The sequence below is a fragment of the Aegilops tauschii genome, chromosome 1 (genome assembly GCF_002575655.3).
Source record: "Aegilops tauschii subsp. strangulata cultivar AL8/78 chromosome 1, Aet v6.0, whole genome shotgun sequence".
In the NCBI taxonomy this organism is placed as follows: Eukaryota; Viridiplantae; Streptophyta; class Magnoliopsida; order Poales; family Poaceae; genus Aegilops; species Aegilops tauschii.
Genome location: NC_053035.3, coordinates 309155503 through 309299681, shown reverse-complemented (window position 1 = coordinate 309299681; position 144179 = coordinate 309155503).

The following is a 144179-nucleotide window of genomic DNA, read 5'->3' as shown; positions in this document are numbered from 1 at the left end:
CACATGGCAGTAAGCTACAGGAGATTCTTGACAAAAGGTGAACACTGAGCTACGGCTAGTTCACAACATAACAAGCTCAAACAAGCATGGCAAAAGTGCAAAAGATAACAGGATCACAGACTTAGTGAAAAACTGGACATGGCAGAAAACAGCATCAGGTAGCAATGTTCAGAGCACAAAATCAACATGCTACAGGAACTTAACATAGCAAAACAAGGCATGGCAGTGTTCTACTAAAAGCACATGACAAAAGTCCCTTACTGACTATAAGCCAAAAAGGACCAGAAGATATGATGGCAAGCGTTGGAGTACCAAACGACCTCCAAATGGAACGAAACTTGACCGGTAGTCTCCGGGTGGTATATTAAGGCCACTTGACAAGCCTCGGTCCATTCCGAGAAAGTTTGACACCCGCACACGAAAGGAAACAAGAGGGGTGCACCGGAGGAGATAGGAGCGCCGGATTGGAAAACGGACAACAGGGAAAATGCTCGGATGCATGAGACGAACACGTATGCAAATGCAATGCACATGATGACATGATATGAAAATGCATGGCATGACAAAATGCAAAACGAAAGACAAAACCCGACCACGGAGGAAATAACATAGCACATAGCCGAAAATGGCAAGAGTCGGAGTTACAATATGGAAAGTTACATCCGGGGTGTTACAACACTCCACCACTACAAGAGGATCTCGTCCCGAGATCTAGGACTGAAAGAACTCCGGATATTCGGAACGGAGATGGTCCTCGCGTTCCTAGGTGGCTTCCCGGTCGGAATGGTGCGACCACTTCACTTTCAGGAATTTGATTGACTTGTTGCGAGTCTTGCGCTCAGTTTCTTCAAGAATAGCAACGGGGTGCTCATGATAAGACAAATCTTCTTGGAGGTCAATCTCTTCGAAGTTGATAGTGCGCTCAGGCGTCTTGAAGAACTTGCGGAGCTGTGACACGTGGAACACATCGTGCACGTTCGCGAAGTTGTAAGGAAGCTCAAGTTGATAGGCGAGGTCGCCTCTTTTGCCAATGATCTTGAAAGGACCCACATATCTAGGGGCAAGCTTCCCTTTGATACCGAAGCGACGAGTGCCTTTCATTGGAGAGACGCGGAGGTAGACATGGTCTCCGATCTTGAAAGCCAAATCACGATGCTTACTATCATAGTAACTCTTCTGGCGCGATTGCGCGGCTTTGAGATTATCACGGATGACTTTACACATTTCTTCAGCTTCAGTGATTAAGTCATTGCCAAGAAGTTGGCGTTCACCAGCCTCTGACCAATTGAGAGGAGTACGGCACTTTCTGCCATAGAGAATCTCGAATGGGGCCTTGCCCGAACTCGCTTGGAAGCTGTTGTTGTAGGAGAATTCAGCGTATGGAAGACAATCTTCCCATTTCATGCCAAAGGAAATGACACAAACCCTGAGCATATCTTCAAGAATTTGGTTGACTCGCTCGACTTGGCCACTAGTTTGAGGATGGAAAGCTGTGCTGAAGCGAATGTTTGTGCCCATGGCCTTCTGGAAGGAGTCCCAGAACTTAGAGGTGAAGATGCTTCCACGATCAGAAGAAATCAATTGTGAAATGCCGTGCAAGGAGACAATTCTGGAGGTGTATAGCTCTGCCAGCTGAGCTGCTGTGATGGATTCTTTGATTGGAAGGAAATGAGCCACTTTAGAAAGCTTGTCAATGACAACGAAGATAGCATCATTTCCGCGCTTGGCCTTTGGAAAACCCGTCACGAAGTCCATTTCGATATGATCAAACTTCCATTCTGGGATAGCAAGAGGTTGGAGGAGACCAGCTGGTCGTTGGCGTTCTGCTTTCACTCTTCGGCAGACATCACATTCATTCACGAATTGAGCAATTTCTCGCTTCATTCGAGTCCACCAATACGACTGCTTGAGGTCATGATACATCTTCGTACTTCCAGGATGAATGGAAAGGAGAGAATTGTGCGCCTCGTTCATAATGACTTTCCTTAGATCACCTTTAGGAACCACAATCCGGTCCTCGAAGAATAAAATGTCTCTGTCATCAATGCGATAGCACTTGTATTTGGAAAGACCCTTGTCGATACCACGTTTCACCTTCTTCACCATGGCATCAAGGAGTTGTGCCTCACGAATTTGATCTTCCAAAGTAGGAGAGACTATGAGGTTGGCAAGAAAGCCTTGAGGAACAACTTGGAGATTCAGCTTGCGGAAAGCTTCACAAAGATCCGGTTGGAATGGATTGAGAATTAAGCTGTTGCAATAAGCCTTCCTGCTTAAAGCATCTGCAGTGACATTAGCCTTGCCTGGAGTATATTCAATACTCGGATTGTACTCTTGAATCATTTCGACCCATCGAGTCTGTCTGAGGTTGAGGTTGGGCTGAGTGAAGATGTACTTGAGACTCTTGTGATCGGTGAAAATGTCCACTTGTCTCCCCAACAAGAGATGTCTCCACGTTATTAATGCATGGACAACTGCCGCCAACTCAAGATCGTGAGTGGGGTAGTTCTTCTCGTTGGGCTTCAACTGACAAGAGGTATAGGCCACAACTTTCTTCTCTTGCATTAACACAGCACCGAGACCTTGGAGAGAAGCATCACAGAAAACTTCATACGGCTTGGATTCATCAGGAGGAGTCAAGATAGGAGCTGTGACTAGTTTCTCTTTGAGAGTGTTGAAAGCAACGTCACACTCAGGAGACCAGACATACTTCACATGCTTCTGAAGGAGGTTGGAAAGAGGCTTTGCAATCTTGGAGAAATTCTCAACGAATCTACGGCAATAGCTTGCAAGACCAAGAAAACTGCGGAGCTGCTTGACATTCTGAGGAGGTTCCCAATTCAGAATTGTGGACACCTTCTCGGGGTTAACAGCGATGCCCTTGGCAGAGATGATGTGACCAAGGAAAAGAACTTCATCAAGCCAAAACTCACATTTGGAGAACTTCGCATAGAATTGATACTCTCTGAGCTTGTCGAGCACCAATCGCAAATGTTTGGCATGATCCTGCTTATTCTTGGAGAAGACCAAGATATCATCGAGATACACCAGGACGAATTCATTGGTATAGGGGTTGAAGATGAAATTCATCATCCGAGAGAACACTGGAGGAGCATTGACAAGGCCGAAAGACACGACAATATATTCATAAGAACCAAAGCTTGTTCTGAATGCTGTCTTGGGAATATCTTCTTCACGAATGCGAATCTGATGATAACCCATACGAAGGTCAAGCTTCGAGAATACTTTAGCACCTTTGAGTTGCTCAAATAGCTCATTGATGTTGGGAAGTGGATACTTGTTCTTGATTGTCTTCTTGTTCAATGGACGGTAGTCGACACAAAGTCGGTCCGTGCCATCCTTCTTCTTGACAAAAAGAACACCACAACCCCATGGAGAAGAACTCGGTCTGATCAAACCCAGGCGCTCTTGTTCATCGAGCTGTTTCTTCAATTCCTTCATCTCGTTGGGTCCAAGCTTGTATGGACGCTTGCAAACAGGTTCCGTGCCAGGCTCTAGTTCGATAACAAACTCAACTGGCCGGTGAGGAGGCATACCCGGAAGCTCTTCTGGAAAGACATCTTGATACTCACAAACGACTGGAATTTGAGAGATGGCATTCAATTCGCCCTTCTCATTGAGAGAGAAAAACCGAATGGTTTCATCATGAGCGGCAAAAATAATCACATCCTCAGAAGAGTGTGTCAATTGAATTTCCCTGGCAGCACAATCAAGTTGAGCCTTGTACTTAGAAAGCCAGTCCATCCCGAGAATTAGATCAATATCCGAATCACCAAGAACAATTGGAGAAGACTGAAATTCATAGTCGCCCATCTTGATGGAAACATCCGGAACCATCATACTAGAACTCAAACGTTTACCCTGAGAAACGACATCCATGGGTTTACTCAGATGAGAACAAGTGAATTCATGCTTGGCAAAAAATGGTCTTGACATGAAACAAAGCGATGCACCAGTATCAAAAAGAACTTTTGCAGGAATATCATTAACAGGAAGATTACCCATTATCACATCAGTAGATTCCTCCGCTTGAGCTGCATTCATCATGTTCACCTTTGCAGACTTTGGATTATGCTTGACCACTGCATTGCTGGAAGATCTGACAGGAGGAGGAGGAGGAAGGCGCCTTTGGTTGAAGCACTTGTTAGCATAGTGACCTTTCTGCTGACATTTGTTGCAAGTCACCTCTGAGAGTGGACGGTGATAAGGAGCATTGGACTTTGGAGCTTGATTCTGAGACTTGTTCTGATAGCCAGAGTTGGAAGAGTTGGAAGAACCATGACCACCTTTGTTCTTCTGCTGGTAAGGCTGATGAAACGGAGGGGGAGGAGGCAACCAGAACTTCTGTTGCTTAGCTGTCACAAGTGAGGAAGAAGAAGACTGGACTGCGTCTCTGACTCTTTTCTTAGAAGCCTCACACTTGAGCTGAGCAGCCTCTTGCTTCAGTGCCATATTGTAGAATTGATCAAACTGAGTAGGCTCAACAAGAGCGAGAGCTAACTGCAGATCCTCTTTAAGGCCACCTCTGAAGTGATAAATCATGCTTCTCTCATCAGGAACGTCTTGTTTAGCGAAGCGAGCAAGTTTCTGAAACTGGATGTTGTATTGATACACAGACATGTTGCCTTGCTTGAGATTGCGGAACTCCTCACGCTTGCTCTCAACAACACTTTGTGGAATGTGGTGCGCTTTGAAGTCTGACAGAAGTCAGTCCAAGTGATCACACGACCTCCTCTGGAATCTTTGTATTGTTGATACCAATCAGCAGCTTGGTCCTTGAGCTGGAAAGAAGCGAACTTGACATAGTCCTCAGGCCTGACATTGCTACATTCAAAATGCTTGTTGATGTCCACGAGCCAATCATCGGCATCCGTGGCCTCGGCACAGTAGCTGAAAGACTTGGGGCTGATTTGCGAGAAACTGGTTGAGAGTGGCAAAGTGAAGCTGATTGTTGCCTTGACCTTGATTGCCTTGATTGCCTTGCCCTTGAGTACGTTCTTGCAAGAGTTGCAGAATCATCTGAGCATTGGCGTTGGTGGCTGCCATGATAGCTTGCCATGCCTCCGGAGGCGGAGGTGGTGGCGGAGGGTTCGCTTGACTCCCTTCATTGCGATCTGGATTCTGACGCGTTGGTGGAGCCATCCTGAAGAGGGTGACATCCGTTAGCATCTTGATAGACAAATAGATAAGTAGAATCAACGGATAGAAATTGCAACATATAGTCTTCACAATAAACATTCGAACGAAGATGAACGAATAAATTCCGTAGTAAATCATCACACTTCCATAAGTTGAGAAGCCACTAGAAAAAATATGGAATGAACATATGAATTCGAAGCAACTCGAATACCACAATATAAAAACAAAACAAAGTATTGGCTTGCAGAATAAGCCGGAACAAACATATGTTAGAGGTTTCGTCCGAAGATTTCGTGGTGGGGCCCACACGGGCTCAATCGTACAGCACCATCATGTACAAGGCTGTGCCATACGAAGCGTCCCCGAGTCGGCATAGCCATGGACTCTTTAAGACACTACGAGACCACTGTAAAATCAACCGTGTACAGGCGGACCACTAGGCGTCGAACCCCAATCTCATATCATGCGTCTGTCGGAAACATATCCTAAGGCTACTTGAATTCCCACTTATAAACTCCCGAAACTTTCTGGTTATGCAATCTGGTGTTGGGGATACAGGGGACACAAAATATATCACACAAACTAGCAATCCCTAGATCCAGCTGTATCCATCCGTCAACACATAACCAAGAAACCTTCGGAAATCGTTTACCTCAACCTTCGAAAAACATCCGTTATACAAGGTATGGCAATACACCCGAACTCCCGCCCCAGTACTGGGTGGCGTCGAGGTGATCTCACCAACAACTGCATAAAAGAGATTTCGATGTCGGCGAAACTCAGGTATTCTAGAACTGCAACGATAAAATTGTGACGACAACACCTCGGAGCTCAACTTCCCGGGACACTACCACAACCCCTAAATGTCAGGAGGCACCAAGAACAATGTTCTTGTCACAAAACCATCGGAACGATTCCAAGATACCCGCGTGATCCTAAATTTTTTTTAGTGAAATTTGAGGAGAGAATAGTCAAAACTTCTACGTCAGGAGACCTCACCAGAGCGACGAAGGGACTGAGGAGTAAAAAGAATCCTACTCTCCGATACACATAATCCTAAGACTCAAAACATTTTTGTTCTAGACTCAACAACGCCAACGATTCGATCAAGCAGGGGGCTCCTAAGTCGGGGAAGGCTCTGATTACCAACTTGTAACGCCCACGATGCGGCTATATCTCCCACGTGTCGAGGCACGACTTAGAGGCATAACTGCATAGTGGTTTTGTCGCAAGAAGTGTCATCTTCACACAATCCCATGTAATGAACAAGAATGGGATAAAGAGTTGGCTTACAATCGCCACTTCACACAATACATAAATATAATTCATACATCATCCAAAATACAATCATATAGACCGACTACGGTCAAAATCCAGATGAAAATAAGACAACCCCAAATGCTAGATCCCCGATCGTCCCAACTGGGCTCCACTACTGATCATCAGGAAAAGACACATAGTAACGACCACATTCCTCGTCGAACTCCCACTTGAGATCGACCCCATCATCTGCACTGGCATCGTCGGCACCTACAACTGTTTTGGCAGAATCTGTGAGTCACGGGGACTCAGCAATCTCACACCCGCGAGATCAAGACTATTTAAGCTTATAGGAAAGGAAGGTGCAGTAAGGTGGAGCTGCAGCGGCAAAAGCATATATGGTGGCTAACTTGCGCAAATGAGAGCGAGAAGAGAAGCAACGGAACGGTCGTCATCTAGCAATGACCAAGAAGTGATCCTGAACTCCTACTTACGTCATACATAACTCAGACCGTGTTCACTTCCCGGACTCCGCCGAGAAGAGACCATCACGGCTACACACGCAGTTGATGTATTTTAATTGGGGTCAAGTGACAAGTTCTCTACAATCGGACATTAACAAATTCCCATCTGCCTCATAACCGCGGGCACGCCTTTCGAAAGATAATACCCTGAAGGGGTGTCCCAACTTAGCCCATCATAAGCTCTCACGGTCAACGAAGGATAAACCTTCTCCCAGAAAGACCCGATCAGTCTCGGAATCCCGGTTTACAAGACATCTCGACAATGGTAAAACAAGACCAGCAAAGCCGCCCGAATGTGCCGACAAATCCCGATAGGAGCTGCACATATCTCGTTCTCAGGGCACACCGGATAAGTCAAGCTACGAGTAAAACCAGACCTCGAGTTTCCCCGAGGTGGCCCCGCAGGCTGCTCGGTTCGGACCAACACTCGAAGGAGCACTGGCCCGGGGGCGGGGGGTTAAAATAAAGATGACCCTCGGGCTCGCGAAAACCAAAGTTGGGCCTTGCTGGAGGAGTTTTATTCAAGGCGAACTGTCAAGGGGGTCCCATAAATCACCCGACCGCGTAAGGAACGCAAACTCAAGGAACATAATCCCGGTATATCAGTAACTAGGGCGGCAAGAGTGGAACAAAACACCAGGCATAAGGCCGAGCCTTCCACCCTTTACCAAATATATATAGATGCATTAATTAAATAAGAGATATTGTGATATCCCAACATATCCATGTTCCAACATGGAACAAAACTTCAACTTCACCTGCAACTAGCAACGCTATAAGAGGGGCTGAGCAAAAGTGGTAACTTAGCCAAACAACGGTTTGCTAGGAAAGGATGGTTAGGGGCTGACATGGCCAAATGGGAGACATGATATAGCAAGTGATAGGTAGCGGAGCATGGCAATAGATCGAACAACTAGCAAAGCAAAGATATAAGTGATTTCGAGGGGTGGTCATCTTGCCTTCAAGGTTCTCAGAGTTGTCGAAAGCTTGATCCTCGTAAGCGTACTCGACAGGTTCCTCGTTTACGAACTCGTCTCTCGGCTCTACCCAAGACAAGAACACAAACAAACGGAACCACAATCAATCACGAGAAAAGCACAAGCAACATGATGCAAAAACATGTATGATATGCAAGATATGATATGCGATGCATATGCGTGCTCCGGAAGGAAAATGATGAACATGGCAGTAACTTGGCAAACCAAGCATGCCACTGGAAAGATGAGATGATTTCAATCGAAATCGATATAAAGATCACCGGAATCGGATGCACGGTTTGCAAATGGCAAGCAAAACAAGAATGACACGAATCTGCGGTTAACAGCATGATAGCACTTAAAATGCAACAAGCAACAGTGCTACAGCACTCCAACATAGCAACAAAGCACATGGCAGTAAGCTACAGGAGATTCTTGACAAAAGGTGAACACTGAGCTACGGCTAGTTCACAACATAACAAGCTCAAACAAGCATGGCAAAAGTGCAAAAGATAATAGGATCACAGACTTAGTGAAAAACTGGACATGGCAGAAAACAGCATCAGGTAGCAATGTTCAGAGCACAAAATCAACATGCTACAGGAACTTAACATAGCAAAACAAGGCATGGCAGTGTTCTACTAAAAGCACATGACAAAAGTCCCTTACTGACTATAAGCCAAAATGGACCAGAAGATATGATGGCAAGCGTTGGAGTACCAAACGACCTCCAAATGGAACGAAACTTGACCGGTAGTCTCCGGGTGGTATATTAAGGCCACTTGACAAGCCTCGGTCCATTCCGAGAAAGTTTGATACCCGCACACGAAAGGAAACAAGAGGGGTGCACCGGAGGAGATAGGAGCGCCGGATTGGAAAACGGACAACGGGGAAAATGCTCGGATGCATGAGACGAACACGTATGCAAATGCAATGCACATGATGACATGATATGAAAATGCATGGCATGACAAAATGCAAAACGAAAGACAAAACCCGACCACGGAGGAAATAACATAGCACATAGCCGAAAATGGCAAGAGTCGGAGTTACAATATGGAAAGTTACATCCGGGGTGTTACAACACTCCACCACTACAAGAGGATCTCGTCCCGAGATCTAGGACTGAAAGAACTCCGGATATTCGGAACGGAGATGGTCCTCGCGTTCCTAGGTGGCTTCCTGGTCGGAATGGTGCGACCACTTCACTTTCAGGAATTTGATTGACTTGTTGCGAGTCTTGCGCTCAGTTTCTTCAAGAATAGCAACGGGGTGCTCATGATAAGACAAATCTTCTTGGAGGTCAATCTCTTCGAAGTTGATAGTGCGCTCAGGCGTCTTGAAGCACTTGCGGAGCTGTGACACGTGGAACACATCGTGCACGTTCGCGAAGTTGTAAGGAAGCTCAAGTTGATAGGCGAGGTCGCCTCTTTTGCCAATGATCTTGAAAGGACCCACATATCTAGGGGCAAGCTTCCCTTTGATACCGAAGCGACGAGTGCCTTTCATTGGAGAGACGCGGAGGTAGACATGGTCTCCGATCTCGAAAGCCAAATCACGATGCTTACTATCATAGTAACTCTTCTGGGGCGATTGCGCGGCTTTGAGATTATCACGGATGACTTTACACATTTCTTCAGCTTCAGTGATTAAGTCATTGCCAAGAAGTTGGCGTTCACCAGCCTCTGACCAATTGAGAGGAGTACGGCACTTTCTGCCATAGAGAATCTCGAATGGGGCCTTGCCCGAACTCGCTTGGAAGCTGTTGTTGTAGGAGAATTCAGCGTATGGAAGACAATCTTCCCATTTCATGCCAAAGGAAATGACACAAACCCTGAGCATATCTTCAAGAATTTGGTTGACTCGCTCGACTTGGCCACTAGTTTGAGGATGGAAAGCTGTGCTGAAGCGAATGTTTGTGCCCGTGGCCTTCTGGAAAATGATGAACATGGCAGTAACTTAGCAAACCAAGCATGCCACTGGAAAGATGAGATGATTTCGATCGAAATCGATATAAAGATCACCGGAATCGGATGCACGGTTTGCAAATGGCAAGCAAAACAAGAATGACACGAATTTGCGGTTAACAGCATGATAGCACTTAAAATGCGACAAGCAACAGTGCTACAGCACTCCAACATAGCAACAAAGCACATGGCAGTAAGCTACAGGAGATTCTTGACAAAAGGTGAACACTGAGCTACGGCTAGTTCACAACATAACAAGCTCAAACAAGCATGGCAAAAGTGCAAAAGATAACAGGATCACAGACTTAGTGAAAAACTGGACATGGCGGAAAACAGCATCAGGTAGCAATGTTCAGAGCACAAAATCAGCATGCTACAGGAACTTAACATAGCAAAACAAGGCATGGAAGTGTTCTACTAAAAGCACATGACAAAAGTCCCTTACTGACCATAAGCTAAAAAGGACCAGAAGATATGATGGCAAGCATGTAAACATAGCAAGTTTCATTATCAGGTTTCAGACTTAGCAGAAAACAGAGCATGGCAGAAATAATAATATGTAGGCCTCTTTGTGAGCTTGATGCACTTACTACAGATCAATGAACTACAAACCAAGCACACCTACAGCAAGATGGCATGTTTATGAAGCTATCCATGGCAAGAACAAATGCGTAGGATGTATGGATCAACTACAATAAGCTTGGCAAAATTGCATATCATGTTAAGAATCTGCCAGAAATATTTTATAGCAAAAGTAGAGCAAGATTGAGTCATGCTATGGCACTCCATAATTACAAACAAGGGCAGGAATGGATCTATTACAACTATAGCTACAAACATCCTTACTGAACATCTCCAAAACATGCATGGATCTCTCGGTAGCATCAAGTTTACATGGCAACAAAATAACAGCAGACAGACTTAGAGAAATCACTTAGTCCCTGAAATCAGAAACATTACGGAGCCTACTTTGCATTCTTGTGCTAGTCACCACAGAGATCAAAAAAATACATGGACTACACCACTGGAAATATGGCATGGCATACTTCAAAACACATGTAGAGCTCATGCTCATAAGATGCACAGATTAAATGATATAAAAATGACAAATCTCCAAGTTCTAATAAGAACCAGAGAATAACAGCAACTAGCCCTCTTCCAACAGAGATTTGGGCATCAAGATGACCTCTAATGAACATGGTGCAATTGAGCAAAATGAAGATCATCACGAGGCGAACAATTTTACATATTACACGCGCGAATCGGAGCTACATGCAAGGAGTTATGGCATCACGAACAAGTGCACATGCTGTTGAAATTCAATGACTTAGAGAAAATAGGGGGGTCGAGGGAAAGTCAACGGCTATTGTACAGAACGGATCTGGATCGGGAGAGAGCTCGCTCGTCGCCGGAGTTTGAGCTCGCCGTGGCTGGGCTGCCGGAGTCGAGAAGAGGAGGAGGCGGCGGCCGGTGATGGGGGACGCGGAGGGGGAGCGGCCGGAGGTCGGGGAGGCGCGAGGCACGGCAGGGGAGGCCGCGGGCAGGCGGAGCTCCGTGCGGCGCTGGACCGGCGACGGCGGCAACGGCGACCGGCGGCGAGGCGGGAGGCGGCGCACGGCGAGGCAGGAGGCAAGGAGGCGGCGGCGGGCGCGGCTCGGCCGCGGGCGACGGCGCGGGCCGTGAGGGCCGCGAGCAGGCCCCGGCGGGCCGGCGCGGTATGGGCGGCGGCGGGCCACGTGGCGCTCCCGATTCGTCGGGGCGCGGCGGCGGACGCGTCCGGTCCGGTCCGGACGTGTCCGGCGGCGGAGAGGGAACGGAGCTAGGGTTGGACTGCGCGAAAATCTCGGGGTACACACATATTTATAGGTAGAGGGAGCTAGGAGGCTCCAAATGAGGTGCAGTTTTCGCCCACACGATCGTGATCGAACGAGCTAGAGCATGGAAGAGAGTTTGGTGGGTTTTGGGCTGGTTTTAGAGGGGGTTTTTGCTGGGCACTCAAACGGACATTGCGGATGCCCGGTTAACCGTTGGAGTACCAAACGACCTCCAAATGGAACGAAACTTGACCGGTAGTCTCCGGGTGGTATATTAAGGCCACTTGACAAGCCTCGGTCCATTCCGAGAAAATTTGACACCCGCACACGAAAGGAAACAAGAGGGGTGCACCGGAGGAGAAAGGAGCGCCGGATTGGAAAACGGACAACGGGGAAAATGCTCGGATGCATGAGACGAACACGTATGCAAATGCAATGCACATGATGACATGATATGAAAATGCATGACATGACAAAATGCAAAACGAAAGACAAAACCCGACCACGGAGGAAATAACATAGCACATAGCTGAAAATGGCAAGAGTCGGAGTTATAATATGGAAAGTTACATCCGGGGTGTTACACCTGCCCTCCTACGCCCCCTTTCCTTGTATGAAGAAGGGGAAGGAAAGAGGGGGGGAGGGAAGGAAGGGGGAGTCCTACTCCACACTTTCCTTTCCCTCCCTTCTTTCCTTCTCCTCCTCATAGGGCCGACCTCTATAGGGGCACACCAGCCCCTTGTGGGCTGGTGTGTTCCCTCTCTTGGCCCGTAAGACCCATATCTTTGCCAGGGGTGCCCGAAACTCCTTTCCGGTGACCCGATAAGTACCTGGTACCCTCCGAACACTTCCGGTGTCCAAATACCAACGTCCTATATATCAATATTTACCTCTTGACCATTTCGAGACTCCTTGTCATGTCCGTGATCTCATCCGGCACTCCAAACAACATTCGGTCACCAAATCACATAACTCATATAACATTATATCGTCAATGAACGTTAAGCGTGCGGACCCTACGGGTTCGAGAACTATGTAGACATGACCGAGACACCTCTTCGGTCAATAACCAATAGCGTAACCTGGATGCCCATATTGGCTCCTAAATATTCTACGAAGATCATTATCGTTCGAACCGTTATGACAACATACGTAATTCCCTTTTTCCATCGGTATGTTACTTGCCCGAGATCCGATCGTCGGTATCTCTATACCTAGTTCAATCTCGTTACCGGCAAGTCTCTTTACTCATTCCGTATTACATCACCTCCTAACTAACTCCTTAGTCATTTGCTTGCAAGCTTGTGATGTGTATTACCGAGGGGGCCTAGAGATACCTCTCCGATACTCGGAGTGACAAATCCTAATCTCGATCTATGACAACTCAACAAACACATTTGGAGATACATATAGAGCATCTTTATGACCACCTAGTTATGTTGTGACATTTGATATCACACAAGGTATTCCTTCGGTATTCAGGAGTTGCATAATCTCATAGTCGAAGGAATATGTATTTGACATGAAGAAAGCAATGGCAATAAACTGAACGATCATTATGCTAAGCTAACAGATGGGTCTTGTCCATCACATCATTCTCCTAATGATGTGATCTCATTATCAAATGACAACACATGTCTATGGTTAGGAAATCTTAACCATCTTTGATCAACGAGCTAGTCTAGTAGAGGCTTACTAGGGACACGATATTTGTTTATGTATTCACACATGTATTTAAGTTTCCGATCAATACAATTCTAGCATCAATAATAAACCTTTATCATGAATAAGGAAATATAAAATAACAACTTTATTATTGCCTCTAGGGCATATTTCCTTCAGTCTCCCACTTGCACTAGAGTCAATAATCTAGTTCACATCACCATGTGATTTAACACCCATAGTTCACATCGCCATGTGACCAACACCCAAAGAGTTTACTAGAGTAAAGAATCTAGTTCACATCGCCATGTGATTAACACCCAAATAGTACTAAGGTGTGATCATTTTTTGCTTGTGAGAGAGGTTTAGTCAGCGGGGCTGCCACATTCAGATCCGTATGTATTTTTGCAAATTTCTATGTCTACAATGCTCTGCATGGAGCTACTCTAGCTAATTGCTCCCACTTTCAATACGTATCTAGATTGAGACTCAGAGTCGTCTGAATCGGTGTCAAAACTTGCATCGATGTAACCCTTTAAGATGAACTCTTTATCACCTCCATAACCGAGAAACATTTCCTTAGTCCTCTTAGGTAACTAAGGATAACTTTGACCGTTGTCCAGTGATCCACTCCTGGATCACTATCGTACCCCCTTGCTAAATTCATGGCAAGGCACACAACAGGTCTGGTACACAACATGGCATACTTTATAGAACCTATGGCTGTGGTATAGGGCATGACTTTCATTCTCTCTCTATCTTCTGCCGTGGTCGGGCTTTGAGTCTTACTCAACTTCACATCTTGGAACACAGGCAAGAACCGTTTCTTAGACTGGTCCATTTTGAACTTCTTCAAAACTTTGCCAAGGTATGTGCTTTGTGAAAGACCTATTAAGCGTCTCGATCTATCCCTATAGATCTTGATGCCAAATATGTAAGTAGCTTCACCGAGGTCTTTGATTGAAAAATTCTTATTCAAATATCCTTTTATGCTATCCAAAAATTCTATATCATTTCCAATCAACAATATGTCATCCACATATAATATCACAATGCTACAGATCTCTCACTCACTTTCTTGTAAATACACATATAAGATCTTCATCATTATTTTCACGAAAACTAGAAGAACACGCTTTTACAAACCAACCTCACTTAGCACGCATCTTAGTGATTCTTTCTTTACACTCATCAATGGAAATTATCATAGCTTTTAGAGATTCATTAATATCATGCTTGGGTGGAATAGATCTAATTTTCAAAGAATCAACATCAAGAGAAATTCTATCCACATTCCTAGCGAAATCATCAAACTTAAGCAATTTTTCTTCAACCAAAGCATTAAAATTCTTTTGTGAACTCATAAATTCTTTAACACTATTCTCAAAATCAAAGGACATCTTATTATAATTTCCATAAGAATTGTTGTAGGAATTACCATAGTTATTAGAGGAATTACTAGGAAACGGCCTAGGATTAAAATTTTAACAGGGGCACATCCATAGATTCATTATTATTTTAACAGGATGTGTTATTACCAAAATTGTTCCTACCAACAAAATACACATCCATAGATTCATTATTATTTTCAATCAAAGTAGACAAACGCATATCAATAGGATTAATAGGGGCACTCTTGCTAGCAAATAATTTCATAAGTTCATCCATCTTTCCACTCAAAACATTAATCTCTTCAATCACATGCACTTTTTTTACTAGTGGAAGATCTTTCGGTATGCCATTGAGAATAATTAACCATAATATTATCTAGGAGTTTAGTAGCTTATCCTAGAGTAATTTCCATAAAAGTACCTCCCGCGTCCAAATCTAAAAGATTTCTAGAAGCAAAATTCAATCCGGCATAAAAATATTGTATAATCATCCACAAATTCAAACCATGAGTAGGGAAATTTCGTATCATTAATTTCATCCTCTCCCGAGATTGCGCAAAATGTTAATGATCAAGTTGCTTAAAATTCATAATATTGTTCCTAAGGGAGATGATCTTAGCGGGAGGAAAATACTTGGAAATAAAAGCATCTGTACACTTATTCCATGAATCAATACTATTTTTAGTCAAAGATAAAAACCAAGTTTTAGCACGATCTCATAGTGAGAAAGGAAATAACTTCAATTTAACAATATAATTATCCACATATTTTTTCTTTTGCATATCACACAACTCAACGAAATTATTAGGATGGGATGCGTCATCTTCACTAGGAAGGCCGGATGATCTTTCATAACAAGATTCATCAAAGCGGCATTAATTTCATAGGATTCCGCACTAGTGGCGGGAGCAATCGGAGTACTAATAAAATCATTATTATTAGTATTGGAAAAGTCACACAATTTGGTATTCTCTTGAGCCGTTCTGACAAAGCAAGCCATCTAACACACAAGCAAACAAAAAGCAACGAAGAAGACGAACGGAAGAGGGGCGAAAGAAAAGGGCGAATCTTTTCAAAAATTGTTTTAGAAGTGGGGGAGAGGAAATCGAGAGGCAAATGGGGAATAATTAATGCAACAGATGAGAGTTTTATGATGGGTACTTGGTATGTCTTGACTTGGCGTAGATCTCCACGGCAACGGCGCCGGAAATTCTTCCTGCTACTTCTTGAGCTTGCGTTGGTTTTTCCCTTGAAGAGGAAAGGGTGATGCAGCAAAGTAGAGATAAGTATTTCCCTTAGTTTGAGAACCAAGGTATCAATCCAGTAGGAGACAACACACAAATCACCAATACCTGCACAAACAATCAAACACTTGCACCCAACGCGATAAAGGGGTTGTCAATCCCTTCACGGTCACTTGCAAAAGTGAGATCTCATAGAGATAGATAAAACTAAACAAAAGATAAAGTAAATATTTTTGGGTTTTTTGGTTTATAGATCGAAAAGTAAAAGATTGCAAAATGATAGATCGGAAACTTATATGATGGAAAATAGACCCGGGGGACATAGGTTTCACTAGAGGCTTCTCTCAAGATAGCAAATAATACGGTGGGTGAACAAATTACTCTCGAGCAATTGATAGAAAAGCGCAAAGTTATGACGATATCCAAGGCAATGATTATGCAATATAGGCATCAGGTCCGTGTCAAGTAGACTGACTCCTGCCTGCATCTACTACTATTACTCCACACATCGACCAACTCCTGCCTTCATCTAGAATATCAAGTTCATGAAGAACAGAGTAACTCTTTAAGTAAGATGACATAATGTAGAGGAATAAACTCAAGCAATATGATGTAAACCCCATCTTTTTATCCTCGATGGCAATAATACAATACATGCTTTGCTGCCCCTACTGCCACTAGGAAAGGACACAACAAGATTGAACCCAAAGCTAAGCACTTCTCCCATTGCAAGAAAAACTAATCTAGTTGGCCAAACTAAACCGATAGTTCGAAGAGAATTACAAAGATATAAAATCATGCATATAAGAATTCAGAAAAGATTCAAATAATATTCATAGATAAGCTGATCATAAATCCACAATTCATCGGATCTCGACAAACACACCGCAAAAGAAGATTACATCAGATAGATCTCCAAGAACATCGAGGAGAACATGGTATTGAGAATCAAAGAGAGAGAAGAAGCCATCTAGCTACTAGCTATGGACCCGTAGGTCTGAGGTAAACTATTCACGCTTCATCGGAAGGGCAATAGAGTTGATGTAGAAGCCCTCCGTGATCGAATCCGCCTCCGGCAGGATGCCGAAAAAGGCCCCAAGATGGGATCTCACAGGTACAGAAGGTTGCGGTGGTGGAAAAGTGTTTTCGTGGATGCTTCTGTTCGTTTGGGAATATATGTGAATATATAGGAGGCAAAACTAGGTCAGGGGGGTCACGAGGGGCCCACAAGGTAGGGGCATGCCCTCCCCCCTTGTAGCCGCCTCGTGGATCTTCTCACTAGAATTCGAAGTCTCCGGGGTGTCTTCTGGTCCAAGAAAAATCATCGCGACAGTTTTATTCTGTTCCGTTTGGTATTCCTTTTCCGCGAAGCTCAAAAACAAGGAAAAAACAGAAACTAGCATTGGGTTCTATGTTAATAGGTTAGTCCCAAAAATAGTATAAAAGATAGCGTATTAGTGCATATAAAACATCCAAAACAGATAATATAATAGCATGGAACAATCTAAAATTATAGATGCGTTGGAGACGTATCAGTATGCACCGTTGCTATAGTTCATCGTGTTGAGACACCACGTGATGATCGGGTGTGATAGACTCTACGTTCACATACAATGGGTGCAAGATAGTTTTGCACTTGCGGAATACATGGGTTAAACTTGATGAGCCTAGCATGTATAGTCATGGCCTCGGAACACTGAAGACCGAAAGGTCGAACGTGAATCATATCGTAGATATGATCAACATAGAGATGTTCACCATTGATGACTACTCCATCTCATGTGAAGATCGGACATGGATTAGTTGATTTGGATCACATATCATTTAGATGACTTAAGGATGTCTATCTAAGTGGGAGTTCTTAAGTAATTTGATTAATTGAACTTAACTTATCATGAACTTAGTCTTATAGTTTTGCAAATGTATGTTGTAGATCAATAGCTCGCGATATAGCTCCCTTATTTTTTTGATATGTTCCAAGAGAAAAATAGGTTGAAAGATGATAGTAGCAATGATGCGGACTGGGTCCGTGATCTGAGGATTATCCTCATTGCTGCACAGAAGAATGATGTCCTTGATGCACCGCTAGGTGATAGACCTATTGCAGGAGCAGATTTAGATGTTATGAACGTTTGACAAGCTCGGTATGATGACTACTTGATAGTTTAGTGCGCCATACGTCTTAGAACCGGGACTTCAAAATCATTTTGAACGCCACAGAGCATATGAGATGTTCCAAGATCTGAAATTGGTATTTCAGACTCATGCTCGTGTTAAGAGGTATGAGACCTCTGACAAGTACTTTGCCTACAAGATGGAGGAGAATAGCTTAGCCAGTGAGCATGTGCTCAGAATGGCTGGGTACTACAATCACTTGAATCAAGTGGGAGGTAGAAATCAAGAAAAAGCATCAAGTGTTGATGGTTAACAAGACCACTAGTTTCAAGAAAAAGGGCAAAGAGAAAGAAAGGGAACTTCAAGAAGAATGGCAAGCAAGTTGCCACTCCCGTGAAGAAGCCCAAATCTGGACCTAAGCCAGAAACTGAGTGCTTCTACTACAAAGGGAATGGTCACTAGAAGCTGAACTGCCCCAAATACTTGGCGGATAAGAAGGATGGCAAAGTGAACAAAAGTATATTTGATATACATGTTATTGATGTGTACCTTAATGGTGTTCATAGTAGCCCCTGGGTATTTGATATCTGTTCAGTTGCTAAGATTAGTAACTTGAAACAGGAGTTGCAGAATGAACAGAGACTAGTTAAGGGCGAGGTGACGATGTGTGTTGGAAGTGATTCCAAGGTTGATAAGATCACCATCGCACACTCCCTCTACCTTCGGGATTAGTGTGGAACCTAAATAAATGTTATTTGGTGTTTGCGTGGAGCATAAATATGATTGGATCATGCTTATTGCAATACGGTTATTCATTCATTTAAGTCAAAGAATAATTGTTTTTCTGTTTACATGAATGAAACCTTCTATGGTCATACACCAAATGTAAATGGTTTATTGAATCTCGATCATAGTGATACACATATTCATAATATTGATGCCAAAAGATGCAAAGTTGATAATGATAGTGCAACATACTTGTGGCATTGTCATTTATGTCATATTGATGTAAAGCGCATGAAGAAACTCCATGCCGATGGACTTTTGGAATCACTTGATTATGAATCATTTGATACTTGCGAACCATGCCTCATGGGCAAGATGACCAAAACTCCGTTCTTCAGAACAATGGAGCGAGCTAATGACTTATTGGAAATAATACATACCTATGTATGCGGTCCGATGAGTGTTGAGGCACGCGGCGGGTATCGTTATTTTCTAACCTTCACAGATGATTTGAGCAAATACGGGTATATCTACTTAATGAAACACAAGTCTAAAACATTTGAAAAGTTCAAAGAAATTCAGAGTGAAGTGGAGTATCGTAACAAGAAAATAAAGTTTCTACGATCTGATCGCGGAGGCGAATATTTGAGTTACGAGTTTGGCCTTCATATAAAACTAACACCACCTGGAACACCACAGCGTAATGGTGTGTCCGAATGTCGTAACCGTACTTTATTAGATATGGTGCGTTCTATGATGTCTGTTACCGATTTGCCACTATCATTTTGGGGTTATGCATTAGAGACAGCCGCATTCACGTTAAATAGGGCACCGTCTAAATCCGTTGAGATGACACCATATGAACTCTGGTTTGGCAAGAAACCTAAGCTGACATTTCTTAAAAGTTTGGGGATACGACGCTTATGTAAAAAGGCTTCAGCCTGACAAGCTCGAACCCGAAGTGGAGAAGTGCGTCTTCATAGGATACCCTAAGGAAACAATTGGGTACACCTTCTACCACAGATCCGAAGGCAAGATCTTTGTTGCTAAGAATGGATCCTTTCTAGAGAAGGAGTTTCTCATGAAAGAAGTGAGTGGGAGGAAAGTAGAACTTGATGAGGTAATTGTACCTTCTCTCGAATTGGAAAGTAGCACATCAGAGAAAACTGTTCTCGTGATGCCTACACCAACTACAGACGAAGCTAATGATGATGATCATAAAACTTCAGATCAAGTTACTATTGAATTTCGTAGGTCAACCAGAACACATTCCGCACCAGAATGGTACGGTAATCCTATCCTGGAAGTCATGTTACTAGACCAAGGCAAACCTACAAACTATGAAGAAGCTATGAGGAGCCAAGATTCCGACAGATGGCTTGAGGCCATGAAATCTGAGATAGTATCCATGTATGAGAACAAAGTGTGGACTTTGGTGGACTTGCTCGATGATTGGCAAGTCATAGAGAATAAATGGATCTTAAAGAAGAAGACAGACGCTGATGGTAATGTTACTGTCTACAAATCTCAACATGTCGCAAAAGGTTTCCGACAAGTTCAAGGAGTTGACTACGATGAGACTTTCTCACCCGTAGCGATGCTTAAGTCTATCCGAATCATGTTAGCAATTGCCACATTTTATGATTCTGAAATTTGACAAATGGACGTCAAAACTACATTCCTTAATGGATATCTTAAAGAAGAGTTGTATATGATGCAATCAGAAGATTTTGTCGATCCTAAAGTTGCTAACAAAGAATGCAAGCTCCAGCGATCCATCTATGGACTGGTGCAAGCATCTTGGAGTTGGAATATATGCTTTGATGAGGTGATCAAAGCATATGGTTTTATACAGACTTATGGTGAAGCCTGTATTTACGAGCTCTGTAGCATTTCTGATATTAGATGTAGATGACATATTGTTGATTGGAAATGATATAGAATTTCTGGAAAGCATAAAAGGATAATTGAATAATAATTTTTCAATGAAAGACTTTGGTGAAGCTGCTTATATATTGGGCATCAAGATCCATAGAGATAGATCAAGACGCTTAATAGGACTTTCACAAAGCACATACCTTGACAAAGTTTTGAAGAAGTTCAAAATGGATCAGTCAAAGAAAGGGTTCTTGCCTGTGTTACAAGGTGTGAAGTTGACTAAGACTCAAAACCCGACCACAGCAGAAGATAGGGAGAGAATGAAAGTCAATCCCTATGCCTTAGCCATAGGTTCTATAAAGTATGCCATGCTGTGTACCAGACCTATTGTGTACCCTGCCATGAGTTTGGCAAGGGGGTACAATAGTGATCAAGGATTAGATCCCAGGACAGCGGTCAAAATTATCCTTAGGTACCTAAAGAGGACTAAGGAAATGTTTCTCAGTTATGGTGGTGACAAAGAGTTCGTCGTAAAGGGTTACGTCGATGCAAGCTTTGACACTAATCAGGATGACTCTGAGTCTCAATCTGGATACATATTGAAAGTGAGAGCAATTATCTAGAGTAGCTCCGTGCAGAGCATTGAAGACATAGAAATTTGCAAAATACATACGTATCTGAATATGGAAGACCCGTTGACTAGACCTCTCTCACAAGCAAAACATGATCACACCTTAGTACTCTTTGGGTGTTAATCACAAGGCGATGTGAACTAGATTATTGACTCTAGTAAATCCTTTGGGTGTTGGTCACATGGCGATGTGAACTATGGGTGTTAATCACATGGCAATGTGAACTATTGGTGTTAATCACATGGCGATGTGAAATAGATTATTGACTCTAGTGCAAGTGGGAGACTAAAGGAAATATGCCCTAGTGTCGGCGTTCTGGGAAGGGGGGTCCCCAGACTTTCCTGCCTGCGGCACACGACATGGCTCTGCTGGTGGGCCCGTACGGCCCATCTTCACCAACAAGCATTCAAGACCCTCGCGAGGGGCCAAGCCTCGTGAGGCGGGCGACACAAAACCCCCTCAGGAGCGGCCTCACCAGGTTGGCTCGCAAGGGGCGGAGAGATCAAGGCAAGGCAAACCTCGCGAGGTTCTCGTGACGTGAGCCATGACGACCGAGACCTGCAGGCGGGCGCCAGGTGGGCGCCAGCGCGCACAGTGTACTTGTTTCCTCTTTGGCGCTAAGGGGGCAAGCGCAGGCGCGGAGTACCGAGGCGTCAAGCAAAGGTTTCCATATCAGTGCAACGAGACCAAGACCAGCAGGATGGCAAGACGGAGGTCACCGTGGAGCCCAAGGCGGCGTCACCACCAGAGCCTTTGGCAGGCGAAGACTACTTTTGTCAGGATAGCTTGTACTAGTTGTCTCCCTTCAAACTGGTCGTTGTGGAATCCCTTCCCGCTCAATATTTGGGCAGAGGACCAAGGCCTCTATAAATAGGACTAGCCACCACAGTAGGAGGCAACTTAGCCTGAACGAACAGAGAGATAATCCTCACCCGCACACCGAGCACAAGAACACCTCAACCTCAGGAGGCTGTTCTTCACTACAAAAAAAAGACACATCCGTGACATTTTGGGCCGAACGAATGTTTTTTCTGTGATACATATGACACTTCTATGACGATAATTGTGACAAAACCCGGTATCATCATAGATGTGGTGGGCTCCTACTTCTATGACAAAAAATCATGACAGAAAATGGGCTTTTCGTCCTGGGCAGGCCGGAGACGCAGCTGCATGACATTCTTTGGGCCGTCCATGACGGAAAAAACCATGGTAGAAGCGAGGGCGAGGAAAATTTCGGGGAGTTCCCGGTTATGGTGGGAGGTCGGGGGCCGAGCGATGCGCGTTTCTCTCGTACACGTACGCGCGTGTGTGCGAGGCGTTGGCTCTAACTGAACCCGAGCGAGGCATTGGGCTCTAACTGAACCCGAGCGATTGCACTGCAGGCTACGCGTTACTGAACCCGAGCGATCGATCGATGGCTGTTAACTGAACCCAATCGAGCGATTCCTTCGCTACTGCTGCTAACTGAAGCCGATCGATTGGATGAACAGTGAGCGTTGCAGGGGGGGTGGATGAACAGTGAGCGGTGGCGTTGCCTCTGGATGAACAGGACCCCGTGGTGTGGAGGACTGGATGAATAGTAGATGGTGGAGGGGTGCCCGTGGAGGGGTGGTTGAACAGGATCCCGTGGTGTGGAATGCTGGATGAACAGTAGACGGTGGAGGGGTGGTTGAACAGTAGCCGGTGGAGTAGCGCGCGGTGGAGGCTGGAGGAGGTCGACGGTGGAGATGAACAGTATCCCGTGGAGTCCCGTTTTGCGGTACGCCACACCCCTCCCGATGAACAGGACCCCCGTTTCGACCGTAGGAGGTCCGTTTCATCCGTTTTGCGGTACGCCACACCCCTCCCGATCAACAGGACCCCCGTTTCGACCGTAGGAGGTCCGTTTCCTCCGTTTTGCGATACGCCACACCCCTCCCGATCAACAGGACCCCCGTTTCGACCGTAGGAGGTCCGTTTCCTCCGTTTTGCGGTACGCCACACCCCTCCCGATCAACAGGACCCCCGTTTCGACCGTAGGAGGTCCGTTTCCTCCGTTCTGCGGTACGCCAGGCCTCGTTTCCATCGTCTGTTTCGTCCAAGCCCTCCCGATGAACACGACCACGCATTCCGTTCCGACCCAGCCGGTTGGCTCCCACGCGTTCCGTTGCCTCCCGATGAACACGACGCATTCCGTTGCCTCCCCATGAACACAACGCATTCCGTTGCCTCCCCATGAACACGACGCATTCCGTTGCCTCCCCATGAACACGACGACGACGCTGTTTCTCCGTTCCGACCCAGCCATGTACACGAGCCCTGGCCGTACGTATGCGCGAGTAGGCGTTCGAGACCCCGCCCATATGTACACATACGTGGCCGTATTTTCTTTCTTGCACCCTGGCTGCTGTACGTACGTGTACATGCTACGTGCGCGCCTCTACTACGACACGTACGCGCCTCTACTACGACACGTGCGCGCCTCTACATCCACCAGTATATATGTATGTACACGTTCGCGACTAGAATGACAACGCTACGTACGCTTCGACCAGGTGGGTCCCGACTGTCAGGCACTTCCTTGCGTGCGAACATGTAGCTGGTGGGTCCCAGCAGTCAGGGGGCGAATCGTTTTGTTTTTTTGCCCGAACGCACTTCCTTGCGTGCGAAGGTGTAGCTGGTGGGTCCTAGCAGTCAGGGGGAAACGTTTTTTTCGCGGAATACGGTGGCCCGTCCGGTGGGTCCCCGCTGTCAGGTGGAGGAATAATTATTTTGCACGTAATAAGGAGGCACTACCTTGCTGCGGCCGTGGACCCAGCTGTCAGCCTCTCCACGTACAGTCCATGTCCAATGGAAGCCGTTCCTTGACCACGTTGACCACGCCGCGCCGAGAGTACCAGGGCGGTGGACGACGGCGAGGCCTAGGAAGGGGACGACGCGGAGCCGGGGAAGACGCGGCAGTGGATGCCCACGCGTAGAGGAGTACGAGGGTTCACTGGTTCGCTGCGGTGTGAGGCTGTCGTCGCCGCAGAATAACAGGGGGTGTGGGTGAGTAGAGGGATGGCCTGGCCAGCGGTGGGAGTAGTAGGGGCGGTGAGGCCTCCGCCGCATCGCAGCCAGCCACGGGAGGCAGGAGCACGAGGCACGACCGGCGCTGGTTTGGGCGGCTGTAGCAAGAAGACTAGAGGTTGAAGAAGCACTACGGCCGTTGGATGGACATCGTACGGTCACTGGAGCTAGAATCGTGCATATTGACTAAGTTGACAAAGCCCTCCATCCCCGTCAACTTAGTAGGCCCACAAGTCAGCCTGCCACTATACTGGGTCCCAGCTAACAGGGGGAGTATTCATTTTTTTGTGCGTAATAAGGAGGCACTTCCTTGCGTGCGAAGATATAGCTGGTGGGTTCGAGCTGTCAGCTGCGGTAACGTTTTTTTCGCGAAATACAGAGGCCCTTTCGGTGGGTCCCTGATGTCAGGTGGAGGAATCATTATTTTGCGCGTAATAAGGAGGCATTTCCTTGCGTGCGGCCGTGGACCCAGCTGTCGGCCTCTCCACGTACAGTCCACTTTAGATGCATGTTGGTCGTTGACCATGTTGACCAGGCCGCGCCAAGAGCACCAGGGCGGTGGACGACGGCGAGGCCTAGGAAGGGAACAACACGGAGGCAGGGAAGACTCGGCAGTTGTTTCCCACGCGGAGGGGAGTACGACTGTACGAGGGTTTACTAGTTCGTCTGCCGTCGCCGGAGAATAACAGCAGGTGTGGGTGAGTAGAGGGATGGCTAGGCCGGCGATGGGAGTACGGTGGGGCGGTGAGGCCTGCGCGGCAGCAGAGCCGGCCGCGGGGAGGAGGGAGCAGGAAGTCCCGCCAGCGCTTGTTTGAGCGGCTGGAGCAGGAAGAGCAGAGATTGAAGAAGCACGACGGCCGTTGGATGGACATCGTACGGTCACTGGAGCTAGAATCGTTCATATTGACTAAGTTGACAAAGCCCTCCATCCCCGTCAACTTAGTAGGCCCACAAGTCAGCCTCCCACCATGGTGGGTCCCAACTAGCAGGGGGAGTATTCATTTTTCTGTGCGTAATAAGGAGGCACTTCCGGTGGGTCTGAGCTGACAGCGGGGGGGGGGGGGGGGACGTTTTTTTCGCGAAATACGGTGGTCCGTCTGGTCGGTCCCAGCAGTCAGGAGCAAACGTTTTTTTCGCGAAATACGGTGGCCCGTCCGGTGGGTCCCAGCAGTCAGGGGGGAAACGTTTTTTCCGCGAAATACTAGTGGCCCGTCCGGTGGGTCCCTGCTGTCAGGTGGAGGAATAATTATTTTGCGCGTAATAAGGAGGCACTTCCTTGCGGCTGCCATGGACCCAGCTGTCGGCCTCTCCACGTATAGTACTCTTCCGATATAAGTCGGTCGTTGACCACATTGACCACGCCGCGCCGAGAGCACCACGGCGGTGGATGACGGCGAGGCCTAGGAAGGGGACGACGCGGAGCCGGGGAAGACGCGGCAGTGGATGCCCACGCGGAGAGGAGTACGAGGGTTCACTGGTTCGGCTGCGGTGTGAGGCTGCCATCGCCGCAGAATAACAGGGGGAGTGGGTGAGTGGAGGGATGGCCTGGCCAGCGGTGGGAGTAGTATGGGGACGGTGAGGCCTTCGCGGCAGCACAGCCGGCCACGGGAGGCAGGAGCATGCGGCACGACCGGCGCTGCTTTGGGCGGCTGGGGAACGAAGACCAGAGGTTGAAGAAGCACTACGGCCGTTGGATGGACATCGTTGACCACGCCGCGCCGAGAGCACCAGGGCGGTGGATGATGGCGAGGCCTACGAAGGGAACGACACGGAGCCGGGGAAGACACGACAGTGGCTGCCCACGCGGTGGAGAGTACGAGGGTTGACTGGTTCGGCTGCCGTCGCCGAAAAATAACAGGAGATGTGGGTGAGTAGAGGGATAGACAGGCCAGGGATGCGAGTATGATGGGGCCGTGAGGCCTGCCCGGCAGCACTGCCGGCCACGGGAGGCGGGAGCAGGCGGTTCCGACGGCGCTGGTTTGGGCGGCTGGGGCAGGAAGATCAGAGACTGAAGAAGCACGATTGCCGTTAGATTGAGATCTAACGGTCTGACGCTGGTAGAGTCGATTGTTGACTAAGTTTCTTTTTTGAGAAACCTTGTGTACGCATGAACTTAGTAGGCCCACAAGTCAGCCTCCAAATCTATGGCAGACAACATAAAGCCCATTTGCTATTTTTTATAATTTGCAGCCCATTTGCTAATTCTTAAGTAATTATTACAGCCCATTTTCTGCCCAGGACCACGGTCAAAAAGTTCAACCTTATTTTGCATATTTTGGTGGAGTCCGAACTGTTGTAATCCTGAAATGATAAACATTTTTTTAAGAACTTATTGATTTGCCAAAAAAATCGTTTTGTTTTTGTAAGCAAATAAGACGTGGGACAATTGAGTTGGTTTAAGGGAAAACCAGTGGTAAAAAAATCAGCGCTGGGTGGGAAAAAACAACAAAAATAAGGATGTAAATATGAAAAGGGAATTTTATGTGTTTTCAATATAATGATACATGTATATGAACTAGTAAAACTATAGGTAGAGATTAGAAAACGGATGTAGGACATGCGTTTCAAGAGGAAAATAGAACTGGGCTGTGTGTTTGATTCAGTAAAAAAAACTGCATGCGGATGTTGTAAGACAAAATATAACTAACGCTGGTGGGCCAGAGGCCAGTAGATACCTGATGGATCTTTGTGCCCCGTTGTCGTCATGGGCTGGGCCTGTTAAAAACAAAACCAACCCTGGGCAGTCTACAGCCCAGTTGAAACTTGCTCGACCTGAAAAAACAATATACGTGCTCAATAAACGAGAGAATTCTGCAAGTACAGACTGATAACTGGGATGCAGCACGGATATTGTTTTTTTATCGTGATAATAAGTGCATGCACTTGTTTCGAAAAAATTGGAGAACTGGGAATTCGAACGGCGGGTGCTTATGCTACCCATCAAATAAAAATCAGGTGCCTGAAAATTCGTTTCGAAACAAATGATTCGGCTTTATATCCACGTCGACCCTCGGCATGATGGTTGGAAGCAAATGCAAGTTCATACCAAAAGATCGTTAACAACAATACCAACTTGCGGACGACAAGGTAGTAAAACTACCAATACCAAACTAACTTATAATCTTTTTACTCCTGGCCCTAGTGTTCGTCTGGTAGAAAATCTTGCAGAGGACCAGCTCCCGCTCCTTCTCTTGCTCCAGGTCCCCGAGGTGGTACTGGTGCATCACCCAGTTGGTCCTCTGCTGGTCGAAGTTCTTGTTGGTGTGCAGCACCAGAACCTATTTTGCTGCCCGTCTGCCGGCCGTTGACCATCACCGGCAAGGTATTGCCGGTCTTGTGCCACATCGCGTGCATGCCGCACTCCGACTGTATCTTGCAACGCGTCCACGTGCCCCTTTTGAACGCCCTGGAATTACGCTGGAAGAAATGCTTCCTTAGGCCACTCAGTGTGATACCTGCGGTATTGTGGAATACAGGTTTTAGTGTACCTAGTTGGCATTTTCATAACATCTTTGGCATGTTGCAGTCACTTGTTTCACTTTTTATTAACTGTCAAATTGTAATTGCTTCACCAGGTCTGCGTCTAAAAAATAGAGCTATAAACAAAGGAATATGTTTGTGCAAGTAGACGGCCGATCGGTGTCTTACCTGGAAGTTTCTCAGGTTGGGTGTAGCATATGGCGTGCTCGCTGTTGATGGTCGGTATGAACAAATCGATGAGACTGAAATCTCGCGCTGTCAGCACTCACTTTGGCCTCAAGGTGCTCGATCAGCTCCTGATCCGTGGGATCGAACTTGACGCCAGCCGGCAGCACCGGCCAATCCTTCTTCGACTTGCATCGGTAATTCCAGTTATATGGTACTCAATGTATGATCAATCGACTGTTTTAAGTGAATGATGAAAGATTTCGACAGATAAGTGGTACTCCAAATCTGAAGTCCAGAATACCCGAACACGCCGCCGGGATTCTTGTGTCACCTCACGTGCAGCGTGTTGTCACGTCAATTCAATGTGTGGACATGATGAATAATTTGACCGACGTATACTAGTACTGCTACTGTACTACTTACTAGTCGTATTTAGTGTCACAATTTATACATAGGTTTAACTAACAAGTACGCACTTGAAGCCTAACTGATATACATATATATATATATATGGCTTCTGCACAACATCTCCATCATCATTATCAGTACATCCTACGCAGGTGAGTTAGGATGCACTTGATCCCAGGAAGGTATCTATCCTTCAAACCAGAGGAGTGCTTCAAACTAACAACAGTACATAATATCCAACAAAAGAGGGTCGTGCTACAATAGCAGAATACATGGCTCAGTCTAGATATCAGCACGGATCAAGTTGTGCATATTTGCTGTTGGCATGAACCACATCGCCGCATGTCGGGTTTGCAAAAGCCATCCATCGCATGGAAGCTTGATGCCTTTCACACACTGAAGATTATCTGGCAACAAGCTGTGTCGACGAATCTCTGGATATGGTGATTCATGAAACCCATGGTATGATGTGTAAACACAGCCCCCCCTCGCGAATGGAAGTTGCATAGCACAGTAATCATCACCGGTGATATGATCGATGGTTGGTTGGATGATCGGATAATTGAGCCCGAGGAACAAGGAGTGGTTGCCGAGGCTGTAAACCCGCCACCAGTTGAATACGCCTGGCCCAACGGAGCTGGGATCTTTCTCGAACACGAAGCAGCCATAGCCATGAATGTCACGAACGCCCCACGCATTGTACTGCATGTGGTTTGACGTAATGGTTTGGTCAATTTGGTACGTGCGAATGAGCATCAAATGACCGCCGTCAGCTGAACGAGCGATAAACCACCACCCATCGGCTGGTATGATTCCAGGTCCTGGAATCATGAAGGCCAGCGCATTTGCGTCTGCTGCAACAATTCAAATTGGAGACCAAAAGGACAAAAATAAACAATCATGTTCAGAGTATGTGTGGAATTAAGATTATTATAACAGTGACACATATCATAGACAGAGAATTGCAATGCCGTGGTCATAATCATACCCCAAGTTAAAAAAAATAAGCCAATGGCTTTCATATTCTAGCAGTATGTCATGGTTCAAACATCATGTAACAATGAGAGGAAAACAGCTACGACAGCGCCTACTCATATTCTACCATAGCACTTACTACTACTGTTCTCATATCAACTCTAAGAAATAACATGCGTTGTTATAAAAATCTTATAAACGAGAGTAACATATAGCAATCATGATGTTATGCTCATAATATGTATTCTAAAAATCATTAGATGCCAATTGTTCTCATATCAACTCTAACAATAACATGTGTGGTCATAAAAATCTAGGAAATGAGAGGAACATATAGCAATGATGTGGTTATAGACATGCTATGCATTCTAAATTTGTAACAAATGAACGGGCAGTCGTATTCATAAGGTAAAGATAAGATGAGATAGAACAATTACACGACGATAGATTCCACTAGTATAGGTAGCCAATCTGTGCGTCGACCGCGTAAACGATGCCATCGTGCACTATAGCATCAGACAGAAATGTTGCCTCAACAGGATTGATGATGAGCCATAACCATGTATGGCGACCGGATTCCAGATAGACTAATCCCATGTTGAACAAGGCAATGAGCTTGTAATCCATGTAGTCTTCTGATGGTGTGGGCACTTCGCAGATTACAACTTTCTGCAAACAGAGGTCGAGCCAAAAGCTTGACGCGTCTCGTGCGTAGTAGGCAGGAGTGTCCGGCGGGCCGCGAGGCTCGATGGCGGCGGTATCCAACGATGGAAGGGTGATCTCTCGCTGGGTGTAGATATCCACGAGATGCCACGGACTACCGGTGTGGTGGATGAGGACGATCCAGTTGGCCTTCATGCCCGCCCAGTAGTGGCCGCGCATGAAGGACAGGTGGACGGGTAGTGGTAGCATGTCGAGGGGCACCACGGCAACCTCCGTAGGATCGTCAAGTCGGCGTCTGGGCCACCTGCGAGGATCGGGCATCAGCAAGCAGGGTGTCTTGAAAAGAGCCGGCCGGTTGCAGACGAGTAGACGGTACAAAGACACCGAGCATGCGGCCAGACGGACGGTGCTGAGTAGGTCCATACGACTACAGATCTGCTCCAAGAGAACATCGGGGAGGGAATTCCAATCGCGGCTCTGCGTGTTAGTTGGTTCTGCCATTGGGGTTTTTGGTGCCTGCGAGCCAGCGGGGAAGTGGATTCGGGCGGGCGAGCGAAGAAGCTTCTCCTCGTGTGGCCGAGTAGTGAGCGGGGGGATATGGTACGCGCGAGCTACCAAGGAAGATGGCGCGGGCGGGCGAGCAGTGAGCGGGGGTAAATGGTGTGCGGCCGACGATGGGGAAGAGAGGAGGAAGAAGAAGAGAGGAGGAAGAAGAGTGGAAGACGGGGAAGAAAGTGCATTCAATCTCAATTCTACTAGTACTACTACCAGGATATAGCGTCCTTCGGAGTGTAAATAGTTACACCGATGACATGTGGGTCTACCACAACATGGCCCATATTTCAGTTAATGGAGGACAGAGGTGAGTAGGCGTATTTGCGGAAGTGTGCTCTACTGGCAAACATGATGGCAGTACTGGGTAAGGCTGATTTAGTAACACCAACACGCTGGTTCAGCTTATTAATTATGTGTCCCATCTGCTGCAGCGTGTATTGTCACTTCACTGCGAAGACTAGTTGAATAGTTCTCTCTGACCGAGATGGGGAATAATGGATCGCGAGGACTCCCTTTCTACAGTATCCCTATGCCTCTACGCTCACTTCACTCATTTTGCTCCGTACCTAGTCACTTGTTGAAATCTGTAGAAAGACAAATACTCCGTATTTGGGAACAGAGGGAGGCTTTTACTCCGTACTATTTGGGAACAGAGGGAGTATCACCATATGGAGGGAACAGAGGAAGCTTGAAATATGAACATGTCAATGGGAGGGAGTAAGCCCCATGCATGCATGCATGCATGCAACATGCAACACTCACACGTACACATGGACGCATGCAACACTCACGCACCCATGCGGCACACAGCACACGACGCAACACACACGCTCACGCTCAAGTGCTCAACCTACTCCCTACGTCCGTGAAAGACTGTACATTTAGACATTTACACATTGACCAGGGCATAATTAACGCCCAAAAGTAGCAGACTTATGTGTGCATGCGACCATTGAGATAAGAAGATTAAATGAAGGCCGTTGCATGCTGTAATTAAGGATAGACATGTAGCCTATACCTACAGCACAAGTTGGTGCATTAGTCAATCAATATCGATTTAGATTAAAGGCTAAATGCATTGGAAGTGTAGATGTACATCATGTACTACACTCTTTGTTTTATAGCCGATGTACACTCTTTGTTGGAAGTCCGAGGGACGACACGTGCATGCACTCACATACACAGCCAGGGCGATTCACGCGCAAGGGTGCCTGCGTAAAGTTTTGCTTAACTGGTTTCTTTGCTCTGCCAACTGACAGGTGGGACCCAGAAACCAGGTGACAATTTAACCAGTCAACAAAGTGCCACGTTGACTATGTGGCCGGTCAGTAGGGTGCAATACGGTGCTCTACGATGAGCTAGTGATCGTATAATCGCCGCAAAACTATATATAGTGACCGTAAAGAGCGTATTGTTACATACGTTGACCGCTAGTGTATTTTCTCGTTTCAAATTAAGCCATATTAATCGGAAAGGACGCAGTATGGACTACTACTACTAGTACTAGTACTGCTTTGATGTGTCCCGTCAACTCGCCGAACGAGGAGAAGCTTGCTTACTACGCCTCTCCCTCGCCCACGCGCGCGGTGGTTCGCAGGACGAGGAGAGGGTTTTGACTACAGCGCCCTCCCCTCTCCCTCTCCCTCTCCCTCGCCCTCGCCCTCGCGGTGGACGTGCAGCAGTTCAATCGGTGTCAGATTGCCAGAAGCATATTGTACTGTAGTATCATCATTGTTGGACCTTCCGAAGAGGCGAAGAGCCAAGTGCAAGGTTCATACGAGTACGAACTGTTGAACCTCCCGAAGAGGCAAAGAGCCAAGCGCAAGGTTTTATAGGAGTTGTCGTCCTAGTAGGAGTGTACTACAACTATAGCGAACGATGCTACTGTATGATGCCGCCACGTCACATATATCCAAAGCTGTGCCACCTTTTTTTTCTCAAAGAGCGTGTTGGAGCCCGTGCAACAACCACACAAGTTGCACGTACACATAACACATTTACTAGTAATAAATTCTAAAGGACAAATGCCAGTATGCCACACAAGTTCATCTCCAATTCATGTGATAAATTTGTGCACGACTAGTCTACATATACTCACAGCGCTACCGTTCACAATTACCGTACTCCACTTACACGTTATAGATGGGCTACATGTCCTCCTCCAGGTTCCAGTCCCAGGTGTTCTTCATGGATGGCACGGTCCATAGCGGTGGGCAACGGGAATCATTGTCGCAGCTTTCTAGTCCGGTTCCACACGATGGAGACTCATCCAAGCTGAAGCGGCATAAATCAGGGATAGCGTGTCCCAGCATGTCGTTCATCCGGCGATGCGCACTGAAGACACAACCATGCTTCATGAACGGTAGGCCTTCCGTGTCGTGCACGGAAGGTGGCATCCGCTTCACAATGGGGTAGCTTTCCCCGATGAAAAGTGAGTACTCTCCAAGAGTGTTCCTCGGCACCCATGTAGCATCACGGGGGTCGAACTCGGCGCCGTTCATCTGGTACACGCGGCATCCCAGATCTAGACACATGGTGACGTACATAGTCAAGGTCCATGCATAATAATGTTGTGCTCAAATATGGCGGTCAGTAATACTGTGCAGCAAATAGTACTACTCCAGTATAGAGGAAGTAAAATAACCGGCTTATTATATATAGCCACTCTTGGCTACATGGATGAGATAGTAAGACATGGAAAAACAAAAATGGTGGCAGCTAGTGGGTTCAAGTATTCAAGGGCCAGCTAGCTATACGCGTCCTCCTAGGTAAAAAGTACTCCTACTAGTACTACAAAGTATACTACTAGTACAACAATGAAACAGAAGGTGAGAGTGTTAAAAAATGGAATACCTGGGTAGATGGTGACGGTCCGATCGTGGTAGATTGTGTGACCATGTTGAACATCAGTGATACCATGGGTAACGACTGCTAAGATAGTTGATCCCAATATGCCAAAGTCAGCTACAAGGTTCCAGGTTAGACCGAATCACGGATGCAAATGCACATCCAGGATCGGCGATCTTATTTTGATCGGGGGATGACTGGTCCCTGCAAAATAATGGAGTACCGTTAGGGATGCAAATGATGGTTTGTGCATTCCGTTTGTAATCTCCCGTACCGTAGGATGGCAACCAGATGAAACAAGTCCCCTGGCTTGTCACCGCGAAGATGCGGCCTAGATGGCGCACGGCGTCTTTGAACGTGTAGGGGTACAAATTTGCCGCCGCCAACATGCGCCAGCCTCTGCCGTTACTGCCTCTTGCATTGATGGAAATCCTTATGTCGAACACCGCGATGAGATAGTAATCGTCGTAGCCGCGTCGCTTTGTCGGCGGGTCCGCAATTTCTATCTTCTTCAATCTCATGTAGGCATCATCATATGTATTCAAGCCCAGCCAGTCCGGAAGGCCGATCCCAATGGTGGAGAAGGGGTCTACCGGAACGGCCGCACTGCTGTGGATGTTGTGCAAAATGATGGTGGTATCCGGCTGGAGGTATGCAAGCCAATCTTCGTTGGCACCGACCCAGACCTATATATAAGACGGTGGGCAGCGGAGAAATTACGGGATGGAAATGGAATAACTAAGTACTACATGATCAAACTCCATTACTGACCTGCTCATCGGACAAAATCCGACTACCTCTCAACGTCGGCAACTCTAGCGGAGTCAACGTGCAACCATGGCCAGGGAGCTGTGGACTATTTGAAGGATTGTCCCATAGAAGAACCTTCTCCTCGAGGACGCATGGAAGACCAACAAGCATGGCCTTTTCCCAAGCCTTTTTAAGCAGCGTCTTGAAAACGTTGGTGCAGGAAGCACCGAGTCTTGCAGCGGTGAGGACGTCGGAGCGGCGTGCGATTTCTCCCAGAGGATCGTCGTCCAAGGTCTCCTAGCCCCGACGAGGAGGAGAACCGCCTGGCGAATCCATGGGAGCAGCGACGAACTGCCTTCTCTTCGGGGGGAGGGGAACTGGTGAGGAGGAGATAAGAGCGTAGTAACCGCAGGGCCTCGTCCCTTCCAGCTGTAGATCGTTCCTCAGCGAAGGGGTGAGGCTATTATTTACTACTAGTACTAGCATTATGGAACGTTATGGGATTGCATTATACTGTAAATAATAGCACTAGTAAGAAATTTTTGGCACTAGGTAGTAGTTTTTGGCGTGGATTAAGAAATTTTGGGTATGTTTTTGCCATTTTTTGTACACGCCAACTAGTGTCAAAAAACGTCTTACATTATGTGACGGAGGAGTACGTACTCGTATTGTAGCAGTACTAGTACTACTTTTCTCAACTAGTAGTGCGATGTACTGTACTTCTAGTCTAGTCTAGTATAGTGCACCAGTTTTGAACTCTTGAATCTCAGGGCCAAGGAGCTACAGTTGGAAGTGGAGGGTACTACTATTCTCTAGAACCATCGCTGTACTATCAATGCAGGGGAAGTACACCTGCGTAGTGGCCTAGTGGGTACTCTCGGTGCTCTATTCAGCCGCTCCTCTCACGTAGCTGGCCTACTCAGCCGCTCCTCTCACGCACACACTAGCAGCCTGTTTATCAGCGACGGTTACTGCGGGGGCAGAACATTTGAGTTATTTGATACAACGAGACTAGGCTTTTCGCTTCCATTTGTGGAGGTGTAATGGATCTCGTCGAACTTTTTTAGTAGTTCCTTCTTTATGAATGAGATGAAGCAAAGCTTTTGCCTCTGTTTCAAAAAAAACACGTCAAGCGGAATTTCTTTTATAGTAGAGCCGATAATGGAGTGAAGTCCATGCGTGCAACGCCACAAGCTATAGAGTAGTAGTAGAGCACTTTACGTACAGAGCCATATTGCACAGTTCCCAATGCCCCGCCAGGCTTTTCCGGCTCCTCGGGCTTAATTGGGAGGCGCTAGTTTAAATATGCTACTAGCTGGAAGCTGCAAGCGAGGTGCGGCTAGGGTGAGCACGCGAGCCACGGGATGCTGGGAAGGAAAACCCGTTCATGTGGCTAGGCTGTCCAGTGCACCCAGATTGTGGGGCCGCACATCCGTTTGACTTCAAAACTCAAACTACCCGTGTAAAATATTGGCTCGCAGCGAAGTGTAGTAGTACTATTTTAAAAAAAGGCCTCCGTGCGTTCGGCCGGGATCGAACCCAAAAATGAGGTATACACTCCCGCGACCACTAGTAGTACTCGTTGGAGTACAACGGAACCTAGAATCGCCTTTTGTCGCTAGTAGTACGTACATTGTTCCTTACAAGAAACCCCTAAGAGCATGGTTAATAGTATAGCCAGCTATTGGCTATAAGCTAGTGCCATGTCATCTACAGCCCATCTTATAGCCAACATGTACAATAATAGATCAAAAGAGTGTACTACTTTTTTATTATGTGGCCCACTTCTCATTCTCACAAAGTGCCTAGGAGCACGTGCTAGAGCTGGCTCTTCACGAAGAGCCCGCTTACCTTCTCTCTCCTCTTCTCTTTCCTCCAACTAAGCAGAAATATACTAGTTTATTTCTTATAGCCCGCTGACTCAGCTCTATTGTACTTGCTCTAATAATGCAAGAAACCACTAAAATGCCAAGAAACTACTACCACTTGCATACGTGGCAGACTTAAGATAAGACTACCTTATCAACCATTGTACATGCTCTTACCAACAAAAATCCTCGAGTGACCTCCTACCTCCGGCCCGTCCACCTAGTCATCCTCGGCCATGGGATGCAGCTACCGCCGCCGGCAGAAGGCGAGGTCAAAACCGTCGGTGGTGCGGAGCCCATGTTGCGGCAGCCCGGATGCCAGCTCCGTCCGGCGCTCGCGGCCGCTAGCTAGCCAAGATAGCTCCGTACAGCTGCTTGTCTGCAAGGTTTGCTAGCTAGATTGGCACGGCAACGCGGTGGCTTGCTCGCGCGCACCGCGCTAAGGCCATCCATCTGGCTCGAGCAAAGGCCAGTGCGGCGGCTTGCTCGCTCGTGAGTCACGCTCGGGCCAGCCTGCCAACCCGTGCAGAGGCCAGCGCGGCGTCCGGCCCGTCCGGCGGAGCGGCGGCCAACTCGCTCATCACCGGCGCCACCGAGGAACACGCATCAGTACTGTTTGAAGTAATGTTCAGGAAAAATAATGATTTGAGGGGGAATAACAGGATAGAAGGTCGGATGTGGGTCCCTCGTGTCAACGGTCAAACAAAATGTGTTGGTTTAAGCTGGCTCGTCAGCACGGACGTGTGGGCCAACCCTGTCATAAATGGGTTTAAACGAACCTAATCGGTAGGAGTACTAGGTAGTTTTTGGCGTGGATTAAGAAATTTTGGGTATGTTTTTGCTATTTTTTGTACAATAGATTCTTCCTAGGGCTGGTTGAAAGTGGTAGCTTTTTGTTAAATACTCTACATATTGTAAGTAGGAGTGAAAGTTAAGCTTCGGAAGCCAATAAGCAAGGCTAGTTACATAGTGCATATGTGTACATGATTGAAAGTAAATATCAACCATGAGTGACTAATATCTTGATGGAAAACTCGAAACTATGGAATACTAGAAAAAAATGCATGGTTGGAAATACTAGCAGTGTTCATGTCCGTTGCAACGAATCATAATTAAAATAATACTTATTCACAAACTTGGTACAAAACACTCTAATTTTGATATACATATGTCACTAGAGATATATTATGTTTCAATTAGAATATATTCCTTGGGTTATTTTGGTGAGGTCAGGGAGGGATGTGGTTGGTTTTAAGATACTAATTATGGGTTTTTCTGCAAATTGGTAGACAAGTGGGATGTTGGTGAGAAAAGGCAACAACTTACCTCACAATCGTTAGATGTAGATCTAATGGTCAGAAACGACGAATGGCAGACACACCAGCATCACCAACTTAGTCTTGTGTAGGAGTACTAGCATGATCCGTGCATTGCACGGAACATCAAGATGCATTTTTTTATAAAACACTTGTTGTGATTGACCCTTGCGGGAGTAATCCCATGTGTAAAAACTAATGATATCTCGAGAAATATGAGGTAAGGTGAAGAGGAGTGGGGTGTGGTGGTGGTTGGTGGTCGGACTGAGCGGAGCATTGGGGATTGACGACGCCGGCAGCGGCCACCAGGCCAGTTTGTTCCAGAGGCTTCCTTTCTTAATTGCTCAACAATGAGGTTTGTTGGAGATAAGGATGAACGAGGGAAGGCCTTGTCTGCAAATGTGGAGAGGGGTGCGGGTATCTTTTAGTTTAATTTCCATCCGTCAGATATAGATCGGACGGTCTATATTGCAAGATGGCACACGTACCATCATCACCAACTCGGTTTTTTATAAGAGAAGAAATATAAGTATGGAGATACAAACGTATTATCGATACTTGCTTCCGTAAACTAGCATCTACATTCTATTCAACGCCTCGGCATGTGGGGCCTTAGCACAATGACTTCTCGACTGTGTAAAACAAAGATTTTCCCGTCGCCGACAAGGAGGGGGTGACGGCGGCGCGCTTTTTGGCTTGCTCTAGTCCAAGTAGTCATACTAGGTGGTCTAAGCACGTGTAGATTTATTCATTTTCACGTCTCGTGTTCGCCGTACTGCCACGACTGTTGATGAATAGACGGTAAGTTATTCACGGGGAAACCCTTGTTGAGCATGTTTGCGAGACAGAGAGAGAGACAGTGTGCGTGCATGATATGTTAGAGACTGAGGCAATGATAACAGATTCTTTGTGTCTATGTGTGTGGAGGATAGAGAGAGACATGTACATGGGGCTTTGTGTTGTGTAACGTGGAGACACATATACATAATTAGAGAGTGAGTGTGTGAGATACACATGCGGACATGAGGAGAGATGAGGATCCAGATAAATGGGTGTTTGTGCGTGTCTGTGTGTGTTTGTGCACGCATTTGTGTGTGAGAGGGAGAGAGTGTATGTGGAGTAGAGAGACCACTGATGATGTAAACCTAGTATAAGGGAAGGGGGAATGGTGTGACATGTGTAGTAGCGAGATAGCACGGGTGCGGGCGGGGGGAGCAGACTATTTGGAAGAGACATCGAGTGTGTGTGTGGGAGAGGGGTGTGAGAGCGAGAGAAAGAGAGAGCTAGCGACGGAGAGAGAGAGAGAGAGAGAGAGAGAGAGAGAGAGAGAGAGAGAGAGAGAGAGAGGAAGAGAGGGGGCAAGAGGGGTCGTTTGTGTCCATAAATGGCGTATAGATAGGGAGACAATGTTGATGTTGTCCGAAATTGGCCTATGAACGGAGACGCAAGGGAAGCGAGTCATCGTGTGTGTGATAGGGACTTCATGAGAGATCTAGAATAGATGGTGTAGAGAACAATGTGCGAAATCGAGAACGATTATACATTAGGGAGCTATGCAAAGAGTCACGACATATATGTATACAGGGAAGGAGCTGGGGCGGGTCCGCATGTGGGAGAGATAGAAAGAGGAGAGTGGTGCACAAGGAGACAAAGTGTGCTTGTTTGCAGTGGGGGTGGTGTGTGAGGTGAGTGCGTGAGAACCACATAACTAGGGAGATAGACGTTTGGGGGTGACGTTTTGTGTGTATGGGAAATATACACCCTACATAGTGCGTGTGCTTGGGTAAGAGAGATAGCGGGAGACCTAGAGAGTGAGGGAAGAGATGTGTGCATGCCCGAGACTCCGAGAGACAAAGTGATAGAGACCTATGTGGGGGTCCGGACTTTACAAGAGAGAGGGGTGTTAATGTGCTCGTGTGTTGGTGTTTGGGGGAGAGAACGACTTCACTATGTGTGTGTGTGTGGTGGGGGGAGGGGTTGACTTCAGATAAAGAGTGAGGTGTCTATATTTGAGGGACTTTAGCGTAATTGAGATATTGTGCACTCATGGTTGATCAATTTGTTTCACAGTTTGTACTATGAGATAACGATACTTTTGAACATGCGTGATATACCTTGATGTACCAGAATTACAAACCTAAGATTGGAATTTTGGAATTCGACTCCATCATTAGCTTTTGTAATTCATTTAAACGGAGGTACATTTTTTAAGCCGGGATTTCGTGATTTCAAATTCATATATCAAACCTAGAGATATACACATACACGCATGTTCAAACTTTATAATCATCCACTTTATTCATACACATACACATTTTTGCTTTTGTCATCATATTTAGGATAAACACATTTGGAATTTCATTTGAATTGGACCGTATGATGGTATTTGCTTGTAGTAGCTCAATGATCCATATTTGAATTGAATGGACAATCTAAGTTTCGAGTTGGAGACATTGATTTTCAAAACTTGCACATTTTTTTGCGTGCAAAACAAACAAATTGTCGGCCATGATATCATAGTCGGTCGTACGAGGGCAGAATACTTATAATTTTAGGCGCCAAAAGCTTTCAAACTTCCCGCTCACATCGAAGTATCACGCGCCCGAAAGTTTAGCCCTGCGATATTCCTGTTTTACCCTTGCCACATGAACGGAAAAGGGCTGCTTTGGTAACTCCATTGTTTTCCCCTCTTTGCCCCCAACATTCTTCCCCAGAGCCCCTCCCCGACCCCCAACCATGGCAAGCCACCGAATCTAGTCCTCCGCCGCAGCGGTGGACCTCACACCCCGCCGGATCTACCTTCCGCACCTTGGAACCCCCAACTGCCAACACACCACTTCAGCGGAGCCGCTTCAGCGACTGGCTTGTCCACCGCTCCAGATCTCCTTGACCGCCATCATGGTCCACATGGGGAATTTATTGAATTATCCTTCCGTCAACATGGAGAAGGGCTTTGTCCAGCCCGTGTTAACATGTAATGTAAGTTCATCCTTCTCAAGCCTTCAAACTTTGTTCTAGTATAGATTTGGATAGGCATCATTTCCTCCACTGCTGTTTGCTTTGCTGTTTACATCTGATTGGATGTTTGCAAGAACTACTAGTTTCAAATTGTAGTTGTAAAAACATGTTCCTTATGCAGAACAGATCCATTTATTTGCTTATATAATTGTGAAACCTGTTACTTGTCTCCTTGTTTCTCTTTCAGACTCGTATCTCTTATGCCAGGCAGAACTTTAGGGAAGATAGTGAGCCAAACCATCTTGAGGACAGCGAGATGACCCCAAGGTCCTGTCTTGATGAAGACAGTGAGTTGAAGCTACTCACCAGCAGGTGTGAGACAACCTCTGTGCAGTCGCTGCCTCAATCAGTTCGACTTCTTCAGTCTCAACTTAAAGCGGAAAGGCTTGCTTCAGCTCAGCTCCGACTTGAAGTCAAAGATGCAATGAAGATGTCAGAGGACTGCCGTGCACACCATCATGCCTTAAATCTAGTGTTGATGCATCTATCGTTGACACAACTGAGGTCTACTCAGCTTCTTCAGCTGTTTGGGGGGCCTGACGTGGCCAGGCCTAGTGCCTTCTGAAGTCCTCTCAGTTTTGTATATTCTTTTGTCGGCGCGTTTATATGCACTGGTGGCGAACTTTGATGCCCAGTGGATGTAATATGTGTGATAGCCGTGATAGCGTAGCGTAAGTTGCTTGCTTATTTATTTCCTTGTTGTCTTGTTTGTTTGTTTGCTTGTAGTCATTGCAGTTCTTTTTCCGAGGTTTGCTAGTAGCTGCAATAACCTACTTTTTAAAACTAGGCCACAATAACCATGGGCTAATATTTACTGTAGTGACACTGGGCCTCCTACAGGCCGTAGAAACAGTGGGCCTTCTACGGGCCATAGAAACAGTGGGCCTTCTACGGGCCGTAGAAACATTGGGCCTTCTACGGGCCGTAGAAACATTGGGCCTTCTACGGGCCGTAGAAACAATGGGCCTTCTACCGGTCGTATCATCAATGGGCCTTATACGGGCAGTATGATCGATTGGCCAAACATGGGCCAATAACAGGCCGCATTATGGCCGTAAACGGGCTAGAGTTGGAATCGTCCGTTCATGGGCCGACCATAACGGGCCATCGTTAATAGGCCGTATTTGATGACGCTATGAAAACGTCCCAACGTATTAACGGACCACAAACGGGCCGACTGTAACCACGAGCTGAATTTGGCCCACAAGCAGAAAATGATTGTAATGGGCCGTAAGTAAACGAATGCTGGAAATGAGCCCAAGAATAAATGGGCTCTGAGAAGGCCGAAAGATAACATGGGCTTGAAACGGCCCAACGGAATAACGGGCCGTTAATGGGTATAAAGTGGTACACTGTTCATTACGGGCCAGTTTCACCATGGGCCGTTAATGGGTGTAAAGTGATACACTGTTCATTACGGGCCAGTTTCACCACGGGCCATTAATAGGCCAAGAGTTACATAGGGCCTCATATGGGCCGAAAGACGTCATGGGCCATACATGGGCCAGAAGTGAAAACGGGCTGGAATCATATTGGGTGGCCCAGATGACGCTACTGGGCCTAATTCGGATAGGGCGCAACGGGCCTTGGGTTAGCGGGCTGTAAATGAGCTATATGCGAACAGGCCGTTAACAGGCTTTACATGGGCCGGCCCGCCACGTTTTGACCAAGTCAAACAGGCCAGCCTTTTCACAGGAATGGGCCTCTTTTGGGCCGTGCCACGTGTCGACGTATCATAGGCGCCTTCTGTCCAATGAGTGATGACATCTGTCCCAACGATGAGCCGACACGTGTTTCCTCCAGGCAATGATGATTTTATACATGGAAAATCCCCATTGGTCAGGGCTGTTAACGGGTTATCGGATCCAAAACCCGATCCGATAGCTTCACGGCGTTCCGTTACGGTGGATGCCACGTGTCAGTCACCCTTGACGAAAGCCCTTCTGTCACGCGGGATTTATCGTCATGGAAGTGGACACTTCCGTGATGATAATTTTGGTAATGTCACGGAACACTTCTACGACAGCACAGGTATGACTATCTTGATTCTGTCATAAAATCTTCATGGATGTGCATGCATGACAGAAAATGCGACCTACTATGACAAACACGTCTCATCACAGAAGTGTATTTTTTTGTAGTGCTTCCCCTTGTAACTATTCATCCTCAGCCCAAGAGGCAATCCACCACCACCACACTGGAGTAGGGTATTACACCACAACGGTGGCCCGAACCAGTATAAATCTTGTGTTCTTTGTGTTGCGAGTTCGTCTAGTTAGTCCTTGAGATCTTAGAAAAGCTAGGACGTGGATCGGTAGGGGGAGAACTTCGCGCGCACCCCAGAGTTCGAACCTTAAGGGTTTTGCCGGAACCCGAGATTCGACATTTGGCACGCCAGGTAGGGGTGCGCCGAAGCTTCCCTTCTGTCGCTCCGCGTCCCGTTGCTTCATCGTCTCCATGGCGGACGCACGCCGCGCTCGCGCCGAGCGCCGGGCTGCCCTCGCCACCCGCGTTGCTCAGACGGCTCCCGTCGGCGGGCCACCCCGTCGTTCTCCATCACCTGCCGCCAACGCCACCGGCCGGGCGGGGAACGAGCAGCAAGCATCCTCGCTGCACCCCTCGGTGCGGCGGGATGGCCGCACCGCCACTCCATCACTGACACCGGCCGGTTCGTCATCCCACGCTCGTCGCGCTCCCGTGGATGCGCAGGCCGCTCTGTGCATGGCACGCGAGCTCCTTGCTACTGCCCCGTCGACGACCTCTACGAGGATTGGCTCGACCGCATCGCTGAGCTTGTCAGCGCCGCAGGGGGCTCCCCTACGCCGTCCCTCTCGCTGCCCCACCCTCCACCAGCTGCGGGCGGCGTGGCCCATGGAGCACCTCCACCACCTCTGCCCCAAGACGGAGTCTTGGCACCAAGGCGCGCAGCCCCACGACGCGACCTGCCACGTCCGGCGCTCGCACAAGAAGAGAGAAGCTGCCAAGAAGTCCCTCGACCGCAAGAAAACGCTCCACCACTCCCTGCACCACCACGCCAGGATCGCTTGCTGCGGTAGGGCCCCGTGCCGCTTGCCGTGGCGGCGCGTGGGCGCCAAGACCAAGCCCCGTCTCCAAGACTAGCCCCAGTGACAACAGCCGGCTGTCGCGCCTTCACCCCCGAGCTGCGTAGAATCGCCTGGCCGGGCAAGTTCAAGCCGGATCTGCCTCCTCGCTACGACGGCACCCTGACCTCGTGGAGTTCTTGCAGCTCTACAAGCTGAGCATCGAGGCAGCCAACGGCGACGAGAAAGTCATGGCGAAGTGGTTCCCCATGGCTCTCAAAGATGGTGCCCGCGACCGCCCTCCGGCCACGGGTGACCTACGCCGCGTCAAGCAGCAACCAGGAGAGACCCTCGAGAAGTACATCTAGCACTTCAACAGTGTTCGCCTCAAGATCCCCAAGGTGACGGACGAGGCCATCATCTCTGCGTTCTCGGATGGTGTCCGTGACGTCAAGATGAAGGAGGAGCTCGCCATCCACGTGGAGCTCTGCACGTCCCTGTAGCTATTCAACATGGCGACCAAGTGCGCAAGAGCTGAGGAGGGCGCCTCTTCCTCCTCGATCTCCCGGCTGCGGACCCGGAAGAGAAGAAAGCCAAGGCCAAGGACGTGAAGCGCAAGGGAGCAGCCGTGCTCGCGGCGGAGCCGGACACCAAGCACGGCAGAGACCAGCCCGAGTCATCCAAGAGCAGCCGACCATTCTGCGCCTTCCATAACCTGCATAGCCACAACACCAACGACTGTTAAGAGCTCAGAACCATTCGAGAAGGACGCTTCGGTCGACGCCCCGAGCGCAACGACCGGGGCTACGGCCGAGGAGGAGGACGTGGTGGCGGACGATGGGATGACCGTGGCCCGTGCCAGGAGTGTTGGAAATATGCCCTAGAGGCAATAATAAATGGTTGTTATTATTATATTTCTTTGTTCATGGTAATTGTCTATTATTCATGCTATAATTGTATTGTCCGGAAATCGTAATACATGTGTGAATACATAGACCACAAAGTGTCCCTAGTAAGCCTCTAGTTGAAGATAGTCATGGTTTCCTGGCTAAGGACATTGGATGTCATTGATAACGGGATCACATCATTAGGAGAATGATGTGATGGACAAGACCCAATCCTAAGCATAGCATAAAAGATCATGTAGTTTCGTTTGCTAGAGCTTTTCCAATGTCAAGTATCTTTTCCTTAGACCATGAGATCGTGCAACTCCCGGATACCGTAGGAGTGCTTTGGGTGTGCCAAACGTCACAACGTAACTGGGTGACTATAAAGGTGTACTACGGGTATCTCCGAAAGTGTCTGTTGGGTTGGCACGGATCGAGACTGGGATTTGTCACTCCGTGTGACGGAGAGGTATCTCTGGGCCCACTCGGTAATGCATCATCATAATGAGCTCAATGTGACTAAGGCGTTAGTCACGGGATCATGCATTGCGGTACGAGTAAAGAGACTTGCCGGTAACGAGATTGAACAAGGTATTGGGATACCGACGATCGAATCTCGGGCAAGTAACATACCGATTGACAAAGGGAATTGCATACGGGATTGACTGAATCCTCGACATCGTGGTTCATCCGATGAGATCATCGTGAAACATGTGGGAGCCAACATGGGTATCCAGATCCCGCTGTTGGTTATTGACCGGAGAGGCGTCTCGGTCATGTCTGTATGTCTCCCGAACCCGTAGGGTCTAGACACTTCAGGTCCGGTGACGCTAGGGTTGTAGAGATATATGTATGCGGAAACCCGAAAGTTGTTTGGAGTCCTGGATGAGATCCCGGACATCATGAGAGGTTCCGGAATGGTCCGGAGGTGAAGAATTATATATAGGAAGTCCAGTTTCGGCCACCAGGAAAGTTTCGGGGGTTACCGGTAATGTACCGGGACCACCGGAAGGGTCCCGGGGGTCCACCGGGTGGGGCCACCTATCCCGGAGGGCCCCGTGGGCTGAAAGTGGAAGGGAACCAGCCCTTAGTGGGCTGGGGCGACCCCCTTGGGCCTCCCCCCATGCGCCTAGGGTTGGGAACCCTAGGGGGGGAGTTCCCCCTTGCCTTGGGGGGCAAGGCAACCCCTTCCCCCCTTGTGGCCGCCGCCCCCCCTTGAGATCCCATCTCTTGGGGCCGGCGCCCCCCCTAGGGGGCCTATATAAAGGGGGGAGGGAGGGCAGATACTACAGCCTTGGGCGCCCCCTGCAACACCTCTCTCTCTCTCGCAGAAGCTTAGCGAAGCCCTGCCGAGACCCGCTACATCCACCACCACGCCGTCGTGCTGTTGGATCTCCATCAACCTCTCCTCCCCCTTGCTGGATCAAGAAGGAGGAGACGTCACTGCACCGTACGTGTGTTGAACGCGGAGGTGCCGTCCGTTCGGCACTCGGTCATCGGTGATTTGGATCACGGCGAGTACGACTCCGTCATCCACGTTCATTGGAACGCTTCCGCTCGCGATCTACAAGGGTATGTAGATGCACTCCTTTCCCCTCGTTGCTAGTATACTCCATAGATGCATCTTGGTGAACGTAGGAAATTTTTAAAATTATGCGACGATTCCCAACAGTGGCATCATGAGCCAGGCCTATGCATAGTTACTATGCACGAGTAGAACACAAAGCAGTTGTGGGCGTTGAGTTTGCCAATTCATCTTGCCGCTACTAGTCGTTTCTTGTTTCGGCGGCATTGTAGGATGAAGCGGCCCGGACCGACCTTACACGTACGCTTACGTGAGACAGGTTCCACCGATTGACATGCACTAGTTGCATAAGGTGGCTAGCGGGTGTCTGTCTCTCCTACTTTAGTCGGAACGGATTCGATGAAAAGGGTCCTTATGAAGGGTAAATAGAAATTGGCAAATCACGTTGTGGTCATACGTAGGTAAGAAAACGTTCTTGCTAGAAACCTAAAAACCACGTAAAAACTTGCAACAACAATTAGAGGACGTCTAACTTGTTTTTGCAGCAAGTGATATATGTGATATGATATGGCCAGAAGATGTGATGAATGATATATGTGATGTATGAGATTGATCATATTCTTGTAATAGGAATCACGACTTGCATGTCGATGAGTATGACAACCGGCAGGAGCCGTAGGAGTTGTCTTTATTATTTTGCATGACCTGAGTGTCATTGAATAACGCCATGTAATTTACTTTACTTTGTTGCTAAACGCGTTAGCCATAGAAGTAGAAGTAATCGTTGGCGTGACGACTTCATGAAGACACAATGATGGAGATCATGATGATGGAGATCATGGTGTCATGCCGGTGACGAAGATGATCATGGTGCCCTGAAGATGGAGATCAAAGGAGCATAATGATATTGGCCATATCATGTCACTATTTGATTGCATGTGATGTTTATCATGTTTTTGCATCTTATTTGCTTAGAACGACGGTAGAAAGTAGGATGATCCCTTATAATAATTTCAAGAAAGTGTTCACCCTAACTGTGCACCGTTGCGAAGGTTCGTTGTTTCGAAGCACCACGTGATGATCGGGTGTGATAGATTCTAACGTTCGAATACAACGGGTGTTGACGAGCCTAGCATGTACAGACATGGCCTCGGAACACACGCAATACACTTAGGTTGACTTGACGAGCCTAGCATGTACAGACATGGCCTCGGAACACGGAGGACCGAAAGGTCGAGCATGAGTCGTTTAGAAGATACGATCAACATGGAGATGTTCACCGATCTTGACTAGTCCGTCTCACGTGATGATCGGACACGGCCTAGTTAAAATCGGATCATGTAACACTTAGATGACTAGAGGGATGTCTGTCTGAGTGGGAGTTCATTAAATAATTTGATTAGATGAACTTAATTATCATGAACTTAGTCTAAAATCTTTACACTATGTATTGTAGATCAAATGGCCAACGTTGTCCTCAATTTCAACGCGTTCCTAGAGAAAACCAAGCTGAAAGATGATGGCAGCAACTATACGGACTGGGTCCGGAACCTGAGGCTCATCCTCATAGTAGCCAAGAAAGATTATGTCTTAGAAGCACCGCTAGGTGAAGCACCAATCCCTGAGAACCAAGACGTTATGAACGCTTGGCAGCAGCGTGCTGATGATTACTCCCTCGTTCAGTGCGGCATGCTTTACAGCTTAGAACCGGGTCTCCAAAAGCGTTTTGAGAAACATGGAGCATATGAGATGTTCGAGGAGCTGAAACTGGTTTTTCAAGCTCATGCCCGGGTCGAGAGATATGATGTCTCCGACAAGTTCTTCAGCTGTAAAATGGAGGAGAACAGTTCTGTTAGTGAGCACATACTCAGAATGTCTGGGTTGCACAACCGCTTGTCTCAGCTGGGAGTTAATCTCCCGGATGACGCGGTCATTGACAGAATCCTCCAGTCGCTTCCACCAAGCTACAAGAGCTTTGTGATGAACTACAATATGCAGGGGATGGAAAAGACCATTCCCGAGGTATATTCAATGCTGAAATCAGCTGAGGTAGAGATCAGAAAAGAACATCAAGTGTTGATGGTGAATAAAACCACTAAGTTCAAGAAGGGCAAGGGTAAGAAGAACTTCAAGAAGGATGGCAAGGGAGTTGCCGCGCCCGGTAAACCAGTTACCGGGAAGAAGTCAAAGAATGGACCCAAGCCCGAGACTAAGTGCTTTTATTGCAAGGGAAGTGGTCACTGGAAGCGGAAGTGCCCCAAATACTTAGCGGACAAGAAGAAGGCCGGCAACACCCAAGGTATATGTGATATACAAGTAATTGATGTGTACCTTACCAGTACTCGTAGTAGCTCCTGGGTATTTGATACCGGTGCGGTTGCTCATATTTGTAACTCAAAACAGGAACTACGGAATAAACGGAGACTGGCGAAGGACGAGGTGACGATGCGCGTCGGGAATGGTTCCAAGGTCGATGTGATCGCCGTCGGCACGCTACCTCTGCATCTCCCTACGGGATTAGTTTTAAACCTCAATAATTGTTATTTAGTGCCAGCTTTGAGCATGAACATTGTATCTGGATCTCGTTTAATTCGAGATGGCTACTCATTTAAATCCGAGAATAATGGTTGTTCTATTTATTTGAGAGATATGTTTTATGGTCATGCCCCGTTGGTCAATGGTTTATTTTTGATGAATCTCGAACGTGATGTTACACATGTTCATAGTGTGAATACCAAAAGATGCAAAGTTGATAACGATAGTCCCACATACTTGTGGCACTGCCGCCTTGGTCACATTGGTGTCAAGCGCATGAAGAAGCTCCATGCAGATGGACTTTTGGAGTCTCTTGATTACGAATCATTTGACACGTGCGAACCATGCCTCATGGGTAAGATGACCAAGACTCCGTTCTCCGGAACAATGGAGCGAGCAACCAACTTATTGGAAATCATACATACCGATGTGTGCGGTCCAATGAGTGTTGAGGCTCGCGGAGGATATCGTTATGTTCTCACTCTCACTGATGACTTAAGTAGATATGGGTATGTCTACCTAATGAAACACAAGTCTGAAACCTTTGAAAAGTTCAAGGAATTTCAGAGTGAGGTTGAGAATCAACGTGACAGGAAAATAAAATTCTTACGATCAGATCGTGGTGGAGAATATTTAAGTCACGAGTTTGGTGCACACTTAAGAAAATGTGGAATAGTTTCAGAACTCACGCCGCCTGGAACACCTCAGAGAAATGGTGTGTCCGAATGTCGTAATCACACTCTATTGGATATGGTGCGATCTATGATGTCTCTTACCGATTTACCGCTCTCATTTTGGGGCTATGCTTTAGAGACTGCCGCATTCACTTTAAATAGGGCTCCGTCGAAATCCGTTGAGACGACACCGTATGAATTATGGTTTGGGAAGAAACCTATGCTGTCGTTTCTAAAAGTTTGGGGATGCGATGCTTATGTCAAGAAACTTCAACCTGAAAAGCTCGAACCCAAATCGGAAAAATGCGTCTTCATAGGATACCCTAAGGAAACTATTGGGTATACCTTCTACCTCAGATCCGAAGGCAAGATCTTCGTTGCCAAGAACGGGTCCTTTCTAGAGAAGGAGTTTCTCTCGAAAGAATTGAGTGGGAGGAAAGTGGAACTTGATGAGGTGATAGTCACCCCTTCCGAACCGGAAAGTAGCGCAGCGCGGGAAAATGTTCCTGTGGTGCCTACACCAACTGGGGAGGAAGTTAATGATGATGATCATGAAACTTCAGATCAAGTTACTGAACTTCGTAGGTCCACAAGGACACGTTCAGCACCAGAGTGGTACGGCAACCCTGTCCTGGAAATCATGTTGTTAGACAACGGTGAACCTTCGAACTATGAAGAAGCGATGGCGGGCCCGGATTCTGACAAATGGCTAGAAGCCATGAAATCCGAGATAGAATCCATGTATGAAAACAAAGTATGGACTTTGACTGACTTGCCCGTTGAGCGGCGAGCCATAGAAAACAAATGGATCTTTAAGAAGAAGACAGATGCAGATGGTAATGTGACCATCTACAAAGCTCGACTTGTCGCTAAGGTTTATCGACAAGTTCAAGGGGTTGACTACGATGAGACTTTCTCACCCGTAGCAAAGCTGAAGTCCGTCCGAATCATGTTAGCAATTGCCGCATACTATGATTATGAGATATGGCAGATGGACGTCAAAACGGCATTCCTTAACGGCTTCCTTAAGGAAGAGCTGTATATGATGCAGCCGGAAGGTTTTGTCGATCCCAAGAATGCTAACAAAGTATGCAAGCTCCAGCGCTCAATCTATGGGCTGGTGCAAGCATCTCGGAGTTGGAACATTCGCTTTGATGAGATGATCAAAGCGTTTGGGTTTACACAGACTTATGGAGAAGCCTGTGTTTACAAGAAAGTGAGTGGGAGCTCTATAGCATTTCTCATATTATATGTGGATGACATACTATTGATGGGAAATGATATAGAATTCTTGGAAAGTATAAAGGCCTATTTGAATAAGTGTTTTTCAATGAAGGACCTTGGAGAAGCTGCTTATATATTAGGCATCAAGATCTATAGAGATAGATCGAGACGCCTCATTGGTCTTTCACAGAGTACATACCTTGACAAGATATTGAAGAAGTTCAATATGGATCAGTCCAAGAAGGGGTTCTTGCCTGTATTGCAAGGTGTGCAGTTGAGCACGGCTCAATGCCCGACCACGGCAGAAGATATAGAAGAGATGAGTGTCATCCCCTATGCCTCGGCCATATGGTCTATTATGTATGCCATGCTGTGTACCATACCTGATGTAAACCTTGCCGTATGTTTGGTAGGAAGGTACCAAAGTAATCCCGGCAAGGAACACTGGACAGCGGTCAAGAATATCCTGAAGTACCTGAAAAGGACTAAGGATATGTTTCTCGTTTATGGAGGTGACGAAGAGCTCGTCGTAAAGGGTTACGTCGACGCTAGCTTCGACACAGATCTGGATGACTCGAAGTCACAGACCGGATACGTGTATATTTTGAATGGAGGAGCAGTAAGCTGGTGCAGTTGCAAGCAAAGCGTCGTGGCGGGATCTACATGTGAAGCGGAGTACATGGCAGCCTCTGAGGCAGCACAGGAAGCAGTCTGGATGAAGGAGTTCATTACCGACCTAGGGGTGATTCCCAATGCGTCGGGCCCAATGACTCTCTTCTGTGACAACACTGGAGCTATTGCCCTTGCGAAGGAGCCCAGGTTTCACAGGAAGACCAGGCATATCAAGCATCGCTTCAACTCCATTCGTGAAAGTGTTCAAAATGGAGACATAGATATTTGTAAAGTACACACGGACCTGAATGTAGCAGATCCGTTGACTAAACCTCTCCCTAGGGCAAAACATGATCAACACCAGGACGCAATGGGTGTTCGATTCATCACAATGTAACTAGATTATTGACTCTAGTGCAAGTGGGAGACTGTTGGAAATATGCCCTAGAGGCAATAATAAATGGTTATTATTATATTTCTTTGTTCATGGTAATTGTCTATTATTCATGCTATAATTGTATTGTCCGGAAATCGTAATACATGTGTGAATACATAGACCACAAAGTGTCCCTAGTAAGCCTCTAGTTGACTAGCTCGTTGATCAACAAATAGTCATGGTTTCCTGGCTATGGACATTGGATGTCATTGATAACGGGATCACATCATTAGGAGAATGATGTGATGGACAAGACCCAATCCTAAGCATAGCATAAAAGATCGTGTAGTTTCGTTTGCTAGAGCTTTTCCAATGTCAAGTATCTTTTCCTTAGACCATGAGATCGTGCAACTCCCGGATACCGTAGGAGTGCTTTGGGTGTGCCAAACGTCACAACGTAACTGGGTGACTATAAAGGTGTACTACGGGTATCTCCGAAAGTGTCTGTTGGGTTGGCACGGATCGAGACTGGGATTTGTCACTCCGTGTGACGGAGAGGTATCTCTGGGCCCACTCGGTAATGCATCATCATAATGAGCTCAATGTGACTAAGGCGTTAGTCACGGGATCATGCATTGCGGTACGAGTAAAGAGACTTGCCGGTAACGAGATTGAACAAGGTATTGGGATACCGACGATCGAATCTCGGGCAAGTAACATACCGATTGACAAAGGGAATTGCATACGGGATTGACTGAATCCTCGACATCGTGGTTCATCCGATGAGATCATCGTGAAACATGTGGGAGCCAACATGGGTATCCAGATCCCGCTGTTGGTTATTGACCGGAGAGGCGTCTCGGTCATGTCTGCATGTCTCCCGAACCCGTAGGGTCTACACACTTAAGGTCCGGTGACGCTAGGGTTGTAGAGATATATGTATGCGGAAACCTGAAAGTTGTTCGGAGTCCCGGATGAGATCCCGGACGTCACGAGAGGTTCCAGAATGGTCCGGAGGTGAAGAATTATATATAGGAAGTCCAGTTTCGGCCACCGGGAAAGTTTCGGGGGTTACCGGTAATGTACCGGGACCACCGGAAGGGTCCCGGGGGTCCACCGGGTGGGGCCACCTATCCCGGAGGGCCCCGTGGGCTGAAAGTGGAAGGGAACCAGCCCTTAGTGGGCTGGGGTGCCCCCCTTGGGCCTCCCCCCATGCGCCTAGGGTTGGGAACCCTAGGGGGGAGTTCCCCCTTGCCTTGGGGGGCAAGGCAACCCCTTCCCCCCTTGTGGCCGCCGCCCCCCCTTGAGATCCCATCTCTTGGGGCCGGCGCCCCCCCCCAGGGGGCCTATATAAAGGGGGGGAGGGAGGGCAGATACTACAGCCTTGGGCGCCTCCCTCCTCCCCTGCGACACCTCTCTCTCTCGCAGAAGCTTAGCGAAGCCCTGCCGAGACCCGCTACATCCACCACCACGCCGTCGTGCTGTTGGATCTCCATCAACCTCTCCTCCCCCTTGCTGGATCAAGAAGGAGGAGACGTCGCTGCACCGTAGGTGTGTTGAACGCGGAGGTGCCGTCCGTTCGGCACTCGGTCATCGGTGATTTGGATCACGGCGAGTACGACTCCGTCATCCACGTTCATTGGAACGCTTCCGCTCGCGATCTACAAGGGTATGTAGATGCACTCCTTTCCCCTCGTTGCTAGTATACTCCATAGATGCATCTTGGTGAATGTAGGAAATTTTTAAAATTATGCTACGATTCCCAACAAGGAGTGGCGCGACCGGCCTCGTGTGGACCGCTGGCAGGATCAGCCTCGCGAGGGCGCCTGGAGGGATCAGCCTCGTGAAGATCGTCCTCAGGGCAACGCCGGTCTTCCTCCGCTACCACCACCACCAAGAAGGAATGACGACCACCACCAAGACGAGGGGGTTGGGGGCTTCCAGGAGCCGCGTGCTATCGCCTGCATCGTGGGCGGAGCTCAGGCCCCAGCCTCGCAGCGTATCTTCAAACAATTTGCTCATGAAGTGAATGCAGTCCTCCCCAAGCTCGAGGCCACGCGCCTACTCAGATGGTCCAAGTGCGCCATCATGTTCACTTCGGCAGATCAGCTCAAGTGTGCGGCTACCGCTGGCGCCCTCCCGATGCTTTGTTCCCCAGTCATCAGTAACGTGCAAGTCACCAAGACCCTCATCGACGATGGCGCAGGGCTCAACGTCCTGTCCGTCGACACGTTTGACAACCTTCAAGTGCCCTACGACCAGCTTCAGCCGACAAGCCTTTCACAGGAGTGACCGACGGCTCCACTACCCAGTCACCTTCGGAGAACGCAACAACTACCGCACCGAGCTCATCGACTTCGATGTCTCGCACATCCATCTGCCATACAATGCCATCCTCGGGTATCCAGCCCTGGCCAAGTTCATGGCGGTGACCCATCACGGCTAGAATGTCCTCAAGATGCCAGGAAGCGGCGGAATCATCACAGTCCCGTGCGAAGAAAGAGACGTGGTGTGCTCCCTCGAGCGCGCCTTCCAAGCTGCAGCAATCGACGACCCCGACAGCAAGGGCGAGTGCCCTCCTGAGGCCACCCCCAAGAGGAAAAAGCAGCTGCGCCGTGCAGGACCTCAGGAGGGTGGCGTCGCGAGCGGTACCTCGTCAGGATCAGCGCCCGCGCCTGGGGCGCCTCCCTCCCTCGCATAGGAAAGCGCGCCCGGCGCCCTTCTCGGGCAGGGCTCGGGGGCTCTCTTCTGGAGGGCCTCAGACCTTGCCAACATCACGAGGGAGACGCTCGGGCACCACTTGGAGGCGTGCTTCACGGCATGTTTCCCTCAGGAGAACACAGGGCGAGGAGCGCCCACCGCTCAGGAGTTCAGCACTAGGACCACTCAGGAACTGCAAGACGCAAGGGCCATGCGCGGCGACCGCCGCTCACTGGGCGCAGCTCCCCATCCAGGCGAGGATGTGCTACCTCTTGAGCACTGCGTTGGTTTTCCCTTGAAGAGGAAAGGGTGATGAAGTAAAGAAGCATAAGTATTTCCCTCGGTTTTTGAGAACCAAGGTATCAATCCAGTAGGAGACTACGCTCGAGTCCCACGCACCTACACAAACAAATAAGAACCTCGCAACCAACGCGATAAAGGAGTTTTCAATCCCTTCACGATCACTTACGAGAGTGAGATCTGATAGAGATGATAAGATAATATTTTTGGTATTTTTATGATAAAGAGTAAAAGTAAAGAAAACAAAATAAACGGTAATGGAAATAACTTGTTAACGGAAGATTAATATGATGGAAAATAGACCCGGGGGCCATAGGTTTCACTAGTGGCTTCCCTCAAGATAGCATAAGTATGACGGTGGGTAAATGAATTACTGTCGAGCAATTGATAGAATTGAGCATAGTTATGAGAATATCTAGGAATGATCATGTATATAGGCATCACGTCCGTGACAAGTAGACCGAAACGATTCTGCATCTACTACTATTACTCCACACATCGACCGCTATCCAGCATGCATGTAGAGTATTAAGTTCATAAGAACAGAGTAACGCTTTAAGCAAGATGACATGATGTAGAGGGATAAACTCATGCAATATGATATAAACCCCATCTTTTATCCTCGATGGCAACAATACAATACGTGCCTTGCTGCCCCTGCTATCACTGGGAAAGGACACCGCAAGACTGAACCCAAAGCTAAGCACTTCTCCCATTGCAAGAAAGATCAATCTAGTAGGCCAAAACAAATTGATAATTCGAAGAGACTTGCAAAGATAACCAATCATACATAAAAGAATTCAGAGGAGATTCAAATATTGTTCATAGATAATCTTGATCATAAACCCACAATTCATCGGATCTCGACAAACACACCGCAAAAAGAAGAGTTACATCAAATAGATCTCCAAGAGAATCGAGGAGAACTTTGTATTGAGATCCAAAGAGAGAGAAGAAGCCATCTAGCTAATAACTATGGACCCGAAGGTCTGAGGTAAACTAATCGCACATCATCGGAGAGGCTATGGTGTTGATGTAGAAGCCCTCCGTGATCGATGCCCCCTCCGGCAGGACGCCGAAAAAGGCCCCAAGATGGGATCTCACGGGTACAGAAGGTTGCGGCGGTGGAATTAGGTTTTCGTGGTCGCTTCTGTTGGTTTGGGGGTACGTAGGTATATATAGGAGGAAGAAGTAGGTCGGTGGAGCCACGAGGGACCCACGAGGGTGGAGGGCGCGCCCAGGGGGTAGGCGCGCCCCCCTACCTCGTGGCTTCCTCATCTGTTGCTTGACGTCCACTCAAAGTCCTCTGGATCACGTTTGTTCCGAAAATCACGTTCCCGAAGGTTTCATTCTGTTTGGACTCCGTTGGTTATTCTTTTTCTGCGAAACACTGAAATAGGCAAAAAACAGCAATTTGGGTTGGGCCTCCGGTTAATAGGTTAGTCCCAAAAATAATATAAAAGTGTATAATAAAGCCCATTAATCATCCAAAACAGAATATAGTATAGCATGGAACAATAAAAAATTATAGATGCGTTGGAGACGTATCAGGATGCCAGGCTGCGCGTCTGCATCGACGTCCCAGGGCTCAACAGGGCCGCATCTCAGGACCCCTTCTGGCCTTCGTGCGTGGGACGCTGCGAGGGTCCACCGCACAGCTACGTTCGCATGCCTTTTGGCCTGCCAAGCGTGGCGTCCGCCTACCAGTGCAACTTGCAGCGCGCCCTGGCATCCCAGGCCAGGCACCACGCCGTCCTGATGGAGATGGAGACGGTCCTCAAGAAACCGCCTAGACCCCCAGAGCCTCCCGAGGCTCAGGGCCCCGGTGGCTCGTGAGGAGCGACCCCTTCACCGCGTACCTTCAGCTGCCCCAACATCACTGCATCAACAAAACCAGGTGACATTTTCCAAGTTTATTTAGCTGGGAGCGCCCCCGGGTTGCATCATTCCCAGGCCGCGTGGGTCCGTCCCTGTGGCATGTATCCCTTTTTTATGTCTTTAGCTTACCTTGCTGGGGGCGCCCCTCGGGCCGCATCATCCCCAAGCCGCTTGGGCCTGGCCCAGTGGCATGTATCCTTCCTGCATTTACTTAAGCCAGTATGCTTTCCATGCTTGATCTACCTATGACTATTACCTACTCGATCGTCACCCATCATAGGAGCCGCGCGCCGGCCGTCTTTCTTCAGGATCCTTTGCGTGAGTAGGTTAAGCACAGCGTCTGTGCTCGGGCCCGTCCCTGCAGCGTCCATAAATCTAGCGGCTGAGCTCTGTTTGGCGGGCCGGCCCCGTTCACGTCACCTCCTGGGGCCGTTGGTGCTTGGCCTTCTCACGCGATAACCTCAGGAGATTCGTTCGGTGCAGTTTGTCTAACCACCTCGCAGGACCAGCGCAGCGAACAAAAACCAAGATCAGGCGCAACGAGTGCCCAGATACACCTTGTCTAGCCCTGCCATGCAAGCCACGTGCCAGGGCGGGGCTGTACACGCCCCGGGGGCTCTCCGTAGTAGGGAGTCCCCTCCCATGCACCAGTGGAAGCACCATGCTCCGCGCTGGCCATCGACACTGCCGAGGAGCGGCTATGCCCGTGCACAAGCGGAAGCACTATGCTCCGCACTGGTGATAAACAACTGAGGGCGGCCTCACGGCCGCACCAACCTCAGGGAGCCTCAGAGCTCAGTGTCCGGCCTCACCGCAACACCCTCCCCTCGGGAGGGTCGCGCGAGGGGGCTAGGCACGGGGGCTGCGCTCGGGTCATGCCCAAGCGTACGCCACCCAGCCAGGTCCCCCGAACCTGGTCGTCGCGCGCCCCTCCCAAGCTGAGCCTCGGCGGGGGCAAAGGTATGAAGGTTGTTTGCACGTCAAGGGGGACTCCTGAGCATCACGCCTTAGGAGCCTAACTGGTCACGTAGCCCCTCACTCCTTGGGTCCGTCCTGGTCTCCGGTCGGTCCAACGGTGGTTGAGGTATGCGCGGGGCTGGGCTCTGCCGACGTAGAACACTAATCCTATCCTCGCATCTCCTTCCTATAAGTTGTTTGCGCGTCAAGGGGGACTCCTAAGCATCGCGACTCAGGAGCCTAACTGGTCACGTAGCCCCTCACTCCTTGGTCCCGTCCTGGTCTCCGGTCGGCCCAACGGCGGTTGAGGTATGCGCGGGGCCGGGCTCTGCTGACGCAGAACACAAAGCGAATGGGAAGAAAAATCGCAAAATATCAAAGCAGATATTACAAGACATATTGTTCTCACAATACCAAACGCAAATTTTAACGCCTCCACGAGGTATGATGCATGCTGCAGGAATAAAACAAGAAAGGAGCCGCAGGTCATCCCTGAACACCATCGACGCCCGCGAGAGGCACTCCTCCCTTGATGATGTCGCCTTCGTCTTGGTCACCAGCCGGAGCTGCAGGAGTGGCGGTGCCTCCGGTCGAAGGCGCGGAAGCGAAGCCGCGAAACTTCTTCCGCAGAGCCTCCACCTGACCTTTCACAGCTGCGGCGGCAGCCGTGCAGTGTTCATCAGCCACATGCTCCAGCAGCTCGTCAAGACGAGTGCTGGGGTCACGAAGGTGCAGATGGCAGAAGACATGCGTCAGCGCAGCTGAAGAAAGGACATGAGCCTCTGCCTCTGCCATGGGACCAATGGCCTCCACGACTTCCTCGAGCGCCTTCACCAAGAAGGGAAGCAGCTGGGTGGGGCCATCCTCATCGGTGGTCAGCGGCCTCTCCAAGCCCTTCTCATAGAGTGACTTTAGAGCCTCGCGGGACCTCTTCTCGAGAAGCGCGAAGGCCGCGCGGTCCTCATCCAGGATCTTCGCCTTGGCTTCAAGATCGACCTTCTTCGCCTCCACCTTCCGCTCCAGCTCCTCCAGTCGGCCGCGTTCGGCGGCCTGCGTTGATAACCCACAAGTATAGGGGATCACAACAGTTTTCGAGGGTAGAGTATTCAACCCAAATTTATTGATTCGACACAAGGGGAGCCAAAGAATATTCTCAAGTATTAGCAGTTGAGTTGCCAATTCAACCACACCTGGATAACTTAATATCTGCAACAAAGTATTTAGTAGCAAAGTAGTATGATAGTAACGGTAACGGTAGCAAAAGTAATATTTTTGGGTTTTGTAGTGATTGTAACAGTGGCAACGGAAAAGTAAATAAGCAAAGAACAATATGTGAAAAGCTCGTAGGCATTGGATAGGTGATGGAGAATTATGCCGGATGTGGTTCATCATGTAATAATCATAACATAGGGTGACACAGAACTAGCTCCAATTCATCAATGTAATGTAGGCATGTATTCCGAATATAGTCATACGTGCTTATCGAAAAGAACTTGCATGACATCTTTTGTCCTACCCTCCTGTGGCAGCGGGGTCCTAGCGGAAACTAAGGGATATTAAGGCCTCCTTTTAATAGAGTACCGGACCAAAGCATTAACACATAGTGAATACATGAACTCCTCAAACTACGGTCATCACCGGGAGTGGTCCCGATTATTGTCACTTTAGGGTTGCCAGATCATAACACATAGTAGGTGACTATAGACTTGCAAGATAGGATCAAGAACTCACATATATTCATGAAAACATAATAGGTTCAGATCTGAAATCATGGCACTCGGTCCCTAGTGACAAGCATTAAGCATAGCAAAGTCATAGCAACATCAATCTCAGAACATAGTGGATACTAGGGATCAAACCCTAACAAAACTAACTCGATTACATGATAAATCTCATCCAACCCATCACCGTCCAGCAAGCCTACAATGGAATTACTCACGCACGGCGGTGAGCATCATGAAATTGGTGATGGAGGATGGTTGATGATGACGACGGCGACGGATTCCCCTCTCCGGAGCCCCGAACGGACTCCAGATCAACCTTCCCGAGAGAGTTTAGGGCTTGGCGGCGGCTCCGTATCGTAAAACGCGATGAATCTTTCTCTCTGATTTTTTCTCCCCAAACACGAATATATGGAGATAGAGTTGAGGTCGGTGGAGCTCCAGGGGGCCCACGAGGCAGGGGGCGTGCCCAGGGGGCCAGGCGACCCCCCACCCTGGTGGAAAGGGTGTGGGCCCCCTGGCCTTGATTCTTTCGCCAGTATTTTTTATTATTCCCAAAAATAATCTCCATGAAGTTTCAGGTCATTCCGAGAACTTTTGTTTCTGCACAAAGATAACACCATGGCAATTCTGCTGAAAACAGTGTTAGTCCGGGTTAGTTCCATTCAAATCATGCAAGTTAGAGTCCAAAACAAGGGCAAAAGTGTTTGGAAAAGTAGATACGACGGAGACGTATCAACTCCCCCAAGCTTAAACCTTTGCTTGTCCTCAAGCAATTCTGTTGATAAACTAAAAGTGATAAAGAAAAACTTTTACAAACTCTGTTTGCTCTTGTTGTTGTAAATATGTAAAGCCAGCATTCAAGGTTTCAGCAAAGATCATGAACTAACGATATTCACAATAACTCTTAGGTCTCATGTTTACTCATATCAATGGCATAATCAACTAGCGAGCAATAATAATAAATCTCGGATGACAACACTTTCTCAAAACAATCATGATATGATATAACAAGATGGTATCTCGCTAGCCCTTTCTGAGACGGCAAAACATAAATGCAGAGCACCTTTAAAGATCAAGGACTGACTAGACATTGTAATTCATGGTAAAAGAGATCCAATCATAGTCATACCCAATATAAACTAACAGTAATGAATGCAAATGACGGCGGTGCTCTCCAGCTGGTGCTTTTTAATAAGAGGGTGATGACTCAACATAAAAGTAAATAGATAGGCCCTTCGCAGAGGGAAGCAGGGATTTGTAGAGGTGCCATAGCTCGGTTTTGAAATAGACATAAATAATATTTTGAGCGGCATACTTTCATTGTCAACATAACAACCAAGAGATGGCGATATCTTCCATGCTACACACATTATAGGCGGTTCCCAAACAGAATGGTAAAGTGTTTACTCCCCCTCCACCAACAAGCATCAATCCATGGCTTGCTCGAAACAACGAGTGCCTCCAACTAACAACAGTCCCGGGGGAGTTTTCTTTGCAATTATTTTGATTTGATTTGCATAAAGCATGGGACTGGGCATACCGATGACCAGCAATTTTCTTGTGAGTGAGGAGCGGAGTGCACTCCTCTTGAGAATAACCCGCCTAACATGGAAGATACGGACATCCCTAGTTGATACATGAGCTATTCGAGCATACAAAACAGAATTTCATTTGAAGGTTTGGAGTTTGGCACATACAAATTTACTTGGAATGGCAGGTAGATACCGCATATAGGAAGGTATAGTGGACTCATATGGAATAACTTTGGGGTTTAAGGGATTGGATGCACAAGCAGTATTCCTGCTTAGTACAAGTGAAGGCTAGCAAAAGACTGGGAAGCGACCAACTAGAGAGCGACAACAGTCATGAACATGCATTAAAATTAATAAACATTGAGTGCAAGCATGAGTAGGATATAATCCACCATGAACATAAATATCATGAAGGCTATGTTGATTTGTTTCAACTACATGCGTGAACATGTGCCAAGTCAAGTCACTTGAATCATTCAAAGGAGGATACCACCCGATCATACCACATCACAACCATTTTAATAGCATGTTGGCACGCAAGGTAAACCATTATAAACTCCTAGCTAATTAAGCATGGCATAAGTAACTATAATCTCTAATTGTCATTGCAAACATGTTTACTCATAATAGGCTGAATCAGGAACGATGAACTAATCATATTTACAAAAACAAGAGAGGTCGAGTTCATACCAGCTTCTCTCATCTCAATCAGTCCATCATATATCGTCATAATTGCCTTTCACTTGCACGACCGAACGATGTGAATAATAATAATAGTGCACGTGCATTGGACTAAGCTGGAATCTGCATGCATTCAATAAACAGGAGAAGACAAGGCAATATGGGCTCTTGGTTAAATCAACAATAAAGCATATAAGAGCCACTTCAACAATTTCATTATGGTCTTCTCCTATCAACCCCCAAAGAAAAGAAAAGAAATAAAACTATTTACACGAGAAAGCTCCCAACAAGCAAAAGAAGAATGATAAATCTTTTTGGGTTTTCTTTCAATTATTACTACTACAAGCAAGAAAGTAAACTAGCTAAAAGCTGCTACTATTTTTTTGGATTTTCTTAAGGTTTTTCAAACACACAAGAAGAAAGCATAAAAAGGAAAATAAACTAGCATGGATATTACAATGAAAAAGTATGAGCACCGACAACTAGCAATGAGTGAGTGAACATGAATGTAATGTCGGTGAGAAATACGTACTCCCCCAAGCTTAGGCTTTTGGCCTAAGTTGGTCTAATGCCACGGCTGGGCTGGCGGATACCCAAAGTTATAGTTGGGTTCGTACTGAGATGCAGCAGTTATTGCATCGTGGGTTGCACCTTGGAGGCGAGCTATCTCAGCCCTCCTCTCGTACTCGTTCGCCTCCTCCCTGGTTATGAAATATCTCCCCTTCGCCTGAACGTCAAAGAAAGTAGGAGCAGGGAGAGCGACGTGATAGGTGCGTCGTCTGTCAAAGATTAGTCGGTACTGGAGGAACTGATCGTTCCTCTCAACAAAACGATGACGAACCATAGCCTCATAATCTAAATGAACAAGGGGCAACTCAATATCATACTCACGTATGGGTATATTAAGAAAATTAGCTAAACAGGTTGCATAAATTCCACCAAAGAAATCTCCATTAAATCTATTATTATGCAACCTACGTGCAACAATGGCTCCCAAATTATAATGTTTATCTCCTAATACAGCACTCCTGAGAACACTAAGGCCGGGGACACACATGTGACATGCTTCATCCTTACCATTTATGCACCTACCTATGAAGAGAGCAAAATAATGTAGCAGGAAAATGAATGCTCCCTATGGTAGCTTGTGCTATGTCTCTAGATTCCCCCACAGTTATACTAGCAAGAAAATCTCTAAATTCAGATTTGCGAGGTTCACTAGGACTAACCCATTGTGGAAGTTTGCAAGCAGTATTAAAATCCTCCAAATCCGTAGTATAAGAATTTTCATAAAGATCAAACAGGACAGTTTGAGAATTGCGTGACGATGAAAATTCAAACCTCCTCACAAAGGAATCAGTGAGATAGTGGTAGTGATGGCACTTATCTGCCTCGAAGCTCACAAGATCGGCGTTACGCACATATGCATTAAATTCTTCCTTGATTCCTGCTCAATCCATGAAGTCCTCTGAAGGCCATTCACAAGCCCGCACTTGAGCGTCCCTTGGTGGTTCTTTGTCGGCATCGCGCATTGCGAGCCTGGGTCCTTGCTTCCTTGAAGGGCCACCTTGGTACATTTTCCTAAACATATTTCTTCCTCTGAAAAATTTCTGAAAATTTTAGTAACTTCAAATAAAAGTGAACCAAGCTCAACAAAAATTGATAGCAACTACTCCCACAAGTGCCTAGAGACTATATCATGCATTAGAACTACTTGGAACCATATAAATTTGACATGCAAGCTCAAGAACATGGTCACCTAGGCAGCACAAATTTGCAATGAATAAAACACTAGAACAAAAACTAATTGGACCATTGGAGGAGTCACATACCAAGGAACAATCCCCCAAAGTAGTTTCGTGAGAGGTGCTTTGAGCAAGGAGATCGAAAATCGTAGCAAAATGAGCTAGAACTCGTGCTTGAGCTGGTTGGTGATTTTTTTGGGAGGAAGAAGGAGTGTGTGGAGGAATAAGTGGAGGGGAGCCACCATGGGCCCACGAGGCAGGGGGCGCGCCCTGGACCCTCGTGGCCAGGTGCTTGCTCCCCCTGATGTGTTCTCAGTGCCAGATATTCTCAAATATTCTAGAAAAAATCATATTTCATTTTCGGGGTATTTTTTATTGCACGGATAATTCAGAAAACTAACAGGAAATACTATTTTTACTTTATTTAATCTAAATAATAGAAAGTAAAAGGAGGGTACAGAAGGTTGTGCTTTCTAACTTCATCCATCTCATGCTCATCAAAAGGAATCCACTAACAAGTTTAATCAGGTCTTGTTAACAAACTCATTCCGAATTGCATGAAACCGGAGAATTTTAGAATAGCACTAGGTTACCTCAATGGGGATATGCACGTCCCCAATAATAAGATTATCATATTTCTTCTTGACAGTAGGTAGAGGAAATGCAAAACCTCCAAAAATAATCGATGGAATTTTTCAAATAGAATTTATACTATGAACTTGAGGTTGTTTCCGCGGAAAGTGTACCGTATGCTCATTGCCATTAACATGAAAAGTGACATTGCCTTTGTTGCAATCAATAACAGCCCCTGCAGTATTCAAAAAAGGTCTTCCAAGAATAATAGACATACTATCATCCTCGGGAATATCAAGAATGACAAAGTCTATTAAAATAGTAACATTTGCAACCACAACAGGCACATCCTCACAAATACCGACAGGTATAGCAGTTGATTTATCAGCCATTTGCGAAGATATTTCAGTAGGTGTCAACTTATTGAAATCAAGTCTGCGATATAAAGAGAGAGGCATAACACTAACACCGGCTCCAAGATCACATAAAGCAGTTTTAACATAGTTTCTTTTAATGGAGCATGGTATAGTTGGTACTCCTGGATCTCCTAGTTTCTTAGGTATTCCACCCTTGAAAGTGTAATTAGCAAGCATGGTGGAAATTTCAGCTTCCGGTATCTTCCTTTTATTAGTAACAATTTCTTTCATATACTTAGCATAAGGATTCATTTTGAGCATATCAGTCAAACGCATACGCAAAAAGATAGGTCTAATCATTTCAGCAAAGCGCTCAAAATCCTCATCATCCTTTTTCTTGGATGGTTTGGGAGGAAAAGGCATGGGTTTCTGAACCCATGTCTCCCTTTCTTTACCGTGCTTCCTAGCAACAAAGTCTCTCTTATCATAACGTTGATTCTTTGATTGTGGGTTATCAAGATCAACAGCAGGTTCAATTTCTACATCATTATCATTGCTAGGTTGAGCATCAACATGAACATCATCATTAGCATTATCACTAGGTTCATGTTCATTACCAGATTGGGTTTCAGCATCGGAAATAGAAATATCATGGGGATTCTCAGGTGTGTCAACAACAAGTTCACTAGAAGCATGCAAAGTCCTATCATTTTTCTTTTTCTTCTTTTTAGAAGGACTAGGTGTATCAACATTCATTCTCTGAGAATCCTGCTCAATTCTCTTAGGGTGGCCCTCAGGATACAGAGGTTCCTGAGTCATTTTACCAGTTCTAGTAGCCACTCTAACAGCAAAATCATTATTCTTACTATTCAATTCATTGAGCAAATCATTCTGAGCTTTAAGTACTTGTTCTACTTGAGTGGTATCCATAGAGGCATGTTTACTAATGAGTTTAAGTTCACCTTTAACTCTAGACATATAATCACCCAAATGTTCAATCATATAAGCATTGTGTTTTAATTGTCTACCAACATAAGCATTGAAGTTTTCTTGTTTGACAATAAAATTATCAAACTCATCTAAGCATTGGCTAGCAGACTTATAATGAGGAATATCACCTTCATCAAATCTATAAAGAGAATTTACCATTACTACCTGTGTCGGGTTATCAAGACCATGTGTTTTTTCAACAGGCGGTAAATTAACACCTTCGGCTTTTATACCTTTTTCTTTCATAGATTTCTTTGCCTCTTGCATATCTTCAGGACTGAGAAATAGAACACCCCTTTTCTTCGGAGTTGGCTTAGGAGTTGGTTCAGGAAGTGTCCAATTATTCTCATTGGTCAACATATTATTCAATAAAATTTCAGCTTCATCTGGTGTTCTTTCCCTGAAAACACAACCAGCACAACTATCCAGGTGGTCTTTGGAAGCATCGGTTAGTCCATTATAAAAGATATCAAGTATTTCATTTTTCTTGAGAGGATGATCAGGCAAAGCATTAAGTAATTCGAGAAGCCTCCCCCAAGCTTGTGGGAGACTCTCCTTTTCAATTTGCACAAAATTATATATTTCCCTTAAAGCAGCTTGTTTCTTATGAGCAGGGAAATATTTAGCAGAGAAGTAATAAATCATATCCTGGGGACTATGCACACAACCAGGATCAAGAATTAAACCATATCTTAGCATCACCCTTTAATGAGAACGGAAATATTTTAAGGATATAGTAATAGCGAGTTTTCTCATCATTAGTGAACAGGGTGGCTATATCATTTAATTTAGTAAGATGTGCCGTAATAGTTTCAGATTCATAGCCATAGAAAGGATCAGATTCAACCAAAGTAATTATATCAGGGTCGACAGAGAATTCATAATCCTTATCAATAAAAAAGATAGGTGAAGTAGCATAAGCAGGATCATATTTCATTCTAGCATTCAGAGTTTTTTGTTTCAGCTTAGCTAATAATTTCTTAAGATCACTTCTATCATTGCAAGCAAGAAAGTCTCTAGCAGTTTCTTCATCCATAACATAGCCCTCAGGCACAACAGGCAATTCATATATAGGGGGAGAATCTTCATCATCACTTTCATCAATATTATTAGTTTCAACAATTTCATTCTCTCTAGCCCTAGCAAGTTGTTCATCAAGAAATTCACCAAGTGGCACAGTAGTATCAAGCATAGAAGTAGTTTCATCATAAGTATCATGCATAGCAGAAGTGGCATCATCAATAACATGCGACATATCAGAATTAATAGCAGAAGCAGGTTTAGGTGTCGCAAGCTTACTCAAAACAGAAGGCGAATCAATTGCAGAGCTAGATGGCAGTTCCTTACCTCCCCTCGTAGTTGAGGGATAAATTTTTTTCGCGTCTTTCAAGTTCCTCATAGTGACCAGCAGATATAAATCCCAAGTGACTCAAAGAATAGAGCTATGCTCCCCGGCAACGACGCCAGAAAATAGTCTTGATAACCCACAAGTATAGGGGATCGCAACAGTTTTCGAGGGTAGAGTATTCAACCCAAATTTATTGATTCGACACAAGGGGAGCCAAAGAATATTCTCAAGTATTAGCAGTTGAGTTGTCAATTCAACCACACCTAGATAACTTAATATCTGCAGCAAAGTATTTAGTAGCAAAGTAGTATGATAGTAATGGTAACGGTAGCAAAATTAATATTTTTGGGTTTTGTAGCGATTGTAACAGTGGCAACGGAAAAGTAAATAAGCGAAGAACAATATGTGAAAAGCTCGTAGGCATTGGATCGGTGATGGAGAATTATGCCGGATGTCGTTCATCATGTAACAATCATAACATAGGGTGACACAAAACTAGCTCCAATTCATCAATGTAATGTAGGCATGTATTCTGAATATAGTCATACGTGCTTATGGAAAAGAACTTGCATGACATCTTTTGTCCTACCCTCCCGTGGCAGCGGGGTCCTAGCGGAAACTAAGGGATATTAAGGCCTCCTTTTAATAGAGTACCGGACCAAAGCATTAACACATAGTGAATACATGAACTCCTCAAACTACGGTCATCACCGGGAGTGGTCCCGATTATTATCACTTCGGGGTTGCCTGATCATAACACATAGTAGGTGACTATAGACTTGCAAGATAGGATCAAGAACTCACATATATTCATGAAAACATAATAGGTTCAGATCTGAAATCATGGCACTCGGGCCCTAGTGACAAGCATTAAGCATAGCAAATTCATAGCAACATCAATCTCAGAACATAGTGGATACTAGGGATCAAACCCTAACAAAACTAACTCGATTACATGATAAATATCATCCAACCCATCACCGTCCAGCAAGCCTACGATGGAATTACTCACGCACGGCGGTGAGCATCATGAAATTGGTGATGGAGGATGGTTGATGATGACGACGGTGACGGATTCCCCTCTCCGGAGCCCCGAACGGACTCCAAATCAGCCCTCCCGAGATAGTTTAGGGCTTGGCGGCGGCTCCGTATCGTAAAACGTGATGAATCTTTCTCTCTGATTTTTTTCTCCCCGAACACGAATATATGGAGTTGGAGTTGAGGTCGGTGGAGTTCCAGGGAGCCCACGAGGCAGGGGGCGCACCCTGGGGGGCAGGCGCGCTCCCCACCCTCGTGGAAAGGGTGTGGGCCCCCTGGCCTTGATTCTTTCGCCAATATTTTGTATTATTCCCAAAAATAATCTCCGTGAAGTTTCAGGTCATTCCGAGAACTTTTTTTTCTGCACAAAGATAACACCATGGCAATTCTGCTGAAAACAGCGTCAGTCCGGGTTAGTTCCATTCAAATCATGCAAGTTAGAGTCCAAAACAAGGGCAAAAGTGTTTGGAAAAGTAGATACGACGGAGACGTATCATGCGTCTTCGCCAGCTCCCCCAGCTCGGCGTCGCGGTTCTTGATGGCGTCCTCCCGAGCCCTCATCTCCTCCTCCTTCGCTCAGCGGCCACGAGCTTCTTCTGCATGCTCATCGCGCAGGCCCTTCAGCTCGTCCTCCAGCGCCCGGCACCGGTCGTGGGTGGCCTTGGCGTCCTTTAACGCCGCCTTGCGATCAGCCGCAGCCTGTGCGGCGGCTCGCTTCTCCTTCTCGGAGGCCGTTGCGGCCTGGTTCAGCGTCGCTGGGACCGCCGCGTCAGACTGAAGCCAGCTGGATGCCAGCTTCAGGCGCCCGGCTACCAGGCGCGGATCCGCGCCCAGGAGATCTTCCCGCAGCTGGGTCATCTCTGAATGGGCACGCTCCAAGACAGCGGAGGAGGCAGAAGAACCTAAGAACAATGGCGCGGCAGGAGAAGGAGGTGACACCGTCACCAGGGCCTGGGAGACCAAGGGCTCCTGAGCCTTTGGGACCTCGGCAGCCGAGCCGGACATCGGCATTTCGGAGCCAGCGGGACCTCGGGAGCTGACTCCTCATGACGACGCCCCTCCTGGTCTCGCGAGGGCGACCGGGCTGGGGAGGTGCGAGTGATGTCGCCTCCTTTCTTCGCGGAGGGGGGCATGGCGTTGCATCCTCCTTCCTCTTCTTCGCCGAAGGCAGCGGCCTGGTCAACCAAGGACGAACGTCAGGAAGCAGCAGTATAAGAAAGAACAAGATGGAGCTCGAGCACTTACTGGTCCACCGCGGCGTAGTCCACCCTCCGCTTGGTGAGTTTGAAGCCCGAGAGCCTTGAGGCCTGAGGTGTGGGTGCACAGGCTCCGGGAGCAGAAGACGGCGCAGCGCAGGGGCTGGAAGTAGCTCCAGACGGTGCCAAGGCGGGAGTAACGTCTCGAGAGACCAGCGACGATCTGCCCCTTGTCGGGATGACGGGCAGCTCCCCCTTCTCCTGGTGGGCGTCGGCCTCGGCGTCGTCAGGATGGGCGCGGAGGATGTCAGCTTTGCTCAAGGGGGCGGTCTCCCCCATCCCTTCGGGGGTCACCTCCGAGTCTTCCTCCTCCCCCTCTTCCTCACCGTGGGACTCGTCAGAAGACAGCTCCACTGGCTTCGGCGCCACAGGGGCCCCGGTAGGCGCCGGCGGCACCAGCCCGCGACCGTCAAAAGTCGGCCTAGAAGCCACGATCTGCTCCTAGTCGCTGTGGCAGAACAGGGGAACGAAGGCGCTCGGCGGGTACTCTTGGTTGTCCCCGACCAAGAGGCGCAAAACCGCGGACAGCTCATCGTCAGGCAAGGCCTCCGGGCTCAGGCGAATATTGTCCTCTTCATCTCCAAGCCTCCACAAGGGGCGCGCGCGCGCCTAAATTGGAGCAACGTGCAGCATCAAGAATTCCCTCAAGAGCAAGGCCCCTGTCACTTTGGCCGCCCTCGCGTTGCCCGGCTTCAAGTCGGCCTTCATCTGCTCCAACACCGACGATGCCCGCTCATCAGTAAGCTTCATGCAAGACCACCCCTTGTCGGACTAGGGCATCTCCGTCGGCAGCGCCAAGCGCGGGTGGACGCACTTGGCGCCCATCATGATCCATTTGGCCCTGAGGTTGTCGGCCTTCTTCCCGGTATTCGGGATCGAGTTGGCCTTGCCAGCTGCGATGAAATTGGTGCACCCGGAGATATGACCCTCGCTGACGCGGAGGAAGAAGAAGTGGCGCAGAAGAGCCATGGACGGCGTCACGCCCAGATACGCCTCGCAATAGTAGGCGAAGATGGACAAGAGAAGGATGGAGTTGGGATGAAGATGCAGCGCAGGCTGCCCGTAGTGGCCAAGGACCTCGTAGTAGAAGTTAGAAAAGGGGGGACCAGCCCCGCAGCGATGCTACTCGTGAAAAAGGGGAGAAAGGTACCCCCTCAGGTCACGGCGTGTCGGAGGCAACCCAGAGCTCCGTCTTCCCCCTCTCTTTGCTCTCCCCCGCCGTCAGCAAGCGTGTGGCGGCGAGGCTCTTCTCCGAGACGTTGCGCGAGTCGAGAGCTGGTTCGTACCAAGCCGGCGACGAGGAGGGCTTGACCTTGCGCGACACCATTGGTCGCTGATGAGGTGAAGGATGGAAGCAGATCTGGGGATTTCGGAGGCAGGGCGCAAGAAAGGGGATCTGAGCAAGGCGAAAAGAAGCAATGAAGGCAAGCGCTATCTGCGCCAGCCTTTTGACAATCGGGCTGTTGCCGAGGCAGCGTGGGGAAGCGGAGACGCCCATGTCCAATCAACCGCCACGCGTCGACCAAGGCCGCGGGCTATTGGGGCCCGCGGCGCTCCGCACTTGACCTTTGGCTTCGCCTCGAAGCCAAGCCCGAGCGCGCCTTGGGCCCGGGGGCTACTGTCGGCGTTCTGGGAACGGGGGTCCCCAGACTTGCCTGCCTGCAGCCCACAGCGTGGCTCTGCTGGTGGGCCTGTATGTCCCATCTTCACCAACAAGCATTCAAGACCCTCGCGAGGGGCCAAGCCTCGCGAGGCGGGCGACACAAGACCTCCTCAGGAGTGGCCTCACCAGGTTGGCTCACGAGGGGTGGAGAGATCAAGGCAAGGCAAACCTCGTGAGGTTCTCGTGACGTGAGCCATGACGACCGAGACCAGGCGGGCGCTAGCGCGCACAGTGTACTTGTTTCCTCTTTGGCGCTAAGGGGGCAAGCGCAGGCGCGGAATACCGAGGCGTCAAGCAAAGGTTTCCATATCAGTGCAACGAGACCAAGGCCAGCAGGATGGCAAGACGGAGGTCACCGTGGAGCCCAAGGCGGCATCACCACCAGAGCCTTTGGCAGGCGAAGACTACTTTTGTCAGGATAGCTTGTACTAGTTGTCTCCCTTCAAACTGGCCGTTGTGGAATCCCTTCCCGCTCAATATTTGGGGAGAGGACCAAGGCCTCTATAAATAGGACTAGCCACCACAGTAGGAGGCAACTTAGCCTGAACGAACAGAGAGATAATCCTCACCCGCACACCGAGCACAAGAACACCTCAACCTCAGGAGGCTATTCTTCCCCTTGTAACTGTTCATCCTCAGCCCAAGAGGCAATCCACCACCACCACACAGGAATAGGGTATTACACCACAACGGTGGCCCGAACCAGTATAAATCTTGTGTTCTTTGTGTTGCGAGTTCGTCGAGTTAGTCCTTGAGATCTTAGCAAAGCTAGGACGTGGATCGGTAGGGGGAGAACTTCGCGCGCACCCCAGAGTTCGAACCTTAAGGGTTTTGCCGGAACCCGAGATCCGACACCTAGAGGCAATAATAAACTTATTATTTTATATTTTCTTATTCATGATAAAGGTTTATTATTCATGCTAGAATTTTATTGATCGGAAACCTTAATACATGTGTGAATACATAAAAAAACACCGTGTCCCTAGTGAGCCTCTACTAGACTAGCTCATTGATCAAAGATGGTTAAGGTTTCCTAACTATGGGCATGAGTTGTCATTTGATAACGGGGTCACATTATTAGGAGAATGATGTGATGGACAAGGCCCATCTGTTAGCTTAGCATTATGATCGCTCAGTTTTATTGCTATTGCTTTCTTCTTGTTAAATACATATTCCTTCAACTATGAGATTATGCAACTCCCGAATAACAGAGGAATGCCGTGTGTGCTATCAAGTCACAACGTAACTAAGGATGCTCTACAGGTATCTCCAAAGGTATTTGTTGAGTTTGCATAGATCGAGATTAGGATTTGTCACGCCGAGTATTGGAGAGGTATCTCTGGGCCCTCTCGGTAATACACATCATAAGCTTGCAAGCAAACGACTAAGGAGTTAGTCACGAGGTGATGTATTAAAGAACGAGTAAAGAGAATTGCCGGTAATGAGATTGAACTAGGTATGAAAATACCGACGATCGAATCTCGGGCAAGTAGCATACCGATAAACAAAAGGAATTATGTATGTTGTCATAACAGTTCGACCGATAAAGATCTTCGTAGAATATGTAGGAGCCAATATGGGTGTCCAGGTTCTACTATTGGTTATTGACCAGAGAGGTGTCTCGGTCATCTCTACATAGTTCTCGAACCCGTAAGGTTCGCACGCTTAACGTTCGATGACGATATTATATTATATGAGTTATGTGATTTGGTGACCGAATGTTGTTTGGAGTCCCGGATGAGATCACGGACATGACGAGGCGTCTCGAAATGGTCAAGAGGTAAAGATTGATATATAGGACAATAGTATTCGGACACCAGAAGTGTTCCGGAGGGTACCGGGTACATATGGGGTCACCGGAAGGGGTTCTGGGCAATGACGGCAAAAGATATGGGCCTTATGGGCCAAGAGGGGAAACGCACCAGCCACCAGGGGCTGGTGTGCCCCCCGTATGGGCCGAACCATGGGGAGAAAGAAAGAGGGGAAGAGACAGGAAAGGGGAGGGATTCGGCCTCCCCCTTCCCTTTCTCCCCCACCTCTTTCCTTCCCCCTCCGGCAAATATGGCAGGGGGGCGCTGGCCAAGGGGAGACCCCAAGTAGGATTCGGCCTACTTGGGCGCTATGGGAGTCCTGGACTAAGGGGTCCTCGGGCGTCCGGCCTATTATCAATGGGCCGGACTGGTGGGCTGTGAAGACATGAAGGCCGAAGACTGTACCCGTGTCCGGATTGGAGTCTCCTTGGCGTGGAAGGCAAGCTTGGCGACCAACTATGAAGATTCCTTCTTATGTAACCAACTCTATGTAACCCTAGATCCCCCCCGGTGTCTATATAAACCGGAGGGTGTAGTCCGGAAAGGATATACTCATTAATATAGTCATACAGGCTAGGCTTCTAGGGTTTAGCCATTACGATCTCGTGGTAGATCAACTCTTGTAATACTCATATTCATCAAGATCAATCAAGCAGGAAGTAGGGTATTACCTCCATAGAGAGGCCCGAACCTAGGTAAACATCGTGTCCCCTGTCTCATGTAACCATCGACCATAGACGCACAGTTCGGGACCCCCTACCCGAGATCAGCCGGTTTTGAGACCGACATTGGTGCTTTCATTGAGAGTTCCACTGTGATGTCGACGAAAGGTTCGATGGCTCGCCTTTTCCTTAAAGACAACATCACCTCCGGGGAGTCCTGGCCCCGGGCCAAACCCTCCGGCTTGGCGACTTTACCATGATCGCCTGTTCGGCCGTTGAGCCGACGATGACCTCTCGGGCCATCGAAAACCCCCTTCGCATCAACTCCGAACACTCCAAGCAGATGGATCCGACAGAGTTTTCATCCTTGAATGAGCTCCTAGATCATATTGCCGCTTTGGGAATCGCCATAGATTATGATCGGATCGGGCCTAAAACCGATCAAGGAGAAATCAAAACTCCACCGGTCACCCACCAGATAGTAGTAGTTGAGGAGCAGGACGGCGAGTCTTCTTCTGTATCGAAGATGGACTATGTTCGGATCGCCGATCAGGAAGAACCGGATACTCACCAGCGAAAGGATGTGAGCAGCCCTCCGAACATAGAATCGGACGGCAGTCCTAAACAATAAGAAGGTACTCCGGAGCCCAGACTGTTGAGTTTGGAAGGTCTTCAGACTCCGGATAATCGGCCAGGTCGGGGTTCAGATTTAATTCCACCCACCCACCCGGACATAGATGATCTCATGAGCATAAAATAACAGTCTCAGGAAATGGTCCACCACTTCTGGGCCAGATTCCTCCTTGTCAAAAACAAGGTAAAAGATTGCCGCGATGAGGACGCGATATCAGCGTTCTGCAACAACTGCACGGATGAAGGAGTCCTCAACGCCATTAATCGTCGCCGCATACTGAAGTTCGCTGACTTAGCAACTATCGTACAGAAGTACAGCGCGATGGAAAGCGCCTGGAAAACTCAGGCAGCTTGCTGGGAACCGTCGCTCCCAACTCAACTCCTCCTACAGGCGAAGAGGGCGCACCCCCGTGGCACACCCAGTCCAATAGTCAAGAAACATAAACCCATTACGCGGCACGGCACCGTTCTGGAGGGATGGCTCGATGGCCCATGCAAAATACACACGACACTAGATACCGTGGCAACCCACAACCTTAGGGCATGTTGGATACTCTAGCAGGTAGCCAAGAGCGGTGAGGACATCCTTATCAAGGGCACCCCAGAGCAGCACCCTCCAGAAAACGACGACACAAGAGTATTAACGGTCTTCGAGACATTCGCTTCAAAAAACAAGCGCAAAAGGGCAGTTCGCGGCCTCGCTGAAGTCTGCCAAATCGCTGCAATAAACCCTTGGAACGACACGGCTATAACATTTAATGCCGGTGACGAACCGAGGTACAGGGCAGTCCGAGTGCCATCCGCATTAGTCCTCAGCCCCATCGTGGACGGGTTTCGACTTACTAAGGTCCTCATGGACGGTAGCAGCGGACTAAACCTCATTTATGAGGACACACTCCACAAAACGGAAATAGACAGGAGCCGCATCAAGCAAAGTAGCACAACCTTCCGAGGAATCATTCCCAGTCGGGAGGCGCGGTGCGCGGGCAAAATCACACTTGACGTGGTATTCGGCACGCGGCAAATTATCGGTCCGAAGAAATCACTTCCAAGTGGCCCCTTTCATCAGTGGATACCACGCCCTGTTGGGGTGGGATGCTTTTACACGCTTCCAAGCTATACCTCATTACGGGTATATGAAGCTCAAAATGCCCGGACCAAACGGCATAATCACTCTCGTTAGTGATCCGGACATAGCACTCCGCACTGAAAACAAAACCGCATCCCTGGCCCTTGAGGCGCAATCCGAAGCCCTCGCGGCTGAAGAATTAACCGCACTGCGCTCCAAGGTGGAAAGGGACGATGTGATCCTTGACAAACGCCCCAAATCCACCTCCTTCAAACCAGCAGAAGAAATAGTCAAATTCCAGGTCCACCCAACGGACCCCAAGAAGACAGCATCTATCGGAGCGCAACTAAATCCAACAGTTGACGCCGCACTACGAGAATTCCTGCACGAAAACTGGGACATATTTGCCTGGCACCCTTCAGATATGCCAGGGATCCCATGCAAGCTGGCCGAACATAGCCTCAATATATTAAAGGGATTTAAACCAGTCAAGCAAACACTGCGGCGCTTTTCCGAACCCAAGCGACAAGCCATGGGGGAGGAGCTGGCCAAGCTTATCGAGGCCGGATTCATTAGAGAAATCAAACATCCGGACTGGCTGGCGAACCTGGTGATGGTACCAAAGAAGGACAAATCCTGGCGCATGTGTGTCGATTTCAAAGACCTCAACAAGGCTTGCCCTAAGGATCCCTTCCCCTTCCCCCTCATTGATCAAATCATTGACGCCACCGCAGGACACGACTCACTGTGTTTCCTCGATGCATATTCCGGATACCATCAAATCAAAATAAAGGAGTCCGATCAAGCTGCACTAGCATTTATTACCCCATACGGGCCATTCTGCTTCAACACCATGCCCTTCGGGCTCAAGAACGTCGGCGCCACATACCAACGCATGATTCAAACATGCCTAGAGAAGTAGATCGGCAAGACAGTAGAAGCCTACGTTGATGACGTCGTCATCAAAACTAGGCACGTCGAAACACTAATAGATGACTTACGTCTTACATTCGACAATCTCCGTGCGTATGACATTAAGCTCAACCCAGAAAAATGTGTCTTCGGCGTCCCAGCTGGAAAACTGCTGGGCTTCATCGTTTCCAATAGAGGAATAGAAGCAAATCCAGCTAAAATCCGAGCTTTGTCACAGTTGGCTACGCCAACAGACCTCAAACAAGTCCAAAAATTAGCTGGTTGCGTGGCAGCGTTAAGTCGCTTTATCTCCAGATTAGGAGAAAAGGCACTACCACTCTATCGCCTCTTACAACGCACCGATAACTTCGAATGGACAGACGCGGCGACTGCCGGACTGGAGGAAATAAAGGCCCTCCTAGCAAGCAACCCAACCCTGGCCGCACCAAACACTGGCGAACCCATGTTGCTATACATATCGGCAACACATCAGGTGGTGAGCGTCATGCTCGTCGTCGAACGAGAACAGGACGGACACAAATTCCCACTTCAAAAACTAGTATACTACATATCTACTGTCCTCACACCATGCAAATCCCGGTACACCCATTACCAAAAGATAGCATACGCGGTCTTCATGGCATCCCGAAAGCTACGACACTACTTCCAGGAGTGTTCAATCACGGTGGCTTCTGAAGTCCCACTCAATGACATAATAAACAACCGCGATGCCACGGGACGGATCGCCAAATGGGCCATAGAGCTACTTCCATTTGACATAACATACAAGCCACGTCGAGCCATCAAATCCCAAGTGCTGGCTGACTTCGTCGCCGAATGGACAGAGGCCGAACTCCCTAAAGAGTACGGCGCATATTCCAATTGTGTTATGTATTTTGACAGCTCCAAAATGCTGGCGGGGCTAGGAGCGGGGGTCGTGTTAACATCCCCCACGGGAGATGTCGTCCAGTATGTACTCCAAATACTATACACAGACTCCAACAACGCAGACGAATACGAGGCCCTATTGCATGGTCTTCGGATGACCGTATCCATGGGCATCCAACGCTTAGAGGTGCGCGGGGACTCAAACCTCGCAATATCTCAAATAAACAGAGACTTTGATGCGAAAGATCTAAAGATGGCAGCTTATCGTAATGCCGCCTTAAAAATATCGGCTCGGTTCCGTCGCCCGAGAAAGTAATCAGGCAGCGAACGTCCTTGCTCGCATTGGCGCCAAGCGCAACCCCGTCCCACCCAACATTTTCCTGGAAAGGCTTTTCAAGCCATCCGTGGTGTGGCAAGGGGAGGGCGGCAACGACAATCCAGATTCGAATACAACCCCAAATCCGAACACACCGATAGTATCGGGGGCTCAGCCATCGAAATAACACCGTCGGCTCATCTCATTATGGTAGTCATTGCCCCATGGACCAAACCCTTCTTGGCCTACATTAATAGGAAGGAGCTTCCCGAAGACCAGAATGAGGCTCGCCGCATTGTCCGGCGTTCGAAGGCCTACAAGGTTCACGACGGAGAGCTCTACAAGAAAAGTACTACCGGAGTGATTCAAAGATGTATCTCCAAGGAAGAGGGGCGGCAGCTTTTAGCGGAAATTCACGCTGGTCTCGGCGGACACCACGCCGCAGCTCGGGCCCTTGTTAGCAAGGCCTTCCGTACTGGGTTTTATTGGCCGACAGCCCGAGCAGACGCGCAGGACCTTGTTCAACGCTGCATCGGATGCCAACTCTTCGCCAACCAAAGCCACATGCCCCCAACTGCCTTACAAACTATCCCCATTACTTGGCCTTTCGCGGTCTGGGGACTGGATATGGTTAGACCCATTAAAGGGGGAAGCCATAAGAAAAAAAATCTGCTGGTCATGGTGGACAAATTCACTAAGTGGATAGAGGCTAAACCGGTCAAAACGGCCGAATCCGGCCTGATGATAGAATTCATATCCGGTGTTGTGCACCGTTATGGTGTCCCACACAGCATCATCACCGACAACGACTCTAATTTCACAGCCGACGAGGTGAAAACCTGGTGTACTAATCTTGGCATTAAACTCGATTACGCCTCCGTCTACCACCCGCAAACCAACGGTTAAGTCGAACGAGCCAATGGTCTTATTATGAGCGGCATCAAGCCCAGACTAGTGCGGTCTTTGAGAGAATCAGACAAGCACTGGGTTGAGGAGCTCGACTCCATACTCTGGGGGCTGCGGACCACACCCAACCGTACTACCGGATACACACCTTTCTTCATAGTGTATGGCGCGGAGGATGTATTGCCCTGCGATATTATCCACGACTCACCTCGAGTGCGTATGTACGAAGAGAGAGAAGACGAGCTTGATTGGCAGGACAACCTAGATGCACTGGAAGAGGAGCACGACGTCGCAAAAGCCCGTTCAGCATTTTACCAACAGCAGGCTCGAAGATATCAAAGCAGAGAAGTACGGGTCAAGACCTACAACATTGGCGAACTCGTTCTACGCCTTCCGGAGAAGAAAAAAGACAAACTCAAGCCCAAATGGGAGGGTCCCTTCATAATTGACGAAGTTCTCACCGGAGGGGCGTACCGTCTTCGCGATGCATCAGACAATCGCCTCGAACCGAACCCCTGGAACGCGGCCAGACTTTGAAGATTCTATGCCTAGTGCCGAACTCCTTGTTCGTCTCCTTCTCCCCTGTAATTTCCATTATTTTTTCTCTCTTTTCCGATTACTTTTTTCTTTTTTTGCCTTAAAGATTTCCTACGGCTAGACCGCACACCCATGACGCATACATCTTTAAATATGTATGTCCATTACACCTGGGGGCTTCTTGGACAGAAGTTTTTTTATTATTATTCCTTGAGCATCAAGCTCTTCACATATGAGTTTTTCCATATGTACCTTCTCTTCGCCACTATATGCATCAATATGACTTAAGTTTTTGCCAAGCTGGATTGCCTGGCTCCTGTGCTTATGCCCTACGTTCCCGTTAGTTCGGCTAGGGCATAAAGGGAGCACCTCTGCGATTGTTATTGCTGGGTCATCCGGATGTGTACCTTAGACTGGGTGAAGCCGAAAGCTAGCGTTCTTAAGGGAATATTCGGTCGGTGAATTAAAGACGTTTTTTGCACTCACTCCATGGTGAACCCCCAGAAGCTATACACACTGTGATTTTCACATCACAATTCGGACATGTACACTAATGCATGCACACCCACGGAAATGAACCCTTAATCACTACAAAAAAAAGACACATCCGTGACATTTTGGGTCGAACGAATTTTTTTTCTGTCATACATATGACACTTCTATGACGATAATTGTGACAAAACCCGGTATCATCATAGATGTGGTGGGCTCCTACTTCTATGACAAAAAATCCTGACAGAAAATGGGCTTTTCGTCCTGGGCGGGCCGGAGACGCAGCTGCATGACATTCTTTGGGCTGTCCATGATGAAAAAACCGTGGTAGAAGCGAGGGTGAGGAAAATTTCGGCGAGTTCCCGGTTACGGTGGGAGGCCGGGGGCCGAGCGATGCGCGTTTCTCTCGTACACGTATGCGCGTGTGTGCGAGGCGTTGGCTCTAACTGAACCCGAGCGAGGCGTTGGGCTCTAACTGAACCCGAGCGATTGCACTGCAGGCTACGCATTACTGAACCCGAGCGATCGATCGATGGCTGTTAACTGAACCCGATCGAGCGATTCCTTCACTACTGCTGCTAACTAAAGCCGATCGATGCTGCCTCTGGGATGAACAGTGAGCGTTGCGGGGGGGGGGGGGGGGGTTGGATGAACAGTGAGCGGTGGCGTTGCCTCTGGATGAACAGGACCCCGTGGTGTGGTGGAGGGCTGGATGAACAGTAGACGGTGGACGGGTGCCCGTGGAGGGGTGGTTGAACAGGACCCCGTGGTGTGGAGGGCTGGATGAACAGTAGACGGTGGAGGGGTGCCCATGGAGGGGTGGTTGAACATTGAACAGTAGCCGATGGAGTAGAGCGCGGTGGAGGCTGGATGAACAGGAGCTCGTGGAGGCTGGAGGAGGTCGACGGTGGAGATGAACAGTATCCCGTGGAGTCCCGTTTTGCGGTACGCCACACCCCTCCCGATGAACAGGACCCCCGTTTCGACCGTAGGAGGTCCGTTTTGTCTGTTTTGCGGTACGCCACACCCCTCCCGATCAACAGGACCCCCGTTTCGACCGTAGGAGGTCCGTTCCGTCCGTTTTGCAGTACGCCACACCCCTCCCGATCAACATGACCCCCGTTTCGACCGTAGGAGGTCCGTTTCCTCCGTTTTGCGGTACGCCACACCCCTCCCGATCAACAGGACCCCCGTTTCGACCGTAGGAGGTCCGTTTCCTCCATTTTGCGGTACGCCACACTCCTCCCGATCAACAGGACCCCCATTTCGACCGTAGGAGGTACGTTTCCTCCGTTTTGCGGTACGCCACACCCCTCCCCATGAACACGACGCATTCCGTTGCCTCCCCATGAACATGACGCATTCTGTTGCGTCCCCATGAACACGACGACGACGCTGTTTCTCCGTTCCGACCCAGCCATGTACACGAGCCCTGGCCGTACGTATGCGCGAGTAGGCGTTCGAGACCCCGCCCGTATGTACACATACGTGGCCGTATTTTCTTTCTTGCACCCTGGCCGCTGTACATACGTGTACATGCTACGTGCGCGCCTCTACTACGACACGTGCCCGCCTCTACATCCACCAGTATATAGGTACGTACACGTTCGCGACCAGAATGACAACGCTACGTACGCTTCGACCAGGTGGGTCCCGACTATCAGGCACTTCCTTGCCTGCGAAGATGTAGCTGGTGGGTCCCAGCCGTCAGGGGGCGAATCATTTTTTTTGCCCGGACGCACTTCCTTGCGTGCGAAGATGTAGCTAGTGGGTCCCAGCAGTCAGGGGCAAACGTTTTTTTTGTGAAATACGGTGGCCCGTCTGGTGGGTCCCCGCTGTCAGGTGGAGGAATAATTATTTTGCACGTAATAAGGAGGCACTTCCTTGCTGCGGCCGTGGACCCAGTTGTCAGCCTCTCCACGTACAGTCCACGTCCGATGGAAGCCGTTCCTTGACCACGTTCACCACGCCGCGCCGAGAGCACCAGGGCGGTGGACGACGGCAAGGCCTAGGAAGGGGACGACACGGAGCCGGGGAAGACGCGGCAGTGGATGCCCACGCGTAGAGGAGTACGAGGGTTCACTGGTTCGCTACGGTGTGAGGCTGCCGTCGCCGCAGAATAACAGGGGGTGTCGGTGAGTAGAGGGATGGCCTGGCCAGCGGTGGGAGTAGTAGGGGGCGGTGAGGCCTCCGCCGCATCGCAGCCGGCCACGGGAGGCAGGAGCACGAGGCACGATCGGCGCTGGTTTGGGCGGCTGGAGCAAGAAGACCAGAGGTTCAAGAAGCACTACGACCGTTGGATGGACATCGTACGGTCACTGGAGCTAGAATCGTGCATATTGACTAAGTTGACAAAGCCCTCCGTCCCCGTCAACTTAGTAGGCCCACAAGTCAGCCTGCCACTATACTGGGTCCCAGCTAACAGGGGGAGTATTCATTTTTTTGTGCGTAATAAGGAGGCACTTCCTTGCGTGCGAAGATATAGCTGGTGGGTCCGAGCTGTCAGCGGAGGTAACATTTTTTTTGTGAAATACAGAGGCCCTTTCGGTGGGTCCCTGATGTCAGGTGGAGGAATCATTATTTTGCGCGTAATAAGGAGGCATTTCCTTGCGTGCGGCCGTGGACCCAGCTGTCGGCCTCTCCACGTACAGTCCACTTCAGATGCATGTCGGTCGTTGACCACGTTGACCAGGCCGCGCCGAGAGCACCAGGGCGGTGGACGACGGTGAGGCCTAGGAAGGGAAGGACACGAAGGCAGGGAAGACTCGGCAGTTGTTTCCCACGCGGAGGGGAGTATGACTGTACGAGGGTTTACTGGTTCGTCTGCCGTCGCCGGAGAATAACAGCAGGTGTGGGTGAGTAGAGGGATGGCTAGGCCAGCGATGGGAGTACGGTGGGGCGGTGAGGCCTGCGCGGCAGCACAGCCGGCCGCGCGGAGGAGGGAGCAGGCAGTCCCGCCGGCGCTTGTTTGAGCGGCTGGAGCAGGAAGAGCAGAGATCGAAGAAGCACGACGGCCGTTCGATGGACATCCAACAGTCACTGCTTGTGTGTCAACCCTTTTTTAGGAAAGCCTCAAATCTGTGGAAAACAGCATACAGCCCATCTGCCATTATTTCTAATAATTTACAGCCCATTTGCTAATTCTTAAGGTTTTTTTGGAGCCCATATTCTTTTTGTTAGCATTACAGCCCATATTGTGGCCACGGTTAAAAAATTATACGAAATTTTGCATATTTCGGTGCGGTTTGAAATGTTTTTAATCCCGAAATTTCGACTCACATTCAAACTGATTTTAAAAATAAATGTATATCAATATAAAATCCAATAAATTCTCCACGCATAAAAATTAATGTAATTGAAAATCTCGAAATGAAAAAAAGATATTTGAAACTAATTGCCGGTTTGATGTGTTTTAAAAATGTACAGCCCATTTCTCATTACTGATAGGCCATTTTCTCGGCCAGCCGAATGAAGCTCTCCTCGTCTTGAAAGATTTGCAGCCCAACAGGCCTGACAAAGCGACTTACTTGGCAAATCACAAAAAAAACTGGGCTGTGGCCGTGGACCGAGCTGTCAGCCTCTCCACGTACAGTACTCTTCCGATGGAAGTCGGTCGTTGACCACATTGACCACGCCGCGCCGAGAGCACCAAGGCGGTGGACAACGGCGAGGCCTAGGAAGGGGACGACGCGGAGCCGGGGAAGACGCGGCAGTGGATGCCCACGCGGAGAGGAGTACGAGGGTTCACTGGTTCGGCTGCGGCGTGAGGCTGCCGTCACCGCAAAATAACAGGGGGTGTGGGTGAGTAGAGGGATACCCTGGGCCAGCGGTGGGAGTAGTAGGGGGCGGTGAGGCCTCCGCGGCATCAAAGCCGACCACGAGAGGCAGGAGCACGCGGCACGACCGGCGCTGCTTTGGGTGGCTGGAGCAAGAAGACCAGAGGTTGAAGAAGCACTATGGCCGTTGGATGGACATCGTACGGTCACTGGAGCTAGAATCGTTCATATTGACTAAGTTGACAAAGCCCTCCGTCCTCGTCAACTTAGTAGGCCCACAAGTCAGCCACCCACTATGGTGGGTCCCAGCTAGCAGGGGGTATTCATTTTTTGGTGCGTAATAAGGAGGCACTTCCTTGCGTGCGAAGATATAGCTGGTGGGTCCGACCTGTCAGCGGGGGGAACGTTTTTTCGCGAAATACAGACGCCCTTCCCACGTACAGCGCACGTACAGTGCGTAATAAGGAGGAACTTTCCGTGCGTGCGACCATGGACCTCGTGGGTCCCAGCCGTCAGGCTCTCCACGTACAGTCCTCTTCTGATGACTCTCGTATGTTGACCACGCCGCGCCGAGCGCACCGAGGCGGTGGACGACGGCGAGGCCCCAGACTGGAATGACCCGGAGATGGGGAAGACGCGGCAGTGGAGTCGCAGACGGAGAGGAGTGGGAAACTTGACTGGTTCGGGTGCGGGGTGGGCCTACACTCGGCAGAGAATAACAGGAGGTGCGGAGTGGAGGGATGGCCTGGCCGTCGGCGGGGTAGCGTTTCGCTGAGGAGCGCAAAACAACACCGCTGGACGCCGAAGGCTGGAGCAGGCGGTTCCGGCAGCGCTGGGGGAAGAAGACGAGAGATTGAAGAAGAATGTCGGCCGTTGGATGTAAATCCAACGCCTTCTTAGGCTTCGACCTACTGGCCCACATGTCAGCCAGTCCATTTGTTTTTTTAGTCCATTTGGTGGGCTGGGTGAAACAATGATGTAGCATCTATGCAGCCCGTTTAAATCCCATTTGCATTTTTCTCGAAATCCGCAGACTTGCTGGGCTGGGTGAAAATATCATGTTGGGCTAGACGGAGAAATGTTATAAAAACATAAACACATGATTGCACGTCAGTAAAATCTTTGCAAGCTTATGTACGCAATCACTAGGAGTTAACTTGCCAAGTTATATATAAACAATTATTATTATTATTTTGTAAAAACTTTCAACTTACGAAATAAATATCATTTTAATTTGATGAGTTAATAGTACGTGGGGTATTATTATTTTTTAGGCTAGACGTGGGACAGTTGAGTTGGTTCTAGGGGAAAGTACTGGGAGAAAACTCAGTTTACATCGAAAAAGAAAGTGGGAGAAAATTCAGAGACCTGCTGGGTCCACCTGAGGAGGGGAATATGTTGGGAGGAAGGAGATTCAAAGCACGGCAGCCGAGTGAACTAGTTTTTTTTACGGACAAGTGAACTAGTTTACATACATAAGCAAATAGCCACTAAAAAAAGCAATCAGGTTAATGGGTTCTTAAAAGAAATATTTCGGACAAAACAGATAATTACGACACATAGGCTAATGCATGAAACACTCAGATGATAAAGGTGCTTATAAACAGATAAAGTACAACATCTAGACCTTCCTGGCACGCTTGATCATGATGATGCGGCTGTCCGTGTACTCGTCGGTTACGGGAAGCAGACACGCCCTCATGTCCAAGATCTGCCTGTACATGTCGTAGCATGCGTATGCGTCCTTGGCCGCGTAGGTTATGTAGGCTAGATTCAGAGGTACCTCCCACGTGTTCAGGTCGTCTTCTTTCATGTTGGCGTATCAGGGGTCGATGATGGTCTCAGCGAGGTCAACCACGGAGTCCTTCTCCTGCCCGTTGCTGATGATCTTGTATTGCTTCTGGATGTCGACAAGCTTGTTGCATAAGATGGCCGAATCGTCGGGTTCTTCCTTCTCTCCACCGTAGCGAAGGTGCAGTCGGCGATGCCGATGAAACGGGCGAATGCTCCAGAACCTGGTGCAGCCATAGACTGAGGCGAGGCAGAGCTTCACCGAGTCCGTATCGTTGGTGTACATCACATTCAACTTGGTGCAGCCATAGGACTGAACGGCGAACTCAAAGGGGAACTCCTTGCTGAAGTCCATATCCAGCAGGCTCACCCCTCAGATCGCCATTGGAGTCTCTTCGAGTGAACGAGTGTGTAGGCGGTGGCAGCAGTTCGTTTTTCAGCTCTTGGGGAACTGGATTCAACAGTAAGTTGAGTGTGTACAGGTGACAACAGTTACTACCCCTCCCTCGTCGCTGCATGCCCGGCAGAAGATGCACCCTCGGCCACACGTCGGTTCACGAGCGGGTCTGTATTGGTATTGTAATAATAGGAGTTAGTGGTCACTTTACTTAAATTTAATTAGCTTTAATAGGAATTTATACTTAAAACAAGCAATGCATTCGCTCGTTCTATCAGTGCCACAGGATCAACATGCACAACAATTAGAATATTATTTTTAGGATGCACACGATCAGCACATTTGTCGCACTTTCACAAAGATAATACTACCAAGTTTGAACTGTTTGTTATGGTTGTTGTCCTCTGCATCATCATGCCATGTTTCCCAGCTTGCAAGATTCAGAACCAACAAATAAGATCCAAATAATAAGTACAACAAAGATGCCTACACATCTCATTGATTCCCAGCTTGCAAGATTCAGAACCAACAAATAAGATCCAAATAATAAGTACAACAAAGATGCCTACACAACTCATTGATTCCCAACTTACAAGATTCAGAACCAACAAATAAGATTCAAATAATAAGTACAACAAAGATGCCTACACATCTCACTGATTCCCAGCTTGCAAGATTCGGAACCAACCCATTAGAGCCTTTTGATAAAGTGAATATCGGGATTAAATCCATCTTGGCTAGCCATGTCATACAATGGAAGAACTTGGCGAATGCTCTTGACCGTCACAACATCTGTAGTTGAGTATTCATGTTTGCACAGCACGAACAAGGAGACAGGAGAGCATGATTTCGCTTTAATAGCGGCCTCCTTGAACTCAACCTCCAGCTCTACTTGGATGAGGTCTGCCTGGAGTTCCATGATTCAATTAATGCGCCTTTTTTGCAGTTCACCTGAAATGAAGCAAAGATTGCATCATTCAGCTAGCAAGAAGTACTTGCTCTTGTGAGCTGTCAGGTTCTTCTTTAGTAGTTGCACTAAAATTGAGGAACATTAAGGTTGGCTGTCCGGCTCATGTAAGGTGCAACTATAATTTTCTTATCCTTTTGTGCAGTTCCACTAAAATAAAGTGCCATTGTGGTGACAGTGACGGCTCCATCTTGCAAAGGCTAATAAAATGTTGCACGAGATTACCAGCAGAACTTGACAGAGATTTTGGAAACTCCAATCACCATTTTGTGCAGTTCCACCAAAATTGAGAGATGTTGCCCACGTGACATTTTAGTTGAACTGCACAAGACACTCATTCCAAAAAAAAGTGTTTTGTGCAGTTCACCAAAAGGTCACAATAGCAACAAGGTGAAATGGATATCCCTATCTGCACAAAAAGATAGAAAGTAAACAATTGCTGGTCAATAAGAATATACGAAACATATACAAAATGAAAAGAAGCATCTTAATTATGTTCATGGCAATCACGCAAGGACAGTAGAAATTTTAAAACATCAGCAATGCTTCATGTTACCAGAAGCATTACGATCAACAATGAGATTCCTCAAATATGGGATTACTTTAATGGTGGCATTGCTTGTTTACCAGACACAGTAAATCAACAACAGCTAAAGAGTGGGTTTAAGGGCATGGGACCGTGGGGACACCAGGACACTCAGCAGCGTAAAGGAGCAACTTACTTATCATACTGGGGAAAACAGCAGGAGTGCCATTTGTAACATAGTTTAATTGCATCTTATCACTGGAGGCATTAGATTAACAATGACACTGGTTAGACATGTCCCTAAGGTAACAGTGTGATCGCTTCATTTTACATGCGCCCTTACATTAACAACAGCAAAAGGTTGGTATAAGGACATGCGACAGTGGACGCATCAGCACAATGTACCTGCAAGGAGGCATAAAGTGGTGATGCCGAGTTTGTTCATGCTATGTGAGGGCAGCAAACCTAATCCTGGAGACCTTGTACTATGTGAGGGCAGCAAATCTAATCCTGGAGACCTTTTACTATGTGAGGGCAGCAAATCTAATCCTGGAGACATTTTACTATGTGAGGGCAGCAAATCTAACCTAGAGACCTTTTACTATGTGAGGGCAGCAAATCTAATCCTGAGACCTTTTACTATGTGAGGGCAGCAAATCTAATCCTGAGACCTTTTACTATGTGAGGGCAGCAAATCTAATCTTGGAGACCTTTTAATATGTGATGGCAGCAAATCTAATCCTGGACATACTCTATTGACTTGTCCACCAGCCGCCACTTTCTATCCTTTTTTCAACCAATAATAGATCTGTTCCTTATCCAGTTTGTACTGCGTTTTCCCATTATTTCCCTTTTCAACCAAGAGACCGGTTGGGTATCCGGTCTCTACTACTTTCACCATATTATTTCCTCTTTGAATCAAGTCCTAGATTCATGCTACAACTTTCCCCCCTTTCTTCGTTGTTTGAACAAAGCCCTAGATTCGAATGCATGTAGTAGCTTTACCTCTAATAATACTAAAAATTTAGGTGGCTTTGGAAGAGCTGATGGGAGTAGAAAAACATGCACATGCAGACACGTGGGGAGCAGGGGTAGTACAGCAAGGCCGTTTTCGAAGAACTTATACCTGAGGGTCGCCGGGATGTCAGCGGCGGCAGGTCGGATCTACGGACAATACGGCAGGGAGGAAGAAGGGTCGGAGGACCTCCCGAGCCGGCGCTGTGTCGGAGAGAACGGCACGGGCAGAGGATCTGGCCCCTCCGGTAGCTGTGGGTTTCCTCCCTCGGCGGCGATGACCGCGTGAACGATGCACCTTTTAGTCCTCTACACACACCGGCCAAAGGGATCCGGCCGGATCTGTGACCAGCGGTGAGCAGAGAGAAAATGTTGCTACCGCTGTCTTGTTTATATCTGGAGAGGATGAGAGAATGAAGAGAGCAACCCTAGTAAAGCAAGCGCTCAGGCCCCTGCGTCCATATATAGTGGAGTGATTATCTTTTTTCTCTCCACAACAAGCGTTTCAATTTGTGTACGTGGCATTAAAGAAAAGAAACTCTCTATTTAAGGTGACTATTGTACGACTCCTACTTACTACTAGTAGTACTACAGTATTGTTCACTTGTGCTCCCCGCCCCTCCATTCATTGAACAACCCCACGGGTGAATAAACATACAGTAAGTACTATATTTATATAGAACGAACAAGCTCGAACTATTTTCGCGTAGTTAAAAGTTGAGGGCGGGGCTTTTCCCGGGCAGTACGCGCGGCAGTTTTCGGGTACGCGGTTTGACAGAGAGGCGAGGAGGGTGAGCGAGTGGGGCTGTGCGATTTGACGGCGCATTACTGCTGGAAAGACTTGTGATATGACCACTCACTATAGTCATGAATTACTGGCGCTCCGACCGGGGTGATGCCCCCCTTCTGTTCCGCGCTCTAATCTGGTGCATGACACGTCGACCCGGATGCTGGCTCTCCCACATGTCGGAGTAGTAAGAAGGAGCAAAGAATGATGCGGTATATACTAGTACTATACTACAGTACTACTCAGGTCGGAGGAGTGCGAACCACGGCAGCCCAGTGAACCAGCAGTGCGAACCACGGTAGCCCAGTGAACCAGCAGTAGAAAAGAATGTGGTGATATGGCCATAAAAAACAATGTGCTACGGTCCACACTGTAGCATGTACAGTGACACTCCTCTTTGTTTGGATCCCTGAGTTAGAGCTAGTTTGGGTTGAAATAGCCTCAAATTATCGAAACAAGAGGGGTTAGTTTGAGCTAGTTTGCTCTAACCCAGCTAAAAAAACTAGCCCGGTGGAGAGGTTCTAATTGGGTTAGTTATCCTCGGGCCCACTAAAAGAGAACTAAAAAAATCTCCCCTGCCCGCACCAGATCACTCCCCCCCTCTCGCACGACTCCTCTTTGTTCCCCATAGGGCCGCTCGCCCTCTCTCTCCTCCGGCCGCCCTCTCCTTCCGGCCTCCGCCGCCCTACTCCGGCCGCCCTCTCCCTCCGGCCTTCGAAGGTCGCCCCGCTCCCCCTTCACGAGTCGTTTTTCTCCCTCAGTCATGCGCGGCGGCGGCACATCTACCAGGGAGGTCGCAAGAGGGGTGAGTTTGTTCATTCCTTCTCTGTCTCATGGCCATATCATTGATCTTGCTTGCTCTAGCGCTAATTCTTATTTGGAAAAGTAGATCCTGATCAAACTTGGTATAGATTTGTGGTGCACGCATGGAATTGTTTGATGCTGCTTGAGGAGGTAATAAATCTTTCTAGCGGCCCAAAGATTCAGGTCACCTTTCTAAGTATTTCAATTTCAGGCTTGCATTATTTCTAGAGGCCCAAAGATTCAGTTCACCTTTCTAGGTATTTCAATTTCAGGCTTGCATTATTTCTAGAGGCCCAAAGATTCAGTTCACCTTTCTAGGTATTTCAGTTTCAGGCTTGCATTATTTCTAGAGGCCCAAAGATTCAGTTCACCTTTCTAGGTATTTCACTTTCAGGCTTGCATTATTTCTAGAGGCCCAAAGATTCAGTTCACCTTTCTAGGTATTTCAGTTTCAGGCTTGTATTATTTCTAGAGGCCCAAAGATTCAGTTCACCTTTCTAGGTATTTTAGTTACAGGCTTGCATTATTTCTAGAGGCCCAAAGATTAAGTTCCCAGTCGGCGGCAAGCGGCCCTGCTACCCATGCCGGTGTCGACCTCAACTCGCAAGGGCCAGCGTCGGAGGGGTTCCCGGGGCTTGGGCTCTACAGAGCCTTCCTCCAGAGCGACGATGGCGAGCTCCTCCCTCGGTGCGTGAGGGGCTCCGGGCTCCCTCCCTATCGTGAATGACTACCGTGATGAGTTAGCTCATTCTTTGCTTCATGAAGTGTTTTTTTATTTTGTGAAGCTTGATTGACGACTTGTATGTTTAAGTGGGATATCTCATTTGTATGGACAAAGTAAAAATATCATGTTTTGCATGCTTGATTTGTATAGATGGTTCGTTTATGTCAATTGTGAGCGGGAGGAGGCCACAGAAGAGCCGGCCACACCAAGAGGGTGCTTGGATCCAAGGGACTTATTTTAGTCTGACTAAAAATAGTCTCTTTAAGAGGCTAAAGTTCCAAGCACCCCTGACTAAAGAGGGGCTAAAACTAGTCTTGAGACTAAAAAAAATTAGTCAGGGGTACCCCTACTAAAATGTGGATTAGTCCTCTCTCTCCTCATTTAACTCCTCTCCTTTAACACAGGAGAGTTCTGGATTGGAGGGTTTGGAGGATAATAAATGCTCATTAACTTGATTTTAGTCTCTTTAGTATTTGGATCCAAGCATGGGTGAGGCTAGCAAGTTTTAGTCCCACTACTTTTAGTCATGGAACTAAAACGTATCCAAGCACCCTCCAAATCCGGCAGGAAATAGGGTCCAAAGTAGTCAAATGATTGAGATAGAGCATTTATTGTCAATCTAACCCTGCCATCCATACACCTCTTTGGTTTAGAGTTAGTTCAGGGTTAGAATCTAACTCTAACCTCTAACTGAGTTAGAGTTCTCCTCGTCTCGGTTCATCGCCATCATACTTTCCCCATTCCTGTGTTTTCAGTATCCTGCGAATCAAAGAGGCCCTTTTTTTGCGGGAAAAATCAAAGAGGCCCTTAGACTGGTTTCGGTCCGGTCATTTTTTTATAAACGTGTTATGTCCAAAATTTAATGAACGTGCTTCGGTTTCCACGAAAATAAACCAGTTTCATGTAGTAATTCATTCATTTATTTATTCTTCTGCGGGGGGTTTGCATGTAATTCGTGAGGTCTGAAATGTAAAGTACCCCGGCATATGCTCCGAGTCGTGCATGCACTACGACCCAGATGCTCTATGTCCCACATGTCGGCGAATGGGAGCACGTGGAAATAGCCTAGGAGTACATATAGGAGGATAAATGCGTGAAATAATATGTACTGTGAAGCGTAGCCGCGGTTCGAAAAGGAGACCTAAAGTGATGACAGCTATAGGTCGCACGCACCCAACTAGTGGTACTAGACATACGACTAATTTTTCCCTCAAAAAAAAGAGGCACGAGTGCTCAGTACTCCTATTCTATAAACACGAGTCCCATCTGACAACAGCGTCCGTGCTACAGCTAGCTCTCCTCCCTCGTTTCTCTCTTCTAGTAATTCTAAACTCGGCCGACGCCCGGTGGATGGGGTGGGTTTGCTCAACTGCGGCTCCACCTCACAGTGAAAACGTTACGACTGGAATAAAAATGCCATATACTCCCTCCGTTCATAAATATAAGCCTTTTTAGATACTATTTCAAATGGAATACGGCATACAGATGTATGTAGACATAGTTTAGAGTGTAGATTCACTCATTTTGCTCCGTATGTAGTAGTCACTTGCTGGAATCTTTAGAAAGACTTATATTTGGGAACGGAGGGAGTACTATACTAATAAAACATTAAGGCCACGAGGCGATGCAGTGCTGGTTACAGGAGGCAAGAAGAGATGCATCAATCGACGACGTCCACCTCCTCGACTCAGGGCGCCGGCCCACCGAACGGCACCTAAGTAGTAGCGGCTTTCGTGGCCAGGTCGACGTGCTTCTGAACAATGGCGTCCAAAGATTCCAGCCGCTGGAAGAAGGCCAACGTCTTTCTATCCTCGCTTGCCTTGTAGTGGCCTATGTAGACGATTTCCTCGTAGACGTGGATGTGCAGGTCGACGGTTTCTTGCATGGCAAGGCGCTGCGCGGCGAGCGCGGCCTCGAGGTGCACATTCATCGTCGCGACCTCCGGCACCTGCAGGGCCACCAGGGCTTGAAAGAGTTCGTCACCATGGCGGCCGATGAGGGTGGCAGGCAATGAGGAGCCTGGGCGCGCGGGCTGGAGCAGTATGGCAAGGTCGTCCGCGCGCTTCTTGACGGCGGTGAACTTGCGGATGGAGTTGACCATCATGTCGTCCATGGGAGAGGCGAAGCCGGCGTCGGCGAGGGCTACGATGCCTGCGGTCGCCAGCACCGTCTGGAAACGCTGCGCGGTGCGGGGCCGCAGGCCGGCGCCTTGGATGATTTGGCACATCCGACTGCCGCTCGCGTCCATCGCCTCCATAGGTGCTTGTGGCTTCTGGTCACTTGGTCTTGGATTGGAGTGAGTAGTGTTGCGCAGAGACTTGGGAGTAGATGGATTGGAGTGGTGGGGCGCCTTTATTATATGAGAGTCCAAACTCTGTTGCATTCACATCGTGCTGGCTCTATTCTGCTTCTCCAATTAATTCCCTATGCATGTAATTGAGGATGCATCATTGACCGTTCAACGTCTCGGGAACCGCTACCCTCTCCCTCCTTGGCATTCAAGCACCTATGGACCCGTCGACGACGAGGTGCCTATGGTGACTTCGTAAATTTCAAGATGATAGTGTCGTGCGTGTGTGCGTTCATAGGGGTGAGTGTATGCGCGTGTATATGAGCGCTTGCGTCTGTACTATGTAAAAAACGTAAATGCGTGTCAAAAAGAGACTAGTCAGTATATTCAATATTGTGTACCTCGGAGAGGAAAACAATAGAACTAGTACGTATTTATTTACGGTGCAGATTCACTCATTTTGCTCCATATGTACTCCGTCTCGGTGTAGTCTAGTCACTTGTTGAAATCTCTAGAAGGGCAAATACTCCTTTCTGGTTTACAGGGCTATACTAGCAAGTAGTTGTACGTACTAGTACAATAGTGGGCTCACATAGCAATTTTGTCTCATGCAAGAGCCTGGCTATATGTGTGCTCCAATGTTCGCAACTGCAACGTTCGGTTTGCGCTTGGCTCTTCGCCTCTTCGAGAAGACGAACAATGATGTTACTACTACTGCTTCTACAGTGTTGAATCCACTGCTGCATGTCCGTCCACCGCGAGCGGGACGGATAGCTTGTTGTAGAAGTACTACTAAGCAAAAGCCTGTCCTCGTTTGCGAGCAACCGCGCGCATGGGTGAGGGAGAAGGCGTGTAGTAAAATCAAGCTTCTCCTCGTTGTACGAGTTGACGCGACACATCATAGCACTGGCCCCACATGCTTGCCTCTAAACTTGGCTGAAAGACCCGTAGTGTACAATATATTTGCTGCAACCTCTAACATTTACCCACCACAAATTAAGATATATGTGGTCGTATGCATTGTTCTGATGCAGAGGCCTGGAAGTCCCCCCTTTTCGAAAAAAAAACAAATTAAAATATATATTCCTGTCTTGACCAGATGAGCGTGCAAACTACAATCACCAGGGTGTCAGGTAGGGCTAGAAGACTATTTTAATTTTTTTTTAAACTTCGAGACGGCCACATAGCATGGAGCCGACCCCAATGATTTTAAGATTACAGGCATGGTACACGCTATCCTAGACTACTCTACACATGAAACTGCCACACGAGCGTCCGGGCTGCGCTTGGCTCTTCGCCTCTTCGGGAAGTCGAACAATGATGGAGTACTACTGCACTGGAGGAGTACTACAGTACGCTTCTGGCCATCTGACACCAATTGAACTGCTGCATGTCCACCGCGTGCGGGGGGGAGAGCGTGTAGCGAAAGCTTCTCCAAGTCTTGCCAGCCACCACGCTCATGGGCGAAGGAGGGACGCTCCTGCCTTTGCGTGTATGACAGGTGGGCCCGACAGGTGTGTGGCCAACCTGTCATACAGCCAAAGGCAGGTGCAGTTAAGTCCGCGAGGGAGAGGATAATCAAACTTCTCGTTGATGTACGAGTTGACGCGACACATCAAAGCACTGCACTCGATATATTTCAATAATTTGCGTTTACCGATGCATTAATTACAACGCATGCATGCATGCCGTGACTCTCCTTTTGATACTTGCATGTGTTGATTTAATGCACCTTAAAGTAGTATAAAATATGTGACGGTAAAGCTTTGTAATACCCCGGCCCAAGTCGAGAGATGGTTGTGAACGAGGAGGGCGAGATCATGCAGACCGAACAGGACCCGACGATGGAGCTCTCTAAGGTCTCGATGGACCTCACCGTGCTCCACTGCCCCTTGTGCCTCCGCCCCTTGACGCCTCCAGTGTATGAGGTTCGTATACACCTCGTCCGTTCGGCTGATTGAGCAAGGTGCAGGTTTCTTGATTGATGTGTTGTTCGATTGATTTCTGCAGTGCAAGGGAGGGCACCTGGCCTGCGCGGACTGCCGCGTCGAGCGCCTTGGGAACCAGCGGCAGTGCCAGAAGTGCGAGCGCGGCGGTGGCTTCGACGTGCGGAACATGGCGGTGGACTCCGTCCTTTCTTCGGTGAGGGTGGAGTGCCCGCACGAAGGCTGTGGGCTCTACGTCACTTACCACAAGCTCGCCGATCACCAGAGCGTGTGTCCGCTCGCCCCCTGCAAATGCCCCGTGCCCGTCTGCGGCTATGAAGGCCAGCCGCCGGCGCTCTACCACCACATCAGCACCGCGCATCCCATGCCCGTGCACAGGATCCAGTACGGCAAGGTGCTCCAGCTGCAAGTGCCACTGTCGGAGCCACGACTCTTGCTGTTCGCGGAGGAGGACCGCCACGCATTTTTCTTGGTCGGCGGCATGCTCGACATCGGCGCGCCTATAGCCGTGTCGGTCGTCTGCATCAGAGCGGAGGCGTCCCCACTGCCGCACTCCGTGGCCAAGCTGTGGGCGAACGGCCCGCCGGGGGAGCCCAAAGGCACGACCAACGCCGTCAAGGTGGAAATGGAGGTGACAAGCAGCAAGGATCCCGGCGACGTCGACGTGCAGGAGCTGACCTTCTTGACAGTTCCGCCCAAGCTGCTAGCCGGGGCTAAGCTTGTGTCCCTCCACATTCAGATTGACAAGCTCACGTCCTAAATGTTTCTACAGTGCCTTCTGTTTATCTTAGTAATATGCTAATATAGGGATTACCTTGGTCTACTTTAGCTTAAGAAATGGTGGGTTTTGGTGGCGATGCAGCAATTACTTCGACACCAGATCAGTAATTTCCAACAGTCGAACGGATATTTTGTGTCTGTTGGATATACAGTTCCTTTGGGTAAGAAGTACTACTTTTCATCAAAATGGATAAAAGGAGATGTATGTAGACGTATTTTAGTTCTAGATACGTCCCTTTTTATCCATTTTGATGACAAGCACTCCCTCCGTTCCACAATACATGCCTTCCATTTGTCAAAATATAGATGTATCTAGACATGTTTTAGTATATAGGTATATCCATGATAGAGCCAATCGGATGGTTAAGAACACTACAATTCGTAGCTACAGATGCGTGTGTGACTCCCAGATGCAGAGGCCGGGGGTCATCATCCTCCTTTTCGAGAGAAAAACAGACGCGTGTGTGAGAGGACGAGTGTGTGCGTGCACCTCTTCTCTTCCTGTATAATGTACTACTAAACTCAGAGTACAAGTTTTTGTGCGTGGCACGATGGTGCGTGCGAGAAGTCCCGAGAGATAGGTTTAATGCGTCTGAAAAAAAGACTAGCCTAGAGCTCGCCACGCGGCTATTCCTGTCGAACGCCCCATTAACCGTAAGATATGTATACGACGGTGCCAGTTATTGCACCTACACAGCAATACTCCCTCCTTTCCGGTTTATAGGGCTTAATTCAAAAATCTCACCAACCAAGATGGTGAGTGGTGGAATATTTTTTGTAGTTTGCAAAAGCACCTAATTAATGCTCTTGTTTTTCTCAAAAAATTATGTTTATCAATGCATTAATTGCAATGCATGCATGCATAAAGTACATGCATTGGTCAATTTTCTCTTAATACTTGCATGCAATGATTTAATGCACCTTGGAATCTGAACATGTGTTGGGGAACAACCAAATTGAGCCTTATAAAATGGAAAAACTAAAATTTTGAGATAAGCCCTATAAAACCGGAAAGGAGGGAGTAGAAAAAGAAGTACTCCATCTGGGAATAGTGCCGCACTTCGAAACTAGAACCGTCAATAAATTTTGAGCTTGCGTCTCATCACATTCCAAATTACTCCACGCTATATTGAATTGCAAACCTGTTCACACCGATCACAACCTAAACGGTTTCCCACTTAGGAGCGTATTAGTACCACGCTATATTGAATTGCAAACCTGTTCACACCGATCATAACCTAAACGGTTTCCCACTTAGGAGCATATTAGTACTCGGTTATAAATACTAGTATGCCAAGATGACTGCACATTCCTCCTCAACTCCTCATCCACAAAAACAAACAAGTCATTCAGCATCCTTCCCTTGCGTCTGCCATGGCCAGCGTGAGTTCTGGGTCGAGAGATTGCCACCAGGGAGAGGCGAGCATGGAAGCGGAAGCACGAGAGATGTCCCGCCTCGCTGCGAGAGCAGCTGACATGTCCCGCCGTGCGGAAGTAGCAGCACAGAGGTCCCACCGCGCCGCTGAAGCAGCACAGAGGTCCCGCCGTGCCGTCGATGCAGCAGACTGGTCCGGCCGCGCCGCGGAAGCAGCAGAGATGTCCCGCCGCGCCACGAATGCAGCACAGATGTCCCGCCACGCCGCGGCGGTCTGGGAAAATTTCTCGCGGGCAGGCGACGACTGTTACAGGCGCATGCATGCGATCGTCCATAGCCAGATGGATCAGATCTCCGGCTGGGCGAGGTTGCAGGACGACATGAAAGCCTCATTTGAACAGGCTACCGGCGTCATCCGGCAACTAAGGGAGGGCAATGAGAGGGTCCGGGACGAGCACGACCTGCTGAGGCAGAAGATCGTCCGAAGTGCAGACCAGCAGGAGGAGACCAGTGCCTTGTTGAAGAGGACCGGCGTCATCGTCAAGAAACTTATGGACGAGAATGACATGCTCCGCAACGAGCGCCAAAGGCTGGTGGAGGAATCCGTGGATGTTCTCAAGCAGCGTCTTGAGGACACGAAAGAGCTCATCGCCGCTCGCTGCGGAGACTAGTTCCCGCGGCCTGCAGCAGCGCATCAAGAAAGTAGAGATCAGCGAGCCAGATCCTTGTCTTCCTTTTTGTTTTGCCCTTGTGTATTTCGGGCGTAGCCGCATGTGGCTTTTTTAATTATCTTTCTAATTATGTAAGACAATTAATCGTCCTTATCTTTCTGTGGAAGATCAATGTTGCGAGGCTGGAATGAAGAAAACTCTTGTCGTGGCGACCCTGGCGTTGCTGTTCTTCTAGTTGCTGCTGGGCTTCCTTCAGTTTCCTGGTTTCTTTTGATGTAATAATCGGTTTAGGATGTGGATTGTGTCGTCGGTTGTGAAATGTTGGGTTCTAGCGCGGATTTTTGGCCTTTGTTGGCCTCTTGGGATGTTGCGATTTCAATCTGGTAGCTTTTAGTCCTTCGTGTTAGGCCGGAGTTGTGCTGAACTTCTTGTGAATTGTGGTGGTTTTCAGTAATGAAAATCGGAAGGGGCAAGCCCTTCTTTGATCAAAAAAAATTTCGTCCTTATATTTTCATTAGTCTTGCTATAAGTCACAGTTTGGGGGAGAGGTGGATGGCAGATGGAGGTCAAAGGGCTCTCCTCCCGATAAGCACGCGCAGGGGTCTGATCGCACACCTCTCGTACTCAAATAGCTACCTTGCACGGCGCCTCCTAGCTAATAAAAAATTGGGACGCGTGGTGGCACGTAAATGGTACTAGTAAGTAGAACGCCCACGGTTTCAATAATACTTGTGTTTCTGATTGTAACGTGACAACACTTGTTCCAAAATGACTTTGTTGATTGTTAATGTGTGCGCCTTCGCAAATCGGACTGCAAATTTACCACAGCATGTTGGTGCCATGTCATGGCACCAAGCCAAGTTTCATTATTTTCATGCGTGTTTTGGATTTACAGGAATTAAAAAACTAAGTTTCTCAATGTTTCCAACCCAGCCACGACGCCCAGAATTTTGAATTTCATTCCCATTTCTTGATGGAACCTAGAAATTTACCCGAGGACACACATGTGATTTTTCAACCAACTTTGGTGCACTGGAACATGTGCTTGTATTTCAAATTTGAATTATGCACACAAAGGTGACACGTTCCCTCCCAGAACCATGAGCCTTCTTGAGAGAAGCTCCGATTTGCAAGAAGCTTATACCAATATTTGTTCCTATTCGGCCAAATTTTTTTTACCACGGCATGGTACTACCATGACATGACACCATGCCAAGTTTCATGATTTTAAAACCAAGTTTCTCAATGTTCTCGACTGAGCCACGATGCCCAGATGTTTGAATTTTATTCTCATTTTTTGCATGGGACCTACTCCCTCCTTCCATCTATATAGGGCCTAATGTGTTTTTCAAGACAGCCTTTGACTATTGACAAGATTAATAGCACATGAGATGTATACTATGAAAATTATATTATTGGAAGCTCCTTTGACATACAAATTTGAAGGTATGCTTTGTGTAAGTTGCATGTCATATATTATTGCTCTAACGTTTGGTCAAAGTTAGCCTCGAAAAAACGCATTAGGACCTATATAGATGGAAGGAGGGAGTAGAAATTCACCCGAGGACACAAATGTGATTTTTCAACCAACTTTGGTGCACGGGAGCATGTGCTTGTAGTTCAAATTTGTATTATGCACATTAAATGACCAAAAACTCAATTAATGTGTAAATAAGGCCAAACGAAGCCGGAATAATTCCAAAATTTAACAGGGCACTCATGTAGTTCTATGTTGCCTTTGTAAATAAACTCAAGGGGGACAACGTTTATCGTTTCGCACTCAAAGGTGGCACGTTCCCTCTCAGAACCACGAGCCTTCTTGAGAGAAGCTTCGGTTTGCAAGAAGCTTATACCAAAATCTGTTCCTATTCGGCCAATTTTTTTACCACAACATGGTAGTACCATGACATGACATCCATGCCAAGTTTCATGATTTTCAGACGTGTTTTGGATTTACAAGAATTTTAAAACCAAGTTTCTCAATGTTCTCGACCGAGCCACGATGCCCAGATGTTTTAATTTTATTCTCATTTCTTGCATGGGACCTAGAAATTCACCCGAGGACACAAATGTGATTTTTCAACCAACTTTGGTGCAGGAGAGCATGTGCTTGTAGTTCAAATTTGACTTATGCACATTAAATGACCAGAAACTCAATTAATGTATAAAAAACGGCAAACGAACCCGGAATAATTCCAAAATTTAATAGGGCACTAATGTAGTTCTATGTTGCCTTTGTTAAGAAACTCAAGGGGGGGCAGCGTATATCGTTTCACGCTCAAAGGTGGCACGTTCCCTCTTAGAACCACGAGCTTCCAAATCGGCCCAATTTTTTACCACAACATGTTAGTGCCATGACATGACACCATGCCAAGTTTCATGATTTCCAGGCGAGTTTTGGATTTACATGAATTTAAAATCAAAGTTTCTCGATGTTCTCGGCCGAGTCATGATGCCCAGATGTTTGAATTTCATTCTCATTTGTTCCATGGGACCTAGAAATTCAACCAAGGACACACATGTGATTTTTCAACCCACTTTGGTGCACCGGAGCATGTGCATGCAATTCATATTTAGATTATGCACATTAAAAGTCTAGAAACTCAATTAATGTATAAAAAGGCCAAATGAACCCGAAACAATTCCAAAATTTAATAGGGCACTCATATAGTTCTATGTTGCCTCTATAAATAAAATCAGGGGGGAGGCAGCGTATATCGTTTCGCACACAAAGGTGACAAGTTCCCTCTCGGAACCACGAGGCTTGTTGAGATAATCTCCGGTTTTGCAAGAGGCTTATACCAAAACTTGTCCCAATTCAGCCAAAAATTATACGTATGAAAACAGGGTTTAGATTATCCCAAACATCTCGCTACCTAGACCAATAATGTACTATGATTTGAATTCAACATAAAATGGATACAAATGTTTGAATTGGAGAGCGTATGGTACATGTAGTTCATAGTGAAATATGATTACTGCTATATGTATGTTTTTTGTTATCAAGATAATATTTAAATTATTGTATAACTTGACAACAATCGTATTCAATAAGGAAAATTGATTCAAATTTAGTCCATATGGTAGACGACAATATATATGTTCACATGGTGGAGTAAAATGTTCATATATGATGGAAGATCAAAATGTACGACTGCATCAATTATAAACCGCAAGGTCACCTAACGATATATTCGAATTCAACATAACGTGGATTCAAAAATTGAAATTTGAGATCATGGCATCTATAATCATATAAAAAGGGACATTAATCTTTCTTTGGTGGGAATTGATTTGTTTTTTGTTATTGTTGACGGAATTGCGAATCGATTTGGTACTGTGCAGGGTAATCTTGTTCTCCCGATTTTTTTTACATTTTTCTTGTAGATTTTTCAATGGCATCTATAGCAATATAGTAAAAGGGGACATGACTCTCTTGTGTCTTGTATGAATTTTTTTTTACACGTTAAGTTTGTTCTGCCGAACAAGGAATCCACACCTTGTTATCCCGAAATTTTCAAGCTCGAGTATCTTTTGTCTCACCTGCTTTGAAACTCCCGCTTCTTCAACCCGCGCCGCGCCTTGTTATCCCGAAATTTGGACGCGCGCGAGAACTCCCTCCTCATCCGAAATCGCTCCCGCAGCCCAGACACGCGAAATCCCCCTTCTACCCCTCAGCCGGAAATGAAGCTCCACGTCGCGGTGTCAAAACCGGTGGGGGTACGCTGGTAACTTACCCTACATTTCGGACAAGCGCGTCCCTAAGCTTGGCTCCCCCCTCCCCCTTCGCCCCCCCCCCATTCGTACACCGAGGCCGCCAAAACCCGCGAAACCCCACGCTCCTCCGTCGGCCTCCCGACCGCCGCCCAGCCGGAGACTCTTCCCCGACTATGTCGTCCACCGCAACAGCTCGCCGTCCCTCATCCACCGCACCGGATGAGGATCCGTTGTCGATCTCGTCGTCCCGCCGGATCAGCCGCCCCGTCCTCCACCTCCAAGGAGCTGCCCCGACGTTCGCCTCGTCTATCGCGCCACCTCAATCCCCACAGCGTCGTCTTGACCTGCCCCACCGGAACCGCAACACCCTCACCAATTCCTTCGATGAAGCCGAGGCCAACTCGGCGCGACCAAGGAGGTTCTGCACTCACCGCTGCATTTTATCTTTTATTCGATCTCACGGGGCTGCCGGTGCTCGATACCGAGCAGACATGGCGTGTCTCCATCGACGGCGCCGTCGCCGGCCACATCATCCACGGCGTCTCTTCCCCATGTCGTTGCTTCCTCGGCGGCGACTTCCACAACGGCACTAGCTGCAGCTGCTCCGGCTCTCGCTCGCGCTGCGGCTCTGTTCTTGTTGTCGGTCGTGCTGCTGCACTGCTCCTGCTTTCGTTTGTGCTTCTGCTCTGCTCTTGCTCTCGCTTGCGCTACTGCTGCTGCTGCACGACCTCCGGCAGCTACAGGAGTTGCTGCTTTAGCACTCGCTCGCGGTGCTACTGCACGACTTGCTCTCTGCTAGTGCGTTCCCTGCTCGAGCGTCTGCTGATTTAGATCACTGCTTCTCTGCTACTAGTGCTCGAACGCCCTAAACATCTATTGCAATGCTCTGTTACTAGTTCAATCAGTTTCGACAGTAAAATTCAGTTTCGACTGTGAAGTTCATTTTCTTCAGTTAAGTTCAGAGTGAACAGTACTTACAACATCTGTGGGAGAGGCCGTGGCGCGGCTGATGCGTTTTACATCTAGCACTTTTTGGTGATGTATTTTACATCATCTATTGCAGATGATATTAGGGTCCCACTTCAGATTAACGTTGTCTGTCTTATCATGCTTCAGCCTCGTCGCCGTACACCTTAGAGGAGCTGCTCCAACGACGGAACCATCCATCACAGCGGAGCAGTACCCTCGACGCCGTTTCCAGAGGCCTCGGATCTTCTTCCCCGCCTCCGACAGTCACACCAGCATCATCACCATCCTCCACGTCCAACCCAATGATGCTGAGGTCCACAAGGCTATGCCAAAGAGGTTGTACACTCGTCGCATCACTTTGTTTCTCCATTCCTCTGTTCTTCCAATTCATGTGAGCCAAACACCCAGGTTGACTGAAATCCTATGTTTCCAAATGCTCTGTTTTGCACGTGCATTCCTATCCTATTCCTGTGTTTTTCCTGTCCCTGCATTTATAGAATCCTCCAATTCTAAGGAGCCCTTACAGATTTACTTCATTTTCCGATAGGCATCAAAGAAAACTCTGTGTGTTATGTCCTGCTCCTGCCGTGCCGTCATCCACCCCACCTGAGGTGCACCAACGACAGAAGTGTTCACTGCAGCAGAGATCCCCCCTGCAGACTTCCTTTCGCCGCCTCAGATCATCTTCCCCGTTGCCGGTAGCCACGCCAACTGCATTACCATCATCGACTGAGCAGATGAACCTGAGGACTACACAGTTCCGGAAGAGAGGTCGCAGTCTTTCGTGTTTGCTTACGTTATACATCGGTTATTATTACCTACTACTTTATCGTTCAATCTTGAGTTTTGAATTGCCCATGGGTCTCATATCGAGCCAGCAACGAATAGTATCTGTCTACTATCTGGTTCATCTGGGGTCTTCTATGTGGTTCATGTTGGGTGGGCAACAAACAATAGATGATCCATTGTCTATCTTTTTAAACTGAAGCTATAATCTACCTGCTATCATTAGTTTTGGATCCATCCACTCATTTGCTACCATCAGTCTTGATTTTTGCATGCACCCCTTAGGCTTTACAAAATCTAACTATTTTTTTATTATGCATGTCAGATATTGTACACAATCGTACTGAACATGTAGAGAAAAAGAGAAGACCGTTGCGTGCGAATATAATGTCATGCAGACGCCGCTCCATGGTGGGCAAAGTGCCCCCCCCCCTCCTGCATTTCCAGATTGTATTCCAGAGGAAGATAACTGTTCAGATGGAGATTCAGAAGGAGCCGACCACGCCTGTTTACCACCCGAGGTGTTTGCTCTAACCTGGCATGCTGATGTTGGTCATATCATGCATATGGCGCCTTGCATTGCTTACATTATACATCTTATATGTCATCAGCTTAGTTTAGATTTGCTTTGTGTGAATGCCACCTGTTTGGTTTCTATATCATACTCCCACCATTCCTAAATATTTGTCTTTTTAGAGATTTCAACAAGTGACTACATACGGAACAAAATGAGTGAATCTACACTCTAAAATATGTCTATATACATCCGTATGTGGTAGTCCATTTGAAATCTCTAAAAAGACAAATATTTAGGAACGGAGGGAGTATATGGGAATTATGCAATGCCATCTTCTTTAGCCAGGCATCATATATGTGAATCATGCAATGCCATCCTGTTTAGCCAGTCATCATATATGTGAATTGTATTGTGCCATATATTTTTTCCATAATGTATTCCATTTGTCAACAATGTTTATACATTCATCTACTCTTCCTGTGCATCAGCCATTTGAGTCCGTCATGGGAAAATCTGGAGTGAAAACAAGGTCTTCTGAGCAGTCAGTGCTACATGTCGATGCAGATTTCTTGCTGGTTATAGATAGCTCCTCAGAGGAGGATTCAGAGAGAGATGACCAGTCGTAATCCCCCCCCCCCCCCCGAGGTGCATGCTCTAACTTGGTTGGGTTATATTGCTCATATCATGCATATGGTGTCTTGCATTGCCATGCCATCTACTTAGATTAGACATGCTTTGTGTGAATGCCTCCTGTTTGCTTTCTATATCAAATATGTGAATTATGCAATGCCATGTTTTTCAGCCAGTTATCATATATGTGAATTATGCACCGCCATGGAGCCAGGCATCATATATGTGAATTATCTCATGCCATCTTTTTTTTCATTACGTATTCCATTTGTCGACAATTTGTGTATATTGACCTACTCTTCATGTGTATCAGCCATTTGAGCCAGTTATGGAAAAATCTGGAGTGAAAACAAGGTCTTCAGAGCAGGCAATGGTACCTGTTGAAGCATATATCTCGATGGTTACAGGGAGCTCTCAGAGGAGGATTCAGAGACAGATGACCAGTCCTATATCCCACCTGAGGTGTATGCTCTAAGTTGCAATGTTTATATTTCTCATATGATGCATATGGTGTCTTGCATTGCTTAGTTTAGACATCCTATGCACAATATTGAATTCTATGTGCTTAGTTTAGAGATCATACATGCGAGTGTCAGCTGCTTAGTATATGAATCAATTATGTCAATTATATCATGCCATCCTATATACTTAGACAACATGTATGTGAATTATTTCATCCCAACCTATTTTAGAAAGACATCATATAGTTTTGTCATGTCATCCTGTTTAGGTACTCATCATATGTTGAATTATGCCATTATATCCTGTTAAGTTATCCATCATATATCTGAAACTGTATCATGCTATCCTGTTTAGTTAGGCATCATATATGTGAAATTGTGTCATGCTGTCCTGTTTGGTTAGACAACATATATGTGAATTACCACATCTGTCTATCATACAATGTCTGTACGTTCAATTTCTTTTCTTGTTTATCAGCCATTTGAATTGGAGGGGGTGATGGCAGTATCTAAGGGAGCAAAAACCCATTCTTCACAAAAGACAGTGCTACCCGTCAATGCAGATAGAACCATGGTTGTACTGGCCCACAAACTAGCCCCACCACACATAATCGAGACTCTTCCAGATTGCACACTTACACCGTTGGGCAGAGAACCAGCTACAACCCATCTAACCGCAACCCCAGCGGATAGTAACCCACTTATAGTTGACAAAGCACCATGTCCACCACAAAGTACCCCCGCATGAGCAGTTTGTAAAGCTACTGCAGTGCCCAAAGCACGAAGACCACCACAGCTAACCCAAACTCCACGTTTAAAGCTGAAGAGCAACTGTTCTCAGGTCAGATTTCGTAGCTATGGTCCATACTCCTTTGTTGTTGCATCACTGTATTTACTCATGCCAACTACTTTCGAATTTGAAGGATCCAATTGAAACTCCAATGGCGCAACACGTATGTTTTAAACCTATTTCTTTAACTGGATTGCTGTTCTAACTTCTCGCTCTATGTTGATTTCAGTTTAAGTTGTATAAACAGTTATGTTCTCATGTGATGCACATTACAAGTGCTGCCAATGCTGTGTAGTTTCTCACACTTATATTCTGTCTATGCTGCTGTGTCTTAAAAATATATGAGTTGAACTGTGTCTCTATCTTGATTAGGGAACATAAACTAGAATGATATGGACAATACAGTGACCATAGTACATAGATATATGTTTGTTTCATGCTGTTATCCTGTCCACCTTACTACTGAACCGGTTTACCAAAATGAGTTTCATATACTACAAGCTAAACCTGTGATGTGTCTGCTTGTTTCTCTTGTAGTATGCAAACAGAATATTGGAGAAGAGCACCCCACTATGCAATGGTAGAGAAATTAATGCAGATAAGGTTCAAGATAGTGAGACAACCCTGTTGGTCTCCAGGAAAGGTGATAAAAATGATCTTGTAGACAGTGAGAAAACCCCACAGTCCTGCGTTGATGTAGTGTTCGAGTTACTGGCCAGTACCGCTGGCACAAGCTCTTCGAACTCGCTGCCTGAATCACTTCGGCTTCTTCAGTCTCAGCTACAAGCTGAAAGGCATCAGTCAGCTGTGCTGTGGCTAGAAGCCGAAGGACTGAGGAAGTCCCTGCAGAATTCAGATGCGTACTTTCTTCTGCAACAGCAAGCGCTGGAGGATTTAAGCGCCAAACAAGAGAAAGTTAATAAGCTTGCTAAGCATCTTGCCAGCATTATGGGTACCCAGGATATTGTTTCTTGAACTCTTCTGAAGTGGTTTCAGTTCTGGACTTGTTTTGCTGCGGCGTTTATATGTTGCTTTGTTCCCTATATTTGCACTGGTGGCGAACTTTGATGCCCAGTGGATGTAATATGTGTAATACCCGTGATAGCCTAGCATAAGTTGCTTGCTTATTTATTTCCTTGTTGTCTTGTTTATTTTTTTGCTTGTAGTCAGTGCAGTTCTTTTTCCGCGGTTTGCTAATGGCTCCAATAACCTATTTTTTAAAACTAGGCCACAATAACCATGGGCTAATATTTACTGTAGTGACACTGAGCCTCCTACGGGCCATAGAAACAGTGGGCCTTCTACGGGCCGTAGAAACAGTAGGCCTTCTACGGGCCGTAGAAACAATGGGCCTTCTACGGGCCGTATCATCAATGGGCCTTATACGGGCCGTATGATCGATTGGCCAAACATGGGCCAATAACAGGCCGCATTATGGCCGTAAACGGGCTAGAGTTGGAATCGTTCGTTCATGGGCCGACCATAACGGGCCATCGTTAATAGGCCGTATTTGATGACGCTATGAAAACGGCCCAACGTATTAACGGACCACAAACGGGCCGACTGTAACCACGGGCTGAATTTGGCCCACAAGCAGAAAATGACAGTAACGGGCCGTAAGTAAACGAATACTGGAAATGAGCCCAAGAATAAATGGGCTTTGAGAAGGCCGAAAGATAACATGGGCTGGAAACGGCCCAACGGAATAACGGGCCATTAATGGGTATAAAGTGATACACTGTTCATTACGGGCCAGTTTCACCACGGGCCGTTAATGGGTGTAAAGTGATACATTGTTCATTACGGGCCAGTTTCACCACGGGCCGTTAATAGGCCAAGAGTTACATAGGGCCTCATATGGGTCGAAAGACGTCATGGGCCATACATGGGCCAGAAGTGAAAACGGGCTGGAATCATATTGGATGGCCCAGATGACGCTACTGGGCCTAATTCGGATAGGGCGTAACGGGCCTTGGGTTAGCGGGCTGTAAATGGGCTATATGCAAACAGGCCGTTAACAGGCTTTCCATGGGCCGGCCCGCCACCTTTTGACCAAGTCAAACGGGCCGGCCTTTTCACGGGAATGGGCCTCTGTTGGGCCATGCCACGTGTCGACGTATCATAGGCGCCTTCTGTCCAATGAGTGGATGACATCTGTGCCAACGCGGACCTGACACGTGTCTCCTCCAGCCAATGATGATTTTACACGTGGAAAATCCCCATTGGTCGGGGCTGTTAACGGGTTATCGGATCCAAAACCTGACCCGATAGCTTAACGGTGTTCCGTTACGGTGGATGCCACGTGTCGGTCACCCTTGACGAAAGCACTTCTATGACGCGTGATTTATCGTCATGGAAGTGGACACTTCCGTGATGATAATTTTGGTAATGTCATGGAACACTTCTACGACAGCACAGGTATGACTATCTTGATTCTGTCATAAATTTGTCATGGATGTACATGCATGACAAAAAACGCGACCTACTGTGACAAACACGTATCATCACGGAAGTGTATTTTTTTGTAGTGAATGGAACTATTCTCTCTGGAAGATGTTTCTTACAATCTCAATGTAATATAACATAGCTAGCAGGATACAACTTGTCTGTTCAAGCAACTATGACCCCTACGCCTAGTTTCCACGCATACCCCGGTCTATTCGGCCGTACGGGTATTCGGAAACACTCCACACCTTTGGGTCCGGAGGCTGAAGCGAAAAGGTCTGCCATGACAAATGCTATACAATTCAGCTAGAGTTACATATATCAAGGAAAGTACATAGTCACTTGGACTCAAACACTTCCTCCTCTACACCGTCCAAAAGGCGGTCTAACTTACAATCCTGTAGGGAATATCTGGCGGCCACCTCTACTTGGTCATATACTAAACTAACGGGAATTTCTTCCCCATTCAACCCTAGCGGTCTGACACGGGCCATGTGATTCCGATCCAGCTTGGTATATCGCGTCTTCACCATGGCCCAGGCCTCTCGCGCACCCTTTCGGCAGGCCGATATCTTCCATAGTCGGATACGCCGTCGCGCTCCTTTGAACAGCTCTACAAGCTCCTCCATACTTCCTGGAGGGGAGGCGAATGGCCATAGGGCCTTGACAACACTCCGCATCGCCAGCCGAGCCTGTTCGTGAACTTGCGACAGCCCTTGCAGCAGATCACTTGATGATCCAGACACCTCCTCTTCAGGACGGCCCGTCAATATACCTGCAATCATAACTATATCAGTTCCATTTATCTCCGAACTACTTTAAAAATAGTTCAGACACATACTGAATATGCCGCCCGCAGCTTCTTGTTCTCCTTCACGGAGTCGGCTAGCTGGGCACGCACATCTTTCAATTCTTCACCCAATGCGGTGTTGGAATCCTGTAGCTTGTTTTTCTCCCCTCTGACTCGGGTCAGCACACACTCGCCTGCGGCGCGTAGCCTTTTCGCCTCTTTTCCCCCCTCTTGGGCGATCTTCAACTTCTCTTCAAGTTGATCGGGCGATCCTATTATGCGATCATCAACAGTTTTAGTACAGTTGGTATACAATTATTGTTCCTCGATGGAGGGGAATGTTACCAGAAGACGCCTTCTTGAAGTTTTCCAGTTCGGCGGTAGTAGCATTTAGCTGCGCCCGACACTGCTCCAGCTCTTGGGCTAGCAGGCCATTCTTCTCTGTAAGGACCTGGTTATACAACGATCCTTAAATCAGTTGTACCAACTGCTTCAGTCTCGGGGGCTACGGGCATATGTTATCCTTTTCGGACAAAGAAAAACTTACCTGCACATCTGTCAAATGTTGCTTTGTGGCTTTTCTAAGCCCATCTCGAGCAGCTCGGATCTATGCGTTAGCCGAGCTGAAGGCATTGAATGCCTCTTCCGAGAACTTGGGGTCTCGTAAGACAGCCCTGCAGCATCGATGATTCATGGCGCTCTCTACTTCCGAGTTGGTAACGGACATGTCTTCCGAACCCTCGGCCGAAGGACAGTCCGGCGTTGTCCCCATAGCGGCCCCACCTCTCTGGTGGGATCTAAATCCCGATTGTTGGGAGTGCGACCGGCCGAATCCCCAGACATAGTCCGGCGAACCTTTTTCCTGATACAGGACCAACATAACAATCACGGTTGGGTACGACTGCCAAAGCATACCTTCAAATCCATACCTCTTCGACGAAGGACCGGCCTTGTCTTTGCCGACCTTCCTTTTCGAGGCGTTGCTCGGCGCGGGAGCCGCTATCCTTGGAGTCATCCCCGGCGTAGCATGACGTGCCGAACGCCTCCCCTTTGAAGCATGAGACAGTGCGGTGGGTGAGGCAGTGCGAGGAAACTCTTTCGAGGGGGATTTCTCCTGATTACTTACGTGGGAAGCTGGAAGAAGACCAGGATAATCGGCAATGATGGTCACTTCTGTGTCGTCATAGCTCGCCTGGTAAAACACCCCTTTCGTGAGTACCACGAATATATTCGGGTCCTCTTCAAACCCAGGATCAAGCTCCCGGTTGTGGCTCTCCGGCTGTGGGGCAGGGCTATTAAGCCCGTCGGTTACCTTCCGCCAGTGCTGTTTCAAAATAGACGGATTGGGAATTCGTTAAAGATGGCCAAGAGAGCGGAGTGAATAAAAGCGAAGGGGTTGGGACTTACCCAGCTGGGAGGGTTGTACATGGAGTACCCGTCTCTACGATTGATGCGGAGAAATACTTCTTCCTCCCCTTTAAACAGCTCGGCCAGTATCTTGGCTAGAGCGGCAGGGGTGTCCGGACCTTTCCGACCACAACGGGAGGCATCATCCTCCCCATTGTCGTGCCACATTGGGAGCCCTCTGTATTGAAGTGGTTGAACCCCTCGCACTATGGAGGTCGCCATTACCTCTACTATTGTAAAGCCGGACTGGGCAAGCATCCTTATCTTGCCCAGGAGCTGACGAACCTCCGCACTATCCTCCTCTTCAAGGTTTCGGGGATGCCAGCTGTGACGTTTCCTCAACGGAACGCTTGCAAATTCTGGGAGACCCTTGCGAACTGGGTCGGGAAGAGCGACGCCTTCTATATAGAACCATTCGGAAGGCCATTTTTCAGATGCCTTCCTTGGTGTGCCGGACAGGTATCCGGTATCAGCGACGCGCCATACTTCGGCTCCGCCCACTTCAAATATTGACCCCTGGTGGTTGCGCGGGAAGACAGAACAACTTTCTCCACAGTTTGAAATGGGCCTCAATGCCCAGGAATAGTTCGCACAAAGTGACATAGCCCGCAATATGCAAAATTGAGGTGGGAGTAAAGTTATGCAGCTGAAGGCCATAGTATTCCAGAAGCCCCCGGAGGAACGGATGGACTGGAAACCCAACGCCCCTTAGCAGATAAGGGACGAAACAAACTCGCTCCCTCCCGGATGGATTGGGAAAATCCTCCGCCTGGATCTCACCGTTAAGGGAAGCTTGCCCTGCTCGAATGGGGACCAAATCCGCAGGGGGGAGGAATCCTTGCATTTGCAGCTTCTCTAATTTGCTGTAGGCCACTGAGCACCTCTCCAACTCGCCTCTCTCTGAGTCGAAGGACGAACTGGGAATGCTAGCCATCTTGGAATGGCTTCTCCTAGTATTCTTTGGGGATTTTTTCTCCACGAGATGTTGAATGGATCTAAGATCCGATCTCTTTAAATAGGCGCTCTTCCTGACCTAAACAGGGTGTTGTTTGCAAAATTACCCTGACCCCCCGCATTCGCTTGACACGTGGAATACGAAGTTATTAAAACGCACAGAAGCTGAGGGGGGACATTGAATCTACGGCCGAATACACTACTTGGAAATCATTGAAGGAGGAACCCGCCTTGCAATGCCAAAGACAATTTGTGTGCCGAACACTTCTCAATTGAAGACTGGTTCGGGGGCTACTGAGGGAGTCCTGGACTAAGGGGTCCTCGGGCATCCGGCCTATTATCAATGGGCCGGACTGGTGGGTTGTGAAGACATGAAGGCCGAAGACTGTACCCGTGTCCGGATTGGAGTCTCCTTGGCGTGGAAGGCAAGCTTGGCGACCAACTATGAAGATTCCTTCTTATGTAACCGACTCTATGTAACCCTAGATCCCCCCGGTGTCTATATAAACCGGAGGGTGTAGTCCGGAAAGGATATACTCATTAATATAGTCATACAGGCTAGGCTTCTAGGCTTTAGCCATTACGATCTCGTGGTAGATCAACTCTTGTAATACTCATATTTATCAAGATCAATCAAGCAGGAAGTAGGGTATTACCTCCATAGAGAGGGCCCGAACCTGGGTAAACATCGTGTCCCCTGTCTCTTGTAACCATCGACCTTAGGCGCATAGTTCGGGACCCCCTACCCAAGATCCGTCGGTTTTGACACCGACAGGCGCCTCCTGGCACCCTCCCCTCTCCCTCCCACCTATATATATGTGGGGGGGGGGGCTTGCACACCCCAGACAATTGCCTAGTTGTGTGCGGCTCCCCCTCCACCGTTTACACCCCCGGTCATATTTTCGTAGTGCTTAGGCTAAGCCCTGCGGAGATCACTTCACCATCACTGTCACCACGCCGTCGTGCTGACGGAACTCATCTACTACCTCGGCGTCTTGTTGGATCAATAAGGCGAGGGACGTCACCGAGCTGAGCGTATGCACAACTCAGAGGTGTCGTACGGTCGGTACTTGATCGGTCGGAGCTAGAAGAAGTTCGACTACATCAACCGCGTTGTCAAACGCTTCCGCTTATGATCTACGAGGGTACGTAGACACACTCTCCCCCTCGTTCATATGCATCACCATGGATAGATCATTGTGTGTGCATATATTTTTTTTTGTTTTCCATGCAACGATTCCCAACAATGACTTCCAGGACAGGATTACTGTACCACTCTCGTGCCGAAAGTGCTCTGTTCGACCTATGAAGTCCAGTAGTAACTTGATCCGGAGTTTCATGATCATCATCATTAGCTTCCCCTCTAGTTGGTGTAGGCATCATGGGAACGGTTTTCTGTGATGTGTTACTATCCAATTTGAGAGAAGGTACAATTACCTCATCAAGTTCTATTTTCCTCCCACTCACTTCTTTCGAGAGAAACTCCTTCTCTAGAAAGGATCCATTCTTATCAACAAAGATCTTGCCTTCGGATATGTGGTAGAAGGTGTACCCAATTGTTTCGTTAGGGTATCCTATGAAGACACACTTCTCCGATTTGGGTTCGAGCTTACCAGGCTAAAGCCTTTTGACATAAGTGTCGTGATACGTCTCCAACGTATCTATAATTTTTGATTGTTCCATGCTATTATATTATCTGTTTTGGATGTTTTATATGCACTAGCAAACATGCCCGTGCATTGCAACGGGAGAAAATAAGTTGACGTGCTTCGCTGCGAAGCAAATGCCAATTGTCCTAATTAGGTTTGTCAGATAGGAGATAAGTTTGATGATGACAAAAGTGATGGGTCAATTAAACAATGGAATTCTTTGTGGGTCCAGTTCGAAACACATGAATCCTAGTCAATTAATTGGGTGAGCAACTCTGTCTTTAGAATACCGTACTGGTAATAAAAATATAATACATACAGTGCTTATTTTGATTTACTGACATCAGACAACAAAAATATGGTATACTTTGTCCGGGGTCTAGGCATATATGCTTTTGTCGTGTGTGATAACCATAAAGTCCTTGCAGTATAAATGTTCTAAGTTCATGTTCTGTTACAGTATATGCAGCAATTGAATCTTTGTTTAGTATATTGCGCCTCAATTCATGGATAGATGTAATTTGCTTTATTTTAGCTTTCTTTTGTTCTAGCTGCATATTTGCACACTTTTGCTTTTCTAGTATGCATTTTTTTGCCTCTATGCTGGCTCCATATTTGTCGATTGGTTTATTAGGCACTCATATGAACCGGCATAGCAATGCCTAGAGACCATTTATTTTTGTAGGGCCTATAGGCTATATGTTTTCGACGTATATGTGTTAACCTGTGTATATATATTAGTCTTCCAATTTTTCGTGTCCTGGTAGTCGGTCTAGTCGGTCAGTATGAGTTCGTGAGAGAGACATCCAATCTTGTAACAAAAATATCTTAGCATCAAATCCGAATACATGTGCATATAGGTTTGGAGAACAAACACATGCATGCACGCTAACACGTCGGCATGTGTGATGGACTCGGAGATATTTACCCGTCCGTGAATGATCCAAACCCAATCAACTCCAAATAAAACCTGAGAACATCTACCAGTGAACATGTGTGCAGGCTGACACGTTATCTCCCAAAGTTTCACGTTGGCTGATTGCTTTTTTATTTTGTTAACATGGACGTTGGCTGATCGCTGGAAGCAACCAGCCCAGCCCGCTCGCTGGTGGTCCACTGAGTCATATGGACTGCCCAAAAAAAATCAGTCCCACTAAAAAAACGAACGCATCAGCCGTCGTACGCATATTACGCGTGTCCAACGGCCCCACGCATCGCTGTCTCCAAATGCGGACGGCCCTAACAGCTGCACTTCTTCTTTTTCTATTTGTGATGAAGCAATTTATTAGGTGGCCCAAGTAACAGAAATTCTGGCCCAAAGGTGAGTTACGAAGGGCTACAAAATTTTCGCTAGAGTGACGTACGGACGAACAAAAATAAAGGCATAAGATTAGTACCACCTCGGATATAGAAAAAATAATATAGACGAACGACGGACGGACAAAAACGGACGAAATTACGGTGATAAGAAGTAATAGCCCTTTTATTAGTAGGTATAGATATAGATTAATATGCTATTTTATATGATTTTTGGGACTAATCTATTAACCTAGAGCCCAGTGACAGTTTCTGTTTTTTCCATTGTTTTATAGTTTCGCAGAAAAGGAATACCAAACGGAGTCCAAACGGAATAAAACTTTCGCCATGATTTTTCTTGGACCAGAAAACACCCAGGAGACTTGGAGTAGAAGTCAGAGAAGCTTCGAGGCGGCCACAAGGGTGGAGGGCGTGCCCAGGGGGTGGGGTGCGCCACCCAACCTTGTGGGCCCCTCGAGGGTCCCCTGACCTAGATCTTCCTCCTATATATACTCTTATACCCTAAAAACATCCAGGGGAGCAACGAAACCACTTTTCCACCACCGGAACCTTCTGTACCCGTGAGATACCATCTTGGGGCCTTTTCCGGTGTCCTGCCGGAGGGGTATTCGATCACGGAGGGCTTCTACATCAACACCATTGCCTCTCCGATGAAACGTGAGTAGTTTACCACAGACCTACGGGTCCATAGCTAGTAGCTAGATGGCTTCTTCTCTCTCTTTGATTCTCAATACAAAGTTCTCCTTGATGTTCTTGGAGATCTATTCGATGTAATACTCTTTTGTGGTGTGTTTGCCGAGATCCGATGAATTGTGGATTTATGATCAAGTTTATCTATGAATATTATTTGAATCTTCTCTGCATTCTTATATGCATGATTTGATATCTTTGCAAGTCTCTTTGAACTATCGATTTGGTTTGGCCAACTAGATTGGTTTTCTTGCAATGGGAGAAGTGCTTAGCTTTGGGTTCAATCATGCGGTGTCCTTTCCAATGACAGTAGGGGCAGCAAGGCACGTATTGTATTGTCGCCATCGAGGATAAAAGATGGGGTTTTCATCATATTGCTTGACTTAATTCCTCTACATCATGTCATCTTGCCTAATGTGTTACTCCGTTCTTTATGAACTTAATACTCTAGATGCATGCTGGATAGCGGTCGATGTGTGGAGTAATAGTAGTAGATGCAGAATCGTTTCGGTCTACTTGACACGGAAGTGATGCCTATATTCATGATCATTGCCTTAGATATCATCATAACTTTGCGCTTTTCTATCAATTGCTCGGCACTAATTTGTTCACCCACCGTAATAATTTCTATCTTGAGAGAAGCCTCTAGTGAAACCTATGGCCCCGGGGTCTATTTTCCATCATATAAGTTTCCGATCTACAATTTCAGTTTCCTATTTCCTTTACTTTGCAATCTTTTACTTTCCGTTCCGTAAACCAAAAATACCAAAAATATTACTTTACCGTTTATCATCTCTATCAGATCTCACTTTGCAAATAACCGTGAAGGGATTGACAACCCCTTATCGCGTTGGGTGCAAGTCGGTGTTTGTTTGTACAGGTATTCGGTGACTTGATCGTTATCTCCTACTCAATTGATACCTTGGTTCTCAAAAGCTGAGGTAAATACTTGCTCTAATTTGCTGCATCACCCTTTCCTCTTCAAGGGAAAAACCACAAGCTCAAGAGGTAGTAGGAAGAATTTCTGGCGCCGTTGCCGGGGAGATCTACATCAAGTCAAGACATACCAAGTACCCATCATAAACTCTCATCTCTCGCATTACATTATTTGCCATTCGCCTCTCATTTTCCTCTCCCCCACTTCTAAAACGATTTTCGAAAAGTTTCGCCTTTTCTTCGCCCCTCTTCTGTTCGTATTCTTCGTTTACCTTTCGCGTGTTTATCTCGCTTCAATGGCTAGTCCTCCTGTCCTTGTTAGCACTCCTGATAATGAGGTTCTCAACTTCAAACAAAGGGAAGGAGAGAATTTAAAAGATGCTTGGTATAGAATTTGCAATGCTCAAAATAGATCTACTCGAAAGCAATCTACTTCCGTTCTTCTTCGCAATTTTTACGTAGGCATTACTCCTTGAAATAGATATGTTCTGGATACCATTACTGGGGGAAATTTCTTGGGGAGCCATACTTTTGATTCTTATAATGTCATGATAGATTTGCTAGGCCCACCACCTCTTTTGGTTAAGGGATAATTAATTTGGTGCCCTTAGTTGTGTCCCACTCGGCAGGTTTACCCCTAGTTTCCGAAAACACTTGTTCCTGCCCAAACCACTTTGCCCCTCTTATGCTTTTGCCCTTTGACCGTTTGACCATCACTTTGAAAACTTCGTAAAAAATTCATACTAACTCAGAAAAATTCAAATAAGATATCAAAATGTTCAGAAAAGCATCACCTATATGTGCATGTCATTTGCATTCATGAAAAAAGTGTTGGCTAGTCCCCATCTAAGTTTTAGCTCATATGATCTTAGCATGAACAGTAAAATCTAAACAATTCTAAAAATTCTAAAAAAATTGGTGGCAAACTTTCACCAATGTTTTGAGTGCTTGCCAAGTTTCATAAGGGAATGGTATTCGTGGAAGTCGTGGTAAAAAAATGAAATTTTGGACCATTGATTTTTTTTCCATGACTTCCACGAATGTCATTTCCATATGAAACTTGGCAAGCACTCAAAACATTGGTCAAAGTTTGACACCAAATTATTTTTAGAATTTTTAGAATTTTTTCGATTTTACTGTTCATGCTAAGATCATATGAGCTAAAACTAAGATGGGGACTAGCCAACACTTTTTTCATGAATGTAAATGACATGCACATATAGGTGATGCTTTTCTGAACATTTTGATATCTTATTTGAATTTTTCTGAGTTAGTATGAATTTTTTATGAAGTTTTCAAAGTGATGGTCAAACAGTCAAAGGGCAAAAGCATAAGAGGAGCAAAGTGGTTTGGGCAAGAACAAGTGTTTTTGGAAACTAGGGGTAAACCTGCCGAGTGTGACCCAACTAGGGGCATAAGATCAATTATCCCTTTGGTTAATGGAACTGTTTTAACTTTGGAACATGTAATGCAAAGGTTGGATATTATTGAAAATAAAATTGCTACTGTTGAGTTGATTGAAAATTTGAATAAAAAGATTCATAATCAGATTAGTCAATATGGATCTGAGGTAGGAGTTACTCTAAAAAATCTTAGGGAAAAGGAACCCATAGTTAATGAAAAGATAGATCAAGATTTTACTAGAATTGGCAAACTAGAAGATATTATTACCAACTTGGGTTCCGCTTTTTCCTTTGTTAAAACTACTCCAAATCCTCCTCCTACTAAAATTGCCAAGTTTACGTATGTTCCTAAATAAGGGTGAATCTTCTAGTAAAAACAATGAAGATCTCAAATCAATTAGTGCTCACCCCAATTTTCTTGACATTATCAAGGAACCTATTGTTACGAATGGATTTCTTGATTTTTTGCCTAAGAGTTTGATCATTCATAAAACCAAAGCACCTCCTAAGAACCTTAAGTGTATAATGGAAGAATTGCATGCCAAAGATGACAACACTTAGATCTATTCGTGTTTTATGCCTAGCTAAGGGCGTTAAACAATAGCGCTTGTTGGGAGGCAGCCCAATTTTATTCTTTGTTCTTGCTTTTTAGGTCCTGTTTTGCTTTGAATAAATCATCTAGCCTCTATTTAGATGTGGTTTTGTGTTTTAATTAGTGTTTGTGCCAAGTAAGACCTATGGGATAGCCTACGGTGATAGTTAATTTGATCTTGCTGAAAAACAGAAACTTTTGCACTCACGAAAACAATTCTTATTTCTAGCTGGAGAGTGATTTTTAATTGATTATTTTTGCAGAAGATTAATAGACTAATTATCTAGGACTACCTACTATCTTAGAATTTTAGAGTTACAGAAGTATTCAAAATATCCAGATTGATATAGATTGTTCTGTTTTTCACATGTTGTTTGCTTACTTTGATGAATCTATGGCTAGTATCGGGGGGTATGAACCAAGGAAAAGTTGGAATACAGTAGATATTACACCAATATAAATAAAGAATGAGTTCACGACAGTACTTAAAGTGGTGATTTATTTTCTTATACTAACGGAGCTTACGAGACTTTCTGTTAAGTTTTGTGTTGTGAAGTTTTCAAGTTTTGGGTGAGGATTTGATGGACTATGGAATAAAGAGTGGCAAGAGCCTAAGCTTGGGGATGCCCAAGGCACCCCAAGGTAATATTCAAGGATGTCAAAAAGCCTAAGCTTGGGGATGCCCCGGGAAGGCATCCCCTTTTTCGTCTTCGTCTATCGGTAACTTTACTTGAGGCTATATTTTTATTCACTACATGATATGTGTTTTGCTTGGACCGTCTTGTATGATTTGAGTCTTTGCTCTTTAGTTTGCCACAATCATCCTTGCAGTACATACCTTTTGAGAGAGACACGCTTGAATCGTGATTTATTAGAATTGCTCTATGTGCTTCACTTATATCTTTTGAGCTAAGCAAATTTGCTCTAGTGCTTCACTTATATCTTTTTAGAGCACGGCGGTGGCTTTATTTTATAGAAATTTATGAACTCTCGAACTTCACTTATATGAGTCTCTAAACAGCATGGTAATTTGCTTTGGTTATAAAATTTGTCCTAATATGATAGGCATCCAAGAGGGATATAATAAAAACTTTCATATATAGTGCATTGAATACTATGAGAAGCTTGATTCTTTATGATTGTTTTGAGACATGAGGATGGTGATATTAGAGTCATGCTAGTGAGTAGATGTGAATTTGAGAAATACTTGTGTTAAAGTTTGTGAGTCCCGTAGCATGCACGTATGGTGAACCGTTATGTGATGAAGTCGGAGCATGATTTATTTATTGATTGTCTTCCTTATGAGTGGCGGTCGGGGACGAGCTATGGTATTTTCCTACCAATCTATCCCCCTAGGAGCATGCGCGTAGTACTTTGTTTCGATGACTAATAGATTTTTGCAATAAGTATGTGAGTTCTTTATGACTAATGTTGATTCCATGGATTATACGCACTCTCACCTCTCCGCCATTGCTAGCCTCTCTTGTACCGCGCAACTTTCGCTGGTACCATAAACCCACCACATATCCTTCCTCAAAACAGCCACCATACCTACCTAATATGGCATTTCCATAGCCATTCCGAGATATATTGCCATGCAACTTTCCAACATTCCGTTATTATGACACGCGTCATCATTGTCATATTGCTTTGCGTGATCATGTAGTTGACATCGTATTTGTGGCAAAGCCACTGTTCATCATATTTTTTATACATGTCACTCTTGATTCATTGCACATCCCGGTACACCGCCGAAGGCATACACATAGAGTCATATTTTGTTCTAGCATCGAGTTGTAATTTTTGAGTTGTAAGTAAATAAAAGTGTGATGAGCTTAATTATTAGAGCATTGTCCCATGTGAGGAAAGGATGATGGAGACTATGATTCCCCCACAAGTCGGGATGAGACTCCGGACGAAAAAAAAGAGGCCAAAAAAAAGGAAAGAAGGCCCAATAAAAAAATGAGAGAAAAGAGACAAGGGACAATGTTACTATCCTTTTTACCACACTTGTGCTTCAAAGTAGCACCATGATCTTCATGATAGAGAGTCTCTTATGATATCACTTTCATATACCAGTGGGAATTTTTCATTATAGAACTTGGCTTGTATATTCCAATGATGGGCTTCCTCAAATTGCCCTAGGTCTTCGTGAGCAAGCGAGTTGGATGCACACCCACTTAGTTTTCTTTTTGAGCTTTCATAAACTTATAGCTCTAGTGCATCCGTTGCATGGCAATCCCTACTCACTCACATTGATATCTATTAATGGGCATCTCCATAGCCTGTTCATACGCCTAGTTGATGTGAGACTATCTCCTTCTTTTTGTCTTCTCCACAACCATCGTCTATTCCACCTATAGTGATATGTCCATGGCTCACGCTCATGTATTGCGTGAAAGTTGAAAAAGTTCGAGAACATCAAAAGTATGAAACAATTGCTTGGCTTGTCATCGGGGTTGTGCATGATTTAAATATTTTGTGTGATGAAGATGGAGCATAGCCAGACTATATGATTTTGTAGGGATAAGCTGTCTTTGGCCATGTTATTTTGAGAAGACATAATTATTTTGTTAGTATGCTTGAAGTATTATTGTTTTTATGTCAATATTAAACTTTTTTTTTGAATCTTACGGATCTAAACATTCATGCCACAATAAAGAGAATTACAAGGATAAATATGTTAGGTAGCATTCCACATCAAATATTCTGTTTTTCTCATTTACTTACTCGAGGACGAGCAGGAACTAAGCTTGGGGATGCTTGATGCGTCTCCAACGTATCTATAAATTTTTATTGTTCCATGCTATTATATTATCTGTTTTGGATGTTTTATATGCATTAATATGCTATTTTATATGATTTTTGGGACTAACCTATTCACCTAGAGCCCAGTGCTAGTTTCTGTTTTTCCTTGTTTTAGAGTTTCGCAGAAAAGGAATACCAAACGGAGTCCAAACGTAATAAAACTTTCGACATGATTTTTCCTGGACAAGAAGACACCCAGGAGACTTGGAGTACAAGTCAGAGAAGCTTTGAGGCGGCCACAAGGGTGGACGGCGCACCCAGTGGGTGGGGCACGCCCCCAACCTTGTGGGCCCCTCGAGGGTCCCCTGACCTAGATCTTCCTCCTATATATACTCTTATACCCTAAAAACATCCAGGGGAGCAACAAAACCACTTTTCCACCGCCGCAACCTTCCGTACCCGTGAGATCCCATCTTGGGGCCTTTTCCGGCGTCCTGCCGGAGGGGGATTCAATCACGAAGGGCTTCTACATCAACACCACTGCCTCTCCGATGAAGCGTGAGTAGTTTACCACAGACCTATGGGTCCATAGCTAGTAGCTAGATGGCTTCTTCTCTATCTTTGATTCTCAATACAAAGTTCTCCTCGATGTTCTTGGAGATCTATTCGATGTAATACTCTTTTGCGGTGTGTTTGCCGAGATCCGATGAATTGTGGATTTATGATCAAGTTTATCTATGAATATTATTTGAATCTTCTCTGAATTCTTATATGGATGATTTGATATCTTTGCAAGTCTCTTCGAACTATCGATTTGGTTTGGCCAACTAGATTGGTTTTTCTTGCAATGGGAGAAGTGCTTAGCTTTGGGTTCAATCTCGTGGTGTCCTTTCCCAGTGACAGTAGGGGCAGCAAGGCACGTATTGTATTGTTGCCATCGAGGATAAAAAGATGGGGTTTTCATCATATTGCTTGAGTTAATTCCTCTACATCATGTCATCTTGCCTAATGAGTTACTTTGTTCTTTATGAACTTAATACTCTAGATGCATGTTGGATAGCGGTCGATGTGTGGAGTAATAGAGGTAGATGCAGAATCGTTTCGGTCTACTTGACACGGACGTGATGCCCATATTCATGATCATTGCTTTAGATATCTTCATAACTTTGCGCTTTTCTATCAATTGCTCGGCAGTAATTTTTTCACCCACCGTAATAATTTCTATCTTGAGAGAAGCCTCTAGTGAAACCTATGGCCCCCGGGTCTATTTCCATCAGTTTATAAGTTTCCGATCTACAATTTCAGTTTCCTATTTCCTGTACTTTGCAATCTTTTACTTTCCGTTCCATAAACCAAAAATACCAAAAATATTACTTTACCATTTATCATATCTATCATATCTCACTTTGCAAATAACCGTGAAGGGATTGACAACCCCTTATTGCGTTGGGTGCAAGTTGGTGTTTGTTTGTGCAGGTATTCGTTGACTTGATCATTATCTCCTACTGGATTGATACCTTGGTTCTCAAAAGTTGAGGGAAATACTGGCTCTACTTTGCTGCATCACACTTTCCTCTTCAAGGGAAAAACCAACGCAGGTAGCATGTCGCAACCCGAAACTTTAAGAAACGGCAGCTTAGGTTTCTTGCCAAACCATAGTTCATACGGTGTCGTCTCAACGGATTTAGATGGTGCCCTATTTAACGTGAATGCGGCTGTCTCTAATGCATAACCCCAAAATGATAGTGGTAAATCGGTAAGAGACGTTTTAAGATACGGAGCCGCCGCCAAGCCCTAATCTCTCTCGGGAGGGCTGAACGGGAGTCCGTTCGGGGCTCCGGAGAGGGGAATCCGTCGTCGTCGTCATCATCAACCATTCTCCATCACCTATTTCATGATGCTCACCACCGTGCATGAGTAATTCCATCGTAGGCTTGCTGGACGGTGATGGGTTGGATGAGATTTATCATGTAATCGAGTTAGTTTTGTTAGGGTTTGATCCCTAGTATCCATTATGTTCTTAGATTGATGTTGCTATGACTTTGCTATGCTTAATGCTTGTCACTAGGGCCCGAGTGCCATGAATTCAGATATGAACCTATTATGTTTTCATGAATATATGTGAGTTCTTGATCCTATCTGGCAAGTCAATAGTCACCTACTATGTGTTATGATCCGGCAACCCCGAAGTGACAATAATCGGGACCACTCCCGGTGATGACCGTAGTTTGAGGAGTTCATGTATTCACTAGGTGTTAATGCTTTGGTCCGGTACTCTATTAAAAGGAGGCCTTAATATCATCATCACCAACCAATCTCCATCGCCAATTCCATGATGCACCCCACCGGGAGTGAGTAATTCCTTCATGGGCTCGCTGGTCGGTGAGGAGTTGGATGAGATTCATCATGTAATCGAGTTAGTTTTGTTAGGGCCTGATCCCTAGTATCCACTATGTTCTTAGATTGATGTTGCTATGACTTTGCTATGCTTAATGCTTGTCACTTTGGGCCCGGGTGCCATGAACTCAGATCTGAACCATTTATGAATTCATCATTATATCCATGTTTTAGATCCGACCTTGCAAGTTATAGTCACCTACTACGTGTTATGATCCAGCAACCCCGGAGTGACAATAACCGAGCCCACTCCCAGTGATGACCGTAGTTTGAGGAGTTCATGTATTTACTAAGTGTTAATGCTTTGGTCCGGCACTCTATTAAAAGGAGGCCTTAATATCCCTTAGTTTCCAATAGGACCCCGCTGCCACGGGAGGGTAGGACAAAAGATGTCATGCAAGTTCTTTTCCATAAGCACGTATGACTATATTTGGAATACATGCCTACATTGCATTGATGAACTGGAGCTAGTTCTGTGTCACCCTATGTTATAATTGTTGCATGATGAATCGCACCCAACATAATTATCCATCACTGATCCAATGCATACGAGCTTTTCACATATTGATCTTTGCTTAGTTACTTTTTCGTTGCCACTGTTACAATTACTACAAAACTGCTACTGTTACTTTTGCCACCATTACCGTTACTTCCATACTACTTTGCTACTAAAGACTTTGCTGCAGATATTAAGTCTTCCAGGTGTGGTTCAATTGACAACTCAGCTGCTAATACTTGAGAATATTCTTTGGCTCCCCTTGTATCGAATCAATAATTTTGGGTTGAATACTCTACCCTTGAAAACTGTTGCGATTCCCTATACTTGTGGGTTATGAATATACCCATACCTACTCAAATCATCTGTGAAAGTCGGAAAATGATGATACCCGCCGCGTGCTTCAACACTCATCAGACCTCATACATCGGTATGCATTATTTCCAATAAGTCATTAGCTCGCTCCATTGTTTTGAAGAACGGAGTTTTAGTCATCTTGCCCATGAGGCATGGTACGCAAGTATCAAATGATTCATAATCAAGTGATTCCAAAAGTCCATCTGTATGGAGTTTCTTCATGCGTTTTAAACGAATATGACCTAAACGGCAGTGCCACAAGTATGTTGCACTATCATTATTAACTTTGCATCTTTTGGCATCAATATTATGAATATGTGTATCACTACGATCGAGATTCAATAAACAATTCACATTGGGTGTATGACCATAGAAGGTTTTATTCATTTAAACAGAAACAACAATTATTCTCTGACTTAAATGAATAACTGTATTGCAATAAACATGATCTAATCATATTCATGCTCAACGCAAACACCAAATAACAATTATTTAGGTTCAACACTAATCCCGAAGGTGGAGGGAGTGTGCGATGTTGATCGTATCAACCTTGGAATCACTTCCAATACACATCGTCACCTCGCCCTTAACTAGTCTTTGTATTTAGGGACACTGTATTTGTTTATGTATTCACAAATGTATTTAAGTTTCCGATCAATACAATTCTAGCATGAATAATAAACCTTTATCATGAGTAAGGAAATGTAAAATAACAACTTTATTATTTCCTCTAGGGCATATTTGCTTCAGACACCAAGCCGGAAGGCAGCGTCGAGGTGGGGCCCGCGGGTCTGGGAAGCCCAGCGCTAGACCCGGAGGAGGCCGTAGGCGGCGAGTGACACGCCTCAAAGCCAGGGGCGGGCCAAGGGCGGCACACGAGCGCTAATACGTCTCCAACGTATCTACTTTTTCTCATGCTTTTCCTCTTGTTTTGGACTCTAATTTGCATGATTTGAATGAAACTAGCCCCGGAATGACATTGTTTTCAGCAGAACTACCATGGTGTTGTTTTTGTGCAGAAATAAAAGTTCTCGGAATGGAACGAAACTTTTTGAGGATTTTTTATATCAATAATAAGAATTTTTTGAGCCAAGAACCACCGGAGAGGGGCCCCTGGGTGGGCACACCCCACCAGGGCGCGCCCCCTCTCCTGGCGCACCCAGGTGGGTTGTACCAACCTGGTGGCCCCGTTGACGACCCCCCTGATACTATAAAATCACATTATTCCAGAAAAAAAATGAGGAGAAAGAATTATCGCGTTTCACGAGACGGAGCCGCCGCCAAGCCCTGTTCTTCCTCGGGAGGGCAGATCTGGAGTCCGTTTGGGGCTCCGGAGAGGAGGATCTTTGTTCTTCGTCATCACCAACCAATCTCCATCGCCAATTCCATGATGCTCCCCACCGGGAGTGAGTAATTCCTTCGTAGGCTCGCTGGTCGGTGAGGAGTTGGATGAGATTCATCATGTAATCGAGTTGGTTTTGTTAGGGCTTGATCCCTAGTATCCACTATGTTCTTAGATTCATGTTGCTATGACTTTGCTATGCTTAATGCTTGTCACTTTGGTCCCGGGTGCCATGAACCCACATCTGAACCGTTTATGAATTCATCATTATATCCATGTTTTAGATCCGACCTTGCAATTATAGACACCTACTAGGTGTTATGATCCAGCAACCCCGGAGTGACAATAACCGGGCCCACTCCCGGTGATGACCGTAGTTTGAGGAGTTCATGTATTCAGTATGTGTTAATGCTTTGTTTAGGTTCTCTATTAAAAGGAGGCCTTAATATCCCTTAGTTTCCAATATGGACCCCGCTGCCACGGGAGGGTAGGACAAAAGATGTCATGCAAGTTCTTTTAATAAAGCACATATGACTATTTACGGAATACATGCCTACATTATATCGATGAACTGGAGCTAGTGCCGTATCGCCCTAGGTTATAACTGTCACATGATGAATATCATCCAACAAGTCACCGATCCAATGCCTACGAATTTATTTATATTTATCTTGCTGCGTTACTATTGCTATCATCACTGTTACACTTGCTACAAATTACTGCTATCCTTGTTACTATTACCATTGCTGTTGTCACTACTATCAAACTACGTTGCTACTGATCACTTTGCTACAGATAATTAATCTCAGCTGCGAATACCTTCAAATATTCTTTGGCTCCCCCTGTGTCGAATCTATAAATTTGGGTTGAATACTCTACCAGCGAAAACTGTTGCGATCCCCTATACTTGTGGGTTATCAAGACCTTTTTCTGGCGCCGTTTCCGGGGAGCATAGCAATATTTGTTGAGTCACTTGGGATTATTATCATATTATCACTACGAAGAATCTGAAGGATCCAAAGACTAAGATTTATCCCTCTAAGACGAGGGGAGGTAAGGAACTGCCATCCAGTTCTGCCTTAGATTCACCTTCTGTTATGAGTAAACTTGCAACACCACCACATGCTATGAATTCTACTATGTCACCAGTTATTGATGATGCTACTTCTGCTATGAATGATGCTTATGATGATGCTAGTACCTTGCTTGATAATGATGATGTGCCACTTGGTGAATTTCTTGATGAACAAATTGCTAAGTTATACAACATGATGTTGTTGGATCTGATGATGAGCTTGAAACTGAAACTCTTGAAACACCTGCTAGAACTAGCCTTCCTAGATATGAATTGCCTAAGGTACCGGAAGGTTATGTTATGAGTGAGGAGGCAACTAGAGATATTCTTGCTTGTAAGGATAGAGATGATCTAGAGAAATTACTATGCAAGTATAAAGAAAAATCTCTGAATGCTAGAATAAAGTATGATCCTAAGTTTGCTACTTCACCTATCTGTATTGCTGATAAGGATTATGAATTCTCTGTCAACCCAGAGTTAATTACTTTGGTTGAATCTGATCCTTTCCATGGTTATGAAAATGAAACTATTGTGGCACATCTTACTAAGTTGAATGATATAGCCACCCTTTTTACTCATGATGAGAAAACTCGCTATTACTTTATTCCCAAATTATTTCCTTTCTCATTAAAGGGTGATGCTAAAGCTTGGTACAATACTCTTACTCCTGGTTGTGTGCGTAGTCCCCAGGATATGATTTATTATTTCTCTGAAAAATATTTTCCTGCTCATAAGAAACAAGCTGCCTTACAGGAAATATTTAACTTTGTGCAAATTAAAGAAGAGAGTCTCCCACAAGCTTGGGGGAGGCTTTGCCAGTTACTTAATGCTTTGCCTGATCATCCTCTTAAGAAAAATGAAATACTTGATATCTTCTATAATGGACTAACCGATGCTTCTAGGGACTTCCTAGATAGTTGTGCTGGTTGTGTTTTCAGGGAACGAACTATTGCTCAAGCTGAAGAATTATTGAATAACATATTTAAAAATTATGATGATTGGACTCTTCCTGAACCACCGGCTAAACCCACTCCAAAGAAGAGGGGTATATTATATCTCAGTCCCGAAGATATGCAAGAGGCAAAGAAACCTATGAAGGAAAAAGGTATTAAAGCTGAGGATGTTAAAATTTTACCCCCCATTGAAGAAATACATGGGCTTAATACACCACCACTGCCTAAGGTGGTAGAGGTAAATTCTCTTATGAAGTTTAATGAAAATGATAATCCTCACAATATGCATCCTAGTCAATGCCTTTATGATTTTGAAAACTATATTAGAAAACAAGATCACTTCAATGCAAATGTTATGAAACAATTGAAATACAACTCTGATTTGATTGCTCGCTTGAGTGACTTGTTATTTAGAATTTCAAATGATGTTAGAGGTGTTGGAAAACATGCTTCTATGGTTCAAACTCAATTAGAACAAGTTGCTAAATCACAAAGAGAATTACTTGATGAAATGAATAATAATATGCATGACTTTGCTGTTAGAGTTGCAACTAGAGGAGGTAAAATGACTCCGGAACCACTTTATCCTGAGGGACACCAAAAAGAATTGAAAAAGACTCACAAAGAAACAACACCACTGCACCTAGTCCTTCTAAAAAGAAAAGGAAGAAGAAAAATGATAGGACTTTGCATGCTTCTAGTGAACATGAAAAACCTCCTGATAATGAAAATGAAACTTCTATCTCAGATGCTGAAACTCAGTCTGGTAATGAACATTCACCTAATGATAATGAAAAAGATAATGTTGATGTTCATGAAGATGCTCAACCAAATAATTAAAGAGAAACAGATAATGATGTTGAGATAGAACCACCTGTTGATCTTGATAACCCACAACCTAAAAATAAAAGATATGACAAAAGTGACTTTGTGGCTAGGAAACACGGTAAAGAAAGAGAACCGTAGGTTCAAAAACCTATACCTTTTCCACCCAAGTCAACTAAAAAGAATGATGATGAAGAATTTGAACGCTTTGCTGAAATGCTGAGGCCAGTCTTTTTGCGTACTCGCTTGACTGATATCCTTAAAATGCATCCTTGTGCAAAGTATATGAAAGACATCATCTCAAATAAGAGAAAAATACCGGAAGCTGAAATCTCCACTATGCTTGCTAACTACACTTTCAAAGATGGAGTACCTAAAAAACTTGGAGATCCGGGAATACCAACTATACCTTGCTCTATCAAAAAGAATTATGTGAAAACTGCTTTGTGTGATTTAGGAGCTGGTGTTAGTGTTATGCCTTTCTCTTTATATAAAAGACTTGACTTGAATAAACTCACACCTACTGAAATATCTTTACAAATGGCTGACAAGTCAACTGCCATACCTATCGGTATCTGTGAGGATGTGCCCGTTGTTGTTGCTAATGTTACTATTTTGACTGACTTTGTTATACTTGAGATGCCTGAGGACGACAACATGTCGATTATCCTTGGTAGACCCTTCTTGAATACTGCAGGGGCTGTTATTGATTGCAATAAAAGCAAGGTCACTTTTCATATTAATGGTAATGAGCATACGGTGCACTTTTCGAAGAAACAATTGCAAGTGAATGGTATTAATGTTTTTGAAAAATATCCGACAATCACTATTGGAAGTTTTCAAATACCTCTACCTACTGTCAAAAAGAAATATGAAATGCTTATTGTTGGGGAGATGCATATCCCCATTGAGGTAACTTAGTGATTTACGAAAGTTCTTTGGTTTCATGCTAATCGGAAGTGGTTGTTAATGAGACCTGATCAACCTTATTAATGAATCATTTCTGAACGGTATGAAGTTGATGAATTTAGTAAGCATTACTTTTTGTCCCTACTTTTTTTCTCTGCTTTTATTAGTTAAATAAAATAAAATGCCATGCTTTGTCTGTTTTCTGAATTTCTCGTGCAATAAAAAATGATCCAAAAATAAAAGTTCTCATAATGCCCTGAAAATTTTATATGAATTTTTTCTGAATATTTAAGAATTTTTGGTGCAAAAATGACCGGAGGGGGGTGCACCAGGTGGGCACAACCCACCTGGGCGCGCCAGCACCCCCTGGCGCGCCCTGGGGGTAGTGGTCCCCACGTGGGCCCCCTCACTTATCCCTTCGTCCCACATTGTCACCTACCTCTAGAAAAAATTTCCTCATACTCTCTCTCCCGTGTTCTTGCTCATTTTGCTGCCATTTTCGATCTCTTTGCTCGAAGCTCCATTTCCGAAACTGTTTCGGGGATTTGTTGCTTGGTATGTGACTCCACCACTTGTCCAATTAGTTTTTGTTTTAGTGGTTTATACTTTAAATAAATAGCTACTCTTGGTGCTGATGTAGATGTGCTTGCATGTTCAATTCTTAGTGTTCTAAGTAGTTTGAATGCTTGCTATGGCCTCTATGTATCCCTATGAGTAGTTGCTATTAGTTTTGTGAAGTTTTGTTGGTAAAATTTTGTGGACTAAAAATTCAGATTTTTGTTCATAGGAAAAATTGTACGCGGACATTATGAGCTGGTTTGGAAGGAGTTCTTCGAGGAGGAGATCCTCGGGGGCATCTTCTAGTGACAGTTCCGCCCGCCGGTCTTATGCTGAACCAAGTGAAAGTTCCACGCGAGATGCCGCCACCAAAACTTCCTTATGGCCGTGTGATGAATATATGATGCAAGTGGGCATTAAGGAGGAATTTGAGCAATATGTTCACAATGCCGGTCTCGGTCCCTACCTATCAGATAAGTGCGAACAGCGCCATCTTCTCACTGAATCATTTGTCAAAGGATTTAAATATTTTCCATGTGAGTCTAGGGTGTCGTTTATGCTTTATGATGAACCATTTACTATCCAACTAGAGAACTTTTCTCACCATTGCAAACTTCCATTTTGGGATGAGCCGGCGAAGGCTGAGTATGAGTCTTTCTTGACTAGCCTTTGCTATGGTTAAAATAGGGGGTAAGGCAAGGTAGAATAAAGAGCATTCACTTTCCCGCAATTCAGTACTTTGCTTTATTTAACGGGAAGTGCATAGTAGGCAAGCAAGACTGCAACATACTTTGTTCGCCAGACTTGAGCCTCATTCACACCGCTCTCACTGGTGAAAGGAATTATAACCTTGCAGCGATTGTTGCACGTAGACTTCAGCATAACGCCAAAAGTGGCTGGTTCTATGGTGAATTTATGCCACACGCCTAGCACGAGGGCTGAGTGTTTCACCTTTGCCTTTTGATCCTATCCTACCCACTCGGTATTTAGATTTTGATGCCTTAAAAGATCATAAGATTCTCAAGGGAAATGCTGATAACTTCACTTATAATTTGTTGTTTAACCAATCACATGTTGTGGACACTGTTGGGGAACGTAGTAATTTCAAAAAAATTCCTACGCACACGCAAGATCATGGTGATGCATAGCAATGAGAGGGGAGAGTGTTGTCCACGTACCCTCGTAGACCGACAGCGGAAGCGTTATCACAACGCGGTTGATGTAGTCGTACGTCTTCACGATCCGACCGATCAAGTACCGAACGTACGGCACCTCCGAGTTCTACACACGTTCAGCTCGATGACGTCCCTCGAACTCCGATCCAGCCGAGTGTTGAGGGAGAGTTTCATCAGCATGACGGCGTGGTGACGATGATGATGTTCCACCGACGCAGGGCTTCGCCTAAGCTCCGCAACGGTGTTATCGAGGTGTAATATGGTGGAGAGGGGCACCGCACATGGTTAAGAGATCTCAAGGATCAATTGTTGTGTCTCTGGGGTGCCCCCCTGCCCCCGTATATAAAGGAGCAAGGGGGAGGCAGCCGGCCAAGGGGAGAGGCGCGCCATAGGGGGGAGTCCTACTCCCACCGGGAGTAGGACTCCTCCTTTCCTTGTGGGAGTAGGAGAAGGGAAGGGGGAAGGAGAAAGAAGGAAGGGTGCGCCCCCCTTCCCTAGTCCAATTCGGACCAGACCATGGGGAGGGGTGCGGCCACCTTTTGAGGCCTTTCTCTCCTTTCCCGTATGGCCCATTAAGGCCCAATACGAATTCCCGTAACTCTCCGGTACTCCGAAAAATACCCGAATCACTCGGAACCTTTCCGAAGTCCGAATATAGTCGTCCAATATATCGATTTTTATGTCTCGACCATTTCGAGACTCCTCGTCATATCCCCGATCTCATCCGGGACTCCGAACTCCTTCGGTACATCAAAACTCAATAAAACTGTCATCGTAACATTAAGCGTGCGGACCCTACGGGTTCGAGAACTATGTAGACATGACCGAGACACCTCTCCGGTCAATAACCAATAGCGGGACCTGGATGCCCATATTGGCTCCCACATATTCCACGAAGATCTTTATCGGTCAGGCCGCATAACAACATACGTTGTTCCCTTTGTCATCGGTATGTTACTTGCCCGAGATTCGATCGTCGGTATCTCGATACCTAGTTCAATCTCGTTACCGGCAAGTCTCTTTACTCGTTCCGTAATACATCATCCCGCAACTAACTCATCAGTCACAATGCTTGCAAGGCTTATAGTGATGTGCATTACCGAGTGGGCCCAGAGATACCTCTCCGACAATTGGAGTGACAAATCCTAATCTCGAAATACGCCAACCCAACAAGTACCTTTGGAGACACCTGTAGAGCACCTTTATAATCACCCATTTACGTTGTGACGTTTGGTAGCACACAAAGTGTTCCTCCGGTAAACGGGAGTTGCATAATCTCATAGTCATAGGAACATGTATAAGTCATGAAGAAAGCAATAGCAACATACTAAACGATCGGTGTTAAGCTAACGGAATGGGTCAAGTCAATCACGTCATTCTCATAATGAGGTGATCCCGTTAATCAAATGACAACTCATGTCTATGGCTAGGAAACATAACCATCTTTGATTAACGAGCTAGTCAAGTAGAGGCATACTAGTGACACTCTGTTTGTCTATGTATTCACACATGTATTATGTTTCCGGTTAATACAATTCTAGCATGAATAATAAACATTTATCATGATATAAGGAAATAAATAATAACTTTATTATTGCCTCTAGGGCATATTTCCTTCAGTCTCCCACTTGCACTAGAGTCAATAATCTAGTTCACATTGCCATGTGATTTAACATGAATAGTTCACATCACCATGTGATTAACACCCATAGTTCACATCTCTATGTGACCAACACTCAAAGGGTTTACTAGAGTCAATAATCTAGTTCACATCGCTATGTAATTAACACCCAAAAAGTACTAAGGTGTGATCATGTTTTGATTGTGAGATAATTTTAGTCAACGGGTGTGTCACATTCAGATCCGTAAGGATTTTGCAAATTTCTATGTCTACAATGCTCTGCATGGAGCTACTCTAGCTAATTGCTCCCACTTTCAATATGTATCTAGACCGAGACTTAGAGTCATCTAGATTAGTGTCAAAACTTGCATCGACGTAACCTTTTATGACGAGCCTTTTGTCACTTCCATAATCGAGAAACATATCCTTATTCCAGTAAGTATAATTTTGACCGCTGTCCAGTGATCTACTCCTAGATCACTATTGTACTCCCTTGCCAAAATCAGTGTAGGGTATACAATAGATCTGGTACACAGCATGGCATACTTTATAGAACCTATGGCCAAGGCATAGGGAATGACTTTCATTCTCTTTCTATCTTCTGCCGTGGTCGGGCTTTGAGTCTTACTCAATTTCACACCTTGTAACACAGGCAAGAACTCTTTCTTTGACTGTTCTATTTTGAACTACTTCAAAATCTTGTTAAGGTATGTACTCATTGAAAAAACTTATCAAGCATTTTGATCTATCTCTATAGATCTTGATGCTTAATATGTAAGCAGCTTCACCGAGGTCTTTCTTTGAAAAACTCCTTTCAAACACTCCTTTATGCTTTGCCGAATAATTCTACATTATTTCCGATCAACAATATGTCATTCACATATACTTATCAGAAATGCTGTAGTGCTCCCACTCACTTCCTTGTAAATACAGGCTTCACCGCAAGTCTGTATAACACTATATTCTTTGATCAACTTATCAAAGTGTATATTCCAACTCCGAGATGCTTGCACCAGTCCATAGATGGATCGCTGGAGCTTGCATATTTTGTTAGCACCTTTAGGATTGACAAAACCTTCTGGTTGCATCATATACAACTCTTCTTTAATAAATCCATTAAGGAATGTAGTTTTGTTTATCCATTTGCCAGATTTCATAAAATGTGGCAATTGCTAACATGATTCAGACAGACTTTAAGCATAGATACGAGTGAGAAACTCTCTCATCGTAGTCAACACCTTGAACTTGTCGAAAACCTTTTTGCGACAATTCTAGCTTTGTAGACAGTGACACTACTATCAGCGTCCGTCTTCCTCTTGAAGATCCATTTATTTTCTATGGCTTGCCGATCATCGGGCAAGTCAACCAAAGTCTATACTTTGTTCTTATACATGGATCTCATCTCAGATTTCATGGCCTCAAGCCATTTTGCGGAATTTGAGCTCACCGTCGCTTCTTCATAGTTCGTAGGTTCGTCATGGTCTAGTAACATAACCTCCAGAACAGGATTACTGTACCACTCTGGTGCGGATCTTACTCTGGTTGACCTACGAGGTTCAGTAATAACTTGATCTGAAGTTCCATGATCATCATCATTAACTTCCTCACTAATTGGTATAGGCGTTACAGAAACTGGTTTCTGCGATGAACTACTTTCCAATAAGGGAGCAGGTATAGTTACCTCATCAAGTTCTACTTTCCTCCCACTCACTTCTTTCGAGAGAAACTCCTTCTCTGGAAAGGATCCATACTAAGCAACGAATGTCTTGCCTTCGGATCTGTGATAGAAGGTGTATCCAACTGTCTCCTTCGGGTATCCTATGAAGACACATTTCTCCGATTTGGGTTTGAGCTTATCAGGATGAAACTTTTTCACATAAGCATCGCAACCCCAAACTTTAAGAAACGACAACTTTGGTTTCTTGCCAAACCACAGTTCATAAGGCGTCGTCTCAACGGATTTTGATGGTGCCCTATTTAACGTGAATGTAGCTGTCTCTAATGCATAACCCCAAAACGATAGTGGTAAATTGGTAAGAGACATCATAGATTGCACTATATCCAATAAAGTACGGTTATGACGTTCGGACACACCATTATGCTGTGGTGTTCCAGGTGGCATAAGTAGTGAAACTATTTCACATTGTTTTAACTGAAGGCCAAACTCGTAACCAAAATACTCTTCTCCACGATCAAATCGTAGAAACTTTATTTTCTTGTTACGATGATTTTCGCTTCACTCTGAAATTATATGAACTTTTCAAATGTTTTAGACTTCTATTTCATTAAGTAGATATACCCATATCTGCTCAAATCATCTGTGAAGGTCAGAAAATAATGATACCTGCTACGAGCCTCAATATTCATCGGACCACATACATCTGTATGTATGATTTCCAACAAATCTGTTGCTCTCTCCATAGTTCCGGAGAACAACGTTTTAGTCATCTTGCCCATGAGGCATGGTTCGCAAGCATCAAGTGATTCATAATCAAGTGATTCCAAAATTTCATCAGTATGGAGTTTCTTCATGCGCTTTACACCAATATGACCTAAACGGCAGTGCCACAAATAAGTTGCATTATCATTATTAACTTTGCATCTTTTGGCTTCATTATTATGATTATGTGTATCACTACGATCGAGATCCAACAAACCATTTTCGTTGGTGTGTATGACCATAGAAGGTTTTTATTCATGTAAACAGAACAACAATTGTTCTCTAACTTAAATGAATAACCGTATTGCAAAAAACATGATCAAATCATATTCATGCTCAACGCAAACACCAAATAACACTTATTTAGTTTCAACACTAATCCCGAAAGTACAGGGAGTGTGCGATGATGATCATATCAATCTTGGAACTACTTCCAACACACATCATCACCTCGCCTTTTACTAGTCTCTGTTTATTCTGCAACTCCCAATTCGAGTTACTACTTTAGCAACTGAACTAGTATCAAATGCCGAGGGGTTGCTATAAACACTAGTAAGTACACATCAATAACATGTATATCCAATATACCTTTGTTCACTTTGCCATCCTTCTTATCCACCAAATACTTGGGGCAGTTTTGCTTCCAGTGACCAGTCCCTTTGCAGTAGAAGCACTTAGTCTCAGGCTTAGGTACAGACTTGGGATTCTTCACTTGAGTAGCAACTTGCTTGCCGTTCTTTTTGAAGTTCCCCTTCTTCCCTTTGCCCTTTTCTTGAAACTAGTGGTCTCGTCAATCATCAACACTTGAAGTGGTCTCGTCAACCATCAACACTTGATGTTTTTCTTGATTTCTACCTTCGTCGATTTCAGCATCACGAAGAGCTCGGGAATTACTTTCGTCATCCCTTGCATACTATAGTTCATCACGAAGTTCTACTAACTTGGTGATGGTGACTAGAGAATTCTGTCAATCACTATTTTATCTGGAAGATAAACTCCCACTTGATTCAAGCAATTGTAGTACCCAGACAATCTGAGCACATGCTCACTAGTTGAGCGATTCTCCTCCATCTTTTAGCTATAGAACTTGTTGGAGACTTCATATCTCTCAACTCGGGTATTTGCTTGAAATATTAACTTCAACTCCTGGAACATCTCATATGGTCCATGACGTTCAAAACGTCTTTGAAGTCCCGATTCTAAGCCGTTAAGCATGGTGCACTAAACTATCAAGTAGTCATCATATTGAGCTTAGCCAAACGTTCATAACGTCTGCATCTGCTCCTGCAATAGGTCTGTCACCTAGCGGTGCATCAAGGACATAATTTTTCTGTGCAGCAATGAGGATAATCCTCAGATCACGGATCCAATCCGCATCTTTGCTACTAACATCTCTCAACATAATTTTTCTCTAGGAACATATCAAAAATAAACACAGGGAAGCAACAACGCGAGCTATTGATCTATAACATAATTTGCAAAATACTATCAGGACTAAGTTCATGATAAATTTAAGTTCAATTAATCATATTACTTAAGAACTCCCACTTAGATAGACATCCATCTAATCCTCTAAGTGATCACGTGATCCATATCAACTAAACCATGTCCGATCATCACGTGAGATGGAGTAGTTTCAATGGTGAACATCACCATGTTGATCATATCTACTATATGATTCACGCTCGACCTTTCGGTCTCCGTGTTCCGAGGCCATATCTGCATATGCTAGGCTCGTCAAGTTTAACCTGAGTATTCCGCGTGTGCAACTGTTTTGCACCCGTTGTATTTGAACGTAGAGCCTATCACACCCGATCATCACGTGGTGTCTCAGCACGAAGAACTTTTGCAACGGTGCATACTCAGGGAGAACACTTTTATCTTGAAATTTTAGTGAGAGATCATCTTATAATGCTACCGTCAATCAAAGCAAGATAAGATGCATAAAGGATTAACATCACATGCAATCAATATAAGTGATATGATATGGCCATCATCATCTTGTGCTTGTGATCTCCATCTCCGAAGCACCGTGCTCGTGATCTCCATCTCCGAAGCACCGTCATGATCACCATCGTCACCGGCACGACACCTTGATCTCCATCGTAGTATCGTTGTCGTCTCGCCAACTTATTGCTTTTACGACTATCGCTACTGCTTAGTGATAAAGTAAAACTATTACATGGCGATTGCATCTCATATAATAAAGCGACAACCATATGGCTCCTGCCAGTTGCCGATAACTCGGTTACAAAACATGATCATCTCATACAACAAATTATATCACATCATGTCTTGACCATATCACATCACAACATGCCCTGCAAAAACAAGTTAGACGTCCTCTACTTTGTTGTTGCATGTTTTACGTGGCTGCTACGGGCTTAGCAAGAACCGTTCTTATCTACGCATCAAAACCACAACGATAGTTTGTCAAGTTGGTGTTGTTTTAACCTTCGCAAGGACCGGGCGTAGCCACACTCGGTTCAACTAAAGTGAGAGAGACAGACACCCGCCAGTCACCTTTAAGCAACGAGTGCTCCGAACGGTGAAACCAGTCTCGCGTAAGCGTACGCGTAATGTCGGTCCGGGCAGCTTCATCTCACAATACCGCTGAACCAAAGTATGACATGCTGGTAAGCAGTATGACTTATATCGCCCACAACTCACTTGTGTTCTACTCGTGCATAGCATCAACGCATAAAACCAGGCTCGGATGCCACTGTTGGGGAACGTAGTAATTTCAAAAAAATTCCTACGCACACGCAAGATCATGGTGATGCATAGCAACGAGAGGGGAGAGTGTTGTCCACGTACCCTCGTAGACCGACAGCGGAAGCGTTATCACAACGCGGTTGATGTAGTCGTACGTCTTCACGATCCGACAGATCAAGTACCGAACGTACGGCACCTCCGAGTTCTACACACGTTCAGCTCGATGACGTCCCTCGAACTCCGATCCAGCCGAGTGTTGAGGGAGAGTTTCGTCAGCACGACGGCGTGGTGACGATGATGATGTTCCACCGACGCAGGGCTTCGCCTAAGCTCCGCAACGGTATTATCGAGGTGTAATATGGTGGAGAGGGGCACCGCACACGGTTAAGAGATCTCAAGGATCAATTGTTGTGTCTCTGGGGTGCCCCCCTGCCCCCGTATATAAAGGAGCAAGGGGGAGGCAGCCGGCCAAGGAGAGAGGCGCGCCATAGGGGGGAGTCCTACTCCCACCGGGAGTAGGACTCCTCCTTTCCTTGTGGGAGTAGGAGAAGGGAAGGGGGAAGGAGAAAGAAGGAAGGGTGCACCCCCCTTCCCTAGTCCAATTCGGACCAGACCATGGGGAGGGGTGCGCCCACCTTTTGAGGCCTTTCTCTCCTTTCCCGTATGGCCCATTAAGGCCCAATACGAATTCCCGTAACTCTCCGGTACTCCGAAAAATACCCGAATCACTCGGAACCTTTCCGAAGTCCAAATATAGTCGTCCAATATATCGATTTTTACGTCTCAACCATTTCGAGACTCCTCGTCATATCCCCGATCTCATCCGGGACTCCGAACTCCTTCGGTACATCAAAACTCAATAAAACTGTCATCGTAACGTTAAGCGTGCGGACCCTACGGGTTCGAGAACTATGTAGACATGACCGAGACACCTCTCCGGTCAATAACCAATAGCGGGACCTGGATGCCCATATTGGCTCCCACGTATTCTACGAAGATCTTTATCGGTCAGACCGCATAACAACATACGTTGTTCCCTTTGTCATCGGTATGTTACTTGCCCGAGATTCGATCGTCGGTATCTCGATACCTAGTTCAATCTCGTTACCGGCAAGTCTCTTTACTCGTTCCGTAATACATCATCCCGCAACTAACTCATTAGTCACAATGCTTGCAAGGCCTATAGTGATGTGCATTACCGAGTGGGCCCAGAGATACCTCTCCGACAATTGGAGTGACAAATCCTAATCTCGAAATACGCCAACCCAACAAGTACCTTTGGAGACACCTGTAGAGCACCTTTATAATCACCCATTTACGTTGTGACGTTTGGTAGCACACAAAGTGTTCCTCCGGTAAACGGGAGTTGCATAATCTCATAGTCATAGGAACATGTATAAGTCATGAAGAAAGCAATAGCAACATACTAAACGATCGGGTGCTAAGCTAACGGAATGGGTCAAGTCAATCACGTCATTCTCATAATGAGGTGATCCCGTTAATCAAATGACAACTCATGTCTATGGCTAGGAAACATAACCATCTTTGATTAACGAGCTAGTCAAGTAGAGGCATACTAGTGACACTCTGTTTGTCTATGTATTCACACATGTATTATGTTTCCGGTTAATACAATTCTAGCATGAATAATAAACATTTATCATGATATAAGGAAATAAATAATAACTTTATTATTGCCTCTAGGGCATATTTCCTTCAGACACATATTTGCCTGCGACTGCTCTCTTTGATTATAACAGCAGGGAAAGATATTTTGTTCTTGAGAGCGAGGCTCGAGCTCACAACGCAGCAGTGTTGGCGGCACGGCGTGCTGAGGCCTCCGCACCGAGAGCGTCCGTGAGCTATCACTCCGACTACTACCCTCCAGGCTACCGACCGACTACCAACTTAGGTCAAAAGCCTAAGCTTGGGGGAGTACGTGTTTCTCGCCGACATTATATTCATGTTCACATATCATTCTATCTGTCGGTGTTCACACTTTTTCATAGTATCATCCATGCTTAGATTTATTTTCTGGGTGGGCACAACCCACCAGGGCGCGCCCCCTCTCCTGGCGCGCCCAGGTGGGTTGTACCCACCTGGTGGCCCCGTTGACGACCCCCCTGATACTATAAAATCACATTATTCCAGAAAAAATGAGGAGAAAGAATTATCGTGTTTCATGAGAGGGAGCCGCCGCCAAGCCCTGTTCTTCCTCGGGAGGGCAGATCTGGAGTCCGTTTGGGCCTCCGGAGAGGGGGGGTCTTCGTTCTTCGTCATCACCAACCAATCTCCATCGCCAATTCCATGATGCTCCCCACCGGGAGTGAGTAATTCCTTCGTAGGCTCGCTGGTCGGTGAGGAGCTGGATGAGATTCATCATGTAATCGAGTTAGTTTTGTTAGGGCCTGATCCCTAGCATCCACTATGTTCTTAGATTGATGTTTCTATGACTTTGCTATGCTTAATGCTTGTCACTTTGGGCCCGGGTGCCATGAACTCAGATCTGAACCGTATATGAATTCATCATTATATCCATGTTTTAGATCCGGTCTTGCAAGTTATAGTGACCTACAACGTGTTATGATCCGGCAACCCCGGATTGAGAATAACAGGGCCCACTCCCAGTGATGAACGTAGTTTGAGGAGTTCATGTATTCGCTATGTGTTAATGCTTTGCCCCGGTTCTCTATTAAAAGGAGGCGTTAATATCCCTCAGTTTCCAATATGGCCCCGCTGCCACGGGAGGGTAGGACAAAAGATGACATGCAAGTTCTTTTAATAAAGCACGTATGACTATTTACGGAATACATGCCTACATTATATCGATGAACTGGAGCTAGTGCCGTATCGCCCTAGGTTATAACTGTCACATGGTGAATATCATCCAACAAGTCACCGATGCAATGCCTACGAATTTATTTATATTGATCTTGCTGCGTTACTATTGCTATCATGAATGTTACACTTGCTACAAATTACTGCTATCACTGTTACTGTTACCGTTGTTGTTGTCACTACTATCAAAACTATCAAACTACTTTGCTACTGATCACTTTGCTGCAGATAATTAATCTCCAGGTGTGGTTGAAATGACAACTCGGCTGCTAATAACTTCAAATATTCTTTGGCTCCCCTTGTGTCGAATCTATAAATTTGGGTTGAATACTCTACCCTCGAAAACTTTTGTGATCCCCTATACTTGTGGGTTATCAAGCGCCCCGGGCGAGGTGCCGATAGTCCCACATCGTCAGCGGCTGGTGATGGAGAGACGGCCGGAGGTACCTGCTGAAACGGAAACACATGCTCATCAAAGTAAACGTGCTGGGAAGTGAACATGCGATGGGTGACGGGATCGTAGCACCGATAGCCCTTGGAGTTGGAAGGTAGCCGATTAAGATGCATGCAATAGAACGTGGTGCAAGTCTATGAGGAGAAGTGTCGGTAGTGCTAGGATAACATAAACACCCGAAGATACGCGGACCTTCATAAGAGGGTGGCGTACCGAAGAGGAGATGATGAGGCGCGTAGTTCCACCGTGGGCGACATGGCCGGGGGTTAAGAAGGAGCGATGTGGTAGCAAGGGCGTCCGGCCATAAGCGAGGCAGCACGTTGGCATGAAACAAGAGTGTGCGAACGCAGTCATTCAGAGTGCGAAGGACGCGTTTGGCTCAACCGTTTTGTTGTGAAGTATATGGGCAAGTGAGACAAAAAATTGTGCCATGATGCGACAGAAAAGTGCGGAAGGCAAGATTGTTGAACTCTATTCCATTGTATGTCCGAAGAGCAAGAATGGGACGCCCAAATTGCATGCTAGCGTAGGAGTAAAAAGCCATCAGGGTCGAAAGTGCATCCGACTTTCGTCGCAAAGGAAAAGTCCACACATAATGAGAATAATCATCAAGGATAACCAGATAATATAAATAGCCCGAATTACTAGGAACTAGAGAGGTCCACACATCACTATGAATCAACTGAAAAGGAAAAGAAGCAATGGTGGTGGAGTTATTAAACGAAAGACGAACATGTTTGCCAACACGACAAGCATGACAGGTATGATCCTCTATCTTATTACAACTGAAACTGAAACTCCTAAGAATATGACGAAGACTGACAGGGTTGGGATGACCCAGACGAGCGTGCCAGAGATCAACACCAGCGGAGAGAGCGACCGGTGCGGTGGTGGTGGAGGAAGGCTGGTGCACCGGATAGAGCTCGTCGGGGCTGTCACATCCGTGAAGTACCATCCTGGTTAGAGCGTCCTTGACACAAAAACCAAGCTCGTCAAATTCAACAGTAACAGGATTTTCACGGATGAAACAATGAATGGAAATAAGATTTTTAATAACATGAGGTGACACAAGAATGTTAGACAAAGACAAAGGCATGGAATTAGAAGGAAAAGAAGTGTGCCCGACATGTGTGATGGGGAGGGTGGAACCGTCACCGACAATGATGCGGTGGGCGGTGGTGACGGGAGAGAAAGAGGCAAGATTACCAGGATGAGCGAACATGTCAGCAGTGGCCCCAGTGTCCATGTACCAATCACCGCCTCCAGTGTTGTTGTTCGGCGAAGGAGCGGTGTGCAGCGCGGCGAGTAACGCTGGGTCCCAAGGCGCCGGTGGCAGCGCCGGCGTAGGTGACGGGATGCCATCGGGGAGCTGTAGCCGCCACTCAGCAGCGGCGGTGGGTAACCTCCATAGGGTTGCGTAACCGCGTAGTATGCGTGATGCGCCGAGGGACGTGGCACCGGAAGAGTTGGGGACGGCGCCCGTGGGACCCGCATGGTGTATGCGTGGACAAGCCGGTCCACGGATTGTACCCGCCAGCCCATGGGGAAGGCACCTGCTGCGGCTGCTGCTGGTGATGAGGAGATCGGGCGCCTGGTGCTGCTGCTGCTGGCCACCGCGCCGGCCTCCCCGGCACCGATCAGCAGGGGGCGCGGGTGGAGCGGGCGCGCCATAGGGGGTGGCGGCAGGGGCAGCGACGGTGGCTGCTACTGCGGGTAGGGCGGCTGCTGCCGCGGCTGTGGAGGGCGGCGGGGGCGGCGGGTGGTGGTGGAGGATCGCCGCGAGTGGTGCCGGCAGCGAGGACGGTGTGGATGGCCCGTGCCTTAACCTGCTTCATCCGACGCTCCTCCAGCCGGAGGTAAGCCACGGACTTTGCGAAGGAGGGCTCGGGGATGAGCGTGAGGTTCGCCGCGGCGTTGCCGAAATCCTCATTGAGACCGGCGGTGAGCGCGCTGAGGAGGAGATCGTCATTGATCTTCGCGCCGATATCGCGGAGCTCGCCAGCGAGAGTCTTGAGACGGCGACAATAGTTGTCGACAGAGGAGTTGTCCTGGTGGCATCCAAAGAACTCTTGCTGCAAAAAATGCGACGTTGGAGACGACTGTCAGTGAAGAGTCCGTTCAGCTTGGTCCAAACGGCGAGGGCGTCATCACCGTCCTGCGCGACCGTGGAAAACAGGTCCGGCGAGATGATGAGGAAGAACCACTGGATGAGTGTGGCGTCGATGGTGGACCATTCATGGTGCGCGGGCACGAGGCTAGAGTCGACGGAGTCGTCCACGTGGTCGAGGAGGTTGTACTCCCGGAACACGAGGGAGAAGTACGTCTTCCACGCGTAGTAGGAAGAGTCCGTCTGAGCAAGGCGGAACAGAACCCGCTCGTAGATGTTGAGGTTGCGGATGTCGGCGGCATCGGGAGGGGGGTTGGTGTTGGCGAAAGGGTTGGAGCCGGAGGAAGTGATGGAAGACATGGCGGCGGGAGGAGGGTGCGGCTAGGGTTAGGGTTAGGGGGTGGCGGCTGCATGGGAGGGGTGCGGCGGCGGCTAGGGGATGCGGCGGCGGCGAGATTGGGTGGTGGCGGCGTCGCTAGGGGCTAGTGACAGCGGCTGCAGGGGGTCGCGGCGGCGGCTGACTAGGCGGCGGCGGCAAAGGGAGAGTGCAGCAGCGATGGAGGGAGCGCAGCGGCGGCGCGACGAAAGGGGTGCGGCGGCGGCGCAGGAGGGTTGCGCGGCGGCGGCGGAGGGAGCGGAAGCTAGGGTTGAAACCTTACCATGTATGATCATGGAATTGCACGATGTATTGATCAGGTGCAATCGCACGTATATATGATGTACAACGGTGGACCACGAATTCAACTATACAAGAAACTAGGAGGTGAGCCCAATACACAGTATGCACATAACACATATACTCAGCACACTAGATTTGAACTTTTCAGTTTTAAACATTGATGCAATCCCTGGCTATCTTATCGCTATTTTGCAATCAGACATGCCTTCGCCTATTATTGAATAAATGCCAGAGGGCGGAGAGCTAAAAAAAGGGACACACGTCACCATGCAAGTTGGTTGGATCATCTGAAAAGAGAGAAACTCCTGTGTGTTCCGGCACAAGTCAACACAGGCACCCATCATCTTCAGCACCATCGAAAGGGAAGCTAGACTATTATTGCGGGTGAAAAAAATACTTTCTCCGTCTTATAATATAAGATGTTTTTACAAGTTAACTAACTTAAAAAATGTCTTATATTATGGGATGGTTGTTATGGCGCTGCTAGAAGGAGGGCGCGAGAGGGCCGACCGGGGGCCTTTTTGCCCACGGCCGGGCAAGAGGGAAGGGATTTCCTTCTTAATTCTTGCTTGATTAGATTGATACATATTCTCTCTTTATATAGAGAGGTTTACTTGACTCCCAAACAAGGCTTACTCGACCCCTAAGCAAGCGACCCTTATCTATAATTAACTCTAAGACTAACTGGCTATACCGCCAGCCCAGGCCATTAGGCCCATTACGTACTCTAACACTACACCCCACCTGGACATGCAGCTTGTCCTCGAGCTGCGGCCTAACCAACTTATAACCATGACTCGACGCAACACAAACCTAACACCTAAAAACAAGCCTTTTACATCTCGGCTTGTTTTATTACTCTTAACCTGAAATGGAGTGGGACGATTTATTTTGGACCCCTTAACAAAAAGTGGACATCATCCGCACGTCGGACGTGCACACGTGTACAGCCACCTGGATCCCATGCACACCATTTGGGCAGAAGGAGTGTATGTGTATGGCCACCTGGAAGTGGTCGCAAGAGCGACCAGCAGAGACGCCCCCACGGCGGCCGGCGGAATGCAGTGGTGCTATGCGGTGCTCTCCTGTTGGTGACACCCTTCCTTCTCCCCGCCAGACGACTATTGGTCTGCACCGCACAGAGAAGAGTGGAGGGCTTGCGATGGAAAATGACGAGGAGGGGTGCGCCCCCCCCCCCAACTGCCGATGTCGCAGACTTTGAGGTCGCTGCCCGCGGGGAAAACTGCATGCCAAAGATCCCCGACGTAGCGGACGAAATCGAGATCCGTTGCGCAGCGAAACGCAGCTGGGAGGAGCGGCAGCTGCAGACCACGCATCTCCCGCACACGCCGACACGCTAGGAGGCAGCGGGCAGCAGCCTGCAGCCTCACCGCCGTCGACACGTGGCGGGTAGTGATCCAAGCCGGAAGCGGTGACGGCGACGGCGAGAACTTGATCTGCTGGATGGGGACGCCCTGTGGAAGCGGTAACGGCGACGGCGAGAACTTGATCTGATGGATCGGGACTCCCGCCGGCGTGGTCGATGCGGGGCCGGAGCTGACCGGCGGTGGCTGCTGCAGCGGAGCGCCGGGCGCGGCGGCTGCCACTTTAGCCAAGGCGTGGCGGTGGATGGCAGCTGCAGCGGCTGCTGCAGCGGCCCGGCGGGGACGCCCTGGGGCAGCGGCTGCTGCGGCGGAGCGCCGGGCGCGACAGAGGCCGCCAGGAGCGGCGGCTGCCACTGCAGCCAGGGCGGGGCGGTGGATGGCAGTTGCAGCGGCTGCTGCAGCGGCCCGGCAAGCGCGGCGAAGGCCGCTTGGTGCAGCGGATGCCACGGCGGCGCGGTGGTGGCGATGGGTGGCGCAGTCGGGTGCGGCCCGTAGGACCCGGCCAAGAACATGCGGATCTCCTGGACCGCCTGGGTTAGGTCCCGCAACGCCACCTCCTCCGGGGTGAGGACGGCGGGGGCGGGCGCGACGTAGGGTCCCGGCAGCGGAAGAGACGGGTTGGGCGGCGGTGAAGACATGATCGAACCAAAGCTAGCTGATACCAAATCGTTATGGCGCTGCTAGAAGGAGGGCGCAAGAGGGCCGACCGGGGCCCTTTTTGCCCACGGCAGGGCAAGAGGGAAGGAATTTCCTTCTTAATTCTTGCTTGATTAGATTGATACATCTCCTCTCTTTATATATAGAGGTTTACTGATTCCCAAACAAGGCTTACTCTCCCTAAGTAAGCGACCCTTATCTATAATTAACTCTAAAAGCAAGGCTTACTTGACCCCTAAGCAAGCGACCTTTATATA